Below are 144,179 nucleotides of genomic sequence, written 5' to 3'. Positions count from 1 at the left end.
GCTGTATATTGTCACCCTGTTTATTTAACTTATATGCAGAGTACATCATGAGAAACGCTGGGCTGGAAGAAGCACAAGCTGGAATCATGATTGCCAGGAGAAATATCAATAACCTCAGATATGCAGATGACACCACCCTTATGGCAGAAAGTGAAGAGGAACTAAAACGCCTCTTGATGAGAGGGAAAGTGGAGAGTGAAAAAGTTGGCTTAAAGCTCAACATTCAGAGAATGAAGATCATGGCATCTGGTCCCATCACTTCAGGGGAAATAGATGGGGAAACAGTGGAAACAGTGTCAGAATTTATTTTTGTGGGCTCCAAAATCACTGCAGATGGTGACTGCAGCCATGAAATTAAAAGACGCTTACTCCTTGGAAGGAAAGTTATGACCAACCTAAATAGCATTTTCAAAGGCAGAGACATTACTTTGCCAACAAAGGTCCGTCTAGTCAAGGCTATGGTTTTTCCTGTGGTCATGTATGGACATGAGAGTTGGACTGTGAAGAAGGCTGAGTGCCGAAGAATTGATGCTTTTGAACTGTGGTGTTGGAGAAGACTCTTGAGAGTCCCTTGGACTGCAAGGAGATCCAATCAGTCCATTCTGAAGGAGATCAGCCCTGGGATTTCTTTGGAAGGAATGATGCTAAAGCTGAAACTCCAGTACCCTGGCCACCTCATGTGAGGAGTTGACTCATTGGAAAGGACTCTGATGCTGGGAGGGATTGGGGGCAAGAGAAGAAGGGGACGACAGCGGATGAGATAGCTGGATGGCATCACTGACTCGATGGACATGATTCTGAGTGAACTCCAGGAGTTGGTGATGGACAGGGAGGCCTGGCGTGCTGCGATTCATGGGGTCGCAAAGAGTCGGACACGACTGAGCAACTGATCTGATCTGATCTGTATGTGTACGCATGCTCAGTCATGTCTGACTCTTTGAGATTCCATGGACTATAGCCTGCCAGGCTCCTCTGTCCCAGCAAGAATATTGGAATGGGTTGGCATTTCCTCCTCCAGGGGATCTTCCCAAATGAGGGATCGAACTCAGGTCTCCTGTGGCTCCTGCATTGACAGGCAGATTCTTTACCACTGAGCGACCTGGGAAGTCCATATGTGTGTATGTGTATTTATATACACACGTGTGTGTGTGTGTATAAACTGAATCACTTTGCTGTACACCTGAAACAATATTGCAAAATAATATAAAACTCTAATATAAAAAAAGAATGCTTCCTTGATAAATCCTAAATCATAAGTATGCTAAAAATCTTGAGAATGAAAAGTAAATATCTAAATATTAAATATATCTGGTCATAATAAAAAGTAAATGGTGCATAATAGTGAAAAAAAAGATGACAAGGATGAATGTCAGCTGGTTCAGTTTTCAGAGTTTTTATTCAAACTGGACCAAGTTGGTGGCTAAGGTTTAGGAAACAAATTCTGACTAAAATCTAAGTGATTGAAGGGAAACGCCTATCATTCTCTCTTTGTGTTGTGGCTTAAAGGAAAAGAATGCCTGGAGCAAAAGCTATTCTTAACTTCATTGTGGGCCAGTGTATAGTAGATGACAGATTCCTGTTATAAATTTTTGAAGTGTCACAAAAACATCTTAGATAGAGAAATAGATTTTCTCTTCTACAGCATCTTAATGTGTCACTGTTCCCATCATGAAAGTAATAGAATGAGATCAGTACCACATTTTTTTCCATTGCCTCACCTTTTGCCTCTGTGTCATTAATTTCCATAAGAAACATACTGTAAATAAAGAAGGCTTCAGTGAAGATGTTCCTTGGCTAAGCATGCAATAGTAGACCTGGGTTTCTAGTTAGTTACTCATTTAACCAATGTACTGTATGCCCCAAAGAGAAAACCACAAGATTCACGCAGCATATATAAGATTAGCTTTAGGTGCTCTTCAGCCAATTTGGCGCATTGAAGTAAGTCTCAACAATGGCCCTGCTACCCTCCACCCCCACCCCAGTAGTGCTTTTGGTGAACTGGAGGAGTTTTCAGTTATTACAAGATTTTGGGAGAAAGAAGGTTGGAGAGTTCTACCAACTTTATATTTGGTATATTTGGTATTTGGTGGACAAGAACTAGAGATTTTTATCTTTCTGAAATTCCTCAGAGAGTGCCACATGATGAACAATAAAACATTCTGTATGCCTTTTGAATTTCCAAACAGACAAAGAAGTGAAAAACCTGTTAATAATGATCAGAGCTCAGAATCCAACTCCATTTTACATAGACCGAAAAGACCTTTTGTAGGTAAGTAAGTGAAAGTCACTCAGTCATGTCCAACTCTTTCTGACCCCATGGACTATATAGTCCATGGATTTCTCCAGGCTAGAATACTGGAGTGGGTAGCCTATCCCTTCTCCAGGGGGATGTTCCCAACCCAGGGATTGAACCCAGGTCTCCTGCACTGCAGGTAGATTCTTTATCAGCTGAGCTATGAGGTATTTATACACTGAATTTTCCAGTATTGCAACTACATTATTAATCAAGAGGAAATTTAGGCTGTTTTGTTCATTAAGCAGATCAGAAGTTATATCCTTGGAAAAACTTGTGTCCTTGACTACAAGTTGCTCACAAGTACACAAGTTGCCTACACAATGCATCTGTGTCAAAGTTCATGTGAAGCTGTGGCATTCAGTGATTCTAAAGTTAATTGTAGGTACAAGCAGCTGACTACTTTGTTACATCTTCTAATGTGATCATATATGCTTTTAGACATCAAATAAATAAGGCAGTGTTTACTGTTTTTAGTTTAAATTATTTTCCTTTTATCTTTTATTTCATTCTAATTATGGGGTTTTACTTTTCTGAGATATAGATAGTATAAAGAGGTCAAAATATTTGTTATAAAAACTGAGGTTGAATCAAGGAATGAAAACCACTGATGAAGAAGCTAAGAATTTGACTGTACTTGGATTTAAATTTTTGTTCTACTATGTGTTAAATGTTATGTCCTAGGGAAATGTTCTTAAGGTCGCTGACCCTCTGCCACCATCTCTAAAATAGATGATGCAGTCCTCGAAATGTTGTGGTCAAGATTAAATGAGATACTGAGATGTCAAGGTCCTGACTTCAATCTGAGTTTTTAAGAATTGATAACAATGGCTTTGCATCCCTTGATGCGACTTAAGACAGCGTTTGTCTATTCATTTCATGGTTCAGTTGAAGAAGTCAGAATAAGTCACCTAAGTTTATAATTGACAGGTCCTCATTCAGGTTTCTTATAATCTGAGAAATTCTGACTCATTTTGTCTAGATTAGGACCCAGGAACAAGTATATACTAAAAGTCCTCCCCAGGTGATCTAATGAGCAGTCATATTTGAGAACCATCTCACCAAACCAACTCAGCTGACTGGAAGAGCAGAAAACAGTAAACAATCTGTTGACATAGGATCACAAAGTTGGAAGTACAACTTCTATGGAATGTAATAAAGTAATAAATTCAAGGACATTCATATATATTGCAGTTGTATGGAGGATGATGAGAACTTATTCTCCATTCTGCTTCTTCAAACATTTCGGTGAGGAAACAAGTCTTTAGGAATGCTCCCTTAGTAGCTGATATACTATGTGGAATGACATCCACTGGTGTCCATTCTGGTGTGCTGGGGTATTATTTAGCTGCAATTTAAATTTTATTTCAGTACAATCTCTCATAAAATTCCTAAAAAGCAATTCTCTCTTTTATCTTAGCTAAATTCAAGTTACCTCATATTTTAAAATCTTTTCCTTTCCTTAAGAAAGCAAAGTGGCTTCCTAAAGCTTACGATTTAAGCATATATAATATATACACACGTATAAATATACCTGTATGGATATATTCACTTTTGATAATACTCTTGGAGCTGATTTCTTAGCCAACAAGGATTAAAGGTCAACACTTCATTCCCAAATCCTTTCCTCTCAAGGCAATTTAAATAACAAATGTAAAATCCATCTTCAGTTTGTGGCCAGATTGTTGCAGGAGCCCGTTTCTCCCAGTCATCAGTTAAATAATAAACTCTGTCTGGTACACAGGAAGCCAACAATGAGAAGCTAAATTTGTGTCTCCTAACAGATGTTTTCAGCCGGGAAAGCACTGATGCACTTCATGCAATCTTTTTCTGAGCAAATCACAGACTTTTTTCAAGCTCTGATCCATAATCACAGGCTCAGAAGCTGAAATGTGAAGGAAAACAATGCCAGGAAGAAGGCCCATGCAGCAGGTAATGCTTCATGGGCCACCACTGTAGCCAGCAAGGAAAGCCGAATATCAGCCATCTGTTTACCACTCAGTGCGTTGTTTTGATTTGATTTTAATCCGAGCAGATTCACTGGGATACATAGAAGACTGAGTATATACTATAGAAGATGCCAACACATCCTGTAGGGAGAGTTTAGGACAACATGGTCAACATTATGCTTTTAAAGAATTCAGAGCAGAGTTAATAGCAGGTCCTTTAAACCTGAGAGGTGGGGGAAACAAGATTTGATCATCATATATATATTCTATTTGTTCATAGTGTCTGAATTTTTTTAAGAGGAGGGAGAGTTTGCTGTGTTATCTGGTAACATATAAGAGGTCCATACAGTGGTGCAGATCCCTGAAGCATACATGGAGCAAAACAATCAATTCTTTCATGGTCTGTATTTCTCCATGGAGTACAGCTAAAATGTTCTATCAATAAAATAGCATGCAAGAAACACCATTCCACCTATTAAGCACTAAGCTATAACAAATATTTATGTGGTGATATGGCCTGTAAATTTTAAACTGGTAAAATATACCATGGAAAAATCCCCAAAATGAATTAGTATAAAGGATCTATGGGGATTTAAAAGTACCTTTTATAAATTATTTCATCAACCTCCTAAAACATCCTGTTTTTTATGACTTCTATGCCTGTTTTATAGAGGGGATGTAAAGTCAAACAGAGGCACGAGTTTGACTGGCCTGGGTACAGCAAAGGTTGATGTGATTGAGTCATGAATCTTCACAGTCTTTGATAGTCAGCTTGAGGGACTTGGGTCTGTCTACATTGGCCATATTTTCTGGTCAAATGTAATACTTCTACACATTAATTATGAGTAACTCATGGAAAATCTAAAGAGACTTACAATAAAGCTGAGAAGTGATTTATTGCTGTCTCCATATTTTTGTCTCCTCTTTCTCAATCATTCAGTTCTGTGCCCTATGGGACTATTTTTGGCACCAATTTTATGTATCCTAGTAGAATATGGTGGGATACCAAAAAAAAAAAAAAAAAAGCCCACTAACAATTTACATACCAATCTATGCAAACTACCAATATGTTTGTTGTACTTTATTCCCCTTGTGTAAATACAGAAGAAAGGTCAAGAGGTCAAAGGTCAAGGCAACAAGGAAGGGACACAGACTTTGTGAACACACCTAGGTACAAGATACAGTAGACTTTGAGAGCATACCCTGGTACAAGATGCATTTTGAGGATTTATTAACTCATGGTCCTGGGAGAGTGCCTCACAAATGTTTCTGTGCTATCTCATCTGGATCTTTCCTAACTTTCCAAATGAGTTTCAAATTGAAACTCATATTTCAACTTTCAGTTAGAAAATGTTCACACAAGTTTACACCAGTCGTTTACAAACCAGAGAAAGCCTGTTTGCTCAATAGTGAAAGCAAAGAAGACAGTAAAAACATGCGTCTAACAGTTATACCCATGATGATGTGATCACTCACCTAGAGCCAGACATCCTAAAGTGTGAGGTCCAGTAGACCTTAGGAAGCATCGCTATGAACAAGGCTAGTGGAGGTGATGGAATTCCAGCTGAGCTATTTCAAATCCTAAAAGATGATGCTGTTAAAGTGTTGCGCTCAATAAACCAGCAAATTGGAAAACTCAGCAGTGGCCACAGGAATGGAAAAAGTCAGTTTTCATTCCAATCCCAAAGAAGGGCAATGCCAAAGAATGCTCAAACTACCGCACATTTGCATTCGTCTCACATGCTAACAGGGTAATGCTCAAAATCTTTCAAGCTAAGCTTCAAAAGTATGTGATCTGAGAACTTCCAGAATTACAAGCTGTATTTAGAAAAGGCAGAGGAACCAGATATTAAACTGCCAACATCTGTTGGATCATAGATAAAGCAAGGGAATTCCAGAAAAATATCTACTTCTACTTCATTGACTACACTAAAACCTTTGACTGTGTGGATCACAACAAACTGTGGAAAATTCAAGAGATGGGAATACCAGACCATCTTACCTGCCTGTTGAGAAACCTGTATGCAATTTAAGAAGAAACAGAACTGGACATGGAACAACATCTGGTTCCAAATTGGGAAAGCAGTACATCAAGGCTGCTTTCTGTCACCCTGTGTGTGACAGCAGTACTGTCAGCCGGCTTATTTAATTTCTGTGCAGAGTACATCGTGTGGAATACGGGCTGGATGAAACATAAGCTGGGATCAAGACTGCCAGGAGAAGTATCAATAACCTCAGATATGCAGATGATACCACTTTAATGGCAGAAAGAGAAGAGGAACTAAAGAGCCTTGTGATGAAGGTGAAAGAGGAGGGACTAAAGGCTGACTTAAAATTCAACATTCTGAAAACAAAGGTAATGGCATCCAGTCCCATTACTGCACAACAAATAGATGGGGGGACAGAAATGGAAACAGTGACAGACTTGATTTTCTTGCTCTAAAATAGACTGCAGATGGTGACTGTACCCAGGAAATTAAAAGATGCTTGCTCCTTGGAAGATAAGCTATGACCAACCTAGACAACATATTAAGAAGCAGAGACATCACTTTGCCAACAAAAGTCCATATACTCAAAGCTATGGATTTTCCAGTAGTCATGTATGGATGTGAGACTTGGACCATAAAGAAGGCTGAGTGCTAAAGAATTGATGCTTTTGAACTGTGGTGCTGGAGAAAACTCTTGAGAGTCCCTTGGACAGGAAGGAGATCAAACCAGTCAATCCTAAAGGAAAATATTCTGAATATTCATTGGAAGGACTGATGCTGAAGCTCCGATATTTTGGCCACCTGATGCCAAGAGTCGATTCACTGGAGAAGACCCTGATTCTGGGAAAGACTGAGGACAGGAGGAGAAGGGGGTAGCAGAGGATGAAACAGTTGAATGGCATCATCAAGTCAATGGACATCAGTTTGAGCGAACTCCGGGACACAGTGAAGGACAGGGAAGCCTGGTGTGTTACAGTCCATGGGGTCACAGAGTTGGACATGACTGTGCCACTGAACAACAAACAGTTCTGTCTCCTGAATTTACTTCTTTCTGAGGCCAGTTAGAAAATTAAGTGTGCTGGGAGACTCATCCTTATTGGTTTACCTTCTTAATTATGTGCACTGAGACAACACTGGCAAATTTTTCTATCAGAAGATTATTTTTTTATCTAGTTAACTAGAAAAAAAATCTGTATTTTATTATGTATTTTTAATAAAAAATGAATGCTGCTACTGCTGCTAAGTTGCTTCAGTCATGTCCAACTCTGTGCGACCCCATAGACAGCAGCCCACCGTGCTCCCCCATCCCTGGGATTCTCCAGGCAAGAACACTGGAGTGGGTTGCCATTTCCTTCTCCAATGCATGAAAGTGAAAAGTGAAAGTGAAGTCGCTTTCACTTTTCATTCACAAAAATGAATACCTAAGCATAAATATATCAGTATTGCTTTTTTTATTTTTCCAAGGGAAATAATCAAAATAAGAGTCTGTGGCCCATTCTCCCTGCCAGAGTTTGACATCTGCTTTCCTTTTTTCTCATGGACTCTGGCCCTGAGGAGGAAGATAATCATGAACACACCTTGAAGAAATTCACCAGAAAGTGAGAAGTTCAGTTTCTTCACATGTGACATGGACAAACTACTAACTTCATAGGCTATTTGGGAGAATTAAATGAGTCAATGAATGCTAAGTACAAAAATGGGTCGATATCAAACAATAGGTGCTAGTTGTCTCATCAGTATCATCTTCATGTCTCGTTTATCACTCTGGCAGATACTTCCAACTTGCACCTCCAGATCTATTTCTGCCCTTCTCTCTCCTGCCCATTGCCCTCAGAGGCTGATCTTGCTTCAGGTTTGGATTAACCAACAAGGAACTCAAAAAGGAGGTCAGAAGAAGCCATCCTATAGCCTCCTCCTACCCTTGAAAATAAACTCCTTTTGAATAATTTTAATTTGAGCGTGCTACTTGTTCCTAATGGGACTCCAACTTATAATAAATTCACCTGTTATCGTCATTGGAACATTTAACATTATAAACGAAACATTGTTTAGATAATTAGCTAGCTAAACTCACAAGTTTCATCCATATAAATCATTTTTAGAAGTCAAACTGAGTAAAGTTTGCTTCTATTCAAATTCAATTATTACATGTCTAAATTATGATTTCAGCAAAGCAAGAAATAAAGGTATTTTAGCTGATGTTCAAAAAGGTAAAGTTTTCCTGTGTTGAAAATGGGATTTAATATAAGCCTTTAGTCTGATAGGGAGAAGGCAATGGCAGCCCACTCCAATACTTTTGCCTGGAAAATCCCATGGACAGAGGGGGCTGGTAGGCTGTAGTCCATGGGGTCGCTAAGAGTCCGACACCACTGAGTGACTTTACTTTCACTTTTCACTTTCATGCATTGGAGAAGGAAATGGCAACCCACTCCAGTATTCTTGCCTGCAGAATCCCAGGGACGGGGGAGCCTGGTGGGCTGCTGTCTATGGGGTTGCAGAGTCAGACACGACTGAAGCGACTTAGCAGACTTAGTGGCAGCAGTAGCAGTTAGTCTGATAAGCATTCTGCCTTAATGGCTTTTTAAATTTTTTTCAAATTCCTAATACGGTCATTTTCATTGTTCATTTTAGGTGCTTAAAGACAATGACAATTCATTTCTCTGTATCCCATTCAAAATATTGATGCTATAAATGTTTTAAAAGTCTGATTCTTTTTATTCTTTTACTTTAAAAAAATATTTTCATTTGGTGTGACATTTTTCTAGTAACATTTACCCATTGATACCAGTATCTGTTACCTTACCTCACTTGAAGAGTCCTGGAGAGAAAACCAAAAGACTTAATTCCCAGCTGTGAATTTTCTAACTTGCTGCCTGTTGTTGTGTAGATGTGCTCCTTACCATCTGCTGTGCCTCAGTGTTCCCATCTGTTAAAGAGGAATGTTTCAAGACATACCTAGCTCCCTGGACTGTTTTCAAATTAATATAAGGTAGGTGAAAGTACTTTAAATGTTACAAACGTCAGGATTTCTAAAGTTATATAACTTATCAGATAAACATATTCTACTTTTTATGAGAAAAACTGTACTGCTTTTTATTTAAAGGTACATTGATGTAATTTCATATCTGAATTAACAGCAAGAAAAAAGTGATTCAAACACACGTAACCTGACATTGGGAGTGCGGAGGGATCTGCTTTGTTGTTTAATCACTAAGTCATGTCTAACTCTCTTGTGACCCCATGTCTTATAGCTCGCCAGGCTCCTCTGTCCATGGAGTTTCCCAGACCAGAATACTGGAGTGGGTTGACATTTCCTCCTGCAGGGACTCTTTCCAAGCCAGGGATGGAACCCTGGGTCTCCTGCATTGGTAGGCGGATTCTTTACCACTGAAGCACCAGGGAAGCAGGGACCTGCTTAGTCTATTTCTAAGAATAGTTTTGCTAAGAATTATCCATTACAATTAAAACTCTAGAATGAATTTTCCTAATTCCTATTTCTGGTTTCTAATTGTTTCCAAGAAAAGGCAGAAAATCATATAGCCAATCAGCCTGAAAGATCAGAGAAAATTCTTAAAAAGTGGTAGTTGGATACAAAAAGCAAAGAATATTTTTCTTCACAATTGCTCTACCTGAATCTACAACAGAGGGTTGAGTATATCCAATGAAGAGATTCAAAGAAAATACTCAGAGAAAAATATGCTTAACTTTTACTTTGGTTGGAACATAAGAATGAATATTTATATTGGAACATATAAAATGAATATACTCATATTTAGAAGTTCACAATACAGGAATGAACTTAAATAGTTGGGTTCAATATTAATTTCTTTAAGCCTTATTTTCCTGATTTCTTCATTTATTAAAAAAAAAGTGCATCCATTGCAGACCTACTATGTAACAGGAACTGCCCTAAGAGCTAGAAATTGTGTGTTAAATCTTTATCTAGTAAAGTCCTTAGACATGTGGAGGCTGCATTCTAGCAGTGAATGACAGAAAATAAACTAATAAGTGGGAAAAAATAATATAAATAATGTTCAGGGCTATGAATAAAATAAATGGAAGTGATGTGATCAATAGTGCCTGGCTTGAGGAATTAGGTAAGATTGGGTGGCCATCAAGAAAACCTAAAGAAGTGGCATTTGACTTGAGATGTGCATGAAAAGAGAGATCAAGGTTTGGATTCCAACACAATATTGTAAAGCAATTATTTTCCAAATAAAAATAAAACTAAAAAAAGAAGATTTGGAGGTAGAAGATTCCAGGCAGAGGGAATAACAAACAAACCTGAAGGCAGCAGTAAACCTGACAAAGTTGGGGGAAAAAGGCTAATGTGGAGGTAGGTAGGGGAAGGCCTTGTGGATTAAGGTCTGATTTGCATACTATTTTAATGGCAAAGGTAAGCCATTAAGATGTTTTGAGAAGATAAATGGTATTTATTCACTCACTTGATAATTATTTAGCACCACTGGTATGACAGGCATTGATCCATGCTGAGGATTGGGCAACTACAGACAAAAATTCCCGTCTCTGACCTAGGGAATGACTGGCCAGCTGCCTTGGAGAAGATCCTTTACATAGGAACAAAGTCAGAGATGGAGTCTAGAGGAGCAATTCAGGCAAAAGATACGTGGTGGCAGTTTGACTCAAGTAGGGATTGGGCCAAGTTTTGTCTGAATAGTTCAATCACTAAGTCATGTCCGATTCTTTGCAACCTCATGGACTGCAGCACCCCTGGCTGTCATTCACCATCTGCTCAAACTAAATAATAGGGATTTTAAAAACATTGTGTCATCTAACATTATGTTGTCATGTAGTAAATGCTCAAAAATTATAAACATTACTGTTACAGATGGGCAAGGAGTATCTTTCCAAATTGCACTGATTGTAGGGGTGAGAAACTATCAACATTCATTGGGTCCAGAAAAGAGAAACAGAAGCTACAAATAACCAGCTACTTATTAACAGTAACTGGCATGGCTAAGAAATGGGTAAGAACTGACAACAAAGGATCTTTACATATGAGCAGTAATCTTTGATCACCATTTATTTTCCTCTGGATAGGGGAATATGAAAGAAGGGAGGAATGGAAAAAGATATGGACTGGAGTGATGTGATTCATAACAGTGTCCCCAAAGTATATTATTTACTATGGAAATTGAAAAATATTATACAATCAGTTCCAAGTTGTTGCTTAGAAAAATGCAATAGCAGTTAGGATTTTTTTTTTTTTGCTTTGGTTTATACCTCTTCATTTGACAGATATAGACATAGACATGCATACATATACACACTCATGTGTGTTGTGTGTGTTTATTTTGATGAACTATCTCAAGTATTGCAGATTCTACCCATCTGCCCACAAAATGCTTCAGCATGGATATTCTAAGAATAGGGTATGTTCCCATATAAATATATAATACTATTATCAAAACAAAATCACTAAAATCCCTAACATAGAGCCCATATTAAAATTTCTCCTTATTCCAAATGTGATTTTATAGCATTTTTTTTTTTAAAAACACAAGATTCAGTTAAATTTCCACATGGCATTTGATGGATAAATTTCTTTTAATTTAGGCTGATAATTATCTTTGACTAAATTATAGATTGAAAGTTTAAAGTGCTGATTTAAAAAATTTCTATACCTGTTCTTCAAGATAACTCCTTTTAAGCTATAGAAACACAGTAAAATATATTTTTAATGTCAAGAAAATATGAAGAAATGAATATGACTGATTTTTTTCATCGAAAAGATCTGTGCTGAGGATATGTCAGTTTTGTTTTCTTGGTATACCTTTTTCTCTTTTCCATTTCAGGTAGGAGAACCTCAATTCTCTTTTGTGGGAGCCACATAATACTGTTCATACGGTATGGGAAGGAAGGGCATTTCCACCCCTCAATTTAGGAATAGAAATATAGCCCATGCCTGAGGAATTGGAGAAGTCTATTCCCTCAACCACAGTATAGGACTGGACACGTGACTCAGGTCAGACAAGCCAGCATCAGTAATGGGATCTTGTTAGAACTATTAGAAAGATGTTTTCTTTGTCTGGCATTGTTAAATGGAGCATAAATAAATCACAAAATTTGTAATTACTTCATGTAAATAATTGGTCTTAAAATGCAGCAAAAAAAAAAAAATTATAAGGCAGAAGTAGGACACAGGAATTTTGACTGTTGATGTTCTCATCAAGTCCTTAGATCCACCCACTCCTGGAACTGGTCTACCTTTTACCAAGATAACCAGTAAATTCATTCTCTTTACAGTTATAACTACATTTAGTTGTATTTCTGTCTTCTGCAACTGAATCATTCTGGTTAACTTCTTAATCTTTATTAAGTTTAGACTAGAATAGACCTTTGATGCAGCCTTCTCAGTTCATAGATCAAGAAGCTAAGGTACAGAGAAGCTTTGAAAATTGAAAGACTGCACTAGTTACTTCCAGAGCTATAACTAAAAACCAAGTTTCTAGACTTCTAGTTCTTCTGATCTCTTGTAATTTCACTTCAAAGTGTTGTTTGTCAACCATAAAAGCTATGCACTGATTAACTAGATTTTATTAATCTTTCTGTGAGCAAAGAAACCAGGTAAAAAAAGTTTTCTTCTGAAAGTAGATCCAGTGTTTAATTTCAGCATAATACTTTCTATAATTAGTCTTTAGTATGTTAGTAAAAACTAAGTTTAAAATCCTTCAATCAAAGAAAGTATAGACTACTATAAGGCCATTCATGTAACTGGATTTTCTTAGAGATGAAATCACCTTATAATAGGTGACTATTATTTCCTGTGATTGCTGTCTGCAAATATGTTCTACAGGGAACTGTAATTCAATGACATTTCATTTTATTAGCTATTAACTACATAACTGATCCAAATATTTGCTGTTTTAAGAAAAAATAGAATACATTTAAAAGTTTCATGCAATAATATTAAAAAATTCTGTGATGATTACAATTTTAATTGCCCAAACACACTGTATCTCTTTCTTTACCCCCAGCTCACCCATCTGAAACAGATTTTGAGCATCCTGAAGTTATTTTCTTTAATGTCTTTGAGAACATTGAAGAAAAACTTAATACTCTGAAAAACAGGTACATAATCTGGCAATCTCGAAATACAGCATTTACATCGAACTCAAGAAATAACACCGTTCCCTTCTAGTTGCACTAGGGAACAATATGAAAACGACCATGTATTTTGTTTCCTCATTTTCTTGAGCCTGCTACCCACAGGGTACTTAAATAGATGATTTTCTCTTTGCCATCTCTCTAGTTAACAACAAAAATATATTCAGCTACCAGGAAACTAAACAGGTGATTTAGGTTTCACTTGTCAAATCTATATTTTTCAAATATCCCCTGAGTTAGATTTGAGAAGGTGGTAAAGCTAAGATGGTGGATATTTCATACATATTTAATCTGTAATTTTAAAGAGGTACAGTTCTTTTTTTGTTTGTGTTTCCTGTTAGTTTTGCTGGACCTATATGTCAGCATTAATATGCTTTGAATTGTTTCTATGATATCCCACAGGGTCAAATGGCCAAACTGAATGACTTTAATTTGCCAGTAGGAGATTGTGGCATTCTGGTTCATCCATGTAAGAAGTCTCCACCTTTCTGCCTTCTGCTCCCTCATTCCTAAGTCATATTACATGCACAGTGTCTAAATGGATGACAGGTCCCCAGAAAAGGGCTGACTTAGGTTTTTTGATTATTCCTTAAAGCCAACCACCAAAACTTCTTTATCTAGGAGAAAAGTAGTATTAAAATACCTGAAGGTTAATATTTTTAGCTTATTTCAATGCTTTTGATATGAGTACTCAATGAGCAATTATTCCATCCCAGAGTTTATTTCTTCCCTACTTTCAATAGAAGCCAGCTTCTCTACCTCTTATCAGAAGAGTGCTACCTTCTCTTACTTATTTCTAGTCTTAGCTGATGTCACAGTATTCATCAACTACAGGAAAGGAGAAGGAGGTAGCTGTTAAACTCTAATGAACAACATTTTAATTGTATGTTGATGCATTTAAGAAAATGGGAACTCTGACAGTGCCAACTCAAATTAAAAAATCCCATCAGATACCATAGTTAAAAAGGCATGGGATTCCACCGATGACAATATACTGGGTTAGGCGCTCTGACAATGCTCCCACTGAGAACTTAAATGTCTTGGATACAGTACTTTAAGCATCTTTTAAAGTGCATTTGTTCATCTAAAAGAATAAAAAGACTCTCCTAAGTCCAAAATCTTAGTAAAAACAGGACCCAAAGAGGTAAACAGAACACTGAAGCTGGCTTTTGCTTTAGAGTCTTTGCCAACTCCTGTTGATTTTTAGCTTTTATGTTCTATAAGTGGAGGCAGTAAAGTGGCAGGGAAAAGAGTTTAGGAATCTACTAAAATGGAAAGTCTAACAGAAAACCCCTACAGTTAACTGGTACCTGAGAACATCCATCAGTGTAATGAGGGCCAGAAATAAATCTATGACCCTTCTCATGGGGGAAGAATGGAAAACACCCATCTCAAATCTTGGCACTAGACTGAGAAGAAACCTCCACTGAAAAATGCATACCACAGCTGGTCCTCATAACGATAGGCGGCAAAAACTTTTAACCCTAGAATTTAGTTCAAGCTGATCTACGAAGGTAATACTCTGAGGTACTTAACAAAAGCAGTAAAAATACATGTTGAATACCAACTTTTAAAACAGATGTCAAAAGATCCCAACCAATAAATTTGCCAGGAATCTACTACAGTAAATAACCACAAAACTCATAATGAAATGACATGAACAAAACCAGCAGAAACCACAGCCATAATAAGCTGAACTTAAAGGCACAGATGTTAGATTATCATAGAATTTAAAGTTAATATGATTAATATGCTTCAAGAAATAAGATAGGGGCCTGAAAATAAGAATGAATATATGATACTGCCAAAACACTTATGAAAAGGAGCCAACATGTAGTAGTAAAAATTATAATTGAAATTAAAACTCAATGAACATCTTATATAAGAGATAGAAGAAAAAGTGTTAGAAAACTGGAAAAGTAAACCTATCCAGAAGTCAGCACAGAAAAACAAGACAAAAAAAAAAAAGAAGAAGAAGAACGAAACACGGAGGATGCAGGAAAGATATTTACCAGACACCTGAGTTTTAGAATGAAAAAAGGTAACAATTGATAAAGTTCCCGGAACTGTTTTTAAAACCAAGATTTATATTCAACTTAACAAAGAGGAATAAATTTGAAAACCACCCACATCTAGACATAATATAATGAAATTTCAGAGCAACAAGCAAAAAAAAAAAGTCATAACTATCAACATTATGTACATTGTAACTCTAATGGATAAAAAAAGACTATTAATGTTTTATCAACAAATATAAAAACTTAGTTGAAATAGAAACATTGTAAGAAATAAACATTAAAAAATTAACTAAAGAAATATAAAATCTGAATGACCAATGCTCATATATATCATACCATGACAAAGAACCCAAGGCAAAAACTGGCAAAATGAACAGCTTATATAAAAACACTCAATTCTACTTTTCTTCCACAAATAACCCACAATATGAACATGGTGCAATATGTTCTTTGCGTTATGCCCCAGCCTCATCTCACTGCACCTAGGACTTAGACTGTGCTTCAAAAACTTAACTACTTACAGTTTGCAAATTCCAAGCTGCTTTTTGCTTCTGGTCTTCGCCTGAGCAGTTAATTCTGAAACTTCCTCCTCTATCCACTTTCTGTCTCTTTCAGGGAACTTCTGCTCATTATTTATGATTTCACTCAGGTGTTGCTTATTCTAGGTTGCCTCTGTAACTTGCCTCACCTGAGCCTCATCTTGACTAAAGGTCTCTCCATTCGTATCGAATGCATGAATACCTGCCTTTGCAACCTTTAATACTTAAATAATAAAGCCATCTGTTTCTTGGCCCTCTCTCCCAGCTGACCAAGAGTGTCAGGGGTCAGAGGTCAGTGACTTTGAGTTTTCATGTTTTGATACCATGCTGATCTTCAAGATCTAGCACGGTGTTTAAATATAATACTTCACATCAACTTGTTCAATAATTCTCTAATAAATGAATACAATTTATTTTTATATTTAATTAGCCATTTAAGTCATCCATCTCCTAGCTTTTGTTAACAAAAAGCTTTCTGCTTGATTTCCCTATAATTTTTTTGGTGAGAAAAGAATGTATCTACATCAGAAGTGAATATCTCATCTGATTAATAGTCAACCTTAAGTTTTAAACTTGGCATTTTGGCCTTTACATAGATGTCTCTTGAGTGTGCTAAGAGTGGATCAGTTTTCTTGAGTCAGGTCTGATGACCGAGGACCACAGTGCTGATCAAGATAAATGCCACCAGCTGAGGGTTTGTGCAGGCAGCCAGTTACCCTTTCTTTACACAACTCTCTGAACCTGGAGTTCCCTTCCTTCCAGAAATATCCTCACAACATTCAGCAAACTAAACAAGAAAAAAACATAAGAAAAATTAGATTTCTTCTTCTTATTACAAATATTTACATTCTACTTGATTTGAGGCAGCTCACATTATGGGAGAAAGACAGGTTTTGGTATCAAGTAGATTTCAGCTCATTTGGCTCTGATACTTAGTAACCGTGAGTTCTGGGAAGTTTTATAGCCTTTTAAAGCAAGTTTTTCATTTCTAAATAGGACAATAATCTCCACTTCACTTGCTGTGGAAATTCCATGCCAAACATTTGGCCCACTGCCTTGTACCAACCAGGCCCTCAGTTGGTTCACTTCCCTTCCCTGCTGAGATATGAGCCTGCTACAGCTTTGTATAATAATTGAAGTGCATGATTATTTTTCCTGCTAGATTATAAGCTTCTTGTGGGTGAATACTTTTATCATAACAATTTTGTATAATATTATACCTTGGACACAATAAAAACTTAATAAATGTGGTGAATTCCCATAGTTGTGTCATCTTTCCAAGTAAACATACACAGGAAACTGTATTTTAACAACATGGGCTTGGTTTCTACTTTAATAGTAAACAAAAAGCATTTGATGGCCCAGAGCTGTGTTTCAGAACCTAGTTCACCTTATAGTCTTCACGCAGCTGCTGCTGCCTTTTGACCTTCTGGCATGTTCATCCACATTCTCCATCCACCACGTCTGCCTATGCTTATGTAGTGCAGGACTCCAGACCTCTCTTGCCTTTCTGGGTATCTGCTGGTCAGCCTCATCTTCTTCCCTATTTTTCCCACAGCCCATCTTTATTTTCTCCCCATAAATGAAATATTTAATGTTATCTAAATGAAGGGTCCTCAATCCTTGGGCTGCAGACTGCTCCCAGTCCATGGCCTGGGAGGAACTGGGCTGCAAAGCAGGAGTGAGTGGTAGGCGAGTGAGAAAAGTTTCATCTGCCACTTGCCATCACCCGCATTACTGCCTGAACCATGCCCCACCCCCCCACCCCACCCCAGGGTCTGTGAAAAAGTTGTTTACCATGAAACTGGTCCCTGGTGCCAAAATATTGGGAACCGCTGATCTAAACAACACATTCTCTTCCAAAATATAATTTTGGTCATGCTGTTTCCTCTATCTGAACTACTATTAATATTTCTTTGCCTAGGAAATTTCTATTTACTTAAATCCCAGCTAAAATATTTCCTTCCTCATGAAACATTTTTTGACTTTCTTTGATGGTTTCTCATGTTTCCCTCTGGGCCCTGTCGACTTAAAAAAAAAAAAAAGTGCAGCATGAGAGTTGTGAGTTAAGTTTTATCTGGGGCAAAGTAAAGGAGTATAGCTGGGAGATAGCATCTCAGATAACTTTAAGAAACAACTCTGAAGATGTAGGGGGGAAGCTCAGTATTATATATGATTTTCGTTAAGGGGGCACATGCAGTCAAGCAAACATTTTAGCAGAGGCTTGCTGTGACTCACGAGGAGCAGATGTCTCCATTAAATGATTTTAGTGCTTTCCTAGATATGAGAAAATGTTAAGAATTTAGGCTCATAAAATCTTCTCCTGAAAATATCAAACTATCTTGAAGGCCTATTCTGTCAGTTTTTCCCAGAATACAGAATGCCTCTTTCCTGATCACCTGAACTCCTTTCAGGGTGTATTGAAGGTCAGTCATTGCAGTGGCTAGGGACTTAATCCTTGTAGAGGCAGATGGCTAGTGCAGATTTTTAGTTGGGAGCAGTATTCAAATGGATCCATTTGGATCCATTCAAAACGGGTCCATTTTAGGTTAAAAAATCAAGTTACAGAAGTTTTCAAAATAAAGAAACATCAAATTTGAATATGCATAGTTGTTTCACAATTTAAAAAATTCATATTCTTGGAATTAATATTTTAGTTTTTCATACCTTTCAAAATAATGAATAAAAATGTAGTAATATCTGCTTGGAGCTTCCCTAGTGGCTCAGTGGTAAAGAATCTGGCTGCCAACGTAAGAGATGCAGGAGACATGGGTTTGACCCCTAAGTTGGGAAGATCCCCTGGAGGAGGAAATGGCAATCCACTCCAATATTCCTGCCTGGAGAATCCCATGGTCTGAGGAGCCTGGTGGGCTACAGTCCATGGAGTCTCAAAGAGTCAGACATGACTTAGCACACACACACATACGCAATATCTGCTTGGGATCTGAAACAGATGACTAAAGAGTTATAAAATTGGCCCAGAATTACAGAAACACTGTTGGGCAAAGTCCAATTATGTCTACTTTTAACAACAATTTGATCAGTTTGATTTAATGTAAACTTTTGATATAAATGATTGTGACAATTAAAATATAATTTATTATCTGCAGCCCAAGGTAGTTCATCCAACTGATTATCCTTTGTCTTGAAGATCACTGCCTTCAGATACCTTCTGCCCACTCCTTCCTTAAATTTTCACTGCTGCAGATAACCCATTTTCCATACTTTTACCATATGTCATTGTCTTACTCAAATCCATTGCTCAGAATTCTTCAGTGACTATTACTTGAGAAAAACCAAAAACAATAACCAAACCAAGAAACAAAACCTTTTAGCTTTGGTTTTAAATCCAGTCAGGAAAAACATACAAAAAACACCTGTATTACAGAGAGAGATCACTACAAATGCCCTATTATTATTCTAATAAAGAATTATGTACTTTAAGGAAAGCCTTTAAATGAGTCCTGGTAAGTCAATGAAGAGGCAGACAGAAGAGCCAATTTACATTACAATACCAACCATGCTAAATATTCATGAGAGTTAACTTTAAGAGGGCACTTCCATCAATAATGCTTAGAAGACTCCTCAATAAAAAAGAACACGACTCAGCACGTGGAAGGAGTACACAGGATTGAGCCCTAAGAAAGGCAAGCTTCTGAAAACTTGTAGCTGTTTGAAATAGAAAGTAAGTTAACAAGCTTTTCCAATTCAGCCTCAGGTGTTAGGGTGCACCCTTATATTTCTTAAAACAGAACTTAGGTTGCAATATGTTTTCCTTCCTCTACAGAGATTAGATTTTGGATTTATCCCTAGGACTATAGACATTTTAGTAGACCTCAAACAAACTGATTTAAAAATATTTTTAACCATAATTGTTTATCACAGAGATGAAAAAGGAACGACTAGTCATGAAGGAGAATGAGAGGTGGAGTTATCTGTCGAGATTATTTGTGCCTGCAAATGCTATCAGGTGGCAGGGTTATTTTGAATTTACATGATCAGTCCTCTCTCTTATAATCTGAGAGGAGAATTAGTAAGTAACTCCATTGACAATGAGAAGGCAAACTTAGGCCATTTCTTAAAAATAAACAGCTGAGAAAACAATGCTTTTATATATAGATAGATATGTGTTCAGAGAAGGCAATGGCACCCCACTCCAGTACTCTTGCCTGGAGAATCCCATGGACGGAGGAGCCTGGTAGGCTATAGTCCATGAGGTCGCTACGAGTCGGACACGACTGAGCGACTTCACTTTCACTTTTCACTTTCATGCATTGGAGAAGGAAATGGCAACCCACTCCAGTGTTCTTGCCTGGAGAATCCCCGGGAAGGGGGAGCCTGGTGAGCTGCCATCTATGGGGTCACACAGAGTCGGACACGACTGAAGTGACTTCGCAGCAGCAGCAGATATGTGCTCACAAATTTCATTAAGATTAAATATTGTAAACATGTAAATTATATCCAAATTAACTCATTTTTAATGAATTTCAATAAATAAATGGGGATTTTGTTACGTTAGTGTTAGGGGAAGCACACTAACTGAAACCACCCACACTGGCCAGGCACCATAGTAACTATTTGCATGAGTTGTTTTAGGACAGGAGGTCCTGGTAAGCCACCACCAACCTGAAGAGTTCAGGAAAGGTCAAAAGGAGACACCACATGTCCGACCACCTCCCAGAATCCTTCTCTGGCATCCAACTTGGCTGAACAAGGCACCACCAGGAAGGACTCTGAGTCAGAATGATTGGCTAAAGGCAACCTGGAAACTAATCCCATCACCATAAAACCTGAGACTGCAAGCCATATGGCAGAGCTGTTCTCCTGGGCTTCCTTACCTTACTGCTCTCCACCCGGGTGCCCTTTCCCAAGAAAATCTCTTGCTTTGTCAGCACATATTTCTCCTAGGACAATTCATTTCTGAGTGTTAGTCAAGAGCCCAGTTTCAGGCCTTGGAAGGGGTCCCCCTTCCTTAAACAGTAGGATTTTTAAAAGTATATAACAGAATGATAGTTCAACTACAAAATGATAAGGAAATAATATTACCATCAGTAAGGATGAAGAGAGTATGAAATTCTTTTATAACCATTCTTAATTTTTTGTAATAAAATTTGATAACAGATATCAATTCAAAATCATGACTATTCTTTCTTCTAGTAATTATACTTCAAAAACTTTATTCTAAGAAAAATAATAATAGATTGTCATGAACCTTATTTAAGATCAAGCTTATAAGATCAAGCTTCACAAAAATAATGATAAACAAAATTGGAGACAAAGATCCCATTGGAGTTTGACTAATCTCTTTAAAATTCATCTATATAATGGGATACTAGGAATTGCTAATTGTTTTGGAGTTTAGCATATAAGGAAAATGTTACAAATAAGGTTAAAAACATAAGTTGTAAGATAACACCTATAGCATGATTTGTAAATACAATCTCTTATTGTGTGTGTGAAGAGAGGGAGAGGAAAGAGATCAAATTGCAAGAATGCTATCAGTGGCAATTACAGATTGTAGATTTTGATTTTATCACACAGAAATTAGTGCAAAAAGCTACATATTGTAGAAAATTACATGTACCATCTAGAAATGCTCTCAGCTGCTGATAGCAGTGGTTTAAACAGAATAAGTGTGATTTAAAGAGATGTCTGCTTAAAGAAAAACTCTTAATGCTGTCAGTTGTTTCTGACATTGATTTAGCTACCGAACAATGCTATCAGGGCCCCTGATTTTTTCTATTTTTCTACTTTGCTATGCTTAGATTGTCAGTTTTAATCCTTATGCTTGTCTCATCACAGTAGCAAGATGGCTACAACAGCTTCAGCCATTATGCTTGCATTTAAGGCAGAAGAAAGAGACTAAGGAACAATGCCAACCATGTCTGGTATCCTCAGCGAGAAAAGTAAAGCTTTCCCAGAATTGTTCTCTTAAAAGAATTGACTTTATATCTCATTGACCAGAAATGGATCATGTGGTCACCTGTAGATGCAAAATTATGCAATAAAGGGAAGAACTTCGGTACCACAAATGATGTAGACCAATGGTTCTTAAACTTGGCTACACACTTAGGTCAGTGACTGTCAACCAGAATTTTAAAAATGAAAAGTATGTATCTGTCTTGTGGGTAGGTAAGAAATGGGAAACAGTCGTTGACAAAATCATAAATTCTTTTAGTGGTTCCAGATTAAAAACATAGTCTTCCTCATTCTATTCTAACCTTTTCATATCAGTTGCTGGCAAGACATTTAATTGCTTAACCCAAATACTTCCTTCATAAAATACAGTGAAGGAGAACATTCATTTCACTTATCATCATGCTAGTCCAGGAAAAGGAGAAAAGATAGAAAATTGTGAAACAGTTTGGAACAGACCAAAATCACTACCAGTTTTCTTCTATGGAAAATTCAGTGTTGTCTTAAGAATAAGCATCCAAGTTATCTGATTCTACAAATCTATATGCCTTTCATTATCTTGGAGCTAATTTACAACTTTGCAAGTTGCAAATAACTGATATGGATGCAAGCAATTCTTATTAATAGACATACAAATATATTTTGTTTAATGAAATTATAATGAAAACCTCTCCTTCCCCTACCAAGTAGTATATAAAATTTCATCTATTTTACATTCATTTGAGCACTCTTATCTGCTAGTATATTATTGTACTTTGAATTCTTCTTTGATCCAGTTGTAACATTTTATTGGTTCATTCCTTAAGTAATGAGTTAAATAAACCAATTGACATATGTTGCTTTTATAGTTGTATGAGAATCATGATTATACTGTAAGTGTTCTTTAACGGTTGAAAAATGCAGAGGTTAATACATAAAATGGTAATTTTGAATTGACTGTGTGTCTGAATTGATCTCACTAAAGTCTGCTTTACTATTATGAATAAAATCAGTGGCTGATTCTACTAAGTTATGAGAGGGAGATATTTCACTGACAGTTTGTGATATGGGTTTAAACAAATAGAAACAATACCAACAACTCAGCAACAAATCTCTAAAAGAAAGTAGCTACAGAAAATTATATCAAATTTATCAAAAAGCTTATTTACATTTTATGCTGTGCAGTCCTAAATTCAGATGAACGCCATCCTACTTGTTTCATTCTGTTTTTCCTTTCTAGGTTAATAAGAACACAACAACAATAATGATAATACTTAGGAATTCTCAATGTGGCTCAAATTTGTGTATATTTGCTTTAAGAATTGGCATTAGTTTTTTATTTAAAAAAGATAAAAACGGGTGAAAGTCTTTAATTTTTCTGAATTTAGAAGAGAAGTTTCTAGAATTTTAAATTTTATTCAAAACTATTGTTTAGGAATTCTGTAGAACTTTAAAAATGTGCCTGTATTACTAAAACAGTTAATCTGTTTTTAAACTCTATTCCATGAGATCATATATTTGATAAATGAAAAATAAAAACAAAACTAATGTATTCATTCACTCTGAATTGTTTATGACTAAAAGTATTGCAAAGAAATAGAGGAAAACAATAGAATGAGAAAGACTGGAGACCTCTTCAAGAAAATTAGAGATACAAAGGGAACTTTTCATGTAAAGATGGGCACAATAAAGAACAGAATTGGTATGGACCTAACAGAAGCAGAAGATATTAAGAAGAGATGGCAAGAATACACGAAGAACTATACAAAAAAGATCTTCATGACCCAGATAATCACGATGGTGTGATCACTCACCTAGAGCCTGGACATCCTGGAATGTGAAGTCAAGTGGGCCTTAGGAAGCATCACTATGGGCAAAGCCAGCAGAAGTGATGGAATTCCAGTTGAGCTATTTCAAATCCTAAAAGATGATGCTGTGAAAGTGCTGCACTCAATATGCCAGCAAATTTGGAAAACTCAGCAATGGCCACAGGACTGGGAAAGTTCAGTTTTCATTCCAATCCCAAAGAAAGGCAATGCCAAAGAATATTCAAGCTATGGCACAATTGCACTCATCTCACATGCTAGCAAAGTAATGCTCAAAATTCACAGAGGTGATTTGTGTCCTCATAATACTCACTCTCTGGTCTGTACAAAGTACATTTAAATAGTTTATTTTTACAGCAAAGACATTTAACCTTGGTCTAGTAATGTGAATAAACTTTGGAAAAAAATTAGTCAAATACCAAATATTTTTGACCTTTTGGACTTTAGCCAGCAAGTATGAAATTTAATTTAGCTATGCCTGAAGATCTGGTGAAGTAGAAAACATACTCTCCATTGGGACTAACCTACACTATAAATTTTTCCCAATTGTAAAAGTTTGAGTGATAGAATATTTCAATTGTAACAAAAGAAAAAGTAATTATGTAACAATAACCACAAAGAAATGTTCCCTTTAGAATGCTTATAAACTTCAGACCAAGATTGGGACCAGCTAAGCCAAGGATCCATTTTACTGTCAATGAAATCTGAACCAGATCAACTGCAAGCTGCGAGCATCACTATTGGAGATAGCTCTGTGGCAAATGAGTTGCTCAGTTCACCCAAGTGCATATAACAGCCATTTATCTGAAGAGTTGGAATCGTTTTGCTGGTCTGAATGAGGCTTTAAAAACAAAAACAAAAAAACCTGACAATAGCTCTACTTATCCATCGTGCCAAAAGTACAAATGGCACATCTATGTTTAATGCGATGAAGAGTACATAGAATGTTTTGTAGACCAACCATTTGGCAATGTCTCAAGAGAAAGATGTAAATTCTATTTCAACAGCCATTTCTACACAGTCATATTGAAATTCTAGGATTGATGTAAAAGTCTCAGGAAGTTGATGAAGGGAGAGAAGGACAAAGTCATGTTGATAGAGCTCTATCTCCTAGGAAACCCCCCCTCATTTTATTCAATTAAAAAATCGGTGTTCCATAAAATATTTCTTTGTTCAAAGAGTTCCACTGCTAAAAATATTTCACAAGAACATTCCTCTAAACCAGTGGTTCCCAACAGGGGCTATTTTGCCCCATGCATTTGATACTGTCAATGATACATGTTGGTTGTCACAACTTGGGAGTGCTGTAGGCATCTGGTTGGGGGAAGTTAGTGATCCTGCTAAAAATATTACAGAGCACAGGACAGGATAGCTCCCATAACTAAGAATTATCTAACCAAAATATCAATAGTACCATGGTTGAGAAACCGAGCTCTAAAACAGATCTATTATTTCCATAACAACTCTAAATTCTCCTCAGAATAGTTGGGAAATATTGATTTTACCATACCATGAGTATTATTTTTCTTTATTTTCTAGATGAACCCAAGGATTTTTGTGTTTTGTTTTTTGTTTTTCCTTTGAGAAACAGCCTGGTATAGTGAAGAGAGAAAACATATAATTAGATCTGGGTTAAAATTTTGATTCTTCCACTTATTATCTCTGTAGTTTTGTGATGTTTCCAAATCATTCTCAATTTCTTCCTTTGTAAAATGGAGATGATAATATCAATTTATTGGATTTTTTTCAGAAATAAATATAAAATGTATTGGTTGAACTTTTGTTTACATGATAAACAAATATAAAATCTCACTATTGGTAGTTATGTATATAGTAAAAAATCTTTAATAACTCCCTCTGAGGTAATAGAAATTTAAGTGTACAGGTGGTATTGATCAGTTCTGGCCAAGACAGGATTAAGGCTTCCTTTAGCTTTACTAAACTAAACTTTGGGCTTCCCAAGTGGTGATAGTGGGAAAGAACCTGCCTGCCAATGCAGGGGATGTAAGAGACTGGGGTTCAATCTCTGGGTTGGGGAGATCCCTTGGAGGAGGACATGGCAACCCACTCCAGTGTTCTTGCCTGGAGAATCCCATGGACAGAGGAACCTGGTGGGCTACAGTCTCAAAGAGTTGGATACAACTGGAGTTGAACACAACCGAAGCAACTTAGCATGCACGCACAAACTTTAGACAGGGTTCTTGCCAAGTCTAGGCCTTTACCACCTTTTTCTTAGAGCATTGACTTTTAAAAAGTTGTGATTGCAAATTCTTTCCTGACCCCCTTTGAAGTGTATATAAATCTTCCAGGCTCATATCAATTTTATAACCCAGGAATGTCTTTCTGAACAACCTGGTAGCTATCCCTTTGAAGTATAAACATCAAGAAAGATAGAGCTTTAGCTCCTAGTGTCTGTAGGAGGGTAGAAATCTAACTTCAATGGGCAGCAGTTAGAAACCACAGATGGCTTAATCATTGAGAAAAACATTTGCAAACTTAGTAATAATTCAATGTGTCCAACCCATCCCATTGATCAAAGTTAGAAACCACAGATGGCTTAATCATTGAGAAAAACATTTGCAAACTTAGTAATAATTCAATGTGTCCAACCCATCCCATTGATCAACTTTTCCACTAATGTCCTTCAGTAGTTTCCTACTAGCTCACCCAGCACTTACAGGTCCTTCTGCCTCTTATATCGGTGGCATTGAGTTCACTCTTTCTCCTCTATTGCAATAGTCTTGAATAAAGTCTTCCTTGCTTGTTTAACACCGTCCAGAGAAATTTTTCTTTGATAGCTCCCAGTCTCTGCCCTGACTTCCTTTAAACTATTTATAAGAGAGCTTTACAGCCTAAATTAGTTTATTTCACTTTTCTTGAAGTGAAAAGATCTTCCATGGAAGGTAATAGAATGGAATTACCTTTTTAAAATTACCTTTATTACCTTTAGGAAAAATACAGCCAATTTTAAGTTACTTTTTCTTGGCACTTATTTTATTTTTTTCTCCTCCATTTTAGTCCTCAAAGCTCACATATCCTGAATGTTTTAACATTATCAATTCCAATGGAATGGAATATAATTTCTTAGACTTCATATATTACATTTCACTCAGCTACTTAAATAATAAAATAATATGACTTAAAAAAAAGAAAAATGAAAATTCAGGAATAGGGTGACAGCTTTATCTAAGAATCTGAATTTAGCCACAGGCCAAATCTGGAGGTCACCTATCTTTACAAATCTTTATTGGAACATAGCAACATCCATTGATTTAAATATTGTCTGTGACTACTTTCTCACTAAAAAGACATAGGTGATTAGTTGTGAAAAAGACTGTATAGTCTAAAAAGCTTAAAAATAATTTACCAGTTCATATAAAGAAGAAGAGCAAGACTAATTACAAAGTTCTGGGCTACAATGACCAGAATGAATGCTTTTTATGTTACTTTTTAAGGTGTCTCTATTATTATTAAAAAAAAAAAAAAAAAGCAGAAGAGTTCATGTCTCTTAGGAGATCAGATAAATGACACCCCTATAGTCTTGAACAAGTTGAGAAACATAATTGGGAGCTGTCGATGGCAGCTCTTTTCGTGTTGATAATAACCAAGTGACAGGGTATGGCTTAGTGTCAGGGTCCTTGGAACTGTGAATTGAACCCCATAATTCAGCAGGTTTGCCCTCATGTGGGAAGCTTCCCTAACCACTCCCAAGAGGGGTAGCAATACCTGAGGTGAGAAGAGGAGAGGCAAATATGCCAACTTATTTTTCCTATTGTTCTTCCAATCATTCTACTTCTGAGCTGGAGTGCAGGAAGGCCTAGAAAGAGGACAGAAGAGTGTGGTAGGTAAACTGCTCCTCTAGAAAAGCAGTAGAAGCAGAAAAGATTCCATTTTAATGGAGAGTTCATGCATCAATCTTAATAATCAAAGTGGACAATGGTGTTAAGAGATGGTATATACTTTATATATTACTTTTTATTTTTAATGTTTTTTAAAATGAACAAAATTTATTTCAGTTTAAAAAAAAAAAAAAGAAAGACAATCTTAAAAATATGTTAACCAGTGGTACATACTAAGGTTTGTCTAGAAGTTTTAAGATGAAAGATTAAGAGCAGAAATGTTTAGTCATATCTACATCTTCAAAATCTTGAATGAGGAAAAATACAGGCCATTTTAAGTTCCTTTTTCTTGCTGATGTGCTGGCACTTATTTTATTTTCTTTTTCCTCCTCCAGTTTAGTCCTCAAAGCTCACACATCCTGAATGCTTTAACATTATCAAGTGACAGATAAGGAGAAGATATGCAATTAAGGATAATATTAATGCATGTAAAATATCATAACCTTGCTGCTGCTGCTGCTAAGTCGCTTCAGTCGTGTCCGACTCTGTGCGTCCCCATAGACGGCAGCCCACCAGGCTCCCCCGTCCCTGGGATTCTCCAGGCAAGAATACTGGAGTGGGTTGCCATTTCCTTCTCCAATACATGAAAGTGAAAACTGAAAGTGAAGTCGCTCAGTTGTGTCCATCTCCTAGCGACCCCATGGACTGCAGCCTACCAGGCTCCTCTGTCCATGGGATTTTCCAGGCAAGAGTACTGGAGTGAACCTTATAGATTGTCAAATCATCCTTTTAAATTTTTGTTTGTTTGTTTTTTCAGTTTTGGAGAAGTCTGATCTCCTTTCTTATTCTGTTTAGTAACAGTGCTAACATATAGAAACAAAATAACTCATACTGATAGAGTTCTCCAGAATGAAATGTTACCTTCCTAATATGTAATCTTTGGTGTGCTGTGTTTCAGACTGAGCTGTAACTTCTTGCTCATATCCTCACTTAATCAATAAGAACTCAACTCAGTGTTTTGGGGAGGGGGAGCACTGATAGATTCTCAGAACCCAGTGGATCCAATATCTTAGTAAAGCTGGTTTTGCCTTATAATATTACTTATGGAAAAATATATATGATGGATGATTTTCTATTTACATTACTTGAAGGACAGTGATGTTTGCTCTTGCACAAGACAAACATCTCATCCAAGATTACGAAAAACAGAACACAATAAAAACACCCAAAACTGAGTAGTGATGTTAGTTCAAGTTCATATGGATGTGTACTTCTCTGTAGCAAATTAAGAATCTACATAGAAACATCATCTAATACATTTGTACCAGTGTTATCGGAAGTATATCATTGTAATCTGGTTTCCTCCTAAATGAATTATTTACCTGGGTCCATAGTATTTTTTAATTTTATTCACTGAAATATTGAAAAAAAGGACAGGACTTTTGGGTATTGCGAACATTATATGACAATACCAATGTTTTATTAAAATGTTGAATTTAGACAACTTAAAATGTATTATTCTCAGGATACTCACAGGGGAGAACCGTTCTGTGACTGTGAATAATGTAAAGAACCAATTGAGCCATCCATCACATTTCAATAACATTAATTCCCAAAGATCATAACAACTACTACTATTATTACTTTTACTAACATATTAGACAAAAATAGATTCTTGACTGAAGGTATGAAACAAATGCAAACCTGTAAGGCTTCAGGAAGCAGTTAGCTCAATTTCTGGCTCACTATCTCTGACCAAGTATGAAAGTACTACTGGTCGCTCAGTTATACCCAACTCTTTGTGACCCCATAGACTGTAGACCACTAAGTTCTTCTGTCCATGGACTCTCCAGGCAAGAATGCTGGAGTGAGTTGCTATTCCCTTCTCCAGGGATCTTCCCAAACCAGGGATTGAACCCGGGTCTCCTGCACTGCAGGTTGAGTCTTTACAGTCTGAGATACTAAGTAATAAGAACACAAATTATTCCTAGATAAATTACTACTTTTACTAAGGATATCTTGTTACTAAAGAACCTTGACATTATATGCTTTTTGGAACTTTGAGTTTTAAAAGTCTCCTATAATACATGTTTTGAGAAATTTCCTATCTTATTTCTGTTGTCTGAACTTAGCGTCCTGTTCTTGGATGGTCTGGCTGAGAGAATGTTTCCTTATGGCAAACTGTCACCTTAGTATGAAGAGGAGCCCTGACTGGTAGCATAGCTGACATTCTGATCTGATCCCAGCAGGCACAGACAGACAAGTTGTCATCCTTCCTGTAAAAGGGCTGCTGTGCAGAACAATCCTGTCTGGTGGGAATATGCCAGATTTCCCTGGAGAGATACTACTGCATGTGGTTTTATATTTATTGCAGATTCACTTGATTTGGTAGATGGATTTGGATAGAGATTCTTATTATAAGTCAGACTATTTCTTTAATGCTCTTCGCTGGCATTCCCCCATAGCTATGTCTTGGCTCTGCAAACCCAAAATCTCAGTTTAATGATTGGTATACTCCCTGGAGATTTTTATTCTTCTCCCTTCTCTGTTCTTGGAATTCTCCATAACACTGTGGAGTGGGTCAAGTTAAGAGTTTCAGATAGTTTACAACAATCTTATCAATTGGAGTCAAAAGAATATTTCACTGTTCAAAAGAACATGTATATCTGCCATTTGTTTTCATAGATGGATTAACTTTGCTTGATGCACCAAAATACGTATCTATTTAAGTAGTTAGTTCTATTGTCTCTGTGTCCTGCTGGTAGTCCAATTATCCTATCAAATCTTTGGACCAAAGTTTATGCTATCTGGAGTAGAGATTAGATCAGATCAGATCAGTCGCTCAGTCGTGTCTGACTCTTTGCGACCCCATGAATCGCAGCACGCCAGGCCTCCCTGTCCATCACCAACTCCCGGAGTTCACTCAGACTCACGTCCATCGAGTCAGTGATGCCATCCAGCCATCTCATCCTCTGTTGTCCCCTTCTCCTTTTGCCCCCAATCCCTCCCAGCATCAGAGTCTTTTCCAATGAGCCAACTCTTCGCATGAGGTGGCCAAAGTACTGGAGTTTCAGCTTTAGCATCATTCCTTCCAAAGAAATCCCAGGGCTGATCTCCTTCAGAATGGACTGGTTGGATCTCCTTGCAGTCCAAGGGACTCTCAAGAGTCTTCTCCAACACCACAGTTCAAAAGCATCAATTCTTCGGTGCTCAGCCTTCTTCACAGTCCAACTCTCACATACCTACATGACCACAGGAAAAACCATAGCCTTGACTAGATGAACCTTTGTTGGCAAAGTAATGTCTCTGCTTTTGAATATGCTATCTAGGTTGGTCATAACTTTCCTTCCAAGGAGTAAGCGTCTTTTAATTTCATGGCTGCAGTCACCATCTGCAGTGATTTTGGAGCCCAGAAAAATAAAGTCTGACATTGTTTCCACTGTTTCCCCATTTATTTCCCATGAAGTGATGGGACCGGATGCCATGATCTTCGTTTTCTGAATGCTGATCTTTAAGCCAACTTTGTCACTCTCCACTTTCACTTTCATCAAGAGGCTCTTTAGTTCCTCTTCACTTTCTGCCATAAGAGTGGTGTCATCTGCATATCTGAGCATATCCCAGCAATCTTGATTCCAGCTTGTGCTTCTTCCAGTCCAGCGTTTCTCATGATGTACTCTGCATATAAGTTAAACAGGGTGACATATGTTATAAAAAGTGCTCTAGTTAAAAAAAAAATTAATAGTTCACACAAAACAAAAATTTACTTTCCTCTTGCACACTGGTCCAGTATGATCTAGTGTGGGTGCTACAAGGCAGCTCTGCATAGTCAAGTAGGCAATGATTCAGGTTCATGTGTCCTGGACACTGCCATACTACCTTCAGAGAGGGAGATAAATCAAGGACTAGTCTCAGAGATTTCCTCTCAAGGAAGTGAGGCAGAAGTGTACATCACTTTGACTTACAATTATTGGTATGACCTTAGTTACCTGGCTACTACAAAGGGAATTAGGAAATTTAATCATTATCTGACAACCATATTCAAGCCTCAAATCATGGTATGGACTACAGGGAGGCATATTTTGTGGCACATCCAACAATGCCTACCGTACTACCTGCATCTTCCCAAACTTAGTCCTCCTTTATCTGGAACCAGAGAAGTCACTACATCGCTCTTGTATGTCCTTTATTGGAAGTGGGAGACACTTTTCCCTAGGTCCACTATACGATAGTCTCTTATAGGCCCTAGGCAGAGGTCTACTCCCTCAAGCCTTCCATACTTAGAAACATCCAGGTGGCTAAGAGATTCCACCTTCTTTCTTCATGTATGACTGTCAAGACCAGCTCAACAAGCAGGGTTTCCAAAAATGTGATATGGCAGAATGAGAAACAAGACACAAGATTTCAGTGAAAAGCGAGGATCGGGGGACCAGCACCACTCCAAGGTGAAGGTGCTGAAACTGAACCTAAGTCAGCTTTATTATACTTTCAGCCATGAAGGAAAGAATATGTGGGGAGTTAAGCTATAACTCATGTGGCCTTCAGAGCCAAAGTGATCATTAACCATTGAGTAACTAAGAAACAGTAATCAATAACAAATCAATAACTAAGACTAATATTCTTATACATAGATTTTCCACCAGTTATGTAAAATATGTGACTCTGAGATGCCAGTTGAGAAACAGTCTGGGGTCAGTTTTTTGACCCCAGGATTATATCTTGTTTTCAAGACTATGAACTGTTCCCTCTGGACTTGTTCTAAGAGTCTCATGCCTTATAGCATCCAGTTTATCAATAATTATAAATTTCTTTTGCAGCCCTTGCTGAGGCCTGCTTTTCTTTTATTATTCCTGTTTCCTACATAGGACCCTAAACTTCTGGGAACACTTGGCAAGTTTTCCCAATATAGTATCACCATGAATCACTCTACTCCCATGGCTATGCCAAGAGCAACTCCAAGATGGGCCTATAAATCTACCCTCGGTGACCTGCCCTCTAGGTAGGGAAAGTGTGCCTTCTCATTTTGCAGGTCCCTCCAACTGGGGTGAGGGGGATTTCTCTTAAGAAGATCATATGTCCTAAAACTTTACCCATGCCTCTCCTCCTTTCCAGTATTTTTGGAGAAACTAGGCAAGAATTGTCTAAGCAATGATTGGGATTATAGAATCTGCTGAGCAATTTACTAATAAACTCTGAGATAAACATTTAGACCAAACTATAAATGTTGAGAATTTATCCCCTCTTATTACTTTCTACTAGTTGCCAATTCTGGGATAAGAACAGTCATACCCAAAATACTTTCTTCAAGATCTTGCCTATACCTTACATTATTTTATAGAGTTGCAACCATAGCACATATCCAACTTTTAGACAATAATTGATATTCATTCAGTAACTGAACAATACCCCATGGTGTTCTTCTTTAATAAGTTTTAAAAATCTCATTATTAATGTCATAATCTTTGTAGGAAGTTCAGAAACTACAAAGAAAAGTGTATTTTATGATTACTCATTACACAAACCAATGCCTTTTGATTATTAAAAAAAATGATTTAAACAATGAAAAAAATTAAAACCCAAAATTCATGAACAATGGCCACACCAGAAACAAACAAACAAAAGAGTTCAATTTTGACCTAAACTCTATTGATGATACCTTACATTTTTTAATTAAATAGAAAAATGTTAAGGGTAGAACAAACACGATTAGGAAGAAAATAAAGTTCAGTTTAGAAAAAAGCAATTAAGACAGGTTATCTAGTTTATATCTCTAGACCAGGAAAATTATATCCCACGATACTGGAATCTCTTAAAGTGATGGCAAATTTCTAAACCATAAAGAAGAAAATAGTATAAATACTGTGATACACAAAATTCAGGGAAAGATGTATTCCTAAAATACTTGAAAAATAAATTCTACACTGAATTCATCAAAAGTTCAAAATATATTTGTGATTTGACTATCTGCATTATACATAATTCTTACATTTTTGAACTTCAAAAATTCTTAATTTTAATACCAAAAGCTACCTGTGTTTTCTTCACATTATTTTGTGATATCCGTTTATCATATATCACATTATATCTTTATATAGAATCTCTTTGTAGCTGTCTATTAATTTTTTTTCAATTGACACAATCTCTGAAATTTTTATTTTATAAGATTCTAATATTCTTAATGTTTTAAAGTTTATGTTAATTCAATAAGTGAGAAATAGTGCCTTTAAGAGGTAAATAGAACAATGTTCCAGTGTGGAGAGAAGAGAACCTTCCTATACTGTTGTTGGGAATGTAAACTGGTACAGCTACTGTGCAGAACAGTATGGAAATTCCTTAAAAATCTAATCACAGAGCTACCGTATGATCGAGCAATCCCACTACTGGGCATGTATCCAGAGAAAAAAATGGTTCAAAAGGATAAATGCACTCTAATGTTCACTGCAGAGCTGTTTACAATAGCCAAGGCATGGTAGCAACCTAAATGTCCATCAACAGATGAATGGATAAAGAACATCTGGTACATATATACAATGGAACATTATTCAGATATTAAAAAGAATGAAATAGTGCCATTTGCAGCAACATGGAAGGAACTGGATATTATCATACTAACGGAAGTAAGTCAGACAGAGAAAGACAAATATCATATGATCTCACTCATATGTAGAACATGAAAAAAATGATACAAATGAACTTATTTACAAAACAAACACTGACTCACAGACATAGAGAGTGAACTTCTGGTTACCATGGAGGAAGGGTGGAGAGGGGATGGATAGATTGGGAGTTTGGGATTGACTTGTACATACTACTATATATAAAACAGGTAAACAATAAGGAGGACCCACTGTATAGCACAGGAACTCTGTTCTGTAATAACTTAAGTGGGAAAAGAATTGGAAAAAGAACAGATGCATGTATATGTATGACTGAATCACTCTGCTGTACACCTGAAACTAATATAACATTGTTAACTATAATTCAATATAAAATAAAAATTAAAAATAAATAAATAAAAAATAAATTCCTTGCTCCTAAATTTTATGATCCTTTCTAATCTATTTTCCCATGCTGCTGCTAAGTCACTTCAGTCGTGTCTGACTCTGTGCAACCCCATAGACGGCAGCCCACCAGACTCCCCCGTCCCTGGGATTCTTCCAGTAAGACACAGGAGGGGTGACCCGTGAAAGTGAAAGTAAAAGTGAAGTCGCTCAGTGTGTCGGCCCTCGCGACCCATTTCCTTGCTCCTCAATGCATGGGGTGATTAGGCAAGGCGGGTAGGGTGCCACATGACACTCTCCAGTCCAGGTTTTTACTTCTTTTTAAAATTTACTAGCATATATTTGTACTTTTATGCACCAGTAGTTAATATTTGGGTTATTCCTAATATCTTGAAATGGCATGATTAATATGTTTCATAGGTTTTTACTATAATGTCCTCTTTAGCATTGCTATCCTTGGAAGTGCCTAATTCTTCCAGTATCTTCCAACAGTTTTTGTTAACAAATAAAGGATAATTTAAAGAAAATAACCCAGATCATAGGATCAGTTATAGAGGAGGAATTTTACTTGACATCATTTTTATTTAAAAACTGGGCATTTAGATTAAGTATCAATCCATCATTTTCCCATATCAGTTTATGAAAACAAATTAGGTAGATAATTATTTCACTTTTCTATTTTCAATCCATAGTGAAATAGTTATGTACCAATGGAAAAACGTTTCATGTGACTACATAGAGGGGACATATGTATACCTATAGTGGACTCATATTGATGTTTGGCAGAAACCAACACAGTTCTGTAAAGCAAAGATCGTTCAATTAAAAAACAAATAAATTTAAAATTTTCAAAAAAGAAAATGTACCTAATAAGCTTTGGATCCAGTGAAAAAAGTTTTGAAGTAGAATGTTAAAAGTCCTAACTGATTTCTTTCAGCTGTTTATGATAAGCACAGGAAGACAGATAGAGAATTATATAGTTTTCAGACAGAATGTAAAAGAAACATAGAGATTCCAGGACAGTATCTCTAGGCAGCAAGTTCCTCAAAAAAAAAAAGAACAAAAAACAAACAAAAAAAAAACAAGTAGTGCCAGTAAAATATGGCCACAAGATCAAGATCACACCCCAGGTGGGTCTATAAGACGTTGGCAACGTTCAAGGCAGAGGATCAGAGACTCTGTCTCAGCTAAAGGGCTTCTCAGATTCGGATGTTGTCTCACTGCACTCTTGATTCATAGTCCAGAAAGAGAAGACACTGTAGCAAAGGTGATATTTGTAGGTATGGCTTTGCCTCGTGAAGTGGGTCATAAGTTCATTTATAGAACACACGCAGTCTTTTTGAAGAGATGGTACACTAAGACTGACAGAAAAATCAAGACAAAAGGGAAAATGCTGAGACTCTTACGTAGCTGTACACATGACATGGAGGATGGAGCCAAGAACCAGGGAGACATACCCTCAGTGAATAAAATTACCCTCAGTGAATAAAACAAGCCCTGACTGAGGATCATTTCCTTTCCCCAAAGCAGGAGAGCTTGACGGCAAACGTCCACTTACGTTTCACAGTCTATATGAACTAGTGACTATTCTGGGCCTCCCATCTTCCCTTGTTTGATGTGACTGTTGTTTGAAGTGACTACTGTGGTTTTCCTGTCCCCATCTGCTTCCTGTGCACTGAATATGTTGGAAATGGGTGGGTGGAATAATGCCCATTTATTTTCCAGGTCTTCAGAATGACTAGAACCCATGTTGATGGAGTGACACCTAAGGACACAAACTGCAGGCATCTGGACCTGATATATAAAATCCTCTATGTTGAGCCTGAGTCTGATGTTGGAATGGAATCATATGGTGAAGGCAATGTTTTGTTACATGCAGGATTGTATTATGGGTTGTACTGTGTCCTCCTAAGTTACGTTGGTATCTTAACTACCAGTACCTCAGAAATATGATCTTTTTGGAAATAATGTTGTAAATGGAATTAATTAAGATGGGGTCACAGTGGAGTAGGGTGCGTGGCCCCATAATCCATTGTAACTGGTATGAAGAGACGCAAGAGGGAGAACATGGCCATGTGATAATGGAGACAGAGATTACAGGGAAGCATCTGCAAGTCAAAGAACACCGAGGATTTCAACTTCAAGAACCAGAAGAGGCAATGCAGGATACATCTCCTTAGGTTTCAGAAGCACCATGGTCCTGCTCAAAACTTGAATTTTTCTTCTGGCCTCCAGAACTACTGTGAGACGATGAATTCCTACTGATTTAAGTCACCCAGTTAGTGGTATTTCTTATGGCAGCCCTAGGAAACTGATATGGCAGTGTGTGTATTTTTGTCTGTGGGAAAGATATAAATAATCTGTAGCCAGAGGGAGAACTATGGTAGATTAAAAGTGACTATAAATTTTTTGCCACACCTCTCAGTAGGAGGGATAGTTTATTTTTTCCTCCTCTTGAATCTGGCTGACCTTATGATTTTATTTGACCAATAAAATGTGAAGGGGATGATTTTGTTTAACTTCAATGACTTGGTCTTAGAGATCCTCAGTTTCTGCTTTTGTACAATGGGAATATTTTCTCTTTCACCATATAGAGAGAAGCCCAGATTACACAGAGAGATCACATGGAGGGGACCTGAGATAATCTGGTTGATGGCCCCAGAAAAGCTTCATGCTAACACACTAGCATTACCTGTCAGTCATTAGCTGAGCAAGCAATTTTAGACTTTCCAACCAATCACAGCTTGAGGAGACTGAATGAGAAGCATCCAGGTAATCACAGTCAATTTACAGACACCTGAGGAATAATAAGTGAATTTTGTTGCTGTAAGTTAATGGATTTGGGCATTTTGTTATGTATAGCAAACCAAATAGCAACCCAAAATATCTTCATGAACTGAGTGATCATTAGGTATCTGATATTGTGCTGAAAACTTTGTATTCGTTATCTCATTAAATCATCGCCAAAATTTATATATTAGGTATCATTCCCACTTTGGATATAAAGAAAGTGAGATTTGGTGAGGTTAAGTTAGAACATGTCCTGGCTATAAAGGGATTGAGAAAGTAATCCTACAGAGATATGTTAAAATTCGATCTGTGGGCTTACCTATTTTAATGTAATTTTATTAATCAATTATATGAACTTGGTGAGTCATCGACTTTCTCTGTGAATGTTTTTTGCTTTTCTCATTCATAAATGACAACTAACAAAATCTTCACTGTAATCCACAGGTCTATTTTGATAATTTTAGGCATATAGAAAATGACCTGTATAGATTATTTAAAATATATATTTTATCTACAAATGCAAAGTATAAGTACTTTCATTGTGAACTAAAAATGAAGTCTCTTATTTTACTATTTTCATTAGTGTACTTACTGCTCCTTTAATTTTGTGTACATATTTTAGCATCAGAACTGGTGAGAACAACTATTGTCCTCCAATTTGAAGGCAGACAGACTTGGAGGCAACAGAATTGCTTTAGATTTTTTTCACCCCCTGTTTGTTTATTCACAATATACATTAACTTTTAGGTTGTGTTTTCAACCACTAGGAGTATTAGATTGATTCGTGAATTCATTTCTTTGAGCCACATCCCTTTCTTGGAGGGAGCCAAACCACTAGAGCTGAAGATATTTTGTGGTATTAAAACCCACACTCAAATATCCACACAACTGCATCAGCATTAGGAAGATGGCGAGGGCATTAATTCAGAGGATTCAAGTGTGTCAGCTAGCCAATTGAAACCTGGTACTGAGGATATGGTTTTTCTGCTTGTTCCCAGGAGACAAGTGTTCACTGAAATGTATTCACTGAAGAAGTGTTTGTTTTCTTCAGGAAAGCAGTCAGCTTAAGAAGGCATTGTTGTTTACAGTTTTCAACTGCAGCCAATATTACACAAAATACAAACACATTGAAGACCAGTGTTTTATTTTATTACCTCATTGTTGCCATGGTTCCACTTCATGAAGACAAAACAACATTGCCCTTCAGACCAAATGGGTTATTATGTAAAAGGGTAAATAGGTAAAATTATACAAATACATGTATGTTTGTAGGTACAGACTCAAGTATAGGTACTGAAGTAGAGATAGAGGTAATGATATAATCAGAAACAGCTCAAAATAATATCTTATCACTAATGAATTCTGCTAGTTTTCTTTCTGAACTGGTTCTTCACACTGATATCCCCTTAATGGACACTCTCTCCTCTTGTCTAGGCTTTAAGGATCAGCAATCACCTTGACATAGAGTCTTGTGCAGTCCAAGTACCTCCTCCTAGTCTCCACACACATCACCTGCACCAGTCAGGATAGATTTCTCATTGTCCCTCAGAAAAGTTATGTATGATTTTGCCTATGCAACTTTGCTCTTATAACTATATCCTCCTTGTCTGGAATGATCTATTTACTTCTCTACACTTGCATAAGACAAACTGAATTCAAGCTCCATAAAGCCTGCAATAAATTTTCTTTCTTTCACTTGTTTTTTTCCTTCTCTGAAATTCTGTAGCACTCATTGCCTCAACCACTCTCTTGGCATTTTGCCCTGAATTTTTACTTATCATTTTATGTATAGATCCTGTTACCCCAAAGAGCTTGTCAGGCCTTTAAGAGCAGAAATCATGTCTCATAACTGTTTGTCTTCATTGCCTAATATAGAAAGCCCTGTGGGTAGTGTGTTCATGATTAACATTTGATGTTGATGATTTTAATAAATTTTGGTTATTCACAGATCATATGTTATACTTAAGTTCCTGGTCTGTCACGTTTTTTCATTAGATGGTTTCTTTGTCACGATTACATGTTAACAGAGGCTAAGCAACTGCAGATACTTTGGTCCAAAATCATTTTTCTTACAATGAACTATTAAATAGAAGCAGGCAGAAAGAGTTCTTGACTAAATAAGAAGATATTTACAAAACAAGAGAGCTAGACAGAGTTCAAGCTAGAGGGCAATTGTCTAAAAGAAATTTGTACTAAAAATGCTGTGAAAATAAACCTCTGATTGTTGGAACCACACAGAGTCAGACACGACTGAAGTGACTTAGCAGCAGCAGCAGGTTTTTCTAGGCTTACTTTATATGTCCTTTCTTAGGAGGACCTAAGCACTAGAAGATTTGTGCTATTTCTTTATAGATTGAGCTAGAACATATAGGGGCCTGTTTCCTTTTTCCCTTGAGACATATTCTTTCCTTGTGTGAATGTGTCAGGCTTACATAAAATATTCTTTTGCCTTAAGCACCCAAACTTTAACTACAATCTCACTCCAACTTTAAAACCCTCAGTATATTATCTGTGATTGCCCATTTAATAATTCCTAATAAGCCATTCTAGAGTGGTGTGACATGCAGAATAATGGTCCACCAAAGATTTCTACATCTTAATCCCCAAGATTGTAGATAGACTACAGAGCAAGGAGGAAATCCTATTAGAGCTGCTAATAGAATTAAGGTTGCTAATCGGCTGATTTTGAAATGGAATACTGACCCTGGATTATCTGGGTGGGTCAGATGTCCTCACAAGAACACTTACAGAAGAGAGGATACCAGAGAGATGGCGTTGTAGGAAAGATTCACCCCAATGTTGCTTGCTTTGAAGATGGAGAAATAGCCCCATGAGTTAAAGGTGGGCAGTCTCTGCAAGCTGGAAAAAGGTAGGAATTAACTTCCCCTTTATGACCTCCAGAAGGAATGTGGCCCTGTCAACACAGTGATTTTATTTTATTTTCCTTTTTTGTTTGTTTATTTGGTGCATTTAAAAAATTTTATTTATTTATTTAATTGGTAGAAAATTTCTTTACAATTTTTTGTTGGCCATGTAACAATGTGAATCAGCCATTATTATATATATGTGTGTGTGTGTATATATATATATATATATATACACATATATATATATATATCCCTTCCCTCCTGAGAGTCCCTCCTCTTCCCCCTCTACCCACCCCTCCCCACCTTTCCTCTCTTATATGTCATCACAGAGACCAGCTGGGCTCCCTGCATTATTTAGCAACTCTCCACTATTTAAACATGATAGTGTTTATATGTCAAGTCATGTCCAACTCTTTGCAACCCCATGGAGTATAGCCCACCATGCTCCTTTGTCCGTGCAGATTCTCTAGGCAAGAATACTGGAGTGGGATGCCATGCCCTTCTCCAGGGGATCTTCCCAACCCAGGAATCAAATCCGGGTCTCCTGCATTGCAGGCGGATTCTTCACCATCTGAGCCACCAGGGAAGCCCATATGTCAATGCAACTTTCTCAATTCATCACACCCTCACCTTCTCCCACTGTGTACACAAGTGATTTTAGCTTGGGGACATCTGTTTTAGACTTCTAACCTCCAGAATTATTAGAAAATAAATTTGTGTTGTGTTGTTTTAAGCCACTAAACTGGCAGTTATCTGTAATAGCAGCAACAGGAAACTAATACACGTGGTAATTTCACTGATAGCTTGAATGGTCTCCTAACAATGGGAAAGAAAAAGAACTCCAGTTCCTATTTCACAGGTCTTTTATAGATTAGTATTTTCCCCTTAAATTCCATTTCCTCACTATAGTCTTAGCGCTTCCAGATCTTTAAAGTTCTTTCACGTCCATTATCTCACTAAAACCTCACATCATGGCTGTCCAGTTGCTCTTACAGGGATTACTATTTACATTTAACTGATGAAGATATTGAAGATGTAGAAATTCAAAAACTCACAGTCATGATCCAATAGAGTTCAGTCTAAAAGAAAGAGCAGAGAGAAATGAAACAAACATATGGAATTCAAAAATACTATTTGTTCTTTCTTCATTTCTAAGTCACCTAAGAATTAATATAACCCTTTATCATTTTTTGTCCCATTGTGTAATTACTCCCAGGACTTCCCTGGTGGTTTAGATGGTAAAGAATCTGCCTGCAATGCAGGAGAACTAGGTTTGATCTCTGGGTTGGGAAGATCCCCTGGAGAAGGAAATGGCTACCCACTCCAATGTTCTTGCTTGGAGAATTCCATGGACAGAGGAGTCTGGCAGGCTAGTCCACCGGGTTACAAAGAGTAAGACATGACTAAGTGACTAATACATTTAGAAGAGTGAGAGGGATCACTTCCATAAAGAATTTTAAAATTTAGAAAGGGAAATTAGTGATTAGTCCTGATCTGTAGTAATTTCATAATTCATTCAGGGACCACCCTTGTCTACCTCTTAACCCACATTGCATGCTGTTCCTGCCCTTTATGTTTTAACCTCACCAGCCTTTCTTTCTGCATTGTGACACACTGACCTCTTTACCACCTCAGAGATTATGTATTAACACTTCATGTTTCTTTTACCCAGTTTTTTCTATGCTTGGGTCTTTTCTTTTAGCTTAAAGTTTACTTCTCATTCCTTTCCTATCACCCTGCCTAGAGTGGACAGTGCTTCCTAGCAAGAGTTTAATTTTCTTTTTAGCACTTCCACTTATTCTTTTATTTTCTATCTCCTCCCTTTTACTAGAATAGTAAACTGTGGAAGCAAGAGTCTTCTCTATGCTGTTCACTAATATATCCACAAGGCTTAGACTATTGCCAGGAAAATATTAACTTCTTGTTGAAGGAATGAATAGTTGCCACACATTCTTGGTGCTTCTGATACTATCGTTAGATCCAATAAACTGAGCTGATGAGTAGTCCTGATGGGTCTAAGGAATAAAGAACAATGTTTAGAAAAGTCAGATGTTAGTAATGAACATTGCAACTTTTCCTACTAAGAATCCATTTGGCTCAGGGATGTATAAAACTGGATAAAATTATTGTTAAATATGTAGTGAAACTGAGTTGGGCAATAGAAACAGACACTTCCTTCCATTCCTTCCATTATATCTATGCTGACATAGATATAATTGTATAAAGCAAAAAAAAAAATTTTGTGCAATATCCAGCACAAATGTATGATGTATGTTGCCCCTGATGACAATGAATTAGGGACTAAAGCGACTACGCATTCACCCATGGCAATTTGCCAGGCTTTTACCATGTGATTTGTTGTCACAGGTGAGTACTGTTAAGATTCACAGGCTCCACTATCTTCACCTTAGAATGATTTAAAAAAGCATAGCTCTCTTCAAGTTTGTACAAATAAGACATCTTTTAAATAGAATTCACAAAACACAATTATTTAGAGAAGAAAATAAGCCATACCCTATGATATAAGCCATAACTATCTAGTCATAGCTATTGTTATCCTTTTGATGCTGAGTCTGGCAATCTTTCCTCTGTGTGTATGTACATGCATGCACAAATACATCTGTTTATTCCTAAAATGTGCCAAGTATCTGACAGATTTTTCTTGAGTAAATAAATAAAGTAATGAATAACTGACTGACTACTGGTGACTTCAGTTTGACATTGAGAATATCAGTTGTTTCAAAGATTAGCCAGTTGTTCCACTTACACTGTCAGTATTTCACTACTCTGCTTTATTCATTTGAATTTTATTTGGCTACTCCAAGCCTTAAGCTTTTAATTTATCCATCCAGTTCTGTTTAAATGCAAGAGTTCCCCAAACTCAATTTAGTAAAAAATAAAACCTACTGAAATATAGCAGACAAATAATAAGGCTGAATTTCTTTTCCTCACATTTATTCTAAGGGAAGTATTTGTTGAACATAAAATAAAGCTTATCTCAATAGATACACTTTATGATACATACTCTTGACAAACTAGAAATGTAAGTGAATTTCCACAAAATGAAATAAGGGAGCTATGGAGAACTTTGCACTAACATTAAATTTAATGGTGAAAAATAGAAAGTTTTTACTCTAAAAATTGGAAAATTTGGAAACAATGAATACTGGCCGAGAATCACTTTTATTCATCCCTGCATTGGTGGTTCTGTGGCATTCAGTGGCTCAGTTGTGTCCAACTCTTGTGTGACCCTATGGACTGTAACCCACTAGACTCCTCTGTCCATGGGATTTTTCTGGCATAAATACTGGAATGGGTTTCCATTTCCTCTCCCAGGGGCACTGGTGGTCCATGGCAGGTGAAATAAATGCAAGGTATAGAGATGAGAAAGAGAGAAGTAAAATCAATTCTACATGCAGACAGCATGATTTTCTCTGCAGAAAATCTTAAGTAATCTACCAAAAATAGAGAGAGAAAACTACTAAAATTAAGCAATGGATTTAAGAAGTTTAAGGAATAAATGTCAATGTACAAATATCAGTTGCCCTTTTATATATGAGTAACAGTTAAAATGATGAAATCAATATGATTTATAGTAGCATGGAAAATCATAAAATGTGCAAAGATAAATTTAGTCTAAGTTGTACAAACTTCTTCACTTAAAACTACAAAATACTGCTTCTAAGAGATATTAAATAAATGTAAATAAACAGAGAGGTCTATCATATTTATAGCTTGCAAAACTCAAAATTGATAAAAAGTCAATATTCTCCAAATTGATTTACAGATATTATTCAATCACAGTAAGAAACTCAGAGCACTTTTTATGGATAGAAATGGACAAGTCTAATTCTGAAATATATGTGGAAATACAAAGGACATGTATAGTGTAAAAAAAAAAAAACTTGAAAATAAATATCAAGGTTGGAGGATCTACATTACCTGATTTCAAGAAGTATTATAAAACTATGCTAATTAAGATAGCATATTGTTGATGTAAAAATAAACAAACAGATAAATGGAGCAAAATAAGGAAGCAAAAAATAAATTTATATACATATCCAATTAATTGATTTTTAATTGGGCTTCCCTGGTGGCTCAGCTGGTAAAGGATCTATCTGCCTGCAATGTGGGAGACCCGGGTTTGATCCCTGCATTGGGAAGATCCCCTGGAGAAGGGAAAGGCTTCCCACTCCAGTATTCTGGCCTGGAGAATTCCATGGACTGTATAGTCCATGGGGTTGCAAAGAGTTGGACACGACTGAGTGAATTTCACTTTCAATTAATTGATTTTAGGCAAAGGTATGAAAATGATTTAATGAGGAAAGGGAAGGAATGGTCTTCAACAAATGATACTTGAACAACTGCATATCTATATCCTGTGATGTCTACCTTGCACCATACAAAAACATTAATTTGGGATTGAATCAGTGACCCAAATGAATAAGCTAAGACTATCAATCTTCTGGGAACAAACATAAGAGAATAACTTCATGGCATGTGGTTTCTTCAATAAAGCAGAGAGTAATTACTGGGAGAAGAAAAAATAACTGATAAAATGCTAATGATCAAAATTAAAGTTTTGCTCATCAAAACAAAGCATTATTAAGAAAGGAATTGACCAGTCATAGGCTGGGAGAAAATATTAATTATACATATAACTGAAAGAGAACTCTTTGCAGACTATATAAATAATGGTTACAAATCAACAATAAGACAAACAACCCAATTACAATAAGCAAAGAATTGAACAGACTCTTCACCAGGGGAGATTTACAGGTGGCCAATAAACATATGAAAAAATGCTCAACATGATTTGTCATCTGAGGAATGCATATTAAAATAACAACGAAATGTCACTGTACCACCTCTAGAATGAACAATATTCAAGTTGAGTAATAATACCAAATACTGGAAAAGATATGGAATAACCAAAACTCTCATACAATGCTTTAGTCATAGTTGCAAAGAAAAAAAACAGTAGGTAAATGTATAAAACAAATTGTGGTATATTCGTATAATTTAGTGCTTCTCACAAATGTAGATGCATACAACATGGGTGAATCTCAAAAACATGCTGCTTGAAGAAATACAGACACAGAAGAGTACAGACTAAGTGATTCCTTCTATATGAAATTTTAAAATAGGTAAAACTAAAATAAGAATAGTGATTGCCTCTGGGTGCAGGGCAGAGAATGAACAGTAAGGTACATGATGGAATTTCCTAGAGGTGATGACAACATTCTATATTTTGTTAAGAGTAAGGGTCCAAAACCTCATCTAACTATACATTTAGCATCAGGGAATTTCATTATATTTAAATTATGCCTCAATTTATACAAAATTTAAAATGTGGAGATAGTATTTCAAATGAATAGGTTCAAATTGTCTCAAATTGATGTTTCAAGACACACAATTTTATAATGGATTTTTAAGTCACTAAGTTTATTGGATATTAAATGAAACAATTAAAGAGGTCAAGTAGTTGAATATATTGCTTTCACCTGTATCAGGAATGTTTTGGTTACAAGAAACAGAAAACTTACTAAGCTGCCTGTTAATCATTCCAGGCATGATTCAGCTTAAAATCTCAGACTCTGTCCTTCTTTTTGAAATATGATTGGTGGCCCTCCAGGAAGACACATTAAGAAAGATGAGAAGCAAAAACTTTTTCATTGAAGTCTTTATTTTTATCAGGGTATGGAAGCCCTCAGCAAAACAAAACAAACAAACAAAAACCTCCTCTTCTTGTCTAGAACTTTGTCCACGCCAGACCATTTTCAATAGGTCTAGAATAGGATTATTGGGATTGTTTTGAAACATCCTTTCAAGTTGTAGCTCAGTCAGTAAAATAATCTGTCTGCAGTTCAGGAGACTTGGGATCGATCCCTGGGTTGGGAAGATCTCCTGGAGAAGGAAATGGCAACCCACTCCAGTATTCTTGCCTGGAAAATCTCATGGACAGAGAAGCCTGGTGGGCTGCAGTACATGGGGTTGCAAAGAGTGGGCCACGACTGAGCGACTAACACTTACTTTCTTACTTACTTACTTCAAGCCTATGCAAAAGCTTTCCTTTTTGAGATCAAGGCATCTCCTCATCCTACCTGTAACATCAGGGTTCATTTCATAGAAAGGAATTAGAGGATGGGAATAATTGTGGGTTGACAATGAACAGTGTCTGACATATATATCCCTTTCCTAACTTCTGTTAAAATGAGTAATTTCCATTATTATATAAATGTATGTATATACATATAAACACATCATATATATCTATATATGTATATATATACACATATATATGTATATATATTTCCCAGTGTAGACAGAGTTCAGCTGTTACAATCTCTTTCTATTCTCTATTCTTTTAATCATTGACATGACATAATTTAATTATTGGTTAAATTTGGGAGGAATTAACAGATTATGCTTAGTTCAGCAGTGACTTTCTGTTTTAGAAGAACTGACTGAAGGTAACACCTAACCTGTTGCTCCACCAGGGGAGACTCTATCTCAGTGGGAAAATGTTGTAGGAAAAGGTAGCCCTTCCCAGGTATCAAGGTCTTCCAGTCTTCTCAGGTATCAAGACTGTTTAACTTCAGCCCCTTCTGGAGTTCTATATTAGCCCTCTAGACTCCTATACCTAAGCTAATTTTTCTAACTAAGCATTTATAAGCAATAAGGTTGATGTTGTTTGTTTTAGTCACTAAGTCATGTCTGACTCTTTTGGGACCCAATGGACTGTAGCCCACCAGGCTCTCTGTCCATAGAACTTCCCAGGCAAGAATACTGGAGCAGGTTGCCACTTCCTTCTCCAGGGATCTTGCTGACCCACGGATTGAACCTGGGTCTCCTGCATTGGCAGGCAAGTTCTTTACCACTGAGCCACTAGGTAATAAAGTTAATAGCTACCCTCTTTATTAATGTCCAATGTGTTCAGAACTTGAGAAAGGAAGAAGGAAGCTGCTGCTGCTGCTGCTAAGTCTCCTAAAAAGTGTTAACATTTGGTTCACTGGCTATAGGATTGAGAATTAAATAAGGAGTATATTTCTGATGCAAAGAGTACATTAGAGAAGATTTTGATGGGATGATGACCATCTCTTTAGCCATGGACTTTCATTTTCCACCGCATATTCTGACCTTAAGAGTTTTTTAGAGGTTTATAATCAGTTTTTAGCTGCTATGGCTTGGCCTCACATTGCAGACTAGGCTATGGCTGGCTTAATTTTTTAAGGTTGTGGAGGTCTTAAGCAAGGACACAAAACGTCCTGACAAAAGCAAGAGAGTCCCAGCAGAGGTACATGGCTCATATGTGTATCTTTACCACAGGTACATGGGAATCACAAAGTTGACTGGGCAAAACTTCGCTATGCCCAAGTGGCCTCCGTGGGCCTTTAACAGGTGCATGTGATCACAGTTTAATTCACAGACTGGGCTTTTTGTAACTGAACTATCTGTGGCAAAGATTGTATCACAGGAAGAACAGAATCTTGATATGCTTCCTTGGTATTGGTGGGTATAAAATATTTGCTGCATTGAAATATTAAGTAAGACAAGTTTCTATAGTTCTATGATTTACAGTTCTCAGAAGTTAAAGTCTTAGTGCCAGGCAGAAAAGCATTGCTAGATGACTGCTCCAGATTTTATCATCTATTCAGAGATAAGGAGATGCTATTGGAGGAATTAATTTTCTTTAATGCAGTTTATATACATATATATGTATATGTGTGTATATATGAGAATGACTAATTCTCAAAGAACTAGTGTACATATTTCAAGATGATTCAGTTATCGTAGGTGGTATGCCAGTGCCCTGAGAGAACATGTTTCACAAGTATAGGGATTGAAAAGTAGAAGAAAGATAGTGTGCTGAGGGACATAAGGTAGAAGTCTTGCTTTTCTCCAATCCTCTAGGGCAGAGGTATCACACTATAGCCAACAGGCCAAATCGGACTGCCAGCTGATTTTATGAATAAAGTTTTATTGGCACAAACCATACCCATTAGTCCAAGATATCTTTCCCTCCACATTGCCAGAGTTAAATAGCATGGTGAGATTATATGACCCCTTGACTTTTTATGGAAAAGTTTGCCAACCCCACCTAGAAGAGGGCAATGATTCTAAAACTTCAGCACGGCACTAGAATTATCTGGAGGACTTGTTAACATACAGATTGTCAAGCTTTCCCTTCAAAGTTTCTGATTCAGATGCTCCTGTTAGGCCAATAATTTGCATTTCTAGCAAATTCCCAGGGATACAGATGCTTCTCATCTGGGGACTGTACTTTGATAACCACTTTCCTAAGAACAAGCTTCTGTAATTTCTATAATTGCTTAGAGTGATGACAGTTAAACCAAATGTGAAGATATGACGAAAAAGCTTAGGTTTAAGTATCAATCACAAGGGGGAGTGACAATAACTGAAAAGGAAAGAAAAGAATAGAGAAAAAGAATGGTAATAAATTAAAAAATAGTATGTCATCAGATTTAGTTCACACTCAAGTACCAGAATTCAAAAAATCATGTGGCTTTAAGAGGACATTAAGAAATTTAAGAAATACATACTGCATATTTTTTTGGGAAAGATGGGCTCCCTTCTTCTGCTTCCCCCAAATATGGTATATACACAGAGGCAAAATAAATCACATTTTGGGAGAATTTTTTTTCTCAATTCGTTGGGAAGGAGTATTAAATTATTTCACTTGAAGAAATGGTACAAATGACAGAACATAAGTAGATGTTCTTACAACCTAAAGGGAGAATATAAACCTGAAAAACGCACACTCCCCTGGTGACCACAGAGGGTAACCCCATCACTGTAGGGAAGCCACTCTAGGATTTAAGGGTGCACTTGTCACGGACACTTATCCAAGGCGGGGGCAGGAGCTGGGCTGGATGGGAGCTGGGCGGGGAAGTGGGGGGAGGGGGACTAGAGGAGACTGGGGGGTGGGGCGGGGCAGGGAGGGGGCACATTCGTTTCACGCAGGTTAGTCACGAGGCCATTCGATTCTCTGCTGGCTTTCATCTCCCTGCTCCTCCAGGTCGCAGATCTCAAAGAAGTCACAGTTTGGGTGTCGTTTTGGTTTGTGGCCAGTTCGTGCAGTTCCAGTAGTGACTGATTCACACTAGTTTCTAATGCAGACTCCGCCCCAGTCTCAGTGCTCCAGATCCTTCCTAACCTGAAGGAAGATTCGGCCATCTCTTCAACGGTTTTTCAGCATGTTCTCGCTTCTCAAAGGGCTGGTGAAGAAAATGCTGGCAAAGTTCTTCTAAGCCACAGCGTCATGGTCAAAGTAGTAGGTCACGGAGAGGCACGGTAACTCTGGTAGAGCTCCGGCAGACGGGCGGTTGCTGGCGCCGCGGAGCCCCGGCGGCGGAAGCGGTCCACTTCCGATGGAGGGGACGTCTGGTCTCTCCAATCATTTTATATTCCCCAGACTGGGATTCTAGACATTTTGGCATCGACCAATGACTGGCATCTCAGGAAGGCATTGTGTCAAGGCCTACACTTCCCTTCGCTGTGGCCCTTTCAACACTAAGGACTGGATTCTGGGATCATTATTTTGCCGGACAAACGGCTCTAGGGCCTGGGTGTGGCTTCCCTTCTCAATACCGCGATTGTGGAGGCAGTGCTTTTATAGTCATTTAGCTCCTTCACTCACTGGGATATTTAAAATGAAATATATCAGAGAATTGACTCTGCAGTTATGGCCCAAAAGGAACAATGTTCCTCTTCTAAGACTGCTTTTTAAAAACCCCAATTCCACGTGGTCAAGATTTTGCTGAAAAAAATTTGAGGTTTTGACTTTAACTTAAAAATTTGGAAGTTTGGATTTTACACTCAAATAAGCAAAATAACTTGAGTTCAGATATTAAGGGATATTAATATTTGGGGATTTTAACTTGCAAGAGGATTTAGCTATTATCTCTTGGAATTTGATAATGGGAGAATGTTTTTTTATTCACATTGAGATGTCCCTATATTGTGAATATTTTAATTATTTGAATATGCTTAATGTTCTTTAAGAATGTCTGGAATGCTATGTGGATACAGTGGTTGGTTGTAATTTGGGATCGCAAACTAAATAGGAAATGATTCTTTATTCTTGGGTACAAAGTGGCCTTGGAGCTGATTTAGATAATGTATTTCTCCCATCAATTTTATCAGTATCTGAAATGACTACCGGTGGTCCTAGGAGGATTCCAGTAGTAGTTAACAATGCAGAGGCAATCTAATGAGGGTGGGGGCAAGATTTCTCTCATAAACTACTGGTCCCCTCTCCCTAAAAGGGCAGCCACACTCCTGTCTGACTACAGGCTTTCTGAAAAAGTTTGAGGGTTTTGAAGAAAAAAGAGAGGAGATTTTACATGGAACACTTAATCCTCCCTCTTCATGTTTCCTGCTTTGAAAGAAACTCAGAATCTGACTGTTCCTTGATTGACTTCAATCCACGGGCAGTAGAGTAACGTACCTGATTGATAAAATTGGGAAGGAAAAATATGTTGATCTGCTGTTTATTTGCTCAGCTTAGATCTACTACTTCCTCCTCTTAGAATTTTTTTTTTTAATTTACTTTTCAATTGGAGGAAAATTGCTTTACAGTGTTGTGTTGGTTTCTGCCATACAACAATGCAAATCAGTCATAATTATACACATATTACCTCCCTCTTGAGCCTCCCTCCCCTCTCCTCATCCCACACCTCTAGGTCATCACAGAGTGCCAGGCAGGGCTCCCTGTGTTATATAACAACTTCTCACCAGCTATCTCTTTTATACATGATAGTGTATAAATGTCAATGGTACTTTCTCCATTTGTCCCACTCTTTCCTTCCCCCACTGTGTCCATTCTCTACAACTGTGTCTCCATTCCTTCCCTGAAAATAGGTTCATCAATGCCATTTTTCTGGATTCCATATTAATGTACAATATTGTTTTTCTCCTTCTGACATTTCACTCTGTATAACAGGCTCTAGATTCATCCATGTCACTAGAATTGACTCAAATTCATTCCTTTTTGTGGCTGAATAATAGTCCATTGTATATATGTACCACATCTTCTTTATCCATTCATCTGTTGATGGACGTCTAGGTTGCTTCCATGTCCTAGCTATTGTAAATAGTATTTCTATGAACACTGGGGTACGTGTGTCCTTTTCAATTACAGTCTTCTCAAAATATATCCTCAGTAGTGGGATTAGTGGGTCATATAGTAGTTTTGGGCTTCCCTGATGGCTCAGTGGGTGAAGAATCTGCCTGCAATGCAGGAGTCACAGGAGACATGAGTTCAATCCCTGGGTTGGGAAGGAGGAAATGGCAAGTCACTTCAATATTCTTGCCTGAAAAATCCCATGGACACAGGAGCCTGGCCGGCTAAAGTACAAAGGGTCACAAAGAGTTGGACACAACTGAGTGAACCAAGCATGCATGAATTTTAGCAAACTCCAGGGATATGGTGAAAGACTGAGGAGCCTGGCGTGCTGCAGTCCATGGGGTTGTAAGAGTCAGACACAACTTAGCAACTATACAACAATGTTAGTTTTATTCCTAGTTTTTTACAGAATCCCCATACTGTCCTCCAGAGTGGCTGTATCAATTTACATTCCCACCAACAGTTCAGAAGGGTTCCCTTTTCTCCACATCCTCTCCAGCATTTATTGCTTATTGATTTTTTGGTGATGGCCATTCTGACTGTTGTGAGGTGATGCCTCATTGTAGCTTTGATTTGCTTTTCTTTAATAGCTAGTGATGTCTCTTAGAATTCATTGAAGTAAGCTACTCTTAGAAGTACAAGTTGTTTTTCTCAGAGGCAGTTTCTCTACCCTCTGACCATGACAGATGCTGGATGGATGTCTACCTAATTTGGGAATTTGGTGTTAGGAGTCAGTTTCATTCTTAGAACTAAGCTATGGCATTTAACTTAGCATTAAAGTAAGAGAAGTAGTATTTTGGCCTCAAAAAGTTACTCTGCTTTATTTCTCAATATGTTTAGAAATTAAGTGGTAAAGAAGGAGTCTATTTGGTGGAGGGAACGATGTCCTGCCTCAGAAATTCTTAACAGAATTTACCCTTTATTCTTATTACACTGCTTTAAAATTTTTCACAAGGAATATTATATTACAATATGTTATTTTTTAAAGTAAACTGATGGGTGAAGAGATTTTGTCAGTTAAAAAAAAAGCAATAAAAAACTCTATGGTCTATAGATATCCATTAAGATTTATTTTATAAACCTTTTCCCTTAAAATAAGTGAAAGTGTCAGCATCACTCTAAGAAGAGGTGTGTACATTTGCATTAAATAAATTATTCATTTTCTAATATCGTGAAATTGTTTTGTAGTGCCTGAGAATAAAATAAAGCTGAAATAATCTCCATCCCTTGCATTATGCATTGTAGCATTAGAAAAGAAGGTTTTTGTTTTTGTGTTTTTCCAGGAAATAAAAAAAGAAAAAATCTTTCTTTTTAGTCCCTGAGGTACTAAAGTAAGTAACAGAATAAAATCCAATAAAAAAAATTTATTTTATTATTTATTGTTATCACCTTTAGTTAATGGCATGTATGTTTCAATTTCTAAGCACATGGATATGCTTTGGCTGGATTGAATGTCATTATTTTGATTCCCTTTGATAAACTCAAAGTGCTATACCTTTCCTCTTTTTTAATTTTTGAAAATTTTGTATGTTCACTCACTCAGAGTTGTTCCCAGAGCCTGAAAACACCTGATGTAGTCATTGGCACTGGACCTGTATACACATATCTCTGTGGAGCCTTTCTTGTTCAGCCATTCTAAACTCATTATTGACTGTTGATTTTTCCTTCCTAAATAACACTGTTATATACTTACTGCTTATACCACTCAGTTCATTTGTTATTTAATATTTGTTATTTTTATGTCCAATGTGCATATGGCATAAATCTCAAGTTAACTGTAGGCTTTTTAAAAATTTTTTTTAATTTAAATTTATTTACTTTAATTGGAGGCTAATTACTTTAAAATATTGTATTGGTTTTGCCATACATCAACATGAATCCACCACAGGTGTACACGTGTTCCCCATCCTGAACCCCCCTCCCACCTCCCTCCCCGTACCATCCCTCTGGGTCATCCCAGTGCACCAGCCCCAAGCATCCTGTATCCTGCATTGAACCTTGAGTGGCAATTTGTTTCATATATGATATTATACATGTTTCAATGCCATTCTCCCAAATCATCCCACCCTCTCCCTCTCCCACAGACTCTTGGGAGTCTCTTGGACTCCCAAGAGTCCAAAAGACTGTTCTATACATCAGTGTCTCTTTTGCTGTCTCGCATACAGGGTTATTGTTACCATCTTTCTAAATTCCATATATATGCATTAGTATACTGTATTGGTGTTTTTCTTTCTGGCTTACTTCACTCTGTATAATAGGCTCCAGTTTCATCCACCTCATTAGAGCTGATTCAAATGTATTCTTTTTAATGGCTGAGTAATACTCCATTTGGAGAAGGCAATGGCAACCCACTCCAGTACTCTTGTCTGGAAAATCCCATGGACGGAGGAGCCTGGTAGGCTGCAGTCCATGGGGTCACTAAGAGTCGGGCACGACTGAGTGACTTTACTTTCACTTTTCACTTTCATGCATTGGAGGTACATATACACAATGGAGTATTACTCAGCCATTAAAAAGAATACATTTGAAACTGTAGGCTTTTTAAGCCCCAATTTTACCATACATTGACAAGAATCAGCCATGGGTTTACATGTCAATGTATGGCAAAACCCACTATAATATTGTAAAGTAAATAGCCTCCAATTAAAAAAACAACACCAAAACAACAAAAAAAGAGAAAAAAAGCACCAATTTTAATACTTTGCAGATCACTCAAAATATTGTGTTTTGCAGCTCATAGACACTCAAACATCACAATAATGTGATCACTCACCTAGAGCCAGACATCAAAGCTAGTGGAGGTGATGGAATTCCAGTTGAGCTATTTCAAATCCTAAAAAATGATGCTGTGAAAGTGCTGCACTCAACATGCCCTCAAATATGGAAAACTCAGCAGTGGCCACAGGACTGGAAAGGGTCAGTTTTCATTCCAATCCCAAAGAGGGACAATACTAAAGGATGTTCAAACTATTATAAACTGCACTCATTTCACATGCTAGCAAAGTAATGCTCAAAATCCTTCAAGTTAGGTTTCAGCAGTACATGAATAGAGGATTTTTAGATATACAAACTGGATTTAGGAAAGGCAGAGAGGAACCAGAGATTAAATTGCCAATATCCATTGGTTGATCATAGATAAATCAAGGGAATTCCAGAAAAACGTCTACTTCTGCTTCATTGACTATATGCTAAAGCCTTTGACTATGTGGATCATACAACAAACTGTGGAAAATTCTTCAAGAGATGGGAATACCAGACTGCCTTACCGACCTCCTGAGAAACCTGTATGCAGATCAAGAAGCAACACTTAGAACAAGACATGAAAGAACAGACTGGTTCCAAATTGGGAGAGGAGTACATCAAGGCAACGTGTTGTCACCCTGCTTATCCTACTCATATGCAGAGTAAATCATGGGAGGTGCCAGGCTGGATGCAGCTCAAGCTGGAATCTAGATTACCTGGAGAAATATCAGTAACCTCAGATATGTAGATGACACCACCATTATGCCAGAAAGAGAAGAGGAACTAAAGATTCTCTTGATGGTGAAAGAGGAGAGTGAAAAAGCTGGTTTAAAACTCATTCAAAAAATGAAGATCACAGCATCTGGTCCCATCATTTCATGGCAAATAGATGAGGAAACAATGGAAACAGTGACAGACTTTTCCTGGGCTCCAAAATCACTGTGGATGGTGAATCCAGCCATGAAATTAAAAGACACTTGCTCCTTGGAAGAAAAGCTATGACCAACTTCGAGTGAGTGAGTGAAAGTCGCTTAGTCGTGTCTGACTCTTTGCGACCCCATGGACTGTAGCCTGTCAGGCTCCTGTGTCCATGGGATTCTCCAGGCAAGAATACTGGAGTGGGTTGCCATTTCCTTCTCCAATGACCAACTTAGCATAATAAAAAGCAGATATCATTTTGCCAACAAAGGTTGGTATAGTCAAAGCTATGGGTTTTCCAGTAGTCATATATGGATATGAGAGGTGGACCATAAAGAAAGCTGAGCGCTGAAGAATTGATACTTTCAAACTGTGGTGCTAGAGAAGACTCTTGAGAGTCCCTTGGACAGCAAGGAGATAAAACCAGTCAATCTTAAAGGAAATCAATATTCAGTTGGAAGGACTGAATATTCATTGGAAGGACTGATGCTGAAGCTGGAACTCCAACACTTTGGCCGCCTGATGCAAAGAGCCAACTCATTGGAAAAGACCTTGATTCTGGGAAAGATTGAAGGCAGAAGGAGAAGGGGATGACAAAGAATGAGATGGATGGATGGATGAGTGGACCTGAATTTGAGCAAACTCAGGGAGAGAGTGAAGGGCAGGGAAGCCTGGCATGCTGCAGTCCATAAGGTCTCAAAGTCAGACACAACTGAGTGACTGAACTGCAAAGACACTCAAACACTTCTGAATGTACCTAACATTCCTAACTGGAAGAAATCATATTCAAGAAAGATAAAGTACACTTTTGGAGCTTCTACTAACTGTATAAAACAATTTATTATGTGTTTATTTTCTAAAATCTATAACATAGTTATAGCTGAAATTATGCCCCAAATTTGAGTAACTAATTATTCATAAATGGTAATTTTAGGTATTATTTTTCATGTGGCTGAAATTAATAAGTGCTGTTTAGAGCCACACTATCTTCTTCTTGGTATGTACTCTTTTGCTTTTATTTGTAAAATCAATTTTATTGAAGTATAATTAGTATATAATAAAATGCATCCATTTGAGAGTACAGTTCAATGAGTTTTGAATAATTACCCATATAACTACCATTATATTCAAGATATAGAACTTTTCCTCAGCCTAGAATTCCTGTGGAGCACAAAGGTCTTTGCATGTGTGTGTGCTTATTTACTTTTAAATTATGGTACTACGCCATAAAAGTAACATTATTTGGTGTAGTGTTTATTTGTAGGGATTTTGGGGGGCATTATCTTTGTGTTATTTTAAGGGCAACTGATCTATAGATTACTATGTGTATTAAACATTTCAGAATTTAATTAGAATTAATAATCTACCACCTCTAGTGGAATGTAATGTAAATGGTAAAGAGTCTGCCTGCAATGGGGGAGGCCTGGATTGGATTCCTGGGTTGGGAAGATCCCCTGCAGCAGGAAATGGCAACCCACTCCACTGTGTAGGTAACTCGAAACCAGATAAGTCTCTTTACTCTTTTAAGTTCTAGTTGTAGTGAATTATTACACATACATAATTCACACACATTCTGACACACAATGACACAGTTTTTGTTTTCTGTTGATGTGTATGTTTTAAAGAATTTAAGACAGAGGTGGATAGTCTATTATATCCACCCGGATATTTAACATTTCTGTTGTTTTTCCTGCATATAATACATTATAACAGTTCCAAGTTTTCTTTTGGTATCATTTCCTTTTTAGGAAGAACTTGCTTTAGCATTTCTTTTATTAGATATGCTGGTGAAAAACTTTTCTTAGTTTTCCTTCATCTGAAGATAAGAATGCTTTCATTTTGTCTTCAATTCTAAAGAATGTTTCAACTAAATATATTATTTTATGTCACTCATTCTTTTATTGTAGCTTTTTATAAATGTTCCATTACCTTTTGGTCTCTATAGTTGCCTCTGGTAAATCAGTAATAATTCAAATACTTGTTCTCCTATATATGTGTGCATGCGTGCTAAGTAGCTTCAGTCCTGTCCTGCTCTTTGGGACCCCATGGACTATAGCCTGCCAGGCTCCTCCGTCCATGGGATTCTCTAGGCGAGAATTCCAGAGTAGGTTGCCATGCCCTCCTCTAGGGGATCTTCCCAACCCAGGGATCGAACCCAGGTCTCTTATACCTCCTGTATTGGGAGCTGGGTTCTTTATCACTAGCACCACCTGGGAAGCCCTCACCTATATGTATACACTATGTCATTTTTTTGCCAGCCATGAAATTAAAAGATGCTTACTCCTTGGAAGGAAAGTTATGACCAACCTAGACAGCATTTTCAAAAGCAGAGACATTACTTTGCCAACAAAGTTTCGTCTAGTCAAGGCTATAGTTTTTCCTGTGGTCATGTATGGATGTGAGAGTTGGACTGTGAAGAAGGCTGAGTGCCGAAGAATTGATGCTTTTGAACTGTGGTGTTGGAGAAGACTCTTGAGAGTCCCTTGGACTGCAAGGAGATCCAACCAGTCCATTCTGAAGGAGATCAGCCCTGGGATTTCTTTGGAAGGAATGATGCTAAAGCTGAAACTCCAGTACTTTGGCCACCTCATGCGAAGAGTTGACTCATTGGAAAAGACTCTGATGCTGGGAGGGATTGGGGGCAAAAGGAGAAGGGGACAACAGAGGATGAGATGGCTGGATGGCATCACTGACTCGATGGACGTGAGTCTGAGTGAACTCCGGGAGTTGGTGATGGACAGGGAGGCCTGGCGTGCTGCAATTCATGGGGTTGCAAAGAGTTGGATACGACTGAGTGACTGAACTGAACTGAAGGTTTTTTTTTAGCTTTGGTTTTCAGTTTGATTACAGCATATCTGGGTCTGTAGTTCCATGAGTATTTTCTGGTTAGATTTTGCTGAGATTCTCAAATTTCTAAATTTATACCTTTTCCCAATTCAGGATGATTTCCACTGTTATTTCTTCAATTTTTCTTTTACACCACACTCTTTTTCCTGTCTTTCTGGCACCTATAGGATACCAAATTTTGAACTTTGTTATATTCTCCAACAGGTACTGGAGGTGTTATTTATCTTTTGTTTTTCAACTTTTTCCCTCTGTTGATAAGATTATTTTTATTGATCTATCCTTAAGATTACTGACTTATAAGTTTTATCCTTGAACTCATCCAGTGAATATTTTCATTTTATTTATTATTTTTCACTTATGTAGCTTCCAGTTCTAAAATGATTATTTAAAAAATATATCTCTTATCTCTCTAGAGACTTTCTATCTTTCCAATTGTTCCAGAAGTGTTTGCCCTTAGTTTTCATAGAAAGATTAGGAGAGATATTTTAAAGTCTTCATTTCTTAAGTCTAACAATGTGGCAGATTTGGGGCTGGCTTCTATCAATTGTCTTTTCTCTTGAGAGTTTGTCAGACTTCACTAGTTCTTTGTACCTTGATTAATTTTTGATTGTATACTAAATATTTTCAATATTATGCTATAATATGCAGATCTTGTTTAAAGCCTGTGGAAAATATAGTTGTTATTTTTACAGTAAGTAGTTATCCCGGTTATTAATAGGTTTTCACCATAAGCTTCAAACTTCATTTTGTGGACATTGGTTTTAATGTTAGTTGTTTTCAAAGCCCTTACAGTGCTATTTGTTTCTTTCCCCAAATGTCTGCAGCCCGGGGGCCACTCTTAGACCTAGATTGTAATCTACCCTGTAGGTTTTTCTCAAAGGCTTCAGTATACTTGTTTAAGGTCAGATCCACGCATACATGGGCTGACAGGTGAGCGCGTGAGTACATACACAATTTTACGCGATCCCTCCTCTCCTTTGCTCCTTTGAGAACATATTCCAGGTCCAAGGTTTCTTCTTCCTTCTTGATCCTTAGGCTAGAACACCGGAGATTTAGTGTCCCTACACTGCTGTGCATGTCCCATAATAAGAGATGAAGAGAAAAGGAAAAAAAAATAACAGGGGATTTCCTTTACTCTTTGTAGACTTCCCGGCCCCGTAGACCAGAGGGAGAAGGGATTAGCTTGGAGGTCCTTCTGTCTTCACTCTGCATAGTTCTGGGATGTGTACTGCCTTTTGATATAGGCTGAGAAATATAGGAAGAAAAGAGAAATACAGATTCACTGCCAGATTATCTGTACTCTGTATTCTCAATTCCTTCCTCAATGTTCCTTCCTCGTTTGCATTTTAGAGTCCACAGATAGTTGCATTCACTGGGAAGGACAGGGTGGCACATGTTTATTTTGTCTTAGTCAGAACTGGAACATTCACAGTTGTAGAATAAGATTTATGTGTCTTCTCTTAAACTGGTTACTATGAAATCTCCTTTTGTTGTCCAAATTAATTTATTTAAAAAGGAAATATAAAGGGAATTTCATTGTTTTCTTGTTACTTACTAGCCATCAAGCCCTATTCCTCTCTTTGAAGGGAAAAGGTGGCATGTGAACTATAATTCTATTTCTATTGGGTAAATCCTTTTGTCTCCTAGAAATCCTTTTTCTGGAGAAGAAATAAAGGAAATGTCCACACTTGGTACCTCACTCCTTTTTTCTTCCCCCCTTTGCATTTTCAGAATCAGAGAAGTCAAAGAGAAGGAAAAAAAAAAGATTACTACAAATGTTAATGGTATTCATAGAGTGATTCAATATGTGATTCTTAGAAATTAATTTCCAATACTGGCTTCTTTAGGGTTAGTACAGGTGAATGCTTACTGTTGTTTAAACAACAACAACAACAATACTAAGCCAATATAAATAAAACATTTGAGACACTATGCTTGTAAATATTAAAAAAAAAAAAATTAGAAGTTTGGCCCAGAGTAGATTCTGTTAGTAAGAATCATAACAACACATAGAAAAAGCTTGAGTAACCACAAACTAAACTCTTAACACAATCTACCATCTCCTCCTTTTCCATGACCCAAATGCAAGTGAGTGAATGATGTTTAATTCTAAAGTTTAAACTCTAGAAATTAGCTGTCTGAATATTATCTTTTGTAGAAACTTCCATGCTTCATCCAATGCCTGGTACATTAGTTTCCTATCTCCCACTTTAGTTGTTGGTTTGTGAAAGCAGAAGAAATACATTTTTCTTTCTTTTGTCTTTTACTTTTCCTGGAAAGCACTGTTGTAAAACTGAAACATGAATGCAGAATTGAATTCTTATTTCCAAAGCCAATTGACTTTAAATCATATTAAGTTGATGAAATACTAGAAACTGTTCCTTTAACCATCTCTGCATGCCTAAATCCAAATTTAGGCTTTATAGTGTAGCTCTAATTCCATTAAGCAGCTCCCTATTCTTTAGGAATGTAGACTGTGGAAATAGATAAAAGTAAATTGTGTTCTGATTCTTCCTCTGACCAGCTGTGCAACTGTGGATAAGTAACTTGATATCTCTGAACCTCACTGTCCTCATCTGTCAAATAAAGATGACAAGGCAAAAGGAGCAGAGGGTGGCAGAGGATGAGATGGTTGTATGGCATCACTGACTCAATGGACATGAGTTTGAGTAAATTCTAGGAGATAGGGAAGGACAGGGAAGTCTGGATTTTCCAGTACTCTTGCCTGGAAAATCCCATGGACGGAGGAGCCTGGTGGGCTGCAGTCCATGGGGTCGCTAAGAGTTGGACACGACTGAGCAACTTCACTTTCACTTTTCACTTTCATACATTGGAGAAGGAGATGGCAACCCACTCCAGTGTTCTTGCCTGGAGAATCCCAGGAATGGGGGAGCCTGGTGGGCTGCCGTCTATGGGGTCGCACAGAGTCGGACACGACTGAAGTGACTAAGCAGCAGCAGCAGCAGCAGCAGGGAAGTCTGGTGTGCTGCAGTCCTTGGGGTAGCAAAGAGTTGGACACAACTGAACCTCTGAACAACAAGATGACCCTCTCACAAGGTTTTTGCAGTACATCCACTAATAACTCTGTAAATGTTACCTGCCACTTACCACAGTATTTTATTACGATTGAAATATGTTTCCTTTACATAATTAGAGAGCTCACGGACATTTAGACATTATCTACCACATTTTTCAGGTAAAAACCCTGAAGGTCAGAGGCTCAGAGTGATTTTTCTAAAGGGCACAGATAGAATTAGTATGACAAGAATCAGCTAGGCCTTAATGAAATATCACTTTTAACGGATGAACCTCATAATATTCTAAGTGGATAATAGGAGAAGCTCAGCAACCCATATGGCAAGAAAATCTTAGTTGCCTGCTTGATTTTAATTTACACATTTTTTTCCTGCCTGAGAGAAGGGAGGGCAAGGGGAATCAGAGCTGTATCAAATGCAGTGGCATCTGGGCTGATCTAATAGAAATGATCAGGTGAGTCTCCTTAATCCTTATTAGTAGGCTGCCAAGGACTTTTCACAAGAAGTGAATTATTTTAGTGTTAATAAGAAATCAGGCCCAAAATATATTAAATTCTCACTTTCTATCCATATTTGCCATGTCATTCTATTTGCTGATTTTCTTTAGCTTAGTGGTCTATTTTTCAAGTACTAAATACACTGATACTAATCCAGGGGCCTTTGTGAATATCTTTTGGTCACTGGGTTGAGACAACATTCATTTTTTTCAATCTGTTAACTGCAGACAGAAACGAGTGGGCCGTGGAATGGATTTGCCGTGCACGGCTGCTACTCTGCATTATTGAGCATGCTCTCAGTCTCTTGGCATTCTTGGGTGTCCATTTTCAGACAGGGCCCTATTTTACTTGCTGTTTTTTGCTCTTAATAAATAAACTACAAATAAAATGGTGGAAACTTCATGTGTCCCCAGACCACTTGTTTCTTTGGATGCTTCAGATTCAGAAGCACTAGAGACTCCAATAAGGACTGTTTTGACTTTAAAAAAAAAGGAACTATAGTTCTGATCTCGAAAAAAAAGTAAATTAATGTTCTAAAGTAGGTCTATGAACAAAGTATCTGCTACAGAAACTTCTTTGCAAATGATTTTAAAGAATACATCAGGAGGGTCAGGACTGGGAGAAGATGAAGCTGAGGATACTGGGGGATAGAATCAGGCCTGTCTCTACTAAAAATTACTGAGTGCATGAAGGCAATCTATACCTCCTCAGCCTACTTTTACTTTATGCCTGAAAACCACATTAGCCATGTGCCTTGTAAATTATCCTACTCCCATCAAAATCTTAGCAAAGTACCTAAGAAACTATCTCACATAAGGTTTAAAGGACTGATCCAAATTTCAGTGTTATCCCTAACTGATATATCTGCACTTGAATAGACAAATAAAACCTCAAGATAAATGAATGATGGTTTGGACTATATTTCTCATCTTTATTTGGCAGAATAGAAAGGTCTCTAAGATCACACATCTGTCTGCGTAAAACTGTACTAGATTTGAATCATTGTTTTCTCAGACACCTCTTCCTTGTGAAATCTCCCTCATCCACCACAGAAACGATTGCATGATTTCACCCCACTCCAGGTAATCACAGCCAACTGGCCCCTGAGAGGAAAATGCTCCAAGGATTCATTTATAAACCTGGTAGTTACACTGAATTGTGTAGCCTGGCCTACTGGCATCAGGCCAAGCAGATTCCTCTCTGGGTAGGATTCTTCATTTCTTCTCTCACTTCCGTCAGCAATACTGAGTCATGTTCTAGACAGGTCAGACAACGGGGCAAGTCAAGTTTATTATTATTGTTCTCACTCTTATTTTTTACTCATTGAGTTCTCCTTCTAAGATCTGTTCCCATGGCAACAAGACAGGCAACTTTGGTTAAGAAGCTCAGAGCAATGAAACTTGATGGATCCATTTTGCTTTTGTCTCCTCTTGGCTCCTTTTTGGTTGCTACTGACTGTCTCATAGGTCACACTGTCCTTCAGTCCACAGGATATCACTGATGAATTTAAGATCATTTTTATTTCCCTCCCCATGAAGAGAAGGAACTTTGTTTTTCCTGAAACAGGAAGTACTTTTACTTTATCAGAAGCTATTTCACATGCTTTGATTCACTTTTCAGTTCAGTTCAGTCGCTCAGTCATGTGCGACTCTTTGCAACTGAGTGGATGGCAGCACGCCAGGCCTCCCTGTCCATCACAACTCCTGAAGCCTACTCAAACTCATGTCCATCGAGTCAGTGATGCCATCCAACCATCTCATCCTCTGTCATCCCCTTCTCCTTCTGCCTTCAATCTTTCCCAGCATCAGGGTCTTTTCAAATGAGTCAGCTCTTCACATCAGATGCCTAAAGTATTAGAGTTTCAGCTTCAAGCATCAGTCCTTTCAATGAATATTCAGGACTTATTTGCTTTAGGATGGACTGGTTGAATCTCCTTGCAGTCCAAGGGACTCTCAAAAGTCTTCTCCAACATCACAGTTCAAAAGTATCGATTCTTCAGTGCTCAGCTTTCTTTATAGTCCAACTCTCACATCCATACATGACTACTGGAAAAACCATAGCTTTGACTAAATGGACCTTTGTTGGCAAAGTAATGTCTCTGCTTTTTAATACACTGTCTAGTTTGGTCATAGCTTTTCTTCCAAGGAGCAAGTGTCTTTTAACTTCATGTCAGCAGTTACCATCTGCAGTGATTTTGGACCCCAAAATAATAAAGTGTATCACTGTTTCCATTGTTTCCCCATCTATTTGCCATGAAGGGATGGGGCTAGATGCCGTGATTCTAATTTGCTGAATGTTGAAATTTAAGCCAGCCTTTTCATTCTCCTCTTTCACTTTCATCAAGAGGATCTTTAGTTCTTCTTTGCTTTCTGCCATAAGGGTTATGTCAGCTGCATATCTGAATTTATTGATTTTTCTCCCAGTAATCTTGATTCCAGTCTGCGCTTCATCCAGCTCAGAATCTCTCATGATGTACTCTGCATAGAAGTTAAATAAACAGGATGACAATATATAGCCTTAATGTACTCCTTCCCCATTTTGGAATCAGTTTATTGTTCCATGTTCAGTTCTAACTGTTGCTTCTTGACTTGCATATAGATTTCTCAGGAGGTAGGTAAGGTGGTCTGGTATTCCCATCTCTTTCAGAATTTTCCACAGTTTTCTGTGATCCACACAGTCAAAGGCTTTGATGTAGTCAATAAAGCAGAAGTAGATGTTTTTCTGGAACTCTCTTGCTTTTTGATGATCCAGTGGATGTTGGCAATCTGATGTCTGGTTCCTCTGCCTTTTCTAAATCCAGCTTGAACATCTGAAAGTTCAGGGTTCACATACTATTGAAGCCTGGCTTGGATAATTTTGAGCATTACTTTGCTAGTGTGTGAGATGAGTGCAAATGTGCGGTAGTTTAAGCATTCTTTGGCACTGCCTTTCTTTGGGATTGGAATGAAAACTGACCTTCTCCAGTCCTGTGGCCACTGCTGAGTTTTCCAAATTTGCTGGCATATTGAGTGCAGCACTTTTGCAGCATCATCTTTTAGGATTTGAAGTAGCTCAACTGGAGTTCCATTACCTCCAGTAACTTTGTTCATAGTAATGTTTCCTAAGGCCCACTTGACTTTGCATTCCACAATGTCTGGCTCTAGGTGAGTGATCACACCATTGTGGTTATCTGGGTCATCAAGATTTTTGTATAGTTCTTCTGTGTATTCTTGCCACCTCGTCTTAATATCTTCTGCTTCCATTAGGTCCATACCAATTCTGTCCTTTATTGTGCCCATCTTTGCATGAAATGTTCCCTTGATATCTCCAACTATGTTGAAGAGATGTCTAGACTTCCCCATTCTGTTGTTTTCCTCTATTTCTTTGCACTGGTCACTGAGGAAAGCTTTCTTATCTCTCCTTGCTATTCTTTGGAACTCTGCATTCAAATGAATATATCTTTCCTTTTCTCCTTTGCCTTTCCTGTCTTTTTCTTTTCTCAGCTATTTGTAAAGCTATTTTTAAGGCTTGTAAGTATTGATTCACAATACTCCGTTATAAAATCCAAGAAGATGAGTAATGACAGAATTACCTCAAGTACATTGCTTGCTCCCTCAAGGAGCCTTAGCATGGGCCACTTCCTCATCTTAGCCAGCTCTCCCTTTCCTCCAGCCAACCCTTGCCTTTCTGTCTTTCTTCAGCCATATCAACTCATATTGTTTTCCCCTTGGCTTAAATGTCACTTTTTTAGAGAACCCTTCTCTGGCCACTCAGACTGGATTAGGACCCACTGCTTCCCCTGCCCATAGCTCCTCTTAGGTTTTCTTCAAAGGATATATCATCATTGGTAAGTACATCTTTTTGTGATTTTTAAGATAATATCTTTTTCTCCAAATAGGCTCTGGACTTCCAAAGATAGAGTATCTAGTTTTTTGGTCTATCATTGAAACCCTAGCACCTAGCAGGGTGACTAATATATAGCTTTTACAAAGATATATTTATTGAAAAATGGATGGAAGAATCTTTCATTTCTCTCTTCTTAAGGCTGCTGCTGCTGCTAAGTCGCTTCAGTCGTGTCCGACTCTGTGCGACCCCATAGACGGCAGCCCACCAGGCTCTGCCGTCCCTGGGATTCTCTAGGCAAGATCACTGGAATGGGTTGCCATTTCCTTCTCCAATGCATGAAACTGAAAAGTGAAAGTGAAGTCACTCAGTCGTGTCTGACCCTCAGCGACCCCATGGACTGCAGCCCACCAGGCTCCTCCATCCATGGGGTTTTCCAGGCAAGAGTACTGGAGTGGGGTGCCATCGCCTTCTCCGCTTCTTAAGGCTAGAAGCTAGTTAACAGTTTATCCAGATGCCTTGGTCAGGTCAGAATGCCATAGCAAAGTACAATTGACTCTATGGAATAAACAATGTAAATGGATTTCTCATTGTTCTGGAGGCTTGGATGTCCAAGATCAGGGTGCCAGCCAATTCAGTGAGAGCTCTCTTTCTGACTTGTAGATGGCCACCTTCTCCTGGTGTCCTCACATAGTAGGGGAGAAAGAGGAAGGGAGAGAGGGAGAGAGTGAGGGGGAATCAGGAGAGAGAGAGAGAGAGGGAGAATATCTTTTTATAAGGCCACCAATCCTATTGCATAAGGGCCCCACATTTAAGGGCCTCATTTACTCTTTATCACTTCATCAAAGACCTTATCTCCAAATACAGTCATGTTGGGGTTTAGGGCTTCAACATATGAACAGGAGGATTGGGGCACCGTCTTGTCCATCTACATGGGTTAGGTTTATTTGACCTTACGTTCTCTCAGTTCTTGCAGCAGATGTTAACCTATTACTTTGCACTTTCTTGTTTCTCTCTTTTGCAAGAAAACCATTATGCTTTTTGCAAAACAGCATTTGGGTTCCTGCTAGACTTTATAGTCTCTTTTTGTCATTCTTGTCTCTTTGTTACTGTTTGGGTTCCAAGAAAGTAAAAATGTTTTCAAAGTTTGTTTTCTGTGACTTGAAAGTTCTGGTGCAGATTGCCAACACAGAGGTGTATGTATACAAGCAAGACTCAGAGATTATTACTGATTCATTAATACAGTAAACAAACTTCCAGTTAAACTTTCAGTGTTTACCCCTGGGCTTTGACGTTTTCTCAATGGTTTTTATTTTCCTCTAGCTCATATCCTTGACTGCAGGTGAACTCTGGTTCTGGATAATCTGGCTTCATAGAAAAGTCTTATGTTTGTCTGCAAGGCTTCTATTTAATTTTTAAATTCATTTTTATTACTCTGTACCAGGGAGTCATCTGGAAATGATATTCTTTAATAAACTGTCTTTGACAAATATTATTTTTTTCTTGTTAAAAACTCCTTTTCCTATTTTTCTTCTTCAAATAGCCACTGGCAGTTCTCTGCTTGAGAATGCAATACTACTAGAGGAACAGCTCTTGCCAAGTGAGGAGAGTTTATTTTTTAAAAATCTCTCCTGCTTTTATGTTATATTTAATCAAAAGTGTACTGTCTTATATTCTTCCCTTTCCTCTCAATTTTGGTTTAAATACTTTTTCTGTAATTGATTTTTCAGTTTTCAGTGAATTTGCAAATGAATGCAAAAATCTGTTATAAGAAACTTTTGGTTTATTAATTCACTACTAGGTTGGTGGGTCATTTCTGAGGGAGTAAGAAAGTTGTATCAGGTATGAACCAGGTGTGTGAACAGACTACTCAAATGATGATTTTGAAGGTCTACAGTGAATAACTTTGCACTTGAAAAAGAAGTTTCAGGTTAACAACGCATTAATGAGGCTATCATATTGACTAGACTTTTGAAACAAGAAATAAGGCTTTTTGCTAATCATTTTACCCTATTTGAATCTCATGCCACTCCCAACCCCTTTTAACATCCCTTTTCAAAAGAGGGATTTTACATCTTTCTGACCCATTAAGAGTAAAACCGGGGCATTCGTGACAAAGGTGACTAGGTAAGGGGCAATAATGTAAACTAGGGTAAAATTCCATTATCTGAATGTTATTAATTCCCTGCCCATGTGCATTTATCTTTACTTAGAATCAGTAATCAGTTTATCAGTTAAAGTGTTAGCACTAAAATGTTACGTACTTTTTACCTAAATGTACTGAATATCTATGTTCCAGAAGATGATGAAAAACTTGAAGTCAAATTGATCATTGTTTCTGCCTTCAAGGATGTTACAATCTACTAGGAAAAAAAAAAAAAAAAAAAAACAAAAAAAAACAAACGGATAATAGGTGAAGAGAGGATAGAGAATGAGAAATAGAGAATGATAGAGAACCGAGTTAAGTATGCAGGAATTCAGAGGAGGGAGTGATGACTGTCATTTCATTTGTGGAAATTAAAGAAGGCTTTCCAGCGTAGAGGCATTTGTATACATCCAAGGGATGAATGAGGGCTAGACAAATGGAAAAGACAAAGGTGGGTATTCAGGCAGAAGCAAAAGCCAAAGCTCAGATGAAAGAAATTTGCTCCCTAAATAAGATTGGAAAGGCAAGACTGGAAGAACAAGATCACTACACGTCAGTTAGATTTTTACACATTGTTCTGTGGATCTTGGAGATCTGAAAAAGGGTAGTACAAACAGGGATAAGGAAATACAGAAAAGTATGTAGGTAGACCTGTTTAGACTTGACAACTTATTAAGGGGCAAGGGAGTAGCAGTCAAATCTGAGTCTATAATTTTAGTCCTGGGCAGCTGGGAGAAGGATGTTCTTCTTTGAAAATGAAACGAAGACGTTAAGAAGAAGGTGTTTTGGAGAAGGACATATTTGATTTCAAAAGTAAAAGCATGTTTCTGTACAACAGCCCCAAAACTCATTTATTTAAAGGAATAAGTAGCTTTTATCTAAGGTGTAGACAATGCTTCTGGACTTTAATCCAGATACAATTCCCAGAACTTCATGTTTGAGAGAAATTTATAAAATCATCTCTGTGCCAGTGGATATCTTTTGTTGCCTTCTACTATTTTGTTAAATGAGGTAACATGATAACTTACTATTTGCATTTATTTTGTTTTCACTTAATGTGCAGTCAAGAAAGAAAAGAGTTGGATGAAGGAAAGCCAAAAACAGTCCATGTACAAGGAGCAGAAGCTTAATAAAAAGCAAAAAGGACATTGAGGGAGCAAATAGGAACATGGGTGAGGAAGCAGGTGATGATGATAGAAAATAGTAACAGTTAAACTGGATCCATCTGATGGCTCTGGATTCTAGGATATAAATACAGACATACCCAACTTCAATGCAGGAGACAAAGGAGATGCAGATTAGATCCCTAGGTTGGGAAGATCCCCTGGAAGAGGAAATGGCAACCCATTTCAGTATTCTTGCCTGGAAAATCCCATGGACACACGAGCCTGGCGGGCTGCAGTCCATAGGTTGCAAAAAGAGTCAGAATGACTGAGCATGCACACACCATACTGGCACACACCATTTCAAAAGTTTCCACACACCGCTTTTATAAACCCAGAGAGTTCTAACCAGTGTCAGAGCTCTACTTATGAGGATTCTGGCTAATGGTCTATAGTGGTACGAAAGTTCTATGGTATGTGGAAACCACTGGAAAAGGATGGGCCTAGAGTGTGGGTATTAAGTGGAAGATTGGTCATGTGGAAGAATCTCCAGGTTTATCTTATTATGAAAGAAAAGGTGAGTTTGTGTATCTGTGTGTGTGTGTCTGTATGCTTAACAATTATTTTGTTTAAAGAGGAAGAAAAAATACTTTGTTCTAATTTCTCTTCAAGTGTTCTTTAGCTTCTGACCTAAACCCTAATGAGATTTTCTTCCTTTTTAAGCACAAAAACTTTAAAGAGTACTTGAGTTCTTTTCAGAAAGATTTTTTAAAAATAACTCTCAATTTCTATTGCCTTTTAGAAAATTATGACAAAGGAAAATTAAGTAACACTCATTTGCTCATATCATCTGATTGATAGGCTAGATATTATGCTATTAGGAAGATATAAAAGCTATAGGCTATCTTAAGAATTTGTTGACCTCTTATTATCTTCAAATTCCAAGGTTCAGCTGAAACATAGCAAAATCTAAGTTCATATTCTCCCAGTCTATTTAAAATCCCGACTCATAGTTTGAGTTTTGCCATAAGTGCATGGAAACCTGGTGGAAACAGATAACAGGAAGGTGTTGTTTGATAAACTTCCTTTTTCCATTCCTTCATCTAGTAAGTACATCTTGAATTTCCTTCAAAGTAAAAGCAAAGCTAGGAGCTAGATTGAAAAATTCAAGCAAATTATCAAGAGGTAGCCTATGACAGTAGGGATCTAAATCCCAGGCAAGCAAAATGAGGAATAATGGGTCAGAAATATGAGTTATAAACTGATTATTTATAAATTATAAGAAGGTCAAGTAAGGACCTTGCACAACAAAAGAGCTTGATAGTAGTTGGGGCTAGGAACTTATATGTTTTGTGTCAAAGGACATATACAATATTCAGAACAAGAGACTATGATCTTAAGATAGTGAAATGAGGAAGAAGAGAACTAAAAGTAAAGTGACTGCTTCTAGTGAGAGCCCTTTCTAAATTTTTTAAAATAAAAGTTGTGTGTATTTTGGATCTTACAACGTGACGATCTGATATGCATACACGGAGTGAAATGATTACTACAGTTACAGTCAGTCTAATGAACATATCTTCTAACATAGTAACTATTCTGTGTGTGCACAAGTGAAATCAAATTTTAGCATATTCCAATACTTTTTCATACACCTGTCGCCCATTTGTATTCCTCTGGAAAAATGTTTATTCAGGCCCTTTACCCATTTCCATTTTTTAACTTGGTTGTTTGATATATATGTATGCTAAGTCACTTCTGTCATGTCTGACTCTGTACAACCCCATAGACGGCAGTCCACCAGGCTCCGCCATCCCTGGGATTCTCCAGGCAAGAACACTGGAGTGGGTTGCCATTTCCTTCTTCAATGCATTGAAGTGAAAAGTGAAAGTGAAGTCACTCAGTCCTGTCCAACTCTTCGCGACCCCATGGACTGCAGCCCACCAGGCTCCTCTGTCCATGGGATTTTCTAGGCAAGAGTACTGGAGTGGATTGCCATTGCCTTCTCCATATAACATTTGAAATATATATAAATATTTTCTATGCATTTTATATCTATCCAGATTAATTATATGTGATCAAATTATCAAAGGGACATGTCATGTGAAACATTGGTAATTCATACTACAGCTGATTGAGCAACTTGAATCCTGATAATCATTCGGATTTGATAATCACGGCTTTACATGATCTCTAAACAATTAGCCCTGGAGAAGGCAATGGCACCCCACTTGGAAAATCCCATGGACGGAGGAACCTGTTAGGCTGCAATCCATGGGGTCGCTAAGAGTCCAACACGACTGAGTGACTTCACTTTCACTTTCATGCACTGGAGAAGGAAATGGCAGCCCACTCCAGTGTTCTTGCCTGGAGAATCCCAGGGATGGGGGAGCCTGGTGGGCTGCCGTCTATGGGGTCACACAGAGTCGGACACGACTGAAGTGACTTAGCATAGCATAGCAAACAATTAGCCCATACATAGATCTACAGAAACAGCTTCTCACCTGCTGATTCTGAGTGGTTAGTGAGATATATCTACCAGAAAATAAATGGTCTGGTTCTCAATGTAAATGTCTCAGCAAAAAGGATTTTTTGCTCATACTAAGCCATTCTACTTTTGGTCATTTTGATTATTTACATTGGTTGGTCCCTGACATCAGCTGATGATGCGCATGGTGACAGCAGCCAATCCCTACTGCCTGTGATCCAACCAGTAGCTGACCTCACAATTCCATTACTCGGTAACATCAAGAAAAACAGTAATACATGCTTGGAGTGAATAGTATAAATTTGGCCCAGGGAGTTGAAGGTAAAATAAATTTTTACCTGTAAATGAATTTTTTATATCCCATAAAAATTAAAACACTGATCCAAACAAATAAAATATGGAAGTTTCTAGAGTCAGACTTTTAGATGTCAATAAAGCAACACCTGTCTTGACTCCACCCTAAAGCTCAGAAGCTAGACCTTGACTATGAGACGGAGTGGTAGGAAGAGAAAATGCCAGTTTTCCCCTTTGCAATTTCATGACACAACTATAAACCAATGCCTATCTTTGCTGTTTCATATATTATTTCCTTTGTTATAGTACCTTTTGGATTGAAAATAATGAAGCTCCTTGTTTTTCAGTAGAGAGTGTTTGAGGTAATTACTTTTGATTTTGGTAGCTCAAAAAAGGGGAGGAGATTGATTAATTAGTAGTATGGAATGAAATTTCCTAGCAGTTGCCTTGTGACATTTAACCTCTTATTATACTATAGAAAGGTCGGCTATTTTGTGGCATTCTACCAAGCTTGTTTAGATAAAACAATTAAGATTTTGACCATGAACTAGCTTTGCCCATGGACTGAGGAGAAATATTCCTAAAATATCAACCTTAGGGTGAAGATGAGAAACATTTTTAGAACATCAACCTTAGAGTGAAGAGGAAGATGACCTCCTTCCCTAAACAGTACACCAGAACTTCTAAGAACAAGGATAAGCCGCAAAGCCCCAAGTGGTAAGAAATGTAAGCTTCTTCTTTAGGCCTGTTTAGAAAGCTCTAGGAGGGTAAAGATTATTTTTTTCTATTCCACAAAAAAGTAGGTCTTTTCCACTTAACAGAAATGATTTTAGCTTTGAGGATCATGTTTCATCTTCTCCTGATGCTCTTCAGGGTACTGGACCGTTCTCAATGACTCAACGGTGCTAAGATCTTCTGACTCCATCCTGAACTCTGCTTGCCTTGAGCCTGCTCCTGTCGTGTGGCTTCCTCCTATGAACCTGCCAGCCTTCACTCACACTGATGTTGCTTGCACAGTCGATGGCTTCCAAAGCTGACTGGACCTTTCAGTGCATTTTTCTTTTTGTCCTGCCTTCTATAATTATTGTAGATTAAAGGACATTACTAGAAGTGAAAGTGTTAGTCACTCAATTGTGTCCAGCTCTTTGCGACCCCATGGACTGTAGGCCGCTAGGCTCCTCTGTCCATGAAATTTTCCAGGCAAGAATACTGGAGTGGTTTGCTGTTCTGTTCTTCAGGGCATCTTCCCGACCCAGGGATTGAACCTGAGTCTCCTGCACTGCTGGCAGATTCTTTACCATCTGAACTACTAGGGCAGTAGTAGAAGTAGTATTCCCCACTTACTAGAAGTGAAGGATAGTATTGAAAGTGGTTTACCCCCTTACACCTAATCTGAATTATAGTTTAGGTGCTATGAATAAATCTAATGCTCTCAAGTAAAAGAAGTTAGGACTAAATATTCTAAATTCACATTAGGAAAAATTTTACAATATATTGTGCTTTTGGTTATGTAACTTTTCTATATCTAAACTCCCTTATTTATCTATCAGATATTAATAATCACTCAAACTCTTCCTGAATGATTGAATTCACAACATGCTTCAAAATTCTTCTGTAACACTGGGAAGAAGTTTTAATATAGAAGTCAAATTCATAAAATAAAAATGTTATTATTCAGCCACTATTTTATCAAAGATGACAATTACATGGCAGCATCTTGCATATCGATCTCTTAGATGAAAGAATTGAGTACTTCCACCTTAGGTTGTTAGCAGTCTTGAAATACTGAAGCTGCTTTCACACCCTGCAATTATTCAGAATGCATTTTTCACACAACTGGCAATCATACTCCTGTTGTATGAGCAAATTCAAATGCCAAAATGTCAGGAGAGCAAGTGAGACCATCTCTATTAAGGCAAACCAGAGATTTCCAGACCAGATTTCCAAAACCAAAGATTGTGTTGGTGAAAAACTGCACCTCTTTCTCTCCTAAGATTTCTTGATACTATAACAGCTTACACAGGACTCTGGCTAATGCTTATTATGCCTCTCCTGCCCATTCAGTCATCTGTCTCTCCTCTGTTAAAGCTATAGAGACAGTCCTCGTTAGTGCCTTTTTGTCCTATGAACCGGAACCATTGTGGATCAGAACAAAAAAGTAAAAGGTTGAAAACAATTTATTAGACTAGCTGAGCAAGTGATTTCTCAGGGATTCACCCTTGACCTTTTCAGGGGCAATATTTCCATAAATAAATTGGGGCTTTGTTATTTCCCATGAAGATACCTAACCCCAAGCTTTAAAGACATTTGAAAGCTAGAATCACTTTATTGTTCTTTTGCTTTAATGATTTAAGATTGAATGTCATTGTGCTCTCAAGCTTACTAGATAATTGAGCAAATATGTGCTTTATTTGATGATATAGTCATGGCTCTTTAAATATCAATGACTACAGTGTTAGAGTATAAAATAATAGTTGGCAAATATGTAGCTGTTATGAATGAGACACAACACTATAAAATTCATCATTTTAAAATTAATGGGTTTGAACATTATTAACTTAGAATTAATTGATTGTATCTTAAAAAAAAATCATGATTATATAATTATAAATCTCACAGCTCCCTTGAAGAGAAAAGCACTTTACTGGAAGTATAGGCTTTTAAAATTCCTTTCTTGTTTAGTGGGAAGAGTAGCTATTTTTAAAAATAATTGCTTTATTTCTTTAGTGAAGTTTCTGTTTGGGGTTTTCTGGCAGTCAAGGCACATTCCATCATTGTCTTTTTATATTTCATTATTTTTCATATTTGCATTATTAAGGAATGGATTGCTTTCAGTAAGAAACATAAGGGTTTATTGTTTGTTATGTTTTGTCTATGGTGAAGGAGTGGTGGGTGGAAATTTGTTTAGCTGATTAATTCTCATCTTGTCGTTCAGATTTTCTAGTGGGTCCTGCACTCATGCAATGACTGGTCAGGTAAGTATTGTACCTTTGACTATGAGCTGATGAGAAAAAGCAAAAGGGAAGTAAACTGGTGATGAACGGCTTCAACTCTGTGTAAGGCACTGGGGTGGGAAATCTGACTACTCACCACCAACACTCTCAAGATGGTTGATCACTGATTATGTGCACCCCTCTCAGTACTTTAATGCATTACATCATTTAATTTTTACAACTACTCTTTGAAGTAGGCATTAAAAGTCTCCACCTTGCAAGTGAGGAACTTAAAGAATGGTCAGGTCATTAAATGACAGAGCAGAACCTGTATTTCCCCAAGTGTGTTTTATACAACAGGGTCAAATGAGATGAATCCTAGAATAATAATAAGTAAGCACACAAAAGTATTTGTTGAGTAAATTAATAGAATCATGAGAACTCACTTTTATTCAAACTCAACTAATTACTTATCATGGATTTGTTAGGACTGTAACTGATTGATTTCACATATGATGATTCATTTAATCTTTTTTTTAAATTCCAGATAAGGAATTGTATACCTTTAGGAAATGGCAACCCACTCCAGTATTCTTGCCTAGAGAATCCCAGGGATGGGGGAGCCTGGTGGGCTGCCGTCTATGGGGTCACACGGAGTCGAACACGACTGAAGCGACTTAGCAGCAGCTTTTTATAATCAGAGAAGAATACACTATCAAAGTATATTTAGACAAGATTGTGCACATTCAGGGTGGTATGGCATAGGTATTGGCATATATAAACTACCATGCGTAAAATAGATTGCTAGTGGGAAGCTGTACATAGCTCACAGAGTTCAACTTGGTGTTCTGTGCTGTCCCAGAGGGGAAAGATGGGGGCAGGTGGGTGGGAGGGAAACTCAAGTGGGAGAGGATATATGTGTACACATAGCTGATTCACTTTGTTGTACAGCAGAAACTAGCACAACACTGTAAAGCAATTATATTCCAGTAATGAAATTTTTAAAGAGAAGTATACTTAGAAAAAGAAGTGGAACCTGTCCCCTTAAGTCTGAATGATTACAGTGCCTCCTTTGAGGTGTGTCAGTTGATAGGGAGGTAGACATATGAAAATGAATTGCTCTTAGGCAGTTTTTTTCCCTCCTGTATCTGCAGGATGCAAAAGTGATATAAAAGCTTTTAGTTTCTAATGAAATATTACTTAGGGCAAGTTAAATCAGCTCTTGACAGCTGTCTTATATTGGTTTGAAACAGAGGGAGGAAGAGTGTTAATTAAGTATGGGCTATTAAAAAGAAGATGGTCTGAGTGATTTCAGAAAACTTTCTTCTGCAACTGACGTGTCAACAAACTGTCTCCTGGGAAGAAAGTAGTTTTGTAAGCTCTTTCCTAATCTAACTGCGTGCTTAGCTAGGTGGGGGGTTGATAAGCAACATCTGACAGTGGCAAAAATATCCTGCCACATACCCAACCATTCATTTCAAGACTGTTAAGCATCTGTTTTTTACTGGGATCATTTTGGTAATCTCCTTTTCAAATCAGGTCTAGGTCTATAAACACTTAGGAATGTAGGTTAGATAGTGTGGAATGACTGTTACATTGCCAGCTTCATGTTCCAGGATGAACCTAAGTGGTTACTTGGACTCAAACTGCCCCTAAATCTATGGAAACAAAAAGTTGAACAAAATGTTTCTCTTTGCTTTGCTTCATTGTTTTAAGATATTTCTTTCCACATACTTAAACCTTTTGGGGATTCTTATAGAATAGATGGAATAAAACAAAAAATATTTAAAAACTCAGGATCACCCACAATTTCCACTCAGAATTCTTATATGTATATTATTTATCCTTTGGTATTTCTGTGTGTGTATGTGTGTTTGTGTGAGTGTGTGTCTAACATTTCAGTCAGTTCAGTTCAGTTCAGTCGCTCAGTCATGTCCGACTCTTTGCGACCCCATGAATCGCAGCATGCCAGGCCTCCCTGTCCATCACCAACTCCTGGAGTTCACTCAGACTCACATCCATCAACTCAGTGATGCCATCCAGCCATCTCATCCTCTGTCGTCCCCTTCTCCTCCTGCCCCCAATCCCTCCCAGCATCAGAGTCTTTTCCAATGAGTCAACTCTTTGCATGAGGTGGCCAAAGTACTGGAGTTTCAGCTTTAGCATCATTCCTTCCAAAGAAATCCCAGGGCTGATCTCCTTCAGAATGGACTGGTTGGATCTCCTTGCAGTCCAAGGGACTCATAAATGTACATATATATACAGCTCTAAACATATTGAGTATATTAACACATTGAATCTTTGCAACATCCCCAGAAAGTTGGTATTATTATTACATGTACTTTATAAATGATGAACATGTAAATACTGATATCTGCTGAACATAACTATAGATAGTATATCGCTACCATTCTTTACACTTAAGGCTATGGTCTCAAGACTTCCAAGACAGTCCAGTGGTTAAGACTCCATGCTTCCACTGCAGGGTGCATGGGTTCAATCCCTGGTCAGGGAACTAAGATCCCACATACTGCAAGGTGTGGCCAAGAAAAAGACTATGGTCTCTTTGGTTTTTTAGACCATTAGTTATATTTTTTAAGCTTCATTTATTTTGTATAACTGCATAATATTCCATAATACCGATGCATCATAATTTAAAAAGTCTACAGTTATTACACAGTAAGTTATGCTCAAATTTTCACTTTGATAAATGATGCAAGAAGTAATCAGTGTATATTAATATTTCTATAAGTATCTGATTATCCCTTTATGAATACTTCCTGAATGTAGAATTACTGGTCCATCTATGAAAAACATGCTTAGGTGATGGAGAATAGAAAGTATGCAGGCTCTATAAAATGGACAGTGTTCAATGAAAGTTCCATTTACTAACCCAATGTGATGTAATAAGTTACCTCAATTTTCCTATTATTGAAATGGTTAAATCTCTTCAGATTATTTACAGAATTAAGGGAGACAATTCATCAAAAATATTTAACAACAGATGAATGTGTAAAGAAAATGCAATAAAATCATACAGTGGAATATTAACTGGCATATAAAGGAATGAACTACTAATACATGCTACAGATCAGATAGGTAAACTTTGAAAACTTTATTCTAAGTGAAAGAAGTCAATCACAAAAGACCATACACTGCATGATTCCAATCGTTCACAAGTCCAGAATGGGGAAATTTATAAAGACCAGAAGTAAATTAGTGAGTAAGTTTTGGGGTTGGGAACACCAGATACATGGGTATAACTAAAAGGTACTAGACGTGATGAAAATGTTCTAAAAGTGACTATGAAGATGATTGCACATATCTCCGAATATACTAAAAACTATTAAATTGTATGCTTTTAAAATGGGTGAATTGTATGGAATGTGAATTATACTCTTATAAAACTGTTAAAAAATTTAGCCCATGAATATTTTCTTATACCATTTTTTATTATACATGTTTTATTTAAAAATATATATTTGCTAATTATACAGATTTCATTTCAAGACTTTGTTATTGATCAGTTTCAATGTTTTATGTATCAACCATTTGTATTTTATTTCTTTGACTTTTTCCTCTATTTTTATAATTTTAATTGATTCACAAAAGTTTAATGCATTTGCAATACTAGCCCATTTTCTGTGATATATGTTGGAAATAACTTTCTGCATACTGGTGCTGGTATTTGCCTATTAATTTTTATGTGGTATTTTTTAAATTATATAAGTTAATAGAGGCATACTTGGAAATACTGTGGGTTCAGTTTCAAACAAATGCAATAAAGCAAGTCACACAAATTTTTGTTTCCCTAATGCATATAGAAGTTATGTGTACACTATACTATAGCCTATTAAGTATGCAATAGCATTATGTTTTAAACATAATTTAATTTAAAAATACTTTATTTCTTAAAAATGTAGCCATCATCTGAGTCTTCAGCAAGTCACGAGTATCATCAAAATTCACTAATGACAGATTACCACCATGACAAGTATAATATTCAATAATAATTAAAGCCTTTGAAATATTGCAAGAATCAGTGAAATGTGACACAGAGATACAAAATGAACAAATGCTGTGGGAAAGATGTCTCTGATAGAATTGCTTGATTCAGGTTTCCTGCAAACCTTTATTTTGAAAAAAAGAATCTGTGAAGCACAATAAAATGAGGTATGCCCTGCACAGTATAATTTTTGTTTTATAAACTATTTTTCCTTTTGTTTTCCTATTTAAAAAAAATTCTACCTGTATATCAAGTAATATATATCTACATTTTCTTCTAAATATATAACCCTCTGATATAATCTGGCATTTCATTTCAATGATGATTCAAGGGTTTCTATATTTATCAAATATCACTTGATATCTTGCCAAGCAAAAATATGCTTGAAAATTTTATGAAAAGGGAAATGATTTGTTCCTTTTAATTTGTTTCATATTTTTCCTTTCACTGTTGACCACTAAAATTTTTTTCTAAAGCCTTCCTTCTATAATGAAGATATTGACACTTATTTAATAAAAATGTACACAAGTATGATGCACTTGTTACTTTGAGTTGTTCTATTTAATACTAATCTTGACTTGAAATTAACTTTTATCAAGGTTCGTGCTCTCTAACCACAGATTCTCCTCTTATAACTCAGCTGCCATTCAAAATGGCATTCAAAGGATTGAGTAGAATTTAAATCTCTTGAAAGATTAAAGGAACTCTTTGACATGTCATCTTTTTGAAACTCTGATGAAGGTTCATCTTCCCTTTGTCCAATATCTTTATGAATATTTCAAGCCTTGCCTCTTCATGCTAATCTCACACTAATAAGAGCATCTGTATTACCCTAGCTGTATGTCAGACCTCTGCTGTTGGTATGAAGAGAAAATCAAACACTGTTCTCAATACTGTTAGTATACCTTGAATGGAGGCTTTGCTCATTTTAGTGACTGCTATAGAGGTTTTAATGTTGACTAGTTTTACTTGGGATTTTATCAGATGCTTTTAAGGTAAATAATACTAGTAATCCAGTTTTGCAGGTGAAGAATTGGTAAAGATTAAATACTTTGTCCAAGGTCATACAGGCAGAAATTGATATTCAAATTCTGTGGCTTTATTTTTGCATCTTTCAGTTTTTTTGAGCGTAAAACTTACCAATTCTCAACAATTCCATGTACTTATTTTATTCAATCCAATAGAAAAACATATTTTGTCTGTTTCTAACTTTCAGATTCATGCTGAGCAAGGGTATTTATGAACTTGAAATATTCAGAAAACAATCTGCAATATAATTGTTGTTTTGTTGTTCCGACCTATAAGCCTATATTTTCTGCAAGGATGGTGGTGACCATTTTCCTGTAGAAATTCTAATGAAGTCTAATAGTCTAGTTATTTAAAGTAGATTGGCAATAAACTGTCAGAGAAGGCAATGACACCCCACTCCAGTACTCTTGCCTGCAAAACCCCATGGACGGAGGAGCCTGATGGGCTGCAGTCCATGGGGTCACGAAGAGTCGGACACAACTGGGCGACTTCACTTTCACTTTTCACTTTCATGCATTGGAGAAGGAAATGGCAACCCATTCCAGTGTTTTTGCCTGGAGAATCCCAGGGATGGGGGAGCCTGGTGGGCTGCCATCTATGGGGTCGCACAGAGTCGGACAGGACTGAAGCAACTCAGCAGCAACAGCAGCAGGCAATAAACTGTAGATATGTTGATCACTTTTATTCCTGGATGGAAACTTGGCTATCTGTTCACAAATAGCACTCATAATTAGTTTCATATTTGTAGCCTTGGATATGGTCTAAAGGTTATGATAAAACAAATTAGCCAGATATATTTAAAAAAAAAATTCTATTCACCGTCTTGGTGTCTTTCTTAAGAACTTCGTGGTGGTGGGGGAGAGGATGTTAAAATCTTATCAGCTATACATAATATCAGATTCTGAAGTTAGCCTGGAACCAAAAATCCATAGTAAAGTTTGTTCTCTCCTGAAAAAGTCATGTTAATTCCCTATGATAAAAGAGATCTAGTTACTGGAATTATACCAAATTACCCATATGATCTTTCAGTTTCTTCTCTATCCTGTCTTCTAAATATCTTAGTTTCTGGGACAGTTGAGGTGATTGATAAAATTATTTTGATTTTTAATCATAGGTGTTATGGCATTAACTAGCAATAATATGAAGAGAATATAACTGTTAATTAAATGAGTCTTAGGTTTCAGTAATGTAATTAATGACCTCTGAGTTTGTTTTGTCATTAAGTTAAAACATGTGGAAGAAATAGGCATTTACTTTAATAACATCAAATACTTTTTTAAAAATAGCTCTGTGAGATATAATTTACTGAAAAATACCACAGAATTCATCCACTTAAAAATGTGCAGTTTAGTGGTTTTTTCATATATTCAGAGTTCAATTTGGGGGCTCAAAAGAAACCCTATACCCATCATCAGTCACTTCCTTTTCTCCTCTAAGGCCTGCTGCTGCTGTTGCTGCTGCTGCTGCTGCTGCAAGTCGCTTCAGTTGTGTCCGACTCCGTGCGACCCCATAGACGGCAGCCCACCAGGCTCCCCTATCCCTGGGATTCTCCAGGCAAGAACACTGGAGTGGGTTGCCATTTCCTTCTCCACCTCTAAGGCCTAGGCAACCACTAATCTATCACCTGTCTTTATAGAATGTCCTATTCTGGATATTTCATATATAGTAAGTCTGCTACATATGAATGAGTTCCATTCCAAGTGCATGTTCCTTAAGCCCAATTTATTCGTTAAGTCCAACAAAGTTAGCTTAAGCACCCGACTTACACAATCAGATTTATAGTACTGTACTGTGATAGGTTTATAATACTTACCAAACAAATAATACATAAAAAACACAAAAACAAAGAAAACTTTTAAAACCTTACAGTATAGTACCTTGAAAATTATAGTAGTACAGTGCAACAGCTGGCACACAGGGACTGGCATCTAGTGAACAGGCAAGAAGAGCTACTGGAGTCGGGGAGGAGGTGGGAGATGGTAGAGCATAAGAATTGTCAGCAATGGGAGACAGCTACAATTTCACTCATGTGTGACGTTGATGGTATAGATTCTGGTTACTTGCTAGGTTCAATTGTATCTAACCTCTTGAGAAAATGCTCCAGTGATGTCTGGAGAGCAGCTCTTTTTTTCCATCACAGATGATATGGTAGCACTGGATTGCATTCTGAATGACTGCTGAAGGCTTCATGTTATACTGTTGTTCAGTCACTAAATTGTGTCCAGCTCTTTGCAGCTCCCTGGACTACAGCATGCCAGGTTCCTCTATCCTCCAACATCTCCTGGAGTCTGCTCAAATTCGTGTCCACTGAGTTGGTGATGCTGTATAACCATCTCATCCTCTGTGTCTCAAAAACTAAGAGTGCCTGACCAAGTAAGGAAAATTCCCTTATTTCCTGTGTTATGAATCTCTTTGGTTCTTCAGTTATTTCTTCCTCTTGTCCCTCTTTGTCCTTTCTCTGGGCCTCCAATTCCATCAGGTCTTTACTAGTAAGCTTTTCATGTGGCACACAGCAAGAAGTTCAATGCAGTTGTCCTCTTGCAGATTTAGCTTTAGCTTCTCACTGAGGGTCACTAAGTTGCTGAAGACCTCTTTGGATTCCTCATCCACCTTCTCAAATCCCCCAAAATTGTGAACAAACTGCAGGCAAAAGTTCTGGCTCTTTTCATGGTGATGGCCCAACCTCATACAGTGCAAAGATACTGGTTCGATCCTTGGGCCAGGAAGATCCCCTGGAAGAGAGCATGGCAGCCCCTCCAGTATTCTTGCGTGGAGAATCCCATGGACAGAGAGCCTGGTGGGGTATAGTCCATAGGGTCATGAACCATCACATATGACTGAAATGACTTAGCACAGCACAGCACAGGTGTTATAGTCCTTCCAAAATTCTTTCAAGGTTGTTTCTGATTCATCACTCATCTTTACTGGTCTGACAAAAAGTGTGATGTAAATAATATTTCTTGAAAGTCTCTATAACTCCCTGATCTCTAGGTTGGATGACCAACTTAGTATTCAGTGCAGATGCTCTGCTTTGACACTGGGAGGTTTCAGGTTCATATAGCTAGAAGCACTGCCACCAAACAACAGAGTTAGTCTATTCTTTGCTGCTTTATAGCCTGGCATCCACTTGTCCTCCTTATTGATGTAACTTTGGTCTGGCATCCTCTTCCAGTTCAGTCCTGTCTCCCTGCATTAAAAACCTGCTTGCATAAATATGCTCCTTCATCAATAATTTATTGAAATGTTTCAGGAAATTCCCAGACAGCTATTGTATCTATACTTTCTGCCTTGTCATTTACTTTAACACTGTGAAGGTTGACTGTAGTCTTGAACTGATGAATCCAGTCATGGCTGGTATTAAAAGATGTGCACTCTGATTCTTTGCTGTGTTTCTTCCTCAAGTCTTCATAAAGGCTTTTAATTTTCTCTTGAGTCAGCCTTAAACTGAGTGGGTCTCAACACTGATGTTGATTCAGCATCCACATGCTGAAGTTTCTCCATCCTCTCCATCACTTTTCCATGCTTCTTTGACAATATTGTTAATATCATCGGCACAACTGAGTTCACGTGTTCCATAATCTTATTCTTGTTCTTTAGGATCGTGCTAAGGGTTAAACGATTCACATTATAAGAATGAGAGACATCTACCATCTTTTCCTCTGCTCCATGCTCTCAATTATTTTCATTTTTCTTCTACTGTTATCCCTTGATGCTTCCTAGCAGTACCAGCTACATTGCTACTGCTTTTCCACTTGCTTCTGGGCAGCCTGGGGTTAAAATAAAGGTACTGTACGACTGTAATCTATATAGCACCATACAGAAAAGCACGACCACTTGCAGAAGATGCACCCATGTGACAATATACACCAGACATGTGAACTAACTTAACGTGATTGCAAACATGAATGCATGTTCATATCTTTAAAAGTTCCCAACTTGAAGGTGAGTATGTAGGGGACTTACTGTAAATTGATTCATATAATATGTGTTCTTTTTGACGGAGAAGGCAATGGCACCCCACTCCAGTACTCTTGCCTGGAAAATCCCATGGATGGAGGAGCCTGGTAGGCTGTAGCCCATGGGGTCGCTAAGAGTTGGACATGACTGAGCGACTTCCTTTTCACTTTTCACTTTCACGCATTGGAGAAGGAAATGGCAACCCACTCCAGTGTCCTTACCTGGAGAATCCCAGGGACAGGGGAGCCTGGTGGCTTCTGTCTATGGGGTCGCACAGAGTTGGACATGACTGAAGCGACTTAGCAGCAGCAGTTCTTTTTGTAAGTGAATTCTTTTACTTAGCAAAGTGTTTTAAAAAGTCATTCATGTTATAGCACATATCAAGACTTTATACTTTTTTATGGTTGAATAAAGAAACTAGTTCCTGAGAAGACTTTAGAATATACACCATAGATTTTTGAATCCCAATTAATTCTCCATATTTCTTCATACCATCAAAGCCATCTAAACATATTGAATCTAAAGAGAGCAGTGTATTAAAAAGCAATTGACTCAAAACATCAATAAAAACCACTTCTGTTTCTAATAACATGTTTTTAATATTAAAAATTCTGGTTATTTTTGGAATTTTTTAAAAAGATGAAAAATAAGTTACTGGTAATCATGCTTGCTAGAATGACTATGATCAAATAACAGATAATGATTGTTGGCAAGGATGTGGAGAAATTGGAACTTTATATTCTAAAGTCTTCTCAGGGACTAGTTTCTTCATCTGAGAGGCATCTTTCCTCTCTGGCCTAGTTGTAGGTTTGAGTAAAGTTAGCAAAGTGTTTATTTTTCCAGGAGAAAGTTGAGGAGAAGTACATAGGATGAGGGACCCAGAAGAATCTTTACAGAACACACTTCTCTGCCTTGTGCACTTAGTCATGTCTGACTGTTTCTGACCCTATAGACTGTAGCCTGCCAGGCTTCTCAGTCCATGGGGATTCTCCAGGCAAAAATACTGGAGTGGGTTGCCATGCCCTCCTCCAGGGGATCTTCCAAGCCTAGGGATCAAGCCCAGGTCTCTCCTATTGCAGGCAGATTCTTTACCATCTAAGCCATCAGGGAAGCCCTTAGTTCCCCCTGAGCTCCTAATCTAAATACTATATGAAAATATATGCTATGATCCTGAGATATTGATACTCTTTGACTGACCTAAACTGGTTGATCGGTTACTTGGTTACACAGTTCTTCTTCCCTCCTAAAGGAAATCAGTCCTGAATATTCATTGGAAGGACTGACACTGAAGCTGAAGCTACAATACTTTGGCCACTTGGTGCGAAGAACTGACTCATTGGAAAAGATCCTGATGCTGGGAAAGAATGAAGGCAGGAGAAGGGGACAACAGAGGATGAGATGGTTGGATGGCATCACCGACTCGATGGACATGAATATGAGCAAGCCCTGGGAGTTGGTGATGAAGAGGGAAGCCTGACATGCTGCAGTCCATGGGGTCACAGAGTTGGACATGACTAAGCGACTGAACTAAACTGAACTCAAATCTATAGAATACACATTTCTAACAGAGTTGTTAATTGATTTTAATTTTTACATATGAATGATGTCGGATTCATGATCTCCAAAGAAGATTTAGCTTCAGGGCCAGTGACCAGGCTTGATCACTCAAGAGCATTTGTGTAGCAAAATTTTATTAAAGTATGAAAAGGGACAGAGAAATCTTCTGACATAGACCTCAGAAGGCGGATGGAGAGTGCCCCACTCACTGGTCTTATCAAGGCCTTATATACTTTTACCAGACACACTCTCACAACATATATCTTAAATTAACAAAATTAGAACTGACAACAGAAAGGTCTTACCAGACCCACTTCCATAATAATTATTTTAAGATGACAGGATTAGTCAGAAAGTTCTCAAGAAGGAGAAACATGTCATCAAGCAGGATACATTGTTGTATATAATCCTTAGTACAGAGTTTAAACTGAGTTGTTTGATGTGTAATCATCAGTTCTGGGCTTCAAGGGAGAAAACAAAAGTTTTATGTGACTAACACTAAGGAATGTAGAGGGGAAAAAAATAAAAAATTCATCCTTTCCTCCTCCTTGAGAATTCCAGACCCCTATCTCCACCTTGAGAACCCCAGACCCCTCTCTCTCCTTCTCAGGGACCCCTGACTTTTTAACTGCCTAGGAATTGACTCTCTCAATATTATCAATGTCATTAGTTTTAATTTGATTAATGCCCATGAACATGCATTAATTTGGTAGCCTAGATTTGTAATCTTGCTTCCCTTTTAATTACATTTGGATTTAACAATATTTATCAGATATTGGGCTTCCCTTGTGAAATGGCAACCCACTCCAGTGTTCTTGCCTGGAGAATCCCAGGGACGGCGGAGCCTGGTGGGCTGCCGTCTCTGGGGTCACACAGAGTCGGACACGACTGAAGCGACTTAGCAGCAGTAGTAGCAGCAGGGCTTCCCTTGTAGCTCAGTCAGTAAAGAATCTGCCTGCAGTGGAGGAGACCCAGGTTTGATCCCTGGGTTGAAAAGATCCCCTGGAGGAGGAAATGGCAACCCGCTCTAGAATCCTTGCCTGGAAAATCTCATGGAGAGAGGAGCCTGGTAGGCTGGAGTCCATGGGGTCATAAAGTGTTGGGCACTACTGAGCGACTAAAACTTACTTACTTGCTTGCTTACTTACTTATCAGGTATTGGTAAGTCATGGGAAAGATGTTAAAGTAACAGCTAGATATGGGAGCAAGAAAGCAAGAATTCACTACTGTTTAAAATAACTTTTTCTTAGTTTCTGTAAACATTCTAAATAGTCCAATGGAAAGCAGATTCCATCCATTAAAAGCAATTGGTTTAAGATACAATGAATCAATAGTATTATTTAAAAACTTGTCCCATGATCCATTTTAGGGCCACAACTTTTCAAGATCAGACGGAAGTGGGCATGAAATATTGCATTGTTTTATTCATCCTATTGGAATGTCATGGCAAAATAAGATAAAATTATGGAACTTTCCAGTTTTGACCTAAGAATAATTTGCTTTCACAAAAATCTGCTTTACATTTTTGTCCTGTAACTGTTACACACCTTACAGGAGACACTGACACATTATCCTTGACAACAGAAAGCTGTCTGTAGTTATAAACCAAGCTCAGTTTTAACATCACCTTTACATGCAAAGCAGGTATAGTGAAAGAGTGAAACTTTTATAAACAGGGCCAGAACAGGGACTGAAAGCATCACCAACATTTACCAGCTGGAGACACCCCTCTTTGGTAATGACTTTTAAATCGAGGTCCCAGGGCCCTAGAGTCAGTCAGTTGTTTTTCAAGCCCAATGTGAGAAGGAACAACACATGAAGGTCAAGGCTTCCCATTCCTGCTCATATTAATTTGGGTTTCCATATAAGAAAGAGGCACAAGTTTAATATTATTAGAATATTCTTAAATAATATTTCTGTGATATAAGTTTAGGTTCATCAAAATAAGCCAAAGTCTTTCTCTTGCATTCAACTGTGTCATAAGTCAAGACAATCCACATCATACAATCAAGAAGAAAGACTCAACTGGACACAACACTGAGCTTTAAACATGTAACATGTATACATTTATATAAGGAAAATACCAGAGCAATATAAACCAAAAATGTTGTTTGCATCTGAAATATGTGATTATCACCAACTTGTTTTATTTCTCAGAATAATTTTAAATCTCTAAGTCAGAAATATGTGGGTGAGTGTTAAGTCACTTAATTGTGTCCAACTCTTTGCGACCCCATGGCCTGTAATCTGAGAGGCTCCTCTATCCGAGGGATTCTCCTGGCAAGAATACTGGAGAGGGTTGCCATGCCCTCCCCCAGGGGATCTTCCTGGCTCAGGGATTGAACCCATGTCTGTTACATCTTCTGTATCAGCAAGTGGGGGCTTTACCAATAGTGCCACCTGGGGAGCCCAAGTTGAATATTGGGCTAGATATATATTGGGTCAGATATAATATTTCTCCCATATTATAACTTTTACTATGAGAGAAATATTATTATTGGAAGACAGAGTTCTATATTAGCCATAAAGATTAAGAAGGTTGAGGTACTAATTCTGGACCTTAACTAACAATTTGCAATCTTGATCAAGTCACTAAATATCTGATTTTTAGATTCTTCATATTAAAAAATGAGAAGACTACACTAACAAGAGTAAGCAATTTGTAGGGTGCCCTCTGGATCTAAAATTCTGAAAACTATCATATTAGGAAAAGCATCTGGATATTTTTAGTTTCTTAGTGATAAGAAAACCTCCCTCAGCGATCAATGCAAAGAAATAGAGGAAAACAATAGAATGGGAAAGACTAGAGATATCTCCAAGAAACTTAGAGATATCAAGGGAACATTTCATGCAAACATGGGCACAATAAAGGACAGAAATGGTCCTAACAGAAGCAGATGATATTAAGAGGTGGCAAGAATACACAAAAGGACTATACAAAAAAGATCTTCATGAATCAGATACCCACGATGATGTATTCATTCACCAAGAGATAGACATCCTGGAATGCAAAGCCAAGTGGGCCTTAGGAAGCATTACTATGAACAAAGTTAGTGGAGGTGATGGAATTCCAGTTGAGCTATTTCAAATCCTAAAAGATGATGCTGTGAAAATGCTGCACTCAATATGCCAGCAAATATGGAAAACTAAGCAGTAGTCACTGGCCTGGAAAATGTCATCTTTCATTCAAATCCCAAAGAAAGGCAATGCCAAAGAATGCTCAAACTACTGCATGACTGTACTCATCTCACACACTAGCAAAGTAATGCTCAAAATTCTGCAAGCCAAGCTTCAACAGTTCATGAACCGTTAACTTTCAGATGTTCAAACTAGATTTAGAAAAGGCAAAGGAACCAAAGATCAAATTACCAATATCTGTTCAATCATAGAAAAAATAAGAGAGTTCCAGAAAAACATCTGCTGCTGCTGCTGCTAAGTCGCTTCAGTCGTGTCCAACTCTGTGCGACCCCATAGACGGCAGCCCACCAAGCTCCCCCATCCCTGGGATTCTCTAGGCAAGAATACTTGAGTGGGTTGCCATTTCCTTCTCCAATGCATGAAAGTGAAAAGTCAAAGTGAAGTCACTCAGTCGTGTCCGACTCTTCGCGACCCCATGGACTGCAGCCTATCAGGCTCCTCCGTCCATGGGATTTTCCAGGCAAGAATACTACTGCTTTATTGATTACACCAAAGCCTTTACTGTGTAGATCACAACAAACTGTGGAAAATTCTTAAAGAGATGGGAATACCAGACCACCTGACCTGCTTCCTGAGAAATCTGTATGCAGGTCAAGAAGTAACAGTTAGAACTGGACATGAAACAACAGACTGGTTCCAAATTGGGAAAGGAGTATGTCAAGGCTGTATATTGTCTCCATGCTTATTTAACTTATAAGCAGAGTACATCATGCAAAATGCCAGATTGGATGAAGCTCAAGCTGGAATCTAGATTGCTGGGAGAAAATTCAATAACCTCAGATATGTAGATGACACCACCCTAGAAAGCAAAGAGGAACTGAAGAGCCTCTTGATGAAAGTGAAAGAGGAATGTGAAAAAAAAAAAAAACAACTTAAAACTCAAACTTCAAAAAACTAAGATCATGGCATCTGGTCCCATCACTTCATGGGAAATAGATGGGGAAACAATGGAAACAGTGACAGACAATATTTTCTGGGGCACCAAAATCACTGCAGATGGTCACTGCAGCCATGAAATTAAAAGATGTTTGCTCCTTGGAAGAGAAGCTATGACCAACCTAGATAGCATATTAAAAAGCAGAGACATTACTTTGCTGAAAAGGCCCATCTAGTCAAAGCTATGGTTTTTCCAGCAGTCATGTATGGATGTGGGAGTTGGACTACAAATAAAGCTGAGCACCACAGAACTGATGCTTTTGAACTGTGGTGTTGGAGAAGACTCTTGAGAGTCCCCTGGACAGCAAGGAGATCTAACCAGTCCATTCTAAAGGAGATCAGTCCTGAATATTCATTGGAAGGACTGATGCTGAAGCTGAAACTCCAATACTTTTGGCACCTGATGCGAAGAACTGACTCATTTGAAAAGACCCTGATGCTTGGAAAGACTGATAGCAGGTGGAGAAGGGGATGACAGAGGATGAGGTGGTTGGATGGCATCAGTGACTGATGGACATGAGTTTGAATAAACTCTGGGAGTTGGTGATGGACAGGGAAGCCTGGTGTGCTGCACTCCATGGGGTCACAAAGAGCTTGACGTGAATGAGTGACTGAACTGAATTGCAGATTCACATATTAAAAAAAGAGAAGACTGATCTGTCAACAGTAAGCAATTTTTAAAGTGCCCTCTGGAACTAAAATTCTGAAAACTATCATATTAGGAAAAGCATCTGTATATTTTTAGTTTCCATTGCATTCAATATTTTGTTCTTCACATTCAGTTCAGTTCAGTTGCTCAGTTGTGTCCAACTCTTCGCAACCCCATGAACCGCAGCACGCCAGGCCTCCCTGTCCATCACCAATTCCCGGAGTTCACTCAAACTCATGTCCATTGAGTCAGTGATGCCATCCAACCATCTCATCTTCTGTTGTCCCCTTCTCCTCCTGCCCTAAACCTTACCCAGCATCAGGGTCTTTTCAAATGAGTCAGCTATTCGCATCAGGTAGCCAAAGTACTGGAGTTGCAGCCTCAACATCAGTCCTTCCAATGAACACTCAGGACTGATCTCCTTTAGCATGAGCTGGTTGGTTCACATTAGCAACACTTAGAATGAGAGAAATATCAGCTCACTGAAAAGCAGACAAGTTGTGGATCACTTACCTTCAGGGTTTTGAACACTTATCACAATCAACTTACGCCTTTATTTTAATAGGCCTTTTATGGGCTCAGCTAATACATGCCCTGTATAGGTGGTGGTACAACAGAATCGTAAACTGAATTCATGGTAAAGAGTGAATAATAAATTTGGATAGAAGTCATACTGTCCCATCAATGAGAAACTATTCATGAAAAAATAGAATTTAAAATGGCATTTTGTGTTGAGATAGATGAGAGAATAGGATAAACATTCAAGGTTATTACAATTAGTAGATTGAACAGGGAGCTAGAAACATATGTTGGTGTGCCCAAGAGCAGATGCCCACTGAGCCTTAGGAGTAAATCATGAAGAGAAAGACAAATATTTATGTTTGTTATGTCTCTTATAAGTCTTAGAGGGCAGAGGGCAGAGGGCTATAGAACCAGAGCTTCCAAGAATCTACCAGAGATAATCTGCCTTCTATTAAGAAGGTTGAGAGTAGAGAATTCTGTCAGAGGAGGGAAAGCCCATAGAACAGAAAAAAACAAAACAAAACAAAACACACACACCTCAAAGTTAGTCTTTTCTTTAAATATTTCTCTTTCTCCTATGGCTTCTTTTTTGGCCTTGTTAAATTTTCCCTTGCTTGCTTTCCTCATAAAGATGGCTTAGTCTTTCAAAACTTTGCAGAATGATTTGGCTTACCTGCTGTATTTCCTCAAGTTTAACCACAATACTTTTAGAAGCAGGAATGTCAACCTCACCTTATTCATTGAGGTTTTTCAGTGTTATCCTTGTAGAAAACTGTATTAAAAGAATGTACAAGCTGAAATTAAGAATGCATCAAGGACATTGCATATAGTGTATGCCCTGCCACATTGTTTATAATGATGAGGGATGAAATTCAGAAAGTGTATTGTTGTCTGTTGTGGCAATTTAGTAGTCTGTGTTTGGCTAGAGTAATAAACTGGCTTATGCTTCATTACATGACTGACTTCATTAGAGCAAAAGCATGCACACGGTTTCTGTCAATTAAATCCTCATTTACTTTCTCAGGCACTAATTAAGAAGTCCTTATCATTCAGGTAAGGATAAATAATAGAAACAATTACTGTCAGAAACAGATATATTTAATAAGCTTGGACAAGCCACCTGTCTAATTTTGGTGACAACCTTTTACTTTCAGCTCCAGAGTCAGAGGCTCAAGCCTTCATGTGAGTGAAGACTGGCATTAGGAGTTAGGAGAGCTGTTGCTTTCTGTCAAACTCTTCCTTAGCTAAGCAACTTTGTTCTCCCTGTTCTTCTGTGTCTTGGAGAGGACTATGTGGAAACCATCAAAAATGTGATAAGTGAAGTTTCTCACACGTATAGGTATATAAACTGGCAAAACAAAAACAAAAAACCACCGGGATCTAAAGCAATTCATAGGCAATTTGTTAAGGTTTCTTCAGAGATGTGTCAAGCAACTAGATCAGACAGCTGGGCTGCTGGTGAATTAGCTCTACTTTTTAAATTGAGTTGACCATATTGTCTACACATGGTTCCCTGCGGTCCTTCATCTTCACATTCAGGTAGACCTATGTTTTCTTTTGACCTCATCTAGATTCTTTTTCTGACTGCTAGATGACAAAATTGCTGCCTGTCTTTCAATCTTCAAGAATTCTCTTTCTTGCCTCTATAGTTCAGTAGTTTGAAAGAAAGTAGATTAGACCAATCCATTCATTGTGAATTAGGACTGGACACAGTGGGTATGTAGTAGGAGAATTACCTCTGTGGTAAGACTATTTTCTATAATCCTATGCCATTTCCCTTCATTTAAAACTATTTTTGGCCTTAGAACATACCATTAAACTGGAAACAGTGTTCCACCAAAAAGTAAGGCTGAATAGAAAAATATACTGATGTCTAAGAAATCTGACCCAAATGAGAGCTTTGAGTATACAGAGAAAACTCAATAAATAAACTTACCAAGACTTATATTAAATTATTTGGCAGATTGTTGTTTCTGCTGTTTAAAAAAATAATAGCAATGCCACACCTGCACTTTCCCAGCCATAAATAATGCTTTTTGAATATACCTGAGATTCTTCTCAAATTGGTGGAAGATGGGAGGGCTAAGGATTTTTGTTTTAAGAACGGAAACTTTTTACAAGTATTTGAATATCAGTTTAGATATAACTTTAACAGCAGTCTTAAAATGAGCAATTCTTAAAATGTGTTTGTGGATATTTGATTATACACAGATACTAAGAAAGGATAAGTTTTATTTTTATTTTTTTTTTATGAAAGGACAATGTTTATTAAAGATTAGGCAAAGAAGATTTCTACAATGTGAACCAGTGGACATTCATGGAAGATTTTATGAAAAAAATAAGATAGAGGAAGGGATCTTATTTTTCTCTTCCCATTTCTTTCAATTCGTAGAGTTCTGTCTTAATAAATACCTGTCTGGGAGCAAAATGCAGAGGTTGGAAACAAAGCACAGCAGTTAGCCAGATCTGGCCTCAAATCCCATGTCTTCCATTTGCCAACTGTGAGCACTTCCTGAGAAACATATTTAACTTTTCTGAGTCTCAGTTCCTGCATCTATAACATCAACACAAATTAAATATCTACCTTACTGGGTTGTAGTAAAGAATGCCAGTTAATTATCATTTAGGCATATATTATGTGCTGGACTGTTTTCTAATCTTATAACATGTTCCATTGAATTTTCACGATAATCCTGTGAAGTGAGAGCTGGTCTAACTCCTACAGTTTAGATGAGAAAAGTGAGGATCAAAAAATTTATATAATATTTCCAAATTATCAAACATGTGATATATGAGATTTGAACCCAGCTTTTCTGTTCCCAGAGTCTGAGTGATTGATTAGCCATTAAGCTGAATACTGAGTATTCAGTTTGGTATCCAGAACAGAGTGAATGGCCTGTGAATATTATTTGTGGATGCTGTCACTGGTAAGTTTATCAATGCCCATAAATAATATCCTTATTTCTTGTCTTAGGCCAGAAACGATTAAAAGGTAAGTACAGGATCAGATGGTAAAGGATATGCCTGCAATGTGGGGGCCCTGGGTTTGATCCCTGGGTTGGAAAGATCCCCTGGAGGAGGGCAGGGCAACCCACTCCAGTATTCTTGCCTGGAGCACCCCCACAGACAGAGAAGCCTGGTGAGGTATAGTCCATCGTGTTGCAAAGCGTTGGACAAGACTGAGTGAGTAAGCACACACACACAGGTTCAGATGGATATCTAAATATTACTGATAAACTGATTAGAAAACATGCCTTTAGAGTCACAGCTAAGAAAGTGTGGTGATATTTTGTTCCTGAATTATTGTTATTGCCTTTTGGAACTCTGAACAACCAACCGAAGGCTCCCCTAAAAGGGCAGTCTTCTCCCACACAGCAGAGAGGGAACCAGACTGTATTCATTTCCTGACTAGGCTGGCTCTGAAAAAGAGAGCCCATATGTTTCCCAGTCATACCTGCTCAGCTCCTTTTTCTGAAGTCTCCATTCAGAGAAGACTATTTTGGTTCCCTAGGAACTGAGTGCGAGTTGGGAAGAAAGACCTGCAGTATCATCTAATGTTCCGTGGAAATGGAAGGCCAGCATTGCTCCTGTCCCAACCCCACGACTGCTATTTCTACTACTACCACTGTTACTGTTGCTACTATTACTATAATTGCTTCCCAACAAATGACAGACATAGTGACTTAAGAGTATCTCCTGCTCCTCAGAGTGGACCAAGAACTGCCAAAAAGAAGATAACACTGGTCTGGCCCCAAGCCTGGACTCACTCTGAATTTGCTGAGATGCTTGTTCAGCTGAAGAAAAGACTGTGCTCCACAGCGTGGCTGGCCTCGGTCACCCCTAGCAAGGCAGGAGCACTCCCTTTACAGGCCTGCAGATGTCACTGTGGAAGTCTTGCCCCACCTGGAGGGCAAGGAGGAAGAACAACACTGATAATCTTTCTAGATGCCACCTTTATACTTATATATATTAGCTCACGTAAAGGCATATCTATCAAAATGCATTCTGAGAAGTCATCCTTTTCCTCTAACAGAAGAACTGCTCTGTTGGTGATGTTAGCACAACTGTCATTGGAAATGCCATAAGCACAGAGTGAGATGTCTTTTCCTCAGAGATGATTCTTATGTGTTTCCTTAAAAGCCACTTATACAAGAATCTCGAGATGAATATATTCATGACTGCTGCAGTACCAAAAGAAATGCAGTTTTTAACAGAAATTCCTACAGTGAACACAAAGCGAGAAACCCAGGAAATTAGCCATGGTGGGGCTAGATGATTCCATTGTAATGAGGGTGTAAACCAAGAGGTGATCTGATCCCTGTGTCTACAGTTGTTGAAATAATAAGCCACTTAGAAAGAGAGCATATCAGTGGAAGACCTGAATACTATATGAACTTTCAAAGCCTAACTGATAGCTTTACAAAACCCACATTTAATGATGCTCTATCTATTGAAAGCCTTGCCCTATAGTTGTCAAAACAATTGGTTATCCCTTAAAACAATTATTTGCAGATGCACTTAGTTAAAGGCATCTGAGATGGAACTAACAGTGCATTAAGCCCTTGGAAAAAAATCATTGCAATGTCACTAATGTGTTGCTTCAGACTCATGAAAGCAAAAGAATTTAGGCTGGTGAGTCCTCAAGGAAAAGAGCACAGTGTGGACTGTGGACTCTGTAAAAAGCCAGAGGCTAAAAGTCTAGCCAACTCACCCCTACCTCTCAACCCCATCCTTAGAGGAAGTCTCAAAGCAGCAAACTTGCTTGATTCCATTTCAGAGAAGTACAACAGCCCCTGAAAGGATGCAGTTACTTGTTTGAAACAATGAATTCTTTCAGGATGCAATAGGCTTGAGCTTCCCATTTAGTCTGAGGGTCCGAAATGTTTTCCTAATAAGTAACATCTTTAAATTAGGTGAAAATAACACAAGCATTGGGAGCTGTATTTTTTTTTTTTTCCTCCTCTGTTCTTTTCATGAATGGCAGAATGATATTCATCTTCCTTATTTCCTCTGACAGGACTTCAGGAAGTCCCTGTGTCCTTCTTCTGTGGGGAAGAATGTGAGGCAGGAGGACTACCAGCCCTTCCTCACTGTCACCCCAGAGCCACATGACAGTTTTAAACCACGAGCCGCTTCACATACACAAGCAGTCATTTACATTGGGTATGCTTCTTGAGAAAAAAAATAAGAATTATTTATATATCCTACCAAGTAATTTTTGCTCATCCTCTTTCACCCATCATCAACTAAAAGGCCTGAACACTTTCTGAAACCTAGCTGGGCAACTGAGATTTCTCTCTCTCTCTCTCCTGCCCTCCCTCCTTTCATTCTCTCCCTTTCCCCCCCTAATGATTTTGTAGCAGAATGGGAACCATTTTTCAATATATTCCCTTTCTAAAAATACCTTAATATTTTTAGAGCAGTTCTGGGATTAAAACAAAATTGAGATTCAGAGATTTCCCATACACCCTCATGCTCCCTCCATCATTACCAACATCACTCACAGAAGGTACATTTTTATGAAGGATGACTCTACATTAACACATCATAGCTGCCCAAGGTCAATAGTTTACTTTAGGCTTCACTCTTGGTTTTGTACATTCTATTGGTTTGGACAAATGTATGATATATACATCATTATAATATCATGGAGTATTATCACTGCCCTAAAAATCCTCTTTGGTCTGCCTATATATTTCTCCACCCAACCCCTCCAGACCCACTGAGCCTTTGATTGTATCCATAGGTTTGCCTTTTCCAAAATGTCACTATTGTTAGAGTAATACGGTGGTCAATTTTCACTGTAAAAAATTCCTATTTTGCTGTGGGCTTTTTAACTCATCACCTTTCTTCACATGGTATTTCCAACGAACTTCTCCTAGAACACTTCCACTGACAACACTCAAGTGAAAGTATACTGTCAATGGAAGTAAGTCTCTCGTCTTGTCTACTCTTATCTCCCCTGAACACTCCCTGCTTGTAATTCCTTCTGGTTTTATGTTACACATCAGAGTTTATTTGCTATCATTAATACACTTCAATAATTTTATAATACCATTTTTGACTCCCCAGCTAAACTATTAGCTACTCAAAGGTGGCAGCTGGTATCTCACAGTTCTCTCTCTCATTTTTTAAACTTTTTATTTTATACTGGGGTATAACCAATTGACAATGTTCTGATAGCTTCAGGAGAACAGTGAAGGGACTCAGCCATACATATACACATATCCATTCTCTCCCAAACACCCTCCCATCGAGGCTGCCACATAACATTGAGCCGAGTTCCATGTGCTATACATTAGGTCCTTGTTGGTTATCCATTTTAAATATAGCAGTGTGTACATGTCCATCCCAAACTCCCTAACTATCCCTTTGCACCATCTTTTCCCCTGGCCACCTATAAGTTCATTCTCTAAGTCTTCTCATAGTTCTCTCTTGCTATTAGTATTATCTATCTCAGCAATAGGTACATAAACAATGTTCTAGAAATAATTATTGGTTGACTGAGCCTCTCCCTGAATAATATAGAAGAATTTACCAGTGGGAACTGAAATTATTTATGCTATCTGAAAAACATGTTGTAGATAAAAGAAGATGAAAATACTCATACTCTAAGCACCAAGAACTTGTTTTCTCTATTCAAGATTTCATTTTTTCCCTAACTTCCTCCAGCATGAAATCTAATCAAGCATTTCCTTGCTGCTGATTTCTATATCCACCTCCAAGCGCCTATTGTAACATATATGTTAATTGTGATTATTTTTAACCAATTCTTGTAGTTGTTTTTAATACAAAATTATATTAAAAACTATACAACTTGCTTCAGTGCAAATTATCTTTAATACAAAGCTCTAGATCAACATGGCATATCCCATTATTTATAATTGCATTTATTATTTTGCTGCTGCTGCTAAGTCGCTTCAGTCGTGTCCGACTCTGTGCGACCCCAGAGACGGCAGCCCACCAGGCTCCCCTGTCCCTGGGATTCTCCAGATAAGAACACTGGAGTGGGTTGCCATTTCTTTCTCCAATGCATGAAAGTGAAAAGTTAAAGTGAAGTCGCGAAGTCCTGTCCGACTCCTCACGGCCCCATGGACTGAAGCCTATCAGCCTACCAGGCTCCTCTGCCCATGGGATTTTCCAGGCAAGAACACTGGAGTGGGGGTGCCGTTGCCTTCTCCACATTATTTTGCTACCAGCTTCCAAAAATAATTAAACACAATTTTCTTGGAAGGTAGTCCAGACAGCGTTAACTTATTGCAGCAATCAACAGAGAATAGGGGCTTCCCTGCTAGGTCAGTGGTAAAAAACTTGCCTGCCTATGTAGGAGATGCAGGTTCGACCTCCGGGTCAGGAAGATCCCCTGGAGAAGGGAAATGGTAACCTACTCTAGTATCTGTGCCTGAAAAATCCCATGGACAGAGGAACTTGGAGGGCTACTGTCTATGGGGTCACAAAAGGGTTGGACACAAAGACTAAACCACCACAACAACAGAATGGTTGGTCCTCTCTAACCTTGCTCCGAATTCAGCTGGGCTCTTCCTTAACAAGTGGGAAACACAAAACTCTTTGTGGTGTTTTACCTTCTTGTCTTCTACTGAAATGTGAGCTCCATGCTCCTCTTTCTTCACAGCTCTCTCATCTCAGCATTAGGCAGTGAGATCACATACAGGTACGTACCAGGCATGTGAAACCTGACTATAACATTAATTCATTTTATCTGGTGCGACATCTTAATTCTGGTGCTGTCTGAGCCACCTATTTTCAATTTTTTCCCAAACTAATCAATTTGCAGTTTATCAAGCTTTCCCTCAAAATACGTATTTTGAATGGTGTTAGCTTTTGAGTCTAGGATGAGCTTTACATTTCTTTTGATACATTGTCCCTCTAGCTATGAATTTCTTGTCTGAAAGGCTTTCTGAAGGGTTGAAATCATCTGCCATTAACTCAGACACTTTGCCTATGACCTCTATTTTTTCTCAGTTAACCTCATATGCTGAACAATATCACTTGCTCCTGGCCATCGCTTATTTCCCAAGTCGATCCACATTTTTATTAAAACTCAGGATTTGAGAGTTCTTTTTTGGACTGTAATTATTTCTACACAATTGTTTCTCTATTCCCAGTGTAGGTCACTTTTTGCCCCATACTGGAGTTATCCAAATAAAATATATTTTGCTATGCAGGCCTTTGAATGGAAATTGTCTTTCCTTACCAATTTCTAAATGTATCATTATTATTAGGAAGGAAATTCAAAGTTACTTAATGTGGAGGTTAGATTTCTGGCAACTTAAAACTTCTGGATAGAGCTATGAGCCAAGATGTTGGGCAAAATAGCCTACAGAATTCAACTATCTTAGTGGCAATCCTCTTAGAATGTGCAATAGAGATGCTCTCGAGTGACCAATAAAATCGTTTCATCCAGCATATTTGGCTTAATAAAAAAAATAAAGTTTTTAATATATTTTAAAATGTTTCCATTGTAAATGATCACAAAATCTTAGTCTGTATTGCCACATGAGTTATAAAATTACCCTATTTGAATCCCTACTATAAGACAGGTACTTAATAACATATATTGGGGGCTTCCCTGGTGGCTCAGACAGTGAAGAATTTGCCTGCAATGTGGAAGGCCGGGATTCGATCCCTGGGTCAGGAAGGTCCCCTGCAGAAGGCAATAGCTACCTACTCCAGTATTCTTGTCTGGAGAATTCCATGGACAGAGGATCCTGGTGGGCTATAGCCCATGGAGTCACAAAGTCAGACACCACTGAGTGACTAACACTTTCACTACTTTTAACATGTATTGTCTCATTGAATGCACCCAGTAAAGTATATATTCTTTTCCTGATTTTACAAATGAGGAAATAATGGCTCAGAGAAGGCTAAGTATTTACCCTGCTTATTATATCTTCAGAAACAGTCAAAGTCTTAGATTAGGCATTCAAGCATGTTTGGAAAAGATTGTTCAGATAATGTTTAATGTGCTCTGATAGTTTTCTCTTTAAATTTCTAGGCTTATTAAATTTCTTTTCAGAATTCTTTAGTAGTTATACCATTTTGCATAATCCCCATAAGACAGAGAACGCTGTCCTCTAAATAGGCATAAAAGGCCCTGGTCAGTGGTTCTGTTAGCTCACCACATCTTCTAGGAAAGACATGGTGCAGAAGGGTCAGCTTTCTTTTGTCTGGCTCCTCTTTTGAGAACTTTCTAACATCATTCTGGATCACTGAGCTTTATCTCATTTCTTGATGATACTGGGTAAATAAAGTGACAGGAACATTTCTGTAATTAATCAAACTCTGCTTATTGCAGTGAAGAAATACAGTGTGTGTGTGTAAAAGAAGAATAGATCAAGGGGCTAGGGAGACCTACTCCTGACTTTGATAACTAATGCACTGCCTGTTAAAATCAACATCTTGACAGAGTATTTCTCCTATAGAATCTGATTTGCTGGAAAATAATTCTGACATATGAATTCACAAATTGGGATAAATACATAGTTGCAATTGCTGTTAGGCATCCAGGTTCTTGAAATAGTGACATCTCTCTAGAAAAAAAAATTCTCTCTAACTTTAGTTTGAATGTCATGCACTGATTTTGATTTCTTGCCAACATAATAATAGAATTTATGTTTAAAGCATATTCTGAATTTAGAATAAAATCAAGAAAACACAGTATGGAGGTAAGGAAAAGACTAAAACAAAGCTTTTGAATATCAATGTTTTGGAATAGTGGGGAAGGAAGCCAGAAAAGCTAGAAAAATTACCAACTGAATTCATTGATTATATGAGGCTTAATTAAAAAACAAAAATCTGTTTTTGGCTTGCTTTGTGCAGGTGATTTCTATAGGATTTTACCACCTAAGTTTCTTGAATAAAAGCAGAGAGTCAGGTAGATTCCTCAAGCTATTCATATATCTGTCATCTAGTGTTTTAAAGGTCTTACTTCTTAGTCTAATCAGCAAAGAGCAAGGAGAGGAAGGTGTCCTTTTCCCCCCCTCAGTTGTCAATGGCAAAGAAGGAAGAAGAAATGAGGAAGAAAAGGGAAATAAGAATGTGGATTAACTGGTAAAAATATCCTTCTTCCTCTGCCATTTAATATTGGTTGGATTTCCATGAGGAATAAGATATAAACTGTTATTAATAGAAGCCATACACAGAGAACCGAAATATAAATGAAGCCTTGGGGTCAGTTGAAAAAAAGTCAATATAAATTCCACACCATGTTCTAACAGGGCACATGGGTGATCAGCTTCCCAAACTTTGAAAAGACATATTGGGCTAGTTCAGTCCAGTTGGCATTAGAAGTTCCTCCAAAAATAGATTTGAAAGAAAGCTTCTGAGTTGACATAATGATTCTAACAATGGAGTAGGAAATTCCACACTAGTGAAGGGAACAAAGGGGGTCTTAGTATTGGTATATTTATAAATATTGATCAATTTTGGATTCAGCAAGGTGATTCCATGACCAGTCAACTAAGATGATTAGATAGTAAGTCCCCCAGTTGCTAATTATTTGGAGATAAATATATAACCTAGAAAGACAGTGAGGATATTCAGAAGGGAAATATAGGTTGCAGCATACCCAGGACTCTTGTATCATATCTCTATCCTTTTTTGTATTGAAGCTTTCCTTGACTTTACTGCAACTTCTTACATGATGAGAACAGAGTGGGATTGATCTCACTGTTATGAATCATTTACTGGCAGCTCATCCATTACCATTAAGTCACTAGATAAAACTCAGAACATATTCATGATTTGATTTTGTCTCTGTATGTTGAAATTGGTCTATTTCTGGCAGGTTCTATGCAGGCATAAGTGTAATGGATCAACTAAGTTCAGTCTCTGATACAATAGACAGAAGAGAATACCTCATCGTTCTGCATGTCTGTGATACTTGCTTCTATCAAAACAAATTCACAGCTATTATAAGTAGAATAATTGTTTTTCCTGAAGTATCTCTTTATATTCATATCTATTTCATTAATACAAATACATATTTTCCCAATTGTATGTTTATGTCAAACAAAGCTACAGGATGGACATTTTTTAGGATATGAAAATTTAGTTCTGCATGTTAAAGTAAGTACAATTCACTACTAAATATAATAAAGTAGTTTGCCATTTTTCTGGGTCTACTATAGAGTTTGAAGTCTGCATGCCTGGGAAGACATTGTAGGCATTATGTAAAAATGTTTAAGATATTTTTTATCATTCTGAATAACATTTTCTAGCTCTTATGTCTACAGATCAAAATGGGACTTTATAATGGTTATTAAAAATCTTATAAAATATCAAGAATAATAGTGGTGAAGCTTTTAACAGCTAACACATTGAGAACTGGGCATTTTGTAAAGTATTATACCTAGCAACTTTTGAAATAGGTGCTACTTTAATAGGAAGCCAAGAGTTAGAAAGGTTTCATGGCCAGTACAAAATAAAAATCAATATAATGACTGAAGCCACTAAGTACACACTCACGATATGGTTCTAGGGGCTTCCCTGGTGGCTCCACACTAAAGAATCCATCTGCAATTCAGTAGTATTGTGTTAGCCATTTGGTCATGCCTGACTCTTTGTGACTCCACGGACTGTGGCAGGCCAGGCTTTTCTGTCCAAGGAATTCTCTAGGTAAAAATACTGGAGTGGGTAGTCATTCCTTTCTCCAGGGATCTTCCTGACCCAGGGATCTAATCCAGGTCTCCTACATTGAGGGCAGATTCTTCACAATCTAAGCAACCAGGGAAGTAATGCAGGAGACACGGATTTAATCCCTGGGTTGGGAAGATCCCCTTGAGAAGGAAATGGCAACCCCCTCTAGTATTATTTCTTGGGTTGTCCCATGGACAGTGGAGCTTGGCTGGCTACAGTCCACTGGGTCACAAAAGAGTTGAATACAACCTAATGACTAAACAACAACAATATGATTCTAGAGACCCTGACATTAACTGCTATGCTCCAGTGCATGAATTTTTCTCAAATCTCTGAAACTGTTTGTACCTATGAGTTTTGGCCCAGCAAGAATGTATATTGCTGTGTCACTAGGGACTATGTTCTTGTATCTTTTTGCAGATGAAGAGGGCTATGTTTGAATAAAGCCCACTCAATGAAGTGCAAAAATATAGAAAAACAAAACTGAGATAATTCACGAAGTCTCATCTCTTTAAAACTTCAAAGCAATGAGCAGTTCATTAATGCCATTGACATTGGCCCCATGAAACTCCACAAGTAAAGTAACTTATTTGGATGTCCTCCTGTGACAGCACCAAAACCACAACTAGCTGTTGAAAAACTATCTACAGGAAGATGCTAGAACACACACACACAATGATACCCCATGTCCAAAAACAAAGAAGCCACAACAAGATGGTAGGAGGGACGCGATCACAATAAAATCAAATTCCTTACTTGCTGAGTGGGCAACCCACAAACTGGAGAACAATAATGCCAAAGACATATTAAAAAACAGAGACATCACTTTGCTGACAAAGGTACGTATAGTATAGTCAAAGCTTTGGTTTTTCCAGTAGTCATGTATGGATATGAGAGCTGGACCATAAAGAAGGCTGAGTGCCAAAAACTGATGATTTCGAATTGTGGTGTTAAAGAAGACTCTTGAAAGTCCCTTGGAAAGCAAGGAGATTAAACTAGTCAATCCTAAAGGAAATCAACCTTGAATATTCATTGGAAAGACTTATGCTGAAGTTGAAGCTCCAACACTTTGACCACGTGATACAAAGAGTTGAGTCATGAAAAGACCCTGATGCTGGGAAAGATTGAGGAAAAGAGGAGAAGGGGGCGACAGTGGATAAGATGGTTGGATGGCTCCACTGCCTCAATGGACATGAATTGGAGCAAACTCCAGTAGATAGTAAAGAACAGGGAAGCCTGGCGAGCTTCAGTCCATGGGGTTGCAAAGAGTTGGACATGACTGAGTTACTGAACAACAGCAACAATATCAGTAAAACCACCACCTAATAGAAAAACCTGTAATCACTTTTTAAAATCCAGATGCATATCAGGATCATCTTGAAATTTTTTGAAGAATACAAATGCCCAGGTTTTTTTTTTTTTTTTTCTCTCCAGAGCTCCAGATATGTTCTAATGGGAAGCCATGTTTAAAAACAACTGGACTATATGATGATCTTCACTTTTATTTAGTTTGTTGCACTTTTTCTATTTCATATTTAGTGTCCCCGTTTCATTTAATTTATGTTTTCCACTTTCTCCATCTCTTCTTTTCTGTTTTTGATGTTCTATCTCAAGTCTTTATCAAATGTAGTATAAACTTTTGTATACGTGTGTGTGTGTATACTATGTACAATATAATATATATATATATATTTTAGAAAACTTGGGAATTTTTGTCTAGCTAAAAAGCTAATGACATTTTGATTCCACTTGTCTGATTTAGTATGGATAGAATGCTAGATTTTTAATTTATATTCACTCAAAACTTTGATATAGTTCCATGTATTTTAGCATCTAGTATTACTGCTAAAAGTCTAGAAGTTTCATTATCTTAGTGATCTTTAAAAGTTTTTTTGAATGAGACTTGAAACTTCTAATCCAATTCTGAGACCATAAAGCAATACTATGTTGTAAAAAACAGAAAAGAGGAAATTAAATGTAATACAGTGTTATTAACTTAAGTACAGATTTTATTCAAATTTCACCAAATTTTATGTTAGTGTCCATTATTTGCTTTCATACCTTATTCATGACTCCACATTGTATTTCATTGCATTGAGGAGCTTCAGCTGCATGCAAATATTCTGCTAAATTCTTTTTTCATTTTTATGTTATTACAAATATTTTCTATTTCCTTGTTATGCCTTCTTAGATGCACCCATCAATTAAAAATGGACATTTAGTTTCCAAATACATGGGAGTTTCAAAGTATCTTTGATGTTAATTTCTCATTTTGATATTAATTTCTCATTTAAATGCTTTCTTTTCTGCAATCACCCTCTGCACTGCTTCAGTCTTCTAACTTTATTGAAGCTTTCAATGGCATGGCTTAGTCAAAGTTCTCTCTTGGTAAATGTCACATTGAGTTTGAATATTTGTGGGTTGTTTTCAAATATCCTCTGATACTGATCTCTATCATAATTCCACAGTGATAAGAGAACAGACTCTTTATTATTTTAACACCTTTAGACCATCAAATTTTTGCACCTGGTCTTATGTCATTGGATATGTTCCAAGGACATAGTTTATAGTCTGTAGGAACTTGAATAGATTTTGTATCCTCTGTGTGAAAACTGTAAAAATCTTTTATGTTGAACTGGTTCATAGTGTTTTTCAGGTCTACTATATCCTACTATTGATGATATCGTAGGTGATATATTCCCTGCATATTCATTTATTTATTTTTTTAAAATTTTATTTTATTTTTAAACTTTACATAATTGTATTAGTTTTGCCAAATATCAAAATGAATCCGCCACAGGTATACATGTGTTCCCCCATCCTGAACCCTAATCCCTCCTGCCTCCCCATTCCATCCCTCTGGGTCGTCCCAGTGCACCAGCCCCAAGCATCCAGTATCGTGCATCGAACCTGGACTGGCAACTCGTTTCAAACATGATATTTTACATGTTTCAATGCCATTCTCCCAAATCTCCCCACCCTCTCCCTCTCCCTGTTCTATACATCAGTGTCTCTTTTGCTGTCTCGTATACAGGGTTATTGTTACCATCTTTCTAAATTCCATATATATGCGTTAGTATACTGTATTGGTGTTTTTCTTTCTGGCTTACTTCACTCTGTATAATAGGCTCCAGTTTCATCCACCTCATTAGAACTGATTCAAATGTATTCTTTTTAATGGCTGAGTAATACTCCATTGTGTATATGTACCACATCTTTCTTATCCATTCATCTGCTGATGGACATCTAGGTTGCTTCCGTGTCCTGGCTATTATAAACAGTGCTGCGATGAACACTGGGGTACACATGTCTCTTTCCCTTCTGGTTTCCTCAGTGTGTATGCCCAGCAGTGGGATTGCTGGGTCATAAGGCAGTTCTAGTTCCAGTTTTTTAAGGAATCTCCACACTGTTCTCCATAGTGGCTGTACTAGTTTGCATTCCCACCAACAGTGTAAGAGGGTTCCCTTTTCTCCACACCCTCTCCAGCATTTTTTACTTGTAGACTTTTGGATCGCAGCCATTCTGACTGGTGTGAAATGGTACCTCATAGTGGTTTTGATTTGCATTTCTCTGATAATGAGTGATGTTGAGCATCTTTTCATGTGTTTGTTAGCCATCTGTATGTCTTCTTTGGAGAAATGTCCACTTAGTTCTTTGGCTCATTTTTTGATTGGGTCATTTATTTTTCTGGAGTTGAGCTGTAGGAGTTGCTTGTATATTCTCAAGATTAGTTGTTTGTCAGTTGCTTCATTTGCTATTATCTTCTCCCATTCTGAAGGCTGTCTTTTCACCTTGCTAATAGTTTCCTTTGATGTGCAGAAGCTTTTAAGGTTAATTAGGTCCCATTTGTTTATTTTTGCTTTTATTTGCAATATTCTGGGAGGTGGGTCATAGAGGATCCTGCTGTGATGTATGTCAGAGAGTGTTTTGCCTATGTTCTCCTCTAGGAGTTTTATAGTTTCTGTTCTTACGTTTAGATCTTTAATCCATTTTGAGTTTATTTTTGTGTATGGTGTTAGAAAGTGTTCTAGTTTCATTCTTTTACAAGTGGTTGACCAGAGTTCCCAGCACCACTTGTTAAAGAGATTGTCTTTAATCCATTGTATATTCTTGCCTCCTTTGTCAAAGATAAGCTGTCCATATGTGCATGCATTTATCTCTGGGCTTTCTATTTTGTTCCATTGATCTATATTTCTGTCTTTGTGCCAGTACCATACTGTCTTGATAACTGTGGCTTTGTAATAGAGCCTGAAGTCAGGTAGGTTGATTCCTCCAGTTCCATTCTTCTTTCTCAAGATCGCTTTGGCTATTCGAGGTTTTTTGGATTTCCATACAAATTGTGAAATTCTGTGAAGAATACCGTTGGTAGCTTGATAGGGATTGCATTGAATCTATAGATTGCTTTGGGTATTATACTCATTTTCACTATATTGATTCTTCCAATCCATGAACATGGTGTATTTCTCCATCTGTTAGTGTCCTCTTTGATTTCTTTCTTATTTTATAGATTTCTTTCTTGTTTTATAGTTTTCTATATATAGGTCTTTAGTTTCTTTAGGTAGATATATTCCTAAGTATTTTATTCTTTCCGTTGCAATGGTGAATGGAATTGTTTCCTTAATTTCTCTTTCTGTTTTCTCATTATTAGTGTATAGGAATGCAAGGGATTTCTGGGTGTTGATTTTATATCCTGAAACTTTACTATAGTCATTGATTAGTTCTAGTAATTTTCTGGTGGAGTCTTTAGGGTTTTCTATGTAGAGGATCATGTCATCTGCAAACAGTGAGAGCTTTACTTCTTCTTTTCCAATTTGGATTCCTTTTATTTCTTTTTCTGCTCTGATTGCTGTGGCCAAAACTTCCAAAACTATGTTGAATAGTAATGGTGAAAGTGGGCACCCTTGTCTTGTTCCTGACTTTAGAGGAAATGCTTTCAATTTTTCACCATTGAGGATAATGTTTGCTTTGGGTTTGTCATATATAGCTTTTATTATGTTGAGGTATGTTCCTTCTATTCCTGCTTTCTGGAGGATTTTTATCATAAGTGGATGTTGAATTTTGTCAAAGGCTTTCTCTGCATCTATTGAGATAATCATATGGTTTTTATTTTTCAATTTGTTAATGTGGTGTATTACATTGATTGATTTGCGGATATTGAAGAATCCTTGCATCCCTGGGATAAAGCCCACTTGGTCATGGTGTATGATCTTTTTAATGTGTTGTTGGATTCTGATTGCTAGAATTTTGTTAAGGATTTTTGTATCTATGTTCATCAGTGATAATGGCCTGTAGTTTTCTTTTTTTGTGGGATCTTTGTCAGGTTTTGGTATTAGGGTGATGGTGGCCTCATAGAATGAGTTTGGAAGTTTACCATCCTCTGCAATTTTCTGGAAGAGTTTGAGCAGGATAGGTGTTAGCTCTTCTCTAAATTTTTGGTAGAATTCAGCTGTGAAGCCGTCTGGACCTGGGCTTTTGTTTGCTGGAAGATTTTTGATAACAGTTTCAATTTCCGTGCTTGTGATGGGTCTGTTAAGATTTTCTATTTCTTCCTGGTCGAGTTTTGGAAAGTTGTACTTTTCTAAGAATTTGTCCATTTCTTCCTCGTTGTCCATTTTATTGGCATATAATTGTTGATAGTAGTCTCTTATGATCCTTTGTATTTCTGTGTTGTCTGTTGTGATCTCTCCATTTTCATTTCTAATTTTATTGATTTGATTTTTCTCCCTTTGTTTCTTGATGAGTCTAGCTAATGGCTTGTCAATTTTATTTATCCTTTCAAAAAACCAGCTTTTGGTTTTGTTGATTTTTGCTATGATCTCTTTTGTTTCTTTTGCATTTATTTCTGCTCTAAGTTTTAAGATTTCTTTCCTTCTACTAACCCTGGGGTTCATTTCTTCCTTTTCTAGTTGCTTTAGGTGTAGAGTTAGGTTATTTATTTGACTTTTTTCTTGTTTCTTGAGGTGTGCCTGTATTGCTATGAACTTTCCCCTTAGGACTGCTTTTACCGTGTCCCACAGGTTTTGGGTTGTTGTGTTTTCATTTTCATTCGTTTCTATGCAAATTTTGATTTCTTTTTTGATTTCTTCTGTGATTTGTTGGTTATTCAGCAGCGTGTTGTTCAGCCTCCATATGTTGGAATTTTTAATAGTTTTTCTCTTGTAATTGAGATCTAATCTTACTGCATTGTGGTCAGAAAAGATGCTTGGAATGATTTCAATTTTTTTGAATTTACCAAGGCTAGCTTTATGGCCCAGGATGTGATCTATCCTGGAGAAGGTTCCATGTGCGCTTGAGAAAAAAGTGAAATTCATTGTTTTGGGATGAAATGTCCTATAGATATCAATTAGGTCTAACTGGTCTATTGTATCGTTTAAAGTTTGTGTTTCCTTGTTAATTTTCTGTTTAGTTGATCTATCCATAGGTGTGAGTGGGGTATTAAAGTCTCCCACTATTATTGTGTTATTGTTAATTTCTTCTTTCATACTTGTTAGCATTTGTCTTACATACTGCGGTGCTCCCGTGTTGGGTGCATATATATTTATAATTGTTATATCTTCTTCTTGGATTGATCCTTTGATCATTATGTAGTGACCATCTTTGCCTCTTTTCACAGTCTTTGTTTTAAAGTCTATTTTATCTGATATGAGTATTGCTACTCCTGCTTTCTTTTGGTCCCTATTTGCATGGAAAATCTTTTTCCAGCCCTTCACTTTCAGTCTGTATGTGTCCCCTGTTTTGAGGTGGGTCTCTTGTAGACAACATATGTAGGGGTCTTGTTTTTGTATCCATTCAGCCAGTCTTTGTCTTTTGGTTGGGGCATTTAGCCCATTTACGTTTAAGGTAATTACTGATAAGTATGATCCTGTTGCCATTTACTTTATTGTTTTGGGTTCGAATTTATACACCGTTTTTGTGTTTCCTGTCTAGAGAATATCCTTAAGTATTTGTTGGAGAGCTGGTTTGGTGGTGCAGAATTCTCTCAGCTTTTGCTTGTCTGAAAAGCTTTTGATTTCTCCTTCATACTTGAATGAGATCCTTGCTGGGTACAATAATCTGGGCTGTAGGTTATTTTCTTTCATCATTTTAAGTATGTCTTGCCATTCCCTCCTGGCTTGAAGAGTTTCTATTGAAAGATCAGCTGTTATCCTTATGGGTATTCCCTTGTGTGTTATTTGTTGTTTTTCCCTTGCTGCTTTTAATATTTGTTCTTTGTGTTTGATCTTTGTTAATTTGATTACTATGTGTCTTGGGGTGTTTTGCCTTGGGTTTATCCTGTTTGGGACTCTCTGGGTTTCTTGGACTTGGGTGATTATTTCCTTCCCCATTTTAGGGAAGTTTTCAACTATTATCTCCTCAAGTATTTTCTCATGGTCTTTCTTTTTGTCTTCTTCTTCTGGGACCCCTATGATTCGAATGTTGTAGCGTTTAATATTGTCCTGGAGGTCTCTGAGATTGTCCTCATTTCTTTTAATTCGTTTTTCTTTTATCCTCTCTGATTCATTTATTTCTACCATTCTATCTTCTAATTCACTAATCCTATCTTTTGCCTCTGTTATTCTACTATTTGTTGCCTCCAGAGTGTTTTTAATTTCACTTATTGCATTATTCATTATATATTGACTCTTTTTTATTTCTTCTAAGTCTTTGTTAAACCTTTCTTGCATCTTCTCAATCCTTGCCTCCAGGCTATTTATCTGTGATTCCATTTTAATTTCAAGATTTTGGATCAATTTCACTATCATTATTCGGAGTTCTTTATCCGGTAGATTCCCTATCTCTTCCTCTTTTGTTTGGTTTGGTGGGCATTTATCCTGTTCCTTTATCTGCTGGGTATTCCTCTGTCTCTTCATCTTGTTTAATTTGCTGAGTTTGGGGTGTCCTTTCTGTATTCTGGCAGTTTGTGGAGTTCTCTTTATTGTGGCATTTCCTTGCTGTGTGTGGGTTTGTACAAGTGGCTTGTCAAGGTTTCCTGGTTAGGGAAGCTTGTGTCGATGTTCTGGTGGATGGAGCTGTATTTCTTCTCTCTGGAGTGTAATGAAATGTCCAGTAATGAGTTATGAGATGTCTATGGTTTTGGGGTGACTTTGGGCAGCCTGTATCTTGAAGCTCAGGGCTGTGTTCCTTTGTTGCTGGAGAATTTGCTTGGTATGTCTTGCCCTGGTACTTGTTGGCCCTTGTGTGGTGCTTGGTTTCAGTGTCGGTATGGAGGCGTTTGATTAGCTCCTGTCAATGTTCCTTGGAGTCAGGAGTTCCCTGGAGTCAGAGTTTGGACTTAAGCCTCCTACTTCCAGTTATCGGTCTTATTTTTACAGTAGTTTCAAAACTTCTCCTTCTATACAGCACCACTGATAAAACATCTACGTTAAAGATGAAAAGTTTCTCTACTGTGAGGGTCACTCAGAGAGGTTCACAGCATTACATGGAGAAGAGAAGAGGGAGGAGGGAGTTAGAGGTGACCCAAATGAGATGAGGTGGAATCAATAGTGGAGAGAGTGGGCTAGCCAGTAGTCACTTCCTTATGTGCACTCCACAACTGGACTGCTCAGAGATGTTCACGGAGTTATACAGAGAAGAGAAGAAGGAGGAGGGAGACAGAGGTGGCCAGAAGGATAAAAGGGGGAAATGAAAAGGAGGGAGACAGATCCAGCCAGTAATCAGTTCCCTAAGTGTTCTCCACCGTCTGGAACACACAGAAATTCACAGAGTTGGGTAGAGAGGGGTTAGGGAGGAGATACAGGCGACCTGGTGGAGAAAACGGAGAGTCCAAAGGGAGAGAGAGCAGTCAAGCCAGTAATCTCGTTCCCTAGTGAAAAATGGGTCCTGAAGATTGGGTTCTTAAAGGTACAAAATTGGTAACAAATACATAAAAGCAAAAATTAAAATTCTAGAGTAGAGTTTGGAACTTCAAAAATGCGATGTTAATGAAAAGAAGAAGGAAAAGAAAGAGAGAAAAAACGAACAAAGAAAAACAAACAAGGTTGCAACAATTATAAAGAAACTACAGGTACAAAATTGATAACTAATACCAAAAAGCAAAAATTAAAAATCTAAGGTAGAGTTTGGAATTTCAAAAATACAATGTTAAAAAAAAAAAAAAGAAGAAAAATAAAGAGAGAAAACAAACAAACCAACAAAAACAATGTCACAAAAATTATAAAGAAAATACAGGTACAAAATTGATATCAAATACCAAAAAGGCATAAATTAAAAATCTTGAGTAGAGTTTGGAATTGCAGATATATGATGTTATATAAAAGAAGAAGAGAAAGAAACAGAGGAAAAGAAAATGTCACAGAAATTATAAAAAATACTATAGGTACAAAATTGATAACATATACCAAAAGGCTAAAACTGAAAATCTAGAGTAGAGTTTGGAATTTCAAAAATACGATGTTAAAGAAAAGAAGAAGGAAAAGAAAGAGAGAAAAAACGAACAAAGAAAAACAAACAAGGTCGCGAAAATTATAAAGAAACTACAGGTACAAAATTGATAACTAATACCAAAAAGCAAAAATTAAAAATCTAGAGTAGAGTTTGGAATTTCAAAAATACAATGTTAAAAAAAAGAAGAAGAAGAAAAATAAAGAGAGAAAACAAACAAACCGACAAAAACAATGTCACAAAAATTATAAAGAAAATACAGGTACAAAATTGATATCAAATACCAAAAAGCATAAATTAAAAATCTTGAGTAGAGTTTGGAATTGCAGATATACGATGTTATATAAAAGAAGAAGAGAAAGAAACAGAGGAAAAGAAAATGTCACAGAAATTATAAAAAAAACTATAGGTACAAAACTGATAACATATATCAAAAGGCTAAAATTAAAAATCTAGAGTAGAGTTTGGAATTTCAAAAATACAATGTTAAAGAAAAGAAGAAAAAGAAAAAGATAAAAAAAAAAACGGTCAAAAAATGATAAAATATATATATGAAGTTTGCTGAAGAAGAAAAAAAAAATTGGGTCTTTTTTTTTTTTGCAAAGTAATAGTTATAAAAGTGAAAATTAAAGGACAATAGAGGACTTAAAAATTTTTTTTTTAAAAATTAAAAAAAAAAGAAAGATTGATCGTAAAAATAGTAAAAATATATCTAGATCTTTCTCTGGTTTTGTTGTGAGTATTGTGTGTTCAGTTCATTTTTGGCTAGTTCCTTGGTCGGACTTATGTTTCTCAAGATCTATAGGCTCTTTCCTATGTAGTCCGTAGTAACCACAGGGTTTTAATCTATGGCCTGTAGCTTCCAAGGCATTTCCCTCTGTTATAGCTTCTTCTGTTTGCTGGTCTCTTCAGTGTCTGGTTCCCGCCCTGACACAAAGGGGACGGTGGAGGACACTTTTTTTTTTTTTTTTTTAATTTAGGCTCACTTGTTCAGCTGCGCTGTGGGGAGGGAGGGAGGGATGCTGCAAACAGATAACACTGGCATGCGCTCGCAGTGCCTCAGCCACACTGGGTCTGCCCCCGCTCACGGTGCGTGTAGCCTCCCTGCCCACACTGCTGGGGCTCTAGGTTGTTCCGCCGGGAACAATCCGAGGCCGGCCCTGGGCTGAGCTCCCAGGTCCAAGCTGCTCAGGTTCAGGCACTCGGGTAGTCCTCAGAGGCGCAGACTCGGTTGGGCCTGCGTTTTGTGTTCTTCCCAGGTCGAGCAGCTCAGGTGATGAGGTGTTTGGCGGGCGCCAATGCTGCGACTTATCGCCTCCCCGCCACTCGGTTATCTGGATGTAAAACCGGCGCACCTTCTCAGGCAGATGTTGACCGTCCAGACCCCCAAGACGTTTTAGTTAGCAAAGAAGCCTGCTTACAGTTTTATAGAGAGTGTCTCTCTGGGACTGCGATTGCCCCCTTCTGGGTCTGGCTGCCTGTCACCGGAGGGGGAAGGTCTGCAGCCGGCTATCTCTGTTCAGTCCTTTGTTCCGTGTGCGGGCCTGGCGGTGTCTTAGGTTAGGGCTGGTTTTTTGCGTGGTAGATATCCCACAGTGTGGTTTGCTAGCCCAAATTATTTCGCTCAGAAAGCGCTCAGGACATTCAGGCCCAATTCTTACTCTAAGGGACACAGCCCGCGCCGTGCTTCCCTGCCCAGCCCCCGCTTGCTAATGCCATGTGCAGGCGTCTGCGCTGCTTCTCCGCTGGGGGAGTTACTGTAGGGCTCACAATCTGCGATTTTTAATTGTTTATTTATTTTTTTTCTCCCTTTTATGTTGCCCTCTGTGCTTCCAAAGCTCGGCACAGATTCGGCAGTGAGAAGGTTTCCTGGTGTTTGGAAACTTCTCTCTTTTTAAGACTCCCTTCCTGGGACGGAACTCCGTCCCTCCCTCTTTTGTCTCTTTTTTTTGCCTTTTATATTTTTTCCTACCTCCTTTCGAAGAGTTGGGTTGCTTTTCTGGGTGCCTGATGTCCTCTGCCGGCATTCAGAAGTTGTTTTGTGGAATTTACTCGACGTTTAAATGCTCTTTTGATGAATTTGTGGGGGAGAAAGTGTTCTCCCCGTCCTACTCCTCCGCCATCTTGGCTCCTCCCCCTGCATATTCATTTATTAACTTTTGTGAGTTTGATATTAAAACTCCAACTAAAAATCTTAATTTACCTACTTAAAAAAATGTATTGTAATATATCGTGGAACTATAAGTAAACTTGTTCTGTGTTTTCTAAATCTCCTGTAAATGTGTTGTCATATTTTAATAATATAAAAAATTAAAAAGAGGCCACAAAAATTATAAATTATAAAAATGACTTATTTGAACCTCAGTGGACACTCATGTCTCTTTCCGAGTTCTAGACCAATTTGATCAGAGGCAGTCGATCTTGCCTGAACAGGAGGAATTCTTATCTGAACAGGAGAAAAATCTTATCACATACTAGCCAAGCCACAAGGTAACCCTAGTCTTGGCATATGCTGATATTTTTATGATTGTTAAGTGTAGTCTACATAAATCCTGTTATCCAGCAAATCTTCCAAACACATGTTGAATCATTATTTCTATTCTTTGATATAGAACTTTTTTTTTTTTGCTGTTTTTTTTTTATTTTTTTTAATTTTATTTTATTTTTAAACTTTACATAATTGTATTAGTTTTGCCAAATATCAAAATGAATCCACCACAGGTATACATGTGTTCCCCATCCTGAACCCTCCTCCCTCCTCCCTCCCCATTCCATCCCTCTGGGTCGTCCCAGTGCACCAGCCCCAAGCATCCAGTATCATGCATCGACCTGGACTGGCATCTCGTTTCATACATGATATTTTACATGTTTCAATGCCATTCTAAAAATACATGCATTCCCTCCTCCTTTGATGTATTTCTTCAACTCTTCCTTCAATTCAAGTGACTCTTTTATGGAGTTAATTCAGAGTTTTCCCCATATCCCTTACTATTTCTTCTGTAGTTTCTTCTGTATCCCTTATTATTTCTTCTGTAGAAATAGTTTGTACTATTTCTTCCCCATATCCCTTACTATTTCTTCTTTTCTCCCTCCTCAAACTCATATGCACCTTTGTATTCCTGAAGTCTGTTACAATTTTACAATTCCTAGAAGATAAAGCACACATTAAAAAAATAAACAAACAAGACAGTTGATAGTTGACCAAGAAACTTTCCTTTCCTGAATGCTTTGAATCAGATCTTCTGTTTATATTTCATTTTTCAAATAAATGATTTTTATTTTCTACATACTGTAGAGGGTGGTAATTCCCTTGACTATTACAGGCATTTTTGAAGTGTTTCTGCATAATTCATACTGAATGTATTCCTTGGAAGCTGGCATTATTGGGGTATGCATATTAATTATTTATATGCAAATTAAGAACCACGAGACCCAGCACCACTGGAATATATAACTCCCACTATCTTTTCTAAAGTAGTATGTTTTCTATACCCCTGTGTTATCATTTCTTTATACAAAATTTTCCAGTTCACCCAAACAAATGTCTGATCATATTAAGATCTTAACTTTTATATTAGCTAAAGCAATTATGAATGTGAGAAGATGGAAATTGTTAATATAAAGTGATTACACTTTATGGCTCATCTTTTTCAGACCCTAGAAGCAGAATTATGTACCTTTTGGATGTTTTTCTTTATTAACTGTATTTTTCAAATACAAATACTTTGAAATACTTCAAATTTTTTCAAAGTATTTTTCAAAACTCCAATACTTCATTCACCTTGAAGTCTATTTTTCTCATACTTGAGCACTTTCTGTTTATACCCATTGAATTTTTCCCTATGGAAATATTTAGAAAAATATAATTTCAGACTAAAGATGTAATAAAGTTTCACTTGATTATGACCTCCCGCCCAACAATCCTTATCCCACAGTGTGACTGCTTCATTGGTGGAGATAAAGGGAATAGAGATAAAGGCAGAGGGGTAGCAATAAAAGAAGCCATCCAGGGATACATTATATTCCAAATACCAAAACATTTTCTGAAATAAATTTAAAGGTAAAACTCTTTACTTGAACTCTTGAATTGACACACACACTGCCTCATTCTTAACTAATGAGTTAACCATGAATCCCTAAGGGAGGGACCAATAACAGGAGGTGATTTATCCCTACAGTCCCTGGAAGTATTATATGACAGTTATCTAATTGAAGTCAAGGGTAACAGGAAAGGAAACAAAGGATGAACCTTCAACTTGTGGATCTTTGTTTTCAAGAAGACATGCTTGGAAATTGCTACCATTATTCTGGATTAATATTTGGGTTCATAATTCACCTCTGACTGGACCTACATGGAATATTAAATTGAAGAAGGTTGGTCTTTGGCAGTAATGCCTGTGTTAGTCCACTTTGTATACTCATTTTCTCTCTTCTTAGGGTGCCTTTGCCAATTCCCCAAGCCTCCAGTCACTCTTGTTTTCTTTCTTTCACTACCATTCTCTCATCAAAACCTGTACTCCAAAAAGACCTACCCTTAGAAAACTGGAGTAAAAGTCAGATTAAAATCTATTACACATGAGAACAATATGACGGAGGAGTAGGTGGACATGGAGTACATCTCTCTCCACGGATATATCAGGAGTACACCTTCAGACACAGAAGTACATGCAGAACACCAGCTGAGAGCAGACAAGATTATCTGACCAGTGGAAAAGAAAACACAGAACCATGCAAAACTCAGTAGGATGAAGGAACTAGGGGGAAAAACAGGAGTGTTAGTAGGACTGGACCTGTACTTGGCCAGTGGAGGAACTGAAGCAGGCATGCAATCTCCACTTCGGGGCACTTGTCTGAGTCAGAAGAGGAACATTTAAGGCTGAGAGTGAAACAGCTGATCTGTGGCAGCCTAAATGGAATGAGAATCATACAGTCCTTGCCACAGCCATACCCACCCTGGACAGGGACACAAGTCCCCTGGAAGGCACAGCGGCTGGGAGCTGGAATTTAGGGATTGTGGAGCAATCCCAGGGCAAGGGCTGCTGATGACTGCAGAGAGATGGATGGAGGGGATGTGAGGGAGGAGATTGTGGTGGGAGGAAACCCAGGCAGCCATGGAAGCAAGGCAATACCGCTGAGTCATGCATAGGGGGTGGAGCCATCACCATAGCCTCTCTCTCCCCATACCCAGCATTGGCAGCTGAACAATAGAGAGGCTGGCCCATCAAATGCCTGACACACTGATAAAAAAGTAGGATCCCACTCAGGGTGCCTCTTTAAGTGCCTGATGCACTGATCTACAGAGTAGGACCCCAGCCAGGGTGGCCCATCTATGTGCCTGATGCGTGGAACAACAGAGAAGGACACCCAGGCAAGGGAGCCCTCTAAGTGCCCAAACAGGTGGAGCTATGGAGAAAGACAGGCCAAAGAAGCATTCTGATTGCCAGCTACAAGAGGCTAAAAAAAAAAAAAAAAAAAAAAAAAAAGACTCTGACAGGGCCATAAAACCTGCGGTGGAGGCAATCCATGTCCTTGCACACTTGGCATTGCCAGGATCTCCACAAGCCAAGCAGTTGTGCCACCTTCACGCTCAACTCTCACTGGGGTAGAGCTGTCAGAACCCAAAACAGTCTTGCATCTATGTGCTCAGGGTCCCTTCCGTACTGTCCTACCCTTTGTGACCCTGTAGACTGTGGCCTGCCAGGCTTCTCTGTCAGGGAAGGGGTTCTCCAGGCAAGAATACTGGAGCATATTGGCCAATACTAGTTTCCATACTCTTCTGGAGCACTACATTTCCTGCTGCTCTAGCTGCCAACTCCCTTGAGTACCTGGTGCTGCCAGAAGCCCTGCAACCCGAGCAGCTGCACCACCTCCACACCTGGCCCTCACAGGTGCACAGGGGCAGTGTGGCTAAGGAAGAAGACCCAACAGCTATACAAGCTGCAGATTAAATCCACATGATCAACTAGGCAGACTCTGTGTCTATGGAATATATAAAAGGTCATTGAGAGCTCCCACAAAAGAATACCACTAGTTGTGATAGCTGTGGACATTGGAGGCAAGAACACATAGGAGTAGGACCAGATTCGAATCTGAGCTGCCCCCATAGCAGGTCCAGAGATCAGCACAGTGTTGGAGGACATCCTAGGGAAGTGAAGTGGACTGTGACTCCCAGTGAGGGAAAGGACTCTGACAGCAGTGACTCAAGAAAAACATTTATTATACTTATGTTTTGATTTGTTCTGTAGATTCCTTTGAATTTTTTTCTTTTTTGTTTCCTTTATTTTCCTCCTCTGTTACAGTTGTCAATTTTATTGGCACTATGAAATATAATTAAGCTCTGAGCTTTTTTTTCCCCTTTTTCTCAGTCACATTTTTTATAGTTGTTATAAACCTCTGACTCTACATTGGGCTTTTGCAGTTCTGTGGAGTTTTCCTTTTTTTTCTCTTTTTTTAATTTTAATTTTTTAAACCAGTTATTATTTTTCTACATTTATTCCTTTGTTTGCCTTTCCTACTGTTCTTTTCCCCTTGCAGTTGATCTTTAATGTATGTACATCATCTTAATCTACCTCTATTTAACTTAGCGTATCTTTTCTTCATTTTTTTCCTTTTGTCTTAACATATTTGTTAGTTTTATTTTCATTGCTTTATTCCCCACTTGGCACCTTGATTTAGTTTTGTTCTCTAGTTTGTGCTTTAGTTAGTCTTGTTCTGGTAAATATAATTTTTGGTTCTTTTGTTTGCCAGGTGAATATAAGGCCCAGGGGTACTCTTCTGCCCCCTTCTGATGCCTATGTCAGAAGCTTTCTCTATCTCCTTTATACTTTAATAAAACTTTACTACACAAAAGCTCTGAGCGATCAAGCCTCGTCTCTGGCCCAGGATTGAATTCTTCTCCTCTGGGGGCCAAGAATCCCAGTGTCTTTGCGTGATTCAACAACAACCTTTCAGTCTCTTGAGACCGACTTCTCTGTCTCTTAGTATTCTCTTAGCCATTTCAGCCAAATTTGTGGTTGTGAGCTCAAGGCCCATGCTTTCCATGAGCACGTGCTTCCAAGAGATAATACTCCCCGGACCAAGGAAAAACCCTCCATTCATCATGCTTTCTGGGGTGACTGTGCCATAGCTGTCCGGCTGACAGAGTTGATTACACAGAGTATCAAGGCTGAAAGGTGAAGAGACAGAGAGATCCCTGCTTGCAAGACGAGGCTGTGTTTACCATTGTTTCTAAACAGATTCGGGCTTTAGAGAAAGTAACTGGTGGAATATGGTGAGAAGGGGCTAGCGAAGGCCAACTAGTAGTCCTTGGGGTCTTTTAATTCTCTTTACACCCAGTTTTGTGTGGAAAGAAATTGCTCTTACTTCCTTTCCATGCCCTTCGCCGTATTTTTCTCCCATATTCATCCTGGGAGTTTCCTTCACCTACAAACAGCCCTGATTTCAGAGCTCTTGACTCTCAAGTTTCTACAGCCCTGGCCTGGGTGAGATCCTGATCCAAGCCCACACTCGCTCAGGAGCTCTGCTTCCTGTTCATCATCTGCAGGGTTTGGTAATAAGGACGACTGCTGCTGCCAAGTCGCTTCAGTCGTATCCAACTCTGTGCAACCCCATAGACGGCAGCTCACCAGGCTCCGCCGTCCCTGGGATTCTCCAGGCAAGAACACTGGAGTGGGTTGCCATTTCCTTCTCCAGTGCATGAAAGTGAAAAGTGAAAGTGAAGTCACTCAGTCGTGTCCGACTCTTCACGACCCCATGGATTGCAGCCTACCAGGCTCCTCCATCCATGGGAGTTTCCAGGCAAGAGTACTGGAGTGGGGTGCCATTACCTTCTCCGAATAAGGACGACACTTGGTCATAATAAAACCCACAAGGCTGCAAGGAGTACGAGCTTCTTACCGCCGCTGCTGCCCACGGCCGCTGGCCAGACGGGAGCGACCCCTAGATGCAGCGCGGCCTCGATTACGCAACGCACAGCCTCTGTGACACAAGCCCACAGCTTCCGTGACGCAACGCTTCTCCTTAGGGCCCGCCCACAGCTATACGGACTAACGGCTAACCGACCTTCAATCCCTGCCACCGCTGCCGGTTACTGGGAGTCTGCGCGGTTGGGGTCTTGCTGCTGCAACATGTAGCAAAAGCCAAAGAGGCCAGGGCTGCCCCAGCTCCCCGGTCGAGCGGGAGCCGGGTGGTGGCTCATCCCACACACAGATCCCGTGGACTACGAGCTCCAGTGGGGCCCGCGCAGCAACCTGGAGACCAGCAAGATGAAGGTGCTTAAGTTTGTGGCTAAAATCTACAACCAGGACCCCAAGGACTGGCCGGTGCAGTACTGCAAGGCTTTGGCTGACGAGGAGGTGAGGGCCAGACCCCAGCCCGTGGGCCCAACTCCAGCCACTGCCCCTGCCCCAATCCCTTCTCCAGTTTCTTGAAATCTGAGACACACCCCAGGGCCCGCTCCCTCCCCGGGGGGGGGGAAGGGCTGGAGGTGGGAGGAAGCATCTTGCTTGTTTAAATGCTTGGTAGTTCCAGGACGTGTTTGCAAACTTTTCTTCTTGTAATGTTGTAAGTCATTTTGATTCTAAACTTTCATTTAGAGGGTAACTTGTTTTGCTTTGCTTCAGTGTCTATGTTTTTTGGTGTAAAGATCTTGTTAGCTTTGTAAAGCCAATTGAACTTCCTACCCTGATCTGGATCTGCCAAGGAAATATAAGAGTACTAGCCCTTGTCCCTCCTTTGAATTGCCCCACTCTGTAAAGGAAAAGTCTTTGTAAATTGAAAACGAAATGTAATTGCCTATATCCCCTTTTACCTTAACGCAGCTATTTTAAAAGTCTGTTTTCTATGCATATAAGCATTTTGAGTCATTCTAAGCAATGTGTATAATGTAGTTTTTCCAAATAATTTTTTACATTGATAATTACTATGCTGTGTGGCTGACCATTTTGTTCAATATTTTTTGCTACTTAGTTATAATACTGTTTTATATATATATATATATATATATATATATATATGACAAGACCCAGCATCACCCAACCACCATTAGCACCCTGTGCAGGATGCTTCATCTAAACAACAAACAAAACAAAAATACAAACCCAATCATCAGCAGACAAGATTACCACCTCACTCAGCCTTGCCCATCAGAGGAAAAACAAACAAGCAAACAAACAAACAAAAATTCAGCACAAATCTCACCCTAGACAAAGCTTACACAAACCATTGGACCAATCTTAGGAGGGCAGAAACCAAAAGAAAGAAAGAATTCAACCTTCTTCAGGGAAAGAATTCAACTTTCTTTGAAGCCTGGGAAAAGGAGACCTCAAACACAGTAAGTTTAAAAAAGGTAATGAAAAAGCAGAGAAATAATACATGAATGAAGGAACAAATTAGAAACATATAAGTCCACATAAACGAAGAGGAAATAGGCAAAATACCTGAAAAAGAATTGAGAATAACAATGGGAAAGATGATCAAAAACTTTGAAAACAAAATGGAGAAAATGCAAGAATCAATTAACAAATACCTAGAAGAATTAAAGAATAAAGAGACAGAGACAAATAGCACAATTACTGAAATTAAAAACACTCTAGAGGGAATCAATAGCAAAATATCTGAAGCAGAAGAATGAATCAGTAAGTTGGAAGATAAAATGGTGGAAATAACTTCTGAAGAGCAGAATAAAGTAAAAAGAATGAAAAGAACTGAAGATAGTCTCAGAGACCTCTGGAACAATATCAAATGCACAAACATTCAGATTATAGGGGTCCCAGAAGAAGAAGCAGGGAAGGCAATGGCAATCCACTCCAGTACTGTTGCCTGGAGAATCCCATTGACGGGGGAGCCTGGTGGGCTGCTGTCTATGGGGTCGCATAGAGTTGGACATGACTGGGCGACTTCACTTTCACTTTTCATGCATTAGAGAAGGAAGTGGCAACCCACTCCAGTGTTCTTGCCTGGAGAATCCCAGGGAGGGCAGAGCCTGGTGGGCTGCCATCTCTGGGGTCGCACAGAGTCAGACATGACTGAAGCGCCTTAGCAGCAGCAGCAGCAGCAGAAGGGAAAAGGGTATGAGAGAATTTTTGAAGAGATTGTAGATGAAAATTTCCCCAACATGGAAAAGGAAATAGTCAATCAAGTCCAAAGAGTCCCATACAGGATAAACCCAAGGAGAAACACTGCAAGACACATACTAATCAAACTAACAATCTAAACACAAAGAAAGAATATTAAAAGCAGCAAGGGAGAAGCAACAAATAAATACAAGGAAACCCCATATGCTTAACAGCTGATCTTTCAGCAGAAACTCTGCAGGCCAGAAGGGAAATATATTCCATGCAAATGGGAAGCAAAAAGAAAGCTGGAGTAGCAATCCTCATATCAGGCAAAATAGATCTTAAAATAAAAAATATTACAAGAGATAAGGAAGGGCACTGCATAATGATCAAGGGATCAATCAAAGAGGAAGAGATAACAATTGTAAATATCTATGCATCCAACATAGGAGCACCTCAGTACATAAGACAGAAACTAACAGACATAAAAGGAAAAAAGATAGTAACACAATAATAGTAGGAGACTCTTTGCGACCCCAAGGAGACTTTAACACCCCACTCACACCAATGGACAGATCATCAAAACAGAAAACTAATAAGGAAACACAAGTCTGAAATGATACATTAGATGAGATGGATCTCATTGATATCTTCAGGACATTCAGGACATTCCATCCAAATGCAGAAGAATTACACCTTTATCTCAAGTGAACATGGAACATTCTCCAGGATAGATAGCATCTTGGGTCACAAATCAAATCCCAATAAATTTAAGAAAATTGAAATTGTACCAAGCATCTTATTTGACCATAATGCTATGAGACTAGACAAAAAAAAAAAAAAAAAAAAAAAGGTAAGAAACACAAACATATGGAGATTAAACAACACGTTTCTAAACAACCAACAAGTTACTGAAGAAATCAAAAGGGAAACCAAAGAATTTCTAGAAACAAATGAAAATGAAAACATGACAACTCAAAACCTATGGGATACAGCAAAAGCAGTTCTAAGAGGGAAGTTTATAGCAATACAATCCTACCTTAAGAAACAAGAAAAAAATCGAATAGACAACCTAACTTTACACCTAAAATAACTGGAAAAAGAAGAAGAACAACAACAATAACAACAACAAAAACCCAAAATTGGTAGAAGGAAAGAAATAAAAATCCGAGCATAAATAAATGAAAAAGAAATGAAGGAAACAATAGTAAAGATTAATAAAACTCAAAGCTGGTTCTTTGATAAGATAAACAAAATTGACAAGTCTTTAGCCAGACTCATCAAGAAAAAAAGAGAGAAGAATTAAATCAACAAAATTAGAAATGGAAAAGGGAGAGGTTACAACAGATGATGCAGAAATACAAAGGAATATAAGAGACTATTATGTACAACTATATGGCAATAAAATGGATAACCTGGAAGAAATGGACAGATTCTTAGAAAAGTTCAATCTTCCAAAACTGAACCAAAAAGAAATAGAAATTATGAACAACCCAATTACAAGCACTGAAATTGAAGCTGTGATCAAAAATTTCCCCCAAAGCAAAAGCCCCAGACAAGATGGCTTCACAGGAGAATTCTATCAGACGTTTAGAGAAGAGCTAATGCCTATCTTTCTACAACTCTTTCAAAAAACTGCAAAGGAAAGAACACTTCTGAACTCATTCTATGAGGCCACCATCACCCTGACACCAAAACCAGACAAAGGCAACACAAAAAAAGAAAATTACAGGCCAATATCACTTATGAATATAGATGCAAATATCCTCAATAAAATTTTAACAAACAGAATTCAGCAACACATCAAAAAGCTCATACACCATGATCAAGTTGGGTTTATTCCAGGAATGCAAGGATTCTTCATTATATGCAAGTCAGTCAATGTGATACACCATATTAACAAATTCAAAGATTAAAAACCATACGATCATCTCAATAGATGCAGAAAAAGACTGACAAAATTCAGCATCCATTTATGATTAAAACTCTCCAAAAAAAATGGGCACAGAAAGAACCTACCTCAACATAGTAAAAGCCATATATGATAAGCCAACAGCAAACATTATTCTTAATGATGAAAGACTGAAAGCATTCCCCCTAAGATCAAGAACAAGACAAGGGTTTTCACTTTTAACACTATTATCCAATGTAGTTCTGGAAGTCCTAGCTTCAGCAATCAGAGAAGAAAAATAAATAAAAGGAATTCAGATCAGAAAAGAAGAAGTAAAGATCTCACTGTTTGCAGATGACATGATACTGTACATAGAAAACCCTAAAGATAGTATCAGAAAATTGCTAGAGCTAATCAGTGAATTTAGTAAAGTTTCAGGAAACAAAAGCAATACACAGAAATCACTTGCATTTCTATATAAGAATGAAAACTCAGAAAGAGAAATTAAGAAATCAATCCCATTCACCATTGCAAAAAAAAAGAATTAAATATCTAGGAATAAACTTACCTGAGGAGACAAAAGAACTGTACAGAGAAAATTATAAGATGCTAATGAAAGAAATCAAAGACAACATAAACAGATGGAGAGATATTCCATGTTCTTCGATAGGAAGAATCAATATTGTGAAAATGACTACTACCAAATGCAATCTACAGATTCAATGTGATCCATATCAAATTACCAATGGCATTTTTCACAGAACTAGGACAAAAATTTCACATTTCATATGGAAACACAAAAGACCCTGATGAGCCAAAGCAGTCTTGAAAAAGAAGAATGGAGCTAGAGGAATCAATCTTCCTGACTTCAGATTATACTACAAAGCTACAGTCATCAAGACAGTATGGTACTGGCAAAAAAAACAGAAATATAGACCAATGGAACAAGATAGAAAGCCCAGAAATAAACCCATGCACCTATGGGTACCTTAATTTTGACAAAGGAGGCAATAATATACAATGGGGCAAAGACAACCTCTTCAACAAATGATGCTGGGAAAACTGGACTGCTACATGTAAAAGAACAAAATTAGAACGCTTCCTAACACCATACACAAAGATAAACTCAAAATGGTTTAAAGACCTAAATGTAAGACCAGAAACTATAAAATCCTTAGAGGAAAACATAGGCAGAACACTCGATGGCATAAATCAAAGCAAGATCTTCTATGATCTACCTCCTAGAGTAATGGAAATAAAAACAAAAGTAAACAAGGGGGACCTGATTAAACTTTAAAAGCTTTTGCACAACAAAGGAAACTATAAGCAAGGTGAAAAGACAACCCTCAGAATGAGAGAGAAAATAATAGCAAATGAAACAACTGACAAAGGATTTATTTACAAAATATAAAAGCAGCTCATACATCTCAGTGCCAGAAAAACAAACAACCCAGTTAAAAAGTGGGAAAAAGACATAAGCAGACATTTCTCCAAAGAAGACATACAGATGGCTAACAAACCCATGAAAAGATGCTCAACATCACTCATTATTAGAGAAATGCAAATCAAAATTCCAATCAGAATGGCCATCATCAAAAAGTCTAAAAACAATAAATGCTGCAGAGGATGTGGAGAAAAGGGAATGCTCTTGCATTGTTGGTGGGAATGTAAACAGATACAGCCACTGTGGAAGATGGTATGGAGATTCATTTAAAAACTAGGAATAAAACCACCATATGACCCAGCAATCCCACTCCCAGGCATATACCCTGAGTAAACCAAATTTAAAAAGACATATGTATTCCATTGTTCATTAACACGCCATTTACAATAGCTTGAACACAGAAGCTACCTAGATGTCCACTGACAGATGAATGGATAAAGAAGTAGTGGTACATATACACAATGGAATATTACTCAGCCATAAAAAGGAACACATTTAAGTCAGTTCTGATGAGGTGGATGAACCTAGAACCTATTATACTGAGTGAAGTGAGTCATAAAGAGAAAAATAAATAATGTATTCTAACACATATATACGGAATCTAGAAGAATGGTACTGAAGAACGTATTTACAGGGCAGCAATGGACAAACAGACATGGAAAATAGACTTATGGACATGGGGAGAGGGTGAGATGTAGGGAAAGAGTAACATGGAAACTTACATTACCATATGTAAAATAGATTGCCAATGGGAATTTGTTGTATGGCTCAGGAAATTCAAACAGGGGCTCTGTATCAACCTAGCGGGGTGGGATGGGAGGGAGATGGAAGGAGGTTCAAAAGAGAGTGGATATATGTATACGTATGGCTGATTCATGTTGAAGCTTGACAGAAAACAACAAAATTCTGTAAAGCAATTATTCTTCAACAATAAAAAAAATTAAAAAAAAAAAAACAAAAAAAAAAACAACTATCACAACTCCCAGATCATTTTCATGGAAACAAAAGGTAGAGCCTTCAGAAGAGGAAAATTTCTGAATTTCTAGAAATTCAAAGAGCAAAATGCCTATTAGAGACATAAACTTTACTCAGATAAAGCCTACATAGCTGCCTCACATGGGATAAATTAACACTCATTCATAGGCACAGTTCTTGTAAAGGAAAAACCCCCAATATTAATTATTCTTATTAATAAGAAATATGAAGATGATAATCAACATTTCCAAATTCCTGATATTGCAAACATGATAACATTTCACATAAAAGTCATATCATTATATTTGGAAATCAAATATATTAGGCAAAAGAAATGAAAGCAAAACACTAAACTAGAAAAATGAGTCTAAGCACAAGAGATTAATTTATCTTATCTCTTAACTAATATTTATCTAATACTAGAAGTATCTTCACCCTTCACAGGGCATCTTTGCTTTTACTTAGAATTATTACCTTGCCTAGGCCTTCATCAATTGAGAATAAGAGCCTATCAACTGTCCTTAACAGCCTTGTCTAACTCAGTGAAACTCTGAGCCATGCCATGTAGGGCCACCCAAGATGGACAGGTCATGGTGGAGAGTTCTGACAAAACGTGGTCCACTGGAGAAGGGAATGGCAAACCACTTCAGTATTCTTGCCTTGAGAACCCCATGAACAGAATGAAAAGGCAAAAAGATAGGACACTGGAAGATGATCTCCAGTCGGTAGGTGCCCAATATGCTACTGGAGATCAGTGGAGAAATAACTCCAGAAAGAATGAAGAGACAGAGCCAAAGCAACAGCAATACCCAGTTGTAGATGTGACTCATGATGGAAGTAAATTCTGATGATATAAAGAGCAATATTGCATAGGAACTTGGAATGTTAAGTCCATGAATCAGGGTAAATTGGAAGTGGTCAAACAGGAGATGGCAAGAGTGAATATAGATATTTTAGGAATCAGCGAACTAAAATGGACTGGAATGGGTGAATTTAACTCAGATGACCATTAAATCTACTACTGTGGACAAGAATCCCTTAGAAGAAATGGAGTAGCCATCATAGTCAACAAAAGAGTTTGAAATGCAGTACTTGGGTGTAGTCTCAAAAACGACAGAATGATCTCTGTTAGTTTCCAAGGCAAAACATTCAATATCCCGGTAATCCAAGTCTATGCCCCTACCAGTAATGCTGGAGAAGCTGAAGTTGAATGGTTCAGTGAAGACCTACGAGACCTTCTAGAACTAACACCCCAAAAAGATGTCCTTTTCATTATAGGGGACTGGAATGCAAAAGTAGGAAGTCAAGAAACACCTGGAGTAACAGGCAAATTGGGCTTAGGAATACAGAATGAAGCAAGGCAAAGGCTAATAATAGCATTTTGCCAAGAGAATGCACTGGTCATAGTAAACACCCTCTTCCACTCTTCCAACAACACAAGAGAAGACTACACATGGACATCACCAGATGGTCAACACTGAAATCAGACTAATTATATTCTTTGCAGCCAAAGATGTATAAGTTCTATCAGAAGATGGTCAGCAAAAATAAGACCAGGAGCTGACTGTTGCTCAAAATCATGAACTCCTTATTGCCAAATTCAGACTTAAATTGAAGAAAGTAGGGAAAACCACTAGACCATTCATGTATGACCTAAATCAAATCCCTTATGACTATACAGTGGAAGTGAGAAATAGATTCAAGGGGTTAGATCTGAGAGACAGCGTGCCTGAAGAACTACAGACAGAGGTTTGTGACATTGTACAGGAGACAGGGATCAAGATAATCCCCAAGAAAAAGAAATGCAAAAAGGCAAAATGGTTGTCTGAGAAAGCCTTAAAAATAGCTGTGAAAAGAGGAGAATCAAAAAGCAAATGAGAAAAGGAAAGATATACACATTTGAATGCACAGTTTCAAAGAACGGCAAAGAGAGATAAGAAAGTTTTCCTCAGTGATCAATGAAAATAAATAGAGGAAAACAATAGAATGGAAAAGAGTAGAGATCTCTTGAAGAAAATTAGAGATACAAAGGGAACATTTCATGCAAAGATGGGCACAATAGAGGACAGAAATGTTACGGACCTAACAGAAGAAGAAGATATTAAGAAGAGATGGCAAGAATATACAGTAGAACTAGAAAAAAAGGTCTTGATGATACAGATAATCACAATGGTGTGATCACTCACCTAGAGCCAGACATCCTGGAATGTGAAGTCAAGTGGGCCTTAGGAAGCATCACTATGAGAAAGCCAGTGGAGGTGATGGAATTCCAGTTGAGCTATTTCTAACCCTAAAAGATGATGCTGTTAAAGTGCTGCACTCAATATGCCAGAAAAACTCAGCAGTGGCTACAGGACTGGAAAAGGTCAGTTTTCATTCCAATCCCAAAGAAAGACAATGCCAAAGAAGGCTGAAACTTTGGCACAATTGCCCTCATCTCACATGTTAGCAAAGTAGTGCTCAAAATTCTCCAAGCCAAGCTTCAACAACATGTGAACCGTGAACTTCCAGATGTGTAAGCTGCATTTAGAAAAGGCAGAGGAACCAGAGATCAAATTGTCAACTCCCATTAGCTCATTGAAAAAGCAAGAGAACTCTGGAAAAACATCTACTTCTGCTTTATCGACTATGCCAAAGCCTTTGACTGTGTGGATCATATCAAACTGTGGAAAATTCTGAAGGATATGGGAATAGCAGACAACCAGACCTGCCTCCTGAGAAATCTGTATTCAGGTAAGGAAACAATAATTACAACTGGACTTGGAACAGCAGACTGGTTGCAAATCGGGAAAGGAGTACGTCGAGGCTGTATATTGTAACCCTGCTTATTTAACTTTCATGCAGTGTACATCATGAGAAACGCTAGATGAAGCTGGATGAAGCACAAGCTGGAATCCAGACTGCTGGGAGAAATACCAACCTCAGATATGCAGATGACACCACTCTTGGCAGCAAGCAAAGAATAACTAAAGAGCCTCTTGATGAATGTGAAAGAGGAGAGTGAAAACGTTGGCTTTTTGAGTGTTGAGTGAAAACTCAACATTCAGAAAACTAAGATCATGTCATCTGGTCCCATCACTTCATGGCAAATAGATGGGGAAGCAATGGAAACAGTGACAGACTTTATTTTTTTGCATTCCAAAATCACAGCAGATGGTGACTGCAGCCATGAAATTAAAAGATGCTTGCTCCTTGGAAGAAAACCTATGACCAACTTAAACAGCATATTAAAAAGCAGAGACATTACTTTGACAACAAAATTCCATCTAGTCAAAGCTATGATTTTTCCACTAGTCATGTATGGATGCGAGAGTTGGACTATAAAGAAAGCTGAGCACCAAAGAATTGATGCTTTTGAATTGTGGTGTTATAGAAGAGTCTTGAGAGTCCCTTGGATGGCAAGATCAAACCAGTCCATCCTAAAGGAAATCAGTCCTGAATATTCAGTGGAAGGACTGATGCTGAAGCTAAAACACCAATACTTTGGCCACCTGATGTGAAGAACCTGTTCATTTGTAAAGACTCCGATATTGGGAAAGATTGAAGCCTGGAGGAGAAGGGGATGACCGAGGATCAGATGGTTGGATGGCATCACTGACTCAATGGACATGAATTTCAGTAAACTCTTGTAGTTGGTGATGGACAGGGAGGTCTGGCTTGCTACAATCTATGGCATTATAGAGTTTGACATGACTGAGTGACTATACTGAACCGAACTGTCCTTAAACTGGACCCTTTGAGTCTATCCTATAGAACTTCACCAGAACCTCAGCAAGAAACTCCAGAGTATGGCTCTGTCACAGGAAAAACAAAACAACTAATTGAAATGAGCAAATGAAAATAGCTGGAGATACAGTGAACTTTGACCAGTACAATGTGTCTCTCATTCATGCTCTTGATTGCCCCACCAGTATTGTAAGATTCCTTGATTTGGAATTCCTGAGCTGATTCTGATTCCCAGTGACTTTCTCCTTACATAGCCATTCTTCAGGAGGCTAGACATGCATTTTCTAAAGTGTTTTTTACATCATCTTATTCCTCTGATTAGTGGTCCCATGTTTCCTCATTTTATGAATGCCTCTTTTTCAAGCTAGTGATAGTCAAACATCCCTAGACAACTGACTTCTCCACAGCTCCTGAAAATTGATCTGCTCTTGCTCCATTCAGAACACTTTTCTTATGAAATCTTGGAGTTTCTCTGAGATTGAAAAAATTTGTTTTTTTCACTTTAAATCCACCCCACCTTTTTTTGGGCATTCTTTGGAGTTTTTATTCATTCTTCAGAAATTATACCCATGCAATTTTCTTCCTTTATCAGAGCCCTCCCAGAAACTACAATCAGCCTTTTATTCTATACTGTTTTGAATTTTATGGTTTCATACTTTGGGGTATGTTTCCTTAACTGCATTATAAGCTAAATAAAGCAGTTTTAAAACCTTACACTAATTATGGTTCTCTCTCATAACTCCAAAAAAAAAAAAAAAAAAATACCAAGCACAAGGTAAGCATGTTCACATAATATTTTTTTTCATTTAATGGTAAGTGCTCAATAAATATCCACTTGATTTTATTAAAATTGAGATGTGGTTCTGAATGTTAATACTGAATACTTAATACTTAAGCTTTGGGATCCTGCTGCTAGAAGGATATAAAAAGAGAAACACAAGTAAACCAGAATAGGTACTGTATATTGTAAAGTTTTAGAGTTCTGCTTATTTTAATTCAACAAACATGCATTTAAATAATATTTATAGACATTATACTATAGATAAGTATATGGAGATGACTGAGATGAACATGTTTTTATTTTTGAGACAGAATAATATTGCTTTTATAGTAGAAATACAATTGGAGGAACATAAAAGAAAGAGAAATTAATTCAAGATGTGAAGATGAATGATTTCACAAAAATGCTAGATAGGCTGGGCTTTGAAGTGTGGACAAAATATTGACTATATGGAAAGAGAAAGCATTTCAAAGTGGTGATGATAAATTGAGGTTCCTTAGGATTGCATTTGAGTGTGTGTTAAGTTGCTTTAGTTGTGTATGACTTTTTTTTTTTTATCCATTGGACAGTAGCCAGCCAGGCTCCTCTGTCCATGGGATTCTCCAGGCAAGAATACTGGAGTGGGTTACCATGCCTTCCTCCAGGGGATCTTCCCAATCTAGGGATTGAACCCATGTCTCTCACATCTCCTGTATTGGCAGGTGGGTTCTTTACCACTAGTGCCACCAGGGAAACCCTAAGCTAATAGCCAATTAAATAATTTTCTTGTTTTGCTTCCATGTCTTTCCTATAAATGTTTTACCTCTTAACCACTTTCAGTTTGATGCTTTCTGATTTTAATTGACTTTTGCTCAAATAAACTCAAAAAATGTTAATGCACCTCAGTTTATCTTTTAAAAAGAGGGGGAAAGGTCTTTTAGTGAGGATGAACAAAAATTAAGAAATGGGAAAATGATTTGAGTGTAGTGAGTTTGGGAAAATGATTAAAGAATGACAATCATGGCTGAGGAGCCAGAAGGTAAGAAGGGGAGGGTAACCTGGTGATTTCTAGTTGTAATGTGATTAATAATAAGAAATATGTGTTTGGTCTTCACCCTCCTTTCTGGCACAGAATCCCTAAAACTTTTGGAATTTCCTAGATGGTAAGAGTTATAAAGAGGTCATGATATTCATAATAAATTCATTTCAATCACATCTGAGTTTATGTTAATACGATGAATTTTGGAAAGTACCTAAGTGTTTGTTTGCCAGGGGAACCAAACCTGTGATTAGAGGATTGGAGCTTTTAGTCCCACCTCCTGACCTCTAGGGAGGGGAAAGGCGCTGGAGGTTAAATCAATTGCCAATGGCCAATGAATTATGCCTCTATAAATGAAGCCTTCATACAAACCCAAAAATACTAGGTTTGGAGAGTTTCCACAATGGTGGATATCTAGAGGTCTTGGGATTGTGGCATGATCTGAGAGAGCAAGGAAGCTCTGTATGCCTTTCTTCATAATTTGTCCTATGCATCTCCTCCTTGTAGCTGTTCCTGTTTTTTATCTTTTTATAATAAATGAATAATCTAGTAAGTAAATTGTCTTCCCGAGTTTTATGAAATATTCTCACCAATTAATCAAATCCAAGGGGTCATAGTAACTTCCAATTTATAGCCAGTCAAAAGTGGAGGTGACAACCTGGACTTGATAATTGGCATCTAGTCAGGAGGGAGTCATGTGGGACTGAACTCTTAACCTGTGGGAGCCCTTAACCTCATGTAGATCATGCTAGAAATTAGGTTAATTGGTTTGAGGTGTAGAAAAAAATTGCACATTGGGCTAGTTACTAAACTTGTTGGAAAATTGAGCTCATCTTACCTCTACTCTCTCAAAGCCCACTAAATTGAAATTAGATGAATTAACAAAGATATGTACTTATATGGATAAAGAGAATGGGAGAAAGAGAATTTTGGAAGATAGATAAATAAAATCTGAATCGACAGAGTGGATAAAATTAAAATCTGAATACTTAACTTAGGGGAAAAAAAAAAGGAAACAAGCCAACACACATTATAGAGAATGTTGGAGGTACAAGTTATCTTGAGGGAAGGAATTCAAAATTGGAGCATTAGATTCATTTCTGTATAAGGAATAGTAAGGTACCCCTGTTCAGTTCAGTTCAGTCACTCAGTCGTGTCCGACTCTTTGCGACCCCATGGACTGCAGCATGCCAGGCTTCCCTGTCCATCACCAACTTCTGGAGCTTGCTCAAACTTATGTCCATCGAGTCGGTGATGCCATCCAACCATCTCATCTTCTGTCATACCAAATATCTTCCCAAAGCCTATGTTACCAGGCTACTGCTCACTCCTCAATCTCCATTCTGGATGAAGGGAAGCCTGGAGGTTTACCCATGAGAAAAATTGAACTGGAGATACTTATCTTCATGAATACCAGAGAGCTGAAGATGATGGGAATAAGCACTTAAAAGCCAAATTGAACTGAAACCTCTGTCTCCTCCAATTTAGCCCCCAAATTGCTGGTATCCTCCCCCTCAGTGCCTGGAGGGGAAAGAGTTCTCTTTAAATTAATTTACAACCTCCCAAAATAAGTACAAAGTCATTTAGCAATACAAGTAAACAATGGTTATTCACTCAGTAATCCTCAGTGAAGGCCTCCAGATAAAAGTTTCCAATAATTTAATTTGTTAAAAATGAATCGAAAGCCAAGGAAAACCTGAAATGTTAAGGAAACCTTCCATGATAAAAGACAGACACCAATAAATAAGTTGGAAACAGAACAAAAGAAATCATTGCAGCAGAAACAATGTAGAAAAAACAGAATAAAACATCTAAATAAAATTATAATTCATGAACTTATTTGTACAGAGAATATTATAATAAAAAGTTAATAATTAGAGTAATCCATTGGTCTCCGGTAACCATAATTATCTCAACTGCTATGGAAGCAATACTCAAATAATATCTTACTTTGTTTACTTATCAAATAAAATGAGAGGTAAATGACTTCTCTTTCATTTTTATTGAATTAAGTTTGTTATGTACTTCCTTGTATATCTAGACATCAAATAATTATTAAGGGTCTTCTACTATAATTATTAGGTTCTTCTACTAAAAGCTTCCTTATAAAACTCCAGTATTTTTCTAAACAATGCTCTGAGACCTATGAAGCAGCTCCTCTTCTGTTTTCTTATTCTTGTTAAATCACACTTACTTCCTAGATGTCCTCTCTGTTTTCCACAGGGCCATCATCACCTCAGACCCCTCTAACTTCACTTCCTCAATCTTTGTTCAGTAATTACTTGCAACCTAATTTTTGATAGAATATTTTAGAACAAACATTAAATACTGTTACATTATATATTTCTTCACAATGACACTCAGCTGTCTCATTAGTAACTTTATAGATGACATACATCATAAAGAACATATTCTCTGGTTTTTCCTTAGGTTTTTGGATAATTTAGAAAGCAGCCTAAATTAACTAGCCGAAATGATTTTTCTGATCATAATTATTTAAGCCTTACATAAAATTTTACCATTGTCAGCTCATTGTCAGTGAATTCATTTTAATAGACACTCAGTTGAATTATCTGTAATTAAACCATATTACATTTTGTGATTTGGATTAATCAAAGAATAAATGAAAGTTTAACTTCATGTTGAGATTTCTTCCATGAAAATGGTTATGCTGTTCAAGTTAAGTTAGCGAGCAACTACCATGGCTTCTAGGTTTTCATAGAAATATATATTTACTGAAGAGTTTGATCTTCTTTTTCTGATAACAGTTATATAGCTCTTAAATACCCTTTTAGTAAATTGGTATTACAAAATACCCATTTAGTAATCAGAATTTGGTGCTTATAGTCAAAACTTGAGCAGCTAGCTTATCACAAAAAATGAAAATCCTTTACCTCAAATTTAACATAAAATCAGTAATTGCAAATAAAATATCTGTTAGAAATGGAGGTAAGGAAAAGTATCTTTTTGGTCTTTTATAGAGTTCATGAGGTTCTCATGGCAAGTATACTAGGGTGGTTTGCCATTCCCTCCTCCTGTGGATCACTTTTTGTCAGAACTCTCTGCTATGACCGGTCCATCTTGGGTGGCCCTGCACAGAATGACTCAAAGCTTCACTAAGTTATGAAAGCCATGACAAGGCAGTGATCCTTGGAGAAGAGGGTGTCAGAGGATGAGATGGCTGGTTCATCACTGATTCAATGAACATGAACTTGGGCAAATTCCAAGAATGGTGAGCGACAGGGATGCCTGGCGTCCTAAAGTCCATGGGGTCACAAAGAGTCAGACACAATCGGTCAACTGAACAACAACAAGGACAAATATTTTATTCTTATTATATTTAACATCTGAAGTTATTATCTGATTCTCATAAGGAGGTGCTTCCCTGGTGGCTTATTGGTAAAGAATCTGCCTGCCATTGCAAGAGAAGCAGGTTCAGTCCCTGGGTTGGGAAGATCCCCTGGAGGAGGAAATGGCAAATCACTTGACTATATTAGCCTAGGAAATCTCAGGGACAGAGGAGGCTGGCAGTTCATGGTGTCACAAAGAGTCGAACATGTCTTAGCAACTAAACAAGAGCAACTCATAAGCAGATCAGCTTTTATGCTATTTTTTTTAACTGAAGTTTTTGAGTTTAAACTCAATTTTAATTAACAATTAAAATTGTGTGCCCAAAACATCCAAGACATAAGGTGCTATGATTTTTGTTGTGTCTAGTTTCTATTTTGGTACCTTGCATTTCTCCTGACATGTTGTGGGTTTTGTATTATTTTGTATTACTGTATGTTTGTATACAGTTTGCATTACTGTATGTTTTTCCAGGAAGCAACACTTAAAAAAAAAAAGCACTGCTGATATAAAAATCCCAACTGAGCTTTATTCATTTTCATTTATCCTATAACTAGACTCAGTGTCTACAAGTGATGTAAACTGGAGAGTTGAACAATTAGCTACTAAACACTGTCCCTGAAGCTACTTTTCTCCCGGTTGTTTCTTGGTGTCATGATTATCAGAATAATTACTTCCTCTTTTTTAGTGTAATTGTAGCCATATCTCAGTGCCTGTGGCACAAATATTTAATAAAATGATCTTTGGGGTCTTACAATTTGATTGCTGGGAAAACACAGCATCTGATCAAGCTTCTAAAATGAAAGCATTAATTTTATGTATATAATATCTTGCCTGAAAGTTACAACAGAGAGCTTACAATTTCTGACAGGATTTTTCAAGTTGTATCTCTGAAATACATTTTCAATGAAGGGATAAAAATGTTTAAATTTGTGTTTTAGTCACTGTGTAAAAATGGGATGGAATCCTATCATACAAAGTTAGGTTCAAATGTCAATGCTGATGATACCCCCACATACAAGAATGTATGACAAGGTTTAATACTCACTGAATAAGCTTTCTGGGCAGAATAGCTTGGCTATTGAGCAGATCCAAAATGGCTTGAAAGAGCAGAGGAAAGAGACTGGCTTGGGTTTTTCTGTGGTTAAGGATGGTGGCTTGGGGTGAGGGGTTGGGACACAGGGCTAGTATGGCTTAAACTTCTTGCCAGAGGGAGCACTAAGCTTTCGTATCCTCTTGCCCAGATGAAGGGCAGAAGGTGAAGAGAGAGGCGCATAGCTTAAAGTCTTCATCAAGCCAATATCAAAAATGGAATCAGAATGCTGAAATTTGCATATAACATTCTATTCCTAATGAATATTTTAGGTTAACTTACTGATCATAATTTTCTAGTTGTTAACTAAAACTGATAATTTTTAAAAGATGAGATGTTCATTAAGAGGCTTATCAAATAGAAATAAATGATATGCAGGTTGTTATCTATAATGATGATTTGCCTATTGTTTAATTTTTTTTTGAGTGTTTGTTTATGGCCTCTGCTATACAAAGCAGAGATTTTGACACTGTAACCTGGCTAAAAATCACCTGAAAATCTTGTTAAAACACATTGCTGGGTCTTACCCCCAGAGTTTCTGATTTAGTAGGTCTGAGGTGGGGCCCAATGATGCCAATGCTCTTGGTCCAGGGACCACACTTTGAGAATGACCAATCTTGAGTTCTTGAATTTTAATAATTTGTTTCCCAGTATCTTGTTCTTTTGAGAATTTTTAGCTTTTTGAATATGATTAGATGATAAGTTTGGGGTGTTCATACAGATGGCCAACGGACACATTAAAAGATATTCAACATCACTAATTGTTAGATAAATGCAAATCAAAACTACAATGAGATATCACCTCACACAAGTCAGAATGGCCATCATCAAAATATCTACAAACAGTAAATGCTAGAGAGGATGTGGAGAAAAGGGAACCCTCATAAACTGTTGGTGGGAGTGTAAACTGATACAGTCACTATGGAAAACAGTATGGAATAGTCACTACGGAAACCAATTTTTTAACAGTTTCTAAAAAAACTAAAAATAGAACTATCATATGACCCAGCAATCCTACTCCTGGGTACATATCCACGGAAAACCATCATTCAAGAAAGATACATGCACCCTGATGTTCATAACAGCACTATTTATAACAGTCAGGATATGGAAGCAACATAAATGGCCATTGGTAGAGGAATGAATAAAGAAGACAAGGTACACATATGGGCTTCCCAGGTGGTGCTAGCGGTAAAGAACCCACCTGTCAATGCAGGAGATGTAAAAGATGTAAGTTCAATCCCTGGGTCAGGAAGGTCCCCTGGAGAAGGACATGGCAACCCACTCCAATATTCTTCCCTGGAGAATCCCATGGACAGAGGAGCCTGGTGGGCCATAGTTCATACCGTCGCAGAGTCAAATATGACTGAAATGACTTAGCATGCACACATGCCCACATATACAATGGAGCCATAAAAAGGAACTAAATTGGGTCATTTGTAGAAATGTAGATAAACCTAGAGAGTGTCATACAAAGTAAAGTAAGAAAGAGAAAAACAAATACCATATATTAACACATATATGTGGAATCTAGAAAAATTGTATATATGATCTCATTTGCATAGCTGAAATACGGGCACAGACAAAGGGAAAAAATGTATGAATACAAAGGCAAAAAGAGGGAGTGCATGGAATTGGGATATTGGGGTTAACATATATACACTATTGATACTATGTATAAAGTAAATCTCAAAGAAAGGCAATGCCAAAGAATGCTCAAACTACCACACAATTTCACTCATCTCACACGCTAGTAAAGTAATGCTCAAAATTCTCCAAGCCAGGCTTCAGCAATATGTGAACTGTGAACTTCCTGATGTTCAAGCTGGTTTTAGAAAAGGCAGAGGAACCAGAGATCAAATTGCAAACATCCACTGGATCATGGAAGAAGCAAGAGAGTTCCAGAAAAGCATCTATTTCTGCTTTATTGACTATGCCAAAGCCTTTGACTGTGTGGATCACAATAAACTGTGGGAAATTCTGAAAGAGATGGGAATACCAGACCACCGGACCTGCCTCTTGAGAAATCTGTATGCAGGTCAGGAAGCAACAGTTAGAACTGGACATGGAACAACAGACTGGTTCCAAATAGGAAAAGGAGTTCGTCAAGGCTGTATATTGTCACCCTGTTTATTTAACTTATATGCAGAGTACATCATGAGAAACACTGGACTGGAAGAAGCACAAGCTGGAATCAAGATTGCTGGGAGGAATATCAATCACCTCAGATATGCAGATGACACCACCCTTATGGCAGAAAGTGAAGAGGAACTCAAAAGCCTTTTGATGAAAGTGAAAGAGGAGAGTGAAAAAGTTGGCTTAAAGCTCAACATTCAGAAAACGAAGATCATGGCATCCGGTCCCATCACTTCTTGGGAAATAGATGGGGGAACAGTGGAAACAGTGTCAGACTTTATTTTTCTGGGCTCCAAAATCACTGTAGATGGTCACTGAAGCCATGAAATTAAAAGACGCTTACTCCTTGGAAGGAAAGTTATGACCAACCTAGATAGCCTATTCAAAAGCAGAGACATTACTTTGCCAACAAAGGTTCGTCTAGTCAAGGCTATGGTTTTTCCTGTGGTGATGTATGGATGTGAGAGTTGGACTGTGAAGAAGGCTGAGCGCTGAAGAATTGATGCTTTTGAACTGTGGTGTTGAAGAAGACTCTTGAGAGTCCCTTGGACTGCAAGGAGATCCAACCAGTCCATTCTGAAGGAGATCAGCCCTGGGATTTCTTTGGAAGGACTGATGCTAAAGCTGAAAGTCCAGTACTTTGGCCACCTCATGCGAAGAGTTGACTCATTGGAAAAGACTCTGATGCTGGGAGGGATTGGGGGCAAGAGGAGAAGGGGACGACAGAGGATGAGATGGCTGGATGGCATCACTGACTCGATGGACGTGAGTCTGAATGAACTCCAGGAGTTGGTGATGGACAGGGAGGCCTGGCGTGCTGCGATTCATGGGGTCGCAAAGAGTCGGACACGACTGAGCGACTGATCTGATCTGATCTGATCTGATAAAGTAAACAACTAATGAGAAGATACTGTATAGCACAGGGAACTCTGGTTAGTGCACTATGGTACCTAAATGGAAAAGAAGTCCTAAAGGGAGAGCATATATATGTGTGTGTAACGATATATACATATATATATATATAGCTGACTCATTTTGCTATACAGGAGGAACTAACACAATTGTAATTCTACATAATTGTAATTGTACATAATTGTACACAATTGTAATTGTACATAGTACATATTATAAAGCAATTATATGCCAATAAAAATTAATTTAAAAAAATTTTTAAAAAGGCAAAAATCTTTCAATGTTAAGAATTATTTGGTTACTTTGTAATGTAGGAAACTGATTTAAACATTGTGACTTGGTAAGCCTTGCTCATTGCTTACTGATTCTCTTCTCACCCAACAGAGAGAAGCACTTACATATCAGACACATTCTTTGCATGAATTACATCATCCAACTGGAAGGGAAGTTTTAATCATTGTTACCAACAGACATGTTACCACATGTTTCAACTCCATCTAGACCTGTGGACAGTAGTAAAATATAAGAGTTAATTAATATAAATTGCTATAAGCAGATATAATATAATACATCAGAACATATTTATCATTTACTGATTATTAGCAGCAATGCATAATTTTTATCATCATAACAAAAAGTTACATGACAATTGGTTCATAGAAATTAGGTCTATGTTTGTAGTATCAGATCCTTTTTAAAAATAAGTTTACTATGATTAAACAGCAACGTTTAGAATCTGAGAAAGAAATATACAATTGGCATTTGAGCAAGAAGCACAAACAGAATCAGAATCTATGCTTTGGAGCTAGTGTGTATATTTTAGGTCACTACATTCAAGATTCAGATGTGTAGATTAGTTAAGAGGGGGCACATCATGTTGTTTTACCTAGATATGGATTCATAAAAAGCACTGGAACCAGAACTTAGAAAGAAAGCATTGGAACAACTTCTCAGGTGAATCATTGTTGGGGAGTGGAGAATGAAATGAGGAACAGGATTATAAACGCTGAGTTTCCTACAGGAGCTGCATTCTGTCTAACTACTCTGGTTTCAATCATCATTCTTCAAATGGCACTTAAGGGTTAATATATGCTTGAATACTTAAGGAAATGAACCATACAAACTGGGTCCTGTGAGTTTCAAAGAACAGGCACCCTGTTCTTCAGGTGTCATGGGGAGTTATCACAGTTTTAATACCACCATGTTGATTCCCTATCAGATTTCTTTCTCTACTCTTGTATTTTTATTTTCTGTCTACTCTTCTGTTACCAGATAAAAATATCTGTCTCTCCTCTGAATTAATAAAGGCATTTACTACTTGGGTTCTTACCTGTGTGTGTTGCAATAAAGACCAGTGATATCCCTTAAAAGTTTTTCTGTTTTTAAATATATATATGTATATATTTCCTGATTATTAGCATTTAACTTAAAACCCAATACTTAATAAATGATGAACACCTTGATCAAATTAACATTATCTTAAAGTCTAGTGACTTAAAGATAAATTGAAAGATACATTTTCCCTTCTTTGTTTAATGCTCTCTGGATTTTCACTCTGGTTTTGGTCCGAATCTCAGGTTAGTATTGTCATCTGTTAAGGAAAAAAAATAAGCCAAGTAGTCCAACTTGTTATTTTCTGGGGAATCTTCCTTTACCCACAAGGTTTAGATATCTGTTGCAATAGTTTTACCGTCTAAACCACCAGGGAAAAGTATAGAACATGTACTGAAAAGAAAGGCTTTTAATCTGATGTTTTAATTACATTTAAAATAGGAATGTGTTTTTTCATGTTGTATAGGAGAATTCACATTTGATTTTTCAAATATATTTTCTTACAGTGGAGATCAGATTTGTGTTAGAGTTCAAAAATCTTGAGTCTGTTATGCAAATCTATTTCTACTAAAATATTAAATGATTACATATAATATATCTTTCAATAATGAGTTTCTAATTCTCAATCCTGGCACAATCTACAATATGAGAGTAAGAACTATGTTCCCACTGAAAGCAGACTTAGTGATAAGAATGTTTGTTATTTTCCTAAATATAATCTGGGTAAATAATAATATCAAGTCAATTTATTTTCTTGATAATAAAAACAAATCAATAATATCAATGTCATAGATTTAAATATCAGGGATCAAAAGATGAATTTGTTTCCAGTTCGCTGCTTCTAGCCTGAATTCCTCACTAATTTTTGCCAGAAAATTCTTACCTGAGAACACAATCCTTTTCCTTGATCAGCATTTTCAGTATTTAAACATAGCCAAAAAGATAACATCAAAATTTTTTTTCATATCATATAAAGTTCTTCACAATATGGCTTCTACCTCTCTGTCACTCTCATCTCTCACCATTGTCTGTCTCCATGTACTTTGTAACTGAAAATACTCAACTGCTTCTCTTTCAACAAAGAGCATGCTCTTCCCAAATTCCTTTCCAATAGAAATGCTTTCTATATGAACCAACTTAGATATTTCTTATTCACTTTTTCTGTCTCAGTCTAGATTTTTCTGTTTTGTTTTGCCTTCTGAGGAACATTCTCAGACTTTCACTAACAGTAGTGCTTCTTTGCTTCCATGGTCTTAGTACAAATAAGTATTTAAAATTTTGGTAAATTGAATATGAAATTCAGAAATCTGACTATATTTTTCTATAGTTTATGCTGTGAGAAAATTCTCTATGATTTTATCATATTCCTGCATGATCCAGATCTTCTAAACAAATAGCATTGTGAGGATGGTCACATAACAGACAGCCGTGAAAACTAGGTATTTTGCCTTTCCAAAGATAAAATCTCCCTCTTTAGAGATGCTTTCTCTCTCTCTCCTTCCAAGGGCATTTGTTTAATGAGTAATCTCTTTCTCTGGAGGAGAGGATGGGGACGTGTGCCAGCAGTCTATAAAAGAGAGTCTCCTAATTTGGAAATCCTTCCCCTATAATGCAGATCCACTCCATGCAAAGATAAACACTGACCCTCATCCTCTTGCTCTATGGGGAGAGTGGTTTTGAGAACCAAAGCTAGAGTATTGCTCTTATCACTGCTTTTTACTGTGACTAATAAACCATCTGTGTTTCTGACCCAGGGTCTGGTGTTTCTTAGCATACACACATGAACTGTGGCAGGTTAACCTGTCAGCTTGCAAGCAGGGTAAAATCTCAGACCCTCCTCAGTTGCTTACTTTATAAGCTCAATACCTGAGTAGTACCTTGCATGTAGTGAATTCTTAATAAATGTACATTAAATGAATGATTGGGCTAGTCAGTGAAGGGTAGAGGAAGACTTTCACTGATGTAGCCAATATCAGTAAAAATTGTGAATGATATTGAAATTGACTATAAAGTTTTTGATGTATGTATCTAGCATACCCTTCTGGGATATCTGCATCTTTCATTGTTGTCAAGCTATTTTATTAATCTGTACTAAAAACTGATAGTAATGCGAATGAAAACTCTTTATCCATAGAAAAGCAAATTAACTTTGTCCGGTGAATACTGATCAGTTTTACATCCATTTGTAGATTCATGTCAGCATTGTAGGCTGCCTAAATTACCTATAGTGTATACTGCCTACATTCATACTTATGTTTGTTCAGATTTTCCTTTGAATTGATTTTAACATCTTATTGGCTCATTACCTTTGTTAGAAAAATCTTGGATGTGTGTTCCCTTTATAGTTAAAGTTACATCAATTAAGTTATGATAAAATTATATTAAAGTTAAATTTTAAAAAATTATCCCTAATACCAGTGATACAGCCTTTATATCATGAAGTGTGTAAGGATTTCCTGTGTGTGTGTGAGTGGGTATGTGCATGAAAGAGCTATTCTATTTCTCTCTTTTAGACTGTCCCCATTTTCTTTTCTTTGGCATTTTCCAAACCTATAGATCACGGAGTGTCTATAATCATTGCAATACTTAGACTACCTTATGGTTTTCATATGTGCTGTAGATTTTGTAATATTTAAATTGTTTTGGGAAAAATGCATGGTAAAGTAGACAAAGCGACCTACAATTCTGACCAACTCATTTCATTATAAATCAGAATAATATAGATTTTAGGTTTGTAAAATAAATAAGTGAACATTTATGATACTTTTAAAAAGGGAGTCTAAGTATAGCCAGCAAAGGAATAGAAAATATCTAGGTAGAATGAATCATAGCCATGCCTTGACATGACTGAGCACCCAGAAGGCATTTATGTTTGAACGGCTGCCGAGAAGATTCACACTGCTGGCTGCAAATCTTGCCAAAAGCAAACTTCTTTCCAGGAAATTATGAAGTTCTTTATCCCAATTTCCCTTAAATAAAACAGTGAAAACCATGTTTTCCAGAAAAATTTGTATTTAGAACATGAAATTAAAGATAGAAAGCCCTTAATCACTGTTGCTATACAGACAGATCCTTCTATTTATAAGCAGTAAATCCAAATAGAAATTCAAATATACAGAAAACTATTATATTGCAAAACAAGAGAAACAAAAAATAACTATCTTTAAAAAAATAACTAGTAAATTAATTCAAATTTCATTAATTTTTTTTTTTAAACTAATGTCCTTGATTCCAGGATCCAATTCAAGATCTCAGATTGCATTTAGGTTTGTTTCTCCTTAGTCTCCTCTCGACTGGGAAAGTTCCTCATTTTGCCATGTCCTTGGCACATTTAAAAAGTACTAGTCTGGAATTTTATAGTATGTCCCTCAATTTGGGACTGTGTGATGTTTTTTCATGGTTAGATTGCTAACTATGAATAGTAATGTTTTATTGGTATGAACACCAGAGGGGTGACATCACTTTGGTTCATTACATCAGCTGTTGCATCATAATGATATATTCTCTTATTGGTGATGATAACATTGACTGCTTGTCTATAGTGATGCTTCCCAAGTTCCTTCACCATGTAGTTAGTATTGCTCTCTTTGTAATTGGGAAGGTAAATATTTTAAGAGAGGTAACTTGAGTCTATGCAAATATCCTGTTTTCTCATAAAACTTTGATTCTGTTTTTTAGCACCTATCGGTAGATCTTGCCTGTAAGCCAGTGCTGCAGAGGATTCTACTTGGCCATTTTCTATCTTCCTCAGTCCTTCTATGTGTATTGATTGGAAGTCTTCTTTAAGAATTGCCCCTTCTCACCCATTTGTTCATGTAATCAATTATTTAGGAATATTTTATTGTTTGAGTTATGATTCAATACTGTCAAAATTTAGTTTTTGCTCAAATGATTCCAGCTATGGCCATTTGGAGCTCCTTCAGATTGGCTTCTGTACCTTCCAGTTTATCTTCACATTTAAAAAAAAAATTTTGGTAGGCAGGTGGGGTGGTGTTTCAGCACAATAATATACTCCAGTACTCCAACATTATTTTATATTTTTCCTTGCCTCAACCTGAAATCAATCACTTTTCTAAAGAACGTTGGTCTGATTCTTAGGATATTAAAAATATCTTTTTTTAAACTTACTAATTTGATAAATGATCTTCTTCAAGGCTTTATGCAGCAATTTCCTAGTATTTCATAATTGTTTATGATTTTATTGAGATGTTCCTGTATGTTTCCATTAGAAAACAATATAAGTAGAGTAATACAAATGAGAAGATACCTAATTTCATGTGGTGGTCTTCTATGAACTAAGAAAACAAAAAGCTTTTGTTTTCTTAAAAACAAAAGCAATGAAGAAAAATAAAGAAATTGCAAGTTTCCAGAAGGGCAGTCAATATTTATTGAATTCTCACCTATAAAGAGGACTGCGGGAAGTGCTGTAATAAGCAAAAATGTGGTCCCTGCCCTTAAGAAGTTGTGTTGCCAC

At 37.6% G+C, this 144,179-nt stretch overlaps 2 long non-coding RNA genes across 3 annotated transcripts; one reads left to right on the top strand and one right to left on the bottom strand.

Annotated features, from left to right (window-relative positions):
• Nucleotides 1–3,815: 3,815 nt before the first annotated feature.
• Nucleotides 3,816–17,676, bottom strand: LOC129623064 (uncharacterized). Its single transcript, XR_008700324.1, has 2 exons — nt 15,898–17,676; nt 3,816–4,383 (listed from the first exon to the last, which is right to left on the bottom strand). It is a non-coding gene; the product is annotated as an uncharacterized LOC129623064 (long non-coding RNA).
• Nucleotides 17,677–39,975: 22,299 nt separating this feature from the next.
• Nucleotides 39,976–72,278, top strand: LOC129622401 (uncharacterized). Of its 2 annotated transcripts, none has more exons than XR_008699962.1 (3): nt 39,976–40,132; nt 71,767–71,885; nt 72,042–72,278. It is a non-coding gene; the product is annotated as an uncharacterized LOC129622401 (long non-coding RNA). The 2 variants fall into 2 exon arrangements; XR_008699963.1 differs by having other exon boundaries at nt 71,767–71,894.
• Nucleotides 72,279–144,179: the final 71,901 nt, after the last annotated feature.

The sequence above is a fragment of the Bubalus kerabau genome, chromosome 11 (assembly GCF_029407905.1).
Source record: "Bubalus kerabau isolate K-KA32 ecotype Philippines breed swamp buffalo chromosome 11, PCC_UOA_SB_1v2, whole genome shotgun sequence".
Classification (NCBI taxonomy): domain Eukaryota; kingdom Metazoa; phylum Chordata; class Mammalia; order Artiodactyla; family Bovidae; genus Bubalus; species Bubalus kerabau.
Note: the sequence above shows the minus strand (reverse complement) of the source record. Positions and strands in the feature narration are given on the sequence as shown.